Source organism: Pangasianodon hypophthalmus, chromosome 2 (genome assembly GCF_027358585.1).
Source record: "Pangasianodon hypophthalmus isolate fPanHyp1 chromosome 2, fPanHyp1.pri, whole genome shotgun sequence".
NCBI classification, from domain to species: domain Eukaryota; kingdom Metazoa; phylum Chordata; class Actinopteri; order Siluriformes; family Pangasiidae; genus Pangasianodon; species Pangasianodon hypophthalmus.
The window spans coordinates 17,584,685-17,715,416 of NC_069711.1; the positions used below are offsets into that span (position 1 = coordinate 17,584,685).

At 39.2% G+C, this 130,732-nt stretch overlaps 1 protein-coding gene across 4 annotated transcripts; it reads left to right on the forward strand.

The window, feature by feature from the left end:
• The first annotated feature begins 3,782 nt into the window (after positions 1 to 3,782).
• Positions 3,783 to 106,832, forward strand: tgfbr3 (transforming growth factor, beta receptor III). Of its 4 annotated transcripts, none has more exons than XM_026913172.3 (17): positions 3,783 to 4,024; positions 12,793 to 12,933; positions 37,905 to 38,089; positions 59,186 to 59,323; positions 69,057 to 69,240; positions 73,057 to 73,219; positions 73,734 to 73,881; positions 76,824 to 77,013; positions 77,794 to 78,062; positions 79,020 to 79,178; positions 80,499 to 80,621; positions 82,423 to 82,608; positions 85,876 to 86,145; positions 90,369 to 90,531; positions 95,912 to 95,962; positions 97,132 to 97,239; positions 101,998 to 106,832. In XM_026913172.3, the coding sequence occupies exons 2-17, from the start codon at positions 12,873 to 12,875 to the stop codon at positions 102,126 to 102,128; spliced, it is 2,529 nt and encodes an 842-aa protein (XP_026768973.3). In that variant the 5' UTR covers positions 3,783 to 4,024; positions 12,793 to 12,872; the 3' UTR covers positions 102,129 to 106,832. The 4 variants fall into 4 exon arrangements, with proteins under 4 accessions (XP_026768973.3, XP_053087489.1, XP_053087508.1 ...); XM_053231514.1 differs by having other exon boundaries at positions 3,786 to 3,939; XM_053231533.1 differs by having other exon boundaries at positions 3,932 to 4,068.
• The last annotated feature ends 23,900 nt before the right edge of the window (positions 106,833 to 130,732 follow it).

Consider the following 130,732-nt stretch of genomic DNA (forward strand, 5'->3'; position numbering starts at 1 on the left):
TTGCTTTTCCGCGAACACGGCATGTAGCTCCAAAACAAAGTCTTCCGCTGTACCACCTCATTAGTGGCAAATCACGGCCTTGACATTTACACTGTAAGCAGCCGAAGTGCATTTCCATTTCCCCGGGAGCAAAGCAGAGCAGAACAGTCGAATTACATGAAAGATGTGGCAGAGAAGGAGGCAATGGCATCATGAAGAAAATACACTCCAAACAAATCAAATAAACAAATATAACCAGCAACAACACGCACACTTTAACAACCTAGAAATATCGCATTCCTGAATGGAACAAAAATGTCTTTTGCTGGCAGACTAGTAGCTAGAGGAAATTTATTGTCAACCCACTTGCATAAACAAAACGCTCAATTATGGATGTCTTATGTTGTGTTCTATGCTAATATGACATATTTTCCATCATACATTCCCCACTACTTTCTACCTTTTTTAGGAGGCAGATTTTCTATATTAACTGAGATGAGATAAGATGAAAGATTCTAAGCTGTTATTTGGACAAACACTGAGAATCTATCCTTCAGAGAAGATCGACCTTGGCATAGCCTACATTATGTCTGATCTTGCTGAATTCAGATGCTTTCCCTGATAGTCGTCCTCCAAGGTCACACACTCTGCAGTCAGCAGGCCTTGAAGTAAATCAGATGGCAATGACCGCAGAGAGACATTGTTATCACAACATACTTTTTAAGACCTGCTAATGATAAGATCTGTCCTTTTCCATCAAGGGAGTTTAGCATGATATCTGTGCTTAAAAAAAAAGATTGCAAGTTAATAGTTGATTTACATGATTCCACCACTAATGTAGCAATTATGATTTTTTAAATAAGAAATATGAGCAACTCCATGATACTCACATTATGGTACAAATATTAATTAGTTACTAAATGGTTTTTAAAAACTTACCAGCTCTAGCTTCCCACAGAGGGTCTTCTTGGAACCTTTTCTGTAGAGGAAACCTCATGTAGTAGGGTTCTAGATAGAACTTTTATGGAATCCACAAAGAGATAAACCTCAAAAATGAAATGTTACATTTGCTAGATTGAACCTTACTTGGAAGAGTGTAAGAGTGTTTGAAGTGTTTTGATGTATGACTATTGGTGAGCCCATGACCCCAACCCTGGCCTTGGGAACCCTTTCACAAGGTAACATGGAGCTGATAGGGTTCTGGGAACATAGATACAGTGCCTCAAAATTATTGGCACCCTTTATAAAAATGAGTAAAAATGATTGTAGGAAAATAAACATTAGACACAATAATTCAACACTCAAAAAAGAGGAGAAACAATTTATTATTATTCTAACAAGACAACACTGTCGTCACAACTACTTATTAAAATAATAGTGTTTTCTCTCGGCAATGTGTCAAAATTATTGAAACCCTTAAAGAATATTTTAAATAAATACAAATAAATGGTCATTCTTGAAAAGCTATTTTATTTTTCATTTACTCTCAGTCCTCAAGATGTCTGTTGTTTCCTTTGTGTGTGTCCTGTTTTCCTGGGGTATAAATGTGAGACTGCACACATGGAAAAATCCCTTTGCCATCCATTGCCATGGGAAAAACCAAACAACATTCAACACTACAGAAACATATGGTTGTTGACCAGCACAGATCAGGTAATGGATATAAAAATACATAAACAAAAAAACATGAATCATAATTAGGGCCCTAGGTTTCACATGTCTGAAACTGTTTTTGCCAGGAATTGCTGTTTGGCCAATTCATAGAGAATGATGATGAAGGGAAAAAATAACCAGAAGATAACAGTTTTAGAATTGCACAGTGTAGCTGATTCCTGTGTTTGTTGAGTTTAGAAATGTTACTGTTAAACATCACTTTCATAACAACAAGCTGTTTGGATGTGTTCTAAGATGGAAGCTCTATCACAAGTCAGTGCCTGAACTTCACCAAGCATCATTAGAACTAAAAATGGCATCATGTGTTATGGACAGATGAGACCAAATCAAATTTTGTATTCATGTGCACACGGTGACTGCATGCAAAAACCCCCAAAACTATTAGCCACTGCTTTTGGGCTGTTTTTGGCAGGTGGTTCAGGGGCTCTTCGGAAGAATGATGGCATCATGAATTCTGATAAGGACTGGGATATTTCAGCCAAAACCTAGTTATATCTGCCATGAGGTTCAAATGTGTCTCTGCCATAGACAGAGCTTTAGACAAGATGATAAGCTACACATACTTTTAAGTCAACACAGAAATGGTTAAATAACACAAAATCGATGTTTTGCAATGATCACCTCAGTCTCTTGAACCGTACTGAAACCCTAAACTGACTAACACATCCACATGCACAAACCAAAGAATACAAACAATTTGTTCTGCATGGACGAGTGAACCAAGATTCTTCTACAAGTGTCTCCACTGGTGTAGTCTCCAGGACACACAAAATAATAATTGTAAAGGCACTAATAATTTTTTTGACAGACAAAACAAAAAACATTTTAGGGTGCAAGATGGAGTGTACATTTGAAGCTATGACCAAGTGTGGCTAACAATGAATGAAAGCTAGTCTCCACCAAATGGCATAACTCCATATACATAAGTCTAATTGGATGCCATTCACCTACAATCACTTTTAGTAGCAGTAGTAGTGAAATAGTAACCCACGGATTTTCATATGTACTCAGTTTCAATAGATTAGGTAACTGTCTGAAACTCTGACAACAAACTATACGAGATGCACAGTTACAATTTCATTTGACAGAATCTTGACAGTTAAGAGTTAAGAGAATGCAAGTGCTGGTATTGGCAGCAGCATCCTGCAACTCAGAAAGTGCTCACTGATATTGCAATATTTTATTTTCCATTATGACGGCACCAACCTTCAGCATACCTTCCCCAAGTGCACAACTCGACGTATCTGTCTAAAATCCACCATAGTTTAAAATTTTCCTGCTGGAAGAATTCTATTAATTAATCAGGTAATGTCTGTGGATATTACAGATGTTAGAGCAGAAAATCTTTGAATTTGCTCCAGACATAGAGGTCCACACTGCTTGTGTGTCATAAGTTGTTCTTTTTCATGTAAATACCTATATGTGAAAATCTTTACATCTCTAAATCACACTGGTCTGATGTCTGTGTAACCCATGTTAATTCTGTGCCTAACTCTGTTCTAAACGTGCTTATAAAATGACATGGTTTTGTAGATCAGCCTCCTGTTTAACTCCAGCCAATGCTCAAATTCAGAGAAATGGTGTGAGCTTGCACGCGCCTTCCTAACAAGCCCCGCCCCAAACGCCCACCTCCCCAAACCCCTTTACTGTTACTGAGTTTACTGAGTCACTTTACTGAGTCGATTCCTTTGAACAAAGTACCGAAGAACTAAGAGAGCTAAGATCAAATTGATTAGTTTATCAGTATCACTGTCTTCTAGAAATATCTGCCAGCATTTATGGTTTCATGCTGTCATTTTTTCCCCCCTATTCTACAGATAATTGTACAGACTAAGGGAACATATCTAACACTGCATTTATGAATCAAAATTCAGTTTAATTGCTAATTAGAGAGTAAAACTGCATTGTCTCTGTTAATGGGTGAACTGAACATAATACAACCTAACATAGAAAAAGGCACAACTTTTGGTCAGTTCGTTATACTCGTCCAACTAGCTTTAAAAAAAAAAAAAGAAAGAAAAGTAAAGGGGAAAAAAAAAGAGTCGTTCAAAAGGAAACGGCTCTTCGCGAATCTCTATTGACAACAAGCTCCGCCCCCGAATCCCATTCCCATCCTGCGAGCCCGCCTCCCCATGGAGTACACACTGCAAGCGGGGATAAAACTTCTTGGGACCTCTTACTCACGTTATTATCCCGAAATCTCGCCAGCTCGTCTGACAGCTGCTGATATTAATGAACAGAGACTGCGTGATGCCCGTATGACGCTTACTTAACCGAAAGGAAACGGTAACTTTGGCGTTGGGTTTGTTCCTGCCGCTGCTCCAAACTTCTACTTCAACCAGAAGTTTGCTTTGACTGTGAAGACTGGCTGGTATGTCAGTGTGTTCCTCGCGCTTCTGCCAAACTGCACTAACAGTACGATTCGATGCTTAACAGCTGTGTGCATGTGTGTCTGTATACTTATCTGAAACACCGCAAAGAAGTGTAACGTCGCGTTGCTCCAGGTCCTTCGTTTGACAGCTGTATCGCGCGCGCGCGCATGGAGGCGTTTTAGATTTGCCTCATAGGTTAGTAAGAAAATAAACACTATCTTCCATGATCTTTAGGCAAAGCACTTACTCATATGCAGTACTTATGTTTTATTGTAGTAGTAATTGCAACACGGTGTTCCTGTGTAGCAACAGCTGTCATAGCATCCCTATTTCAGGAAGAAGATGATGCTTCCATTCGTCATGTGCTGAGATGCCCATAGACCTTTGCTTTGCAATACTACCATGTCCATTATGTATCATACCTGCTAAATACACCTCATGAGATGTGTAAACAAGTGTATTAGAATGCACTAGAGCACATGTTTCCTGGTCCTGGAGTAACCCCTGTCCTGCACATTTTAGTGTTTCACCTGCTCTAACACACCTGATTCAACAAATCAGCTGATTAACAGTCCTTCCTGAGTTCCAGAGGGTGTGTTAGAGCAGGTAAAACACTAAAATGTGCAGGACTCCAGGAGCAGGGTGGGGAAACTGCATTAGAGGATTAGATCAGTATTTCAATCCTGGACTTTTGTGTGTGTTTGTTTGACATTGTGGAGACATTTGGCTGGTCCCCATGAGGAATTTTTTTTTAACACAAAGCATTTATTTAATACAGCTTTTATTTAAAGCTTAGTAAGACAAATCTGTGTGTGTGTGTTAGAGAAGTGGCTACACTAAAATGCACAGTACAGTTGCAGTTAGAGAGCAGGATTGAAAACCATGTACTGTGGAATTTGCATAGCAGTGGGGCCTTGGTTGCATGTCTGGGTCATGTAGACCACATGTGGTTTTTCATCATCACACATTTTTTTTTTTTTGTTAATCTAACTTCAAGCTCAGTAAAGTGCCCTAGTCAGGAATTTCATTAAGCTAATAAGTGAAGGGAGTCAGGTATTCTTCCCCCAGTCATGTAGTGTGATTCTGTTTATATACATGCAAACGTCACTCTGATTGACTGGTTGTAAAACCTGTAATATCCTCAGGCCAGCTGTTAAACATCACAAAGCAACGAAAAACATAATGCGTGAAATAGTGAGCTAAAGGGATATACATCATGCACCAGATCTTGCAAAGCGCATACTCAGGTCAAGTTACTGACTCAAACTCCAGCCTGATGAGTGAAATCAGTAAACAAGCAACTGTACAGTGCTTTTAGTTTAGTGGAAACTGCACACCACCAATCTCTGTTGCAAGCAGTGAAATAATAGTAATGGACTAGTTAGAGATTGCTCACTTTCACTGTGGTATTATTTATGTGGCAGCCTAAAACTGTAAATAGACTTGTTCTCAGCACAGGGTGCATGTTATGCGGACAAATTTTTATACACATGCTGAGTGTGAATATGTGTTGAATATTGAGTAATATATAATTAGTTATGAGTGCATTACATGTACACCATGCATCAAGGTCATTGAGGTCTGTTCAGAGGAATTTCCATTTTACGTGTCCATCGTGAATATTTGCGTAAGTAATAATCAAGTCTAGAGTTGCTATGATGTTTGTGCCTGAAGTGATTGAATAAGATAATACCAGTCATTAATAGACAGTTGACACAGAAGGTGGTTGTGTATTACGTGTATAGTACAGATGCAGGAGAAAAGAAGTTGTGTTATGAGTCATATGACTCGTTTCTGACCGTGATGGTGTAGATCAGGTGTTCAGATAGTGGAGCTACTCCCTTGGGGCACCAAAAGTTTAGACACGTACTTTATTCCCACTCTTTACCACGTTATATAGTCACACAGTGACCAAAAAGTGTTGAAGTGTCTTAGATTTTGTATTTTTAATTTCAACCATGTTTATGAGAGAGCCAGATGGCATGTTTTTTACAGTCTTGAAGTAGTTCTCCTACATATTGAGGGGGGATTTTCAATTTTAGTAAATTCATAAATTAGCATTAATATCGTTATATATTTCAAAAAACAAAATCAATTCCCCTTGCTGAAAATGTGAACAATTTCTTTAGATTAAAAAGATCTTTTAAATGATACAATATACAGTATGTTTATATACCTCATATTTAATAAAACCTTGTACTTTTAAATAGGTAACATTATAGGAGAGAAAGCATTAAAGTACTTTTAAAGCCACTTGAAATATCTGTCTTATAAAACCCTAGTGACAGGTATAATTCACTTTAGTAATTTGATTCGTTTGCCCCGTTTCGGTGAATTGAGATTTGCAAGTGTATCATTCATTTGATGCAACGCTCATGGGAAACTGAGCAGGCTCCAATGTTCTTACATGCTCTCACACTAACTGTTGTTTGTTTCCTCCTAAAATACTTTGTCTGTATGACTAAAAAACATTTGATTAATAAATGTAGTAGACTAGATGTACAACTGTGCTTTAAATTCTAATAATGCATGCCGTATAACCATGCTGTCAAATGATGTCTGATGAGCAGTAGAGACTGAGAGCAAGATGAAAAGGGGTGGTGGTGGTGTGGGAGAGAGCGCTGACAGAGGAAATGTGACTTGTCATAGCTTGAAAAATCTACAGGTCAGTCACTCTGAGGGATTTTTTTCAGCTTTTTAATTTACGTCTCTGTCCCAGTTCAGTAACTCTGCACTGTTTCCCATGTGATTGATGATTCAGACAGAGAGTGGAGAGGACTAGGAGTGTGTTCACATGCCGTTCGTGTTGGTGCATGTGTGTGTGTGTGTGTGTGTGTGTGTGTGTGTGTGTGTGTGTGTGTACAGTGATGTGATATGACTAAGAAATAGAGGTCAGACAGAAATGTGCACACAGATGTTCCATGTGTGAAGGTGATTATTGTGTGGTTGTTCTGGTGTTGTGTGCCCTGTTTCCAGTGATCTCTTTCTGTACAGATGCTTGTATGATAGTGTTTAATTGTGTACGTAAGGGCAGTTTTGTCCCTCGTTGGTCAATCTATATGGCCATTAATTGGCCACTATTTGCCCCTGAATCATATCTGTAACAATAAAGTCAGATACCATATGCACAATTTTATTTATTAGTGTGTTTCGCTCTTACTCTTTCTACCACTTGGTGTTAATGTGAAGGGATGTGGCTTATGCGCCTATCAGTACCAGTGAAAAGGGTGTGACCTCTATGTCAGTCAGTTCCAGTAAAGGAGGCCTGGCCTATGTTTTGCTGCTTTGAGTGAAAGAGGTGTGGCCTCTATATGTGTCAGTCTCAATGAAGGAGGCGTGGCCTCTGTATGTGTCAGTCTCAGTGAAGGAGGCGTGGCCTCTGTATGTGTCAGTCTCAGTGAAGGAGGCGGGGCCTCTGTATGTGTCAGTCTCAATGAAGGAGGTGTGATCTCTGTATGTGTCAGTCTCAGTGAGGGAGGTGTGGTCTCTTTACCTGTCATTCACAGTGAAGGAGGTGTGGCCTCTGTACCTGACAGTGTTAATAATGGTGGTGTGGCGTTTGCATCTGTAAATCTCAGTAAAGGAGGTGTGGCCTCTGGGCCTGTCAGTCTCAGTGAATGAGGCAAGGCCTTTGTATCTGTTAGTCTCAGTAAAGCAGGTTTGGCCTTTTTGACTTTCAGTCCCAGCAAAGAAAGTGCACAATACTTAATTCTAATGTACTATAGCTCAAAATCGGTGACTGATTTGCATCTATCATTCATATATCTAATCACATTTCAGCTCAGGAGAGACACATGCATGTAGTGCTAGATTTTCGAATAGTTTAAAACTGATTCTCTGTTTAAAGTCTAGATTGTCCTCATCTGAGTTCCATGAGTGGTCACTGTATCATACGTTTTTTAAATTTATAGTAGGAAGGAAATGTTTGTGCGTCACACTGAGATACTATGTGTGGAGGAGCTGTGGTCAGTGGAGCAAGGCTTTAGTCTCTGGCTTTTCCTTATCTTGGAACTAGCACCTCATCAACATTCCTACCGTATACATCTGGAAGGCCGTTACGCAACCTTGACCTCACAAATGGCATACCTTGACATGAGCACAAGAGTCTATGTATTGGCCAAAATAAAAGCTGTGGTGTGTACCCAGGTGCTTCCTCTCAATTCATCAGTGATTATACAGCATATACTTTTAATACATTAAAACTTTGACTAGTTTTTTCAGAGGTACGTATTTGGGATCTAGTCGGAGTTTTGAGTTTCTCTTCTCGCATGTATCTTAGCCTCATCCCAAGTCTAACGTGGTTGTATACATGATTAGCAAGTCTAGAGTGTCTATAAGTGTTATGCAAATGAGACAGAGCAAGTGGCTAATAGACATTCGATGCAAATATAGGTAGTATGTATATTGTTAATGCTTTGTCTATAGCATGATTTATCACTCATTTTGCTGCCTGCTCTGGTTGTGTGCTAAACCATATGGCAGCCTCCAGTCCTCCTACACCACAATACAGCATGGAGTAACTCGTAGCTACTTATTATGTTCCGTCTGGGTTCACTAATGAGTTTCCCAGCCTGTGGCTTGTTGTGTGTTTTGGTACCATAGCTCTGCAAGGGCAAGAGAGAGAAAGAGAGAGAGAGTCTCAGCTTTTTTAGATGGAGTCACACAAGGTGATCAGGCACAAAGTCATTTAAATTTTGTTACAACTATTCACAGGTCTGATCACATGTGTTTGTTGCTAGCACTCCTGTTGAGTGTAACACATCACTCTGAGATGTGTTTAAATATATCAGAATGTACTATTTTATTCACTATTTTAGTACATAGGTTTGCTGACAATAGACACTGCTGACCTGGAGCTGCTGTGTGATCTCTGGCTTCCTCTGATTGTGAATTAATAGTGTCACACTCTCTCCAGCCTTTGATAACACACACACACACACACACACACACACACACACTGAGAGCAGGATGAAATACTTCACTCTGCATGTGCAGAGTGTGTGTAGTATGCATGTGTGGGTGATTCTGGGGCACAAATCAAACGCAGAGTGTTGTGACCCAGGCCAAGGTGCTAGAGGTGCGGTATTTGTTGAGATCCTCTAAATCGACTTCCCTGCTTCAGCAGCTGCCGCTGTGTGTGAATGCCTCTTTGTTACCACAGCTGTTTGCTGAGAGAGAGGGAAGAGTGCACCTTAGCCCTCCTCAGCAGAAAGAGAGAGAGAGAGACAGACAGAAAATGAAGAAGTAGAAGAGAGTGGGTGAGAAAAAGAAAGAGAAGTGAAGAAGATGCTTCATATCTTAATGACAGCACCAAGTTTTTAATTCTCCTATCATATTTAATTACATGTGGTCCAGGCCTGATTGCTCTGAGGTTTTCAGAGGCACAATGCCTGGACAATTGCCCATTTATAATGAGTGTGGGTTATGCTGATCTCATAAATATCTTCATTACTTCTCTTCATGTGTCTCTTTCTGAGACAATTTTCATGCACATATTGACACTTGATTAACAGCTGCTGTGTAAAAATTCAATTTAAAGCAACCAATGAAGTAATACGAGAAGCTGTTTTGATACCATAAAGTGCCATTCAGTGGTTTTGCAGTCTGCTAAGTTTTAATGAAAAAAAATGAGTGACAGGAACACATACCCTGCCTCCATCACTTAAACTGACAGCCAAAGACACCATGGCTCCTTCTCTAGTACATAGGTCCAAAGGCCACACCTCCTTCACTGGGCTGAGAAGCCACACCTTCTTCACTGAGATCAACAAGCAAAGATACCCTGTCTCCTTCACTAGGACTAATGCCAGATTCAACTAAAGGTGTTAACTTGTAATTTCTGACCTCTGACCAGGAAAAAACAAAGAAAACACCCCTCAGGATTAGTAAGGAGACAATGTCTGTGAGTGTTGTGCGGAGACGAACCACCTTCACATGTTTCCAAGCTTGCATACTCTCTGCTGTTTTGTGGTGACTGCTGCGCATGAGTGCTCTAGTACTCCAGGTGATGCTGTTAAAATTTCCATGACTGCAGGAAGAAGATTGCCTGAATAATGACAATATAAACTATGATGATATAGAAGTACACAAACAAATGTTTGGACATGAGGAAGAGGAAGAACTGTCAAAAACATTTAGAGAAATAAGACAGGTGGTACTTGAGACCATTAAATAAAGTGAGGGTTGAGGATGGCAGGTGCTAGTGTAGCCTATGCAATAGTTGGAATGAATTGGCTTGGGCATGCCTCATTTATAACAACCAATCACAGGCTTCATCTCATAGTATGTATGTCTGTGGAGTTCACCCAGCTGCCTTGTTCTGAGCCCTTAACAGACACAGTGATCCTTTCTGAATAGGATGTTAGTATTAAAAATAACTGTGATTGTGGAATCGAATTTTTTATCGATACAGTGTTGAGTGCATTGCTTCTGTCACCATTTACACCTAAATTTGAGACGGGTGGAGTCCTTCAAATCCCTGCTACTTACTGGCAACGGAAACCTGTTATGTAGTCCTGATTTTCTGGAAACATCTGATTTCCAGATGTTTCTGCCAAACGTGGTTTCACGTTTATCACCGCTGTAAACGTACTTCTTCATATACACTCATTCCATGGAGCTGAAAACAAAATAGAAATTCCTGAAGGTTTTTCTCCTTGAAAGGCCTGAAAGTTGTGCTGTGTATCTTTGCTAAAAGCTGGACACTCACTTTGCTTGAACACATTGTCAGCATGACTGAGTGAGTGTTGTAGGCGGGACGCTGAGCAGACGCACAGCGGACGTTCCTGTTTATGCCATCGACCTTAAAGTTCTGCAACACCCATCGAGTTCATTTGATTGGCTAGATTTTCCCTCTGCAGTGTAGGAGTTATTGTCATAAGCTGAGTTTAACAGAAATTTGGCTTTTGCACAGCAGGGGCTCTGTCTATCCATGCATGTGCATTTGTTTGATTCTGTTCTATTCTTTTTATGTGAATCCCCTTTTTATAGGAATTAATCAGTGCTAATTGGTCCAAGAATACAGTGCATGCCAGGATTTTAGTATTGGTCTAAAATAACAGATGAAATGATATAGTTGCAGGCAGAGGACTCATACATTTGGACTTGACTGTAGTAGAAGTGCATGAAGTGTAATGGATGATGTAAAGTTGTGTGCTGCTGTGTTGTGTTTAACTCATGCTGGATGGAGCATGACTTCCTCACTCCATTCTAGGGGTCAGTTGGGGTTCTGGCCACCTGTTAATCCTCTTAGCCTGGACACCCTGGTGGTTCTTCAGTCTGGTGTCAGTTTCGTCTATTTTCTCCATCTTGCTCAGTATCACAAGGCCAAAGAGGGAGAATGAGAGAGGGATGATGAGTGTGTGTGTGTGTGTGTGTGTGCACGCAAGGGAGAGGGAGGGAGGGAGGGAGGGAGAAGAGAATAAGGGAGAAAGTAAGAGAGTGATGGAGAGGGAGAGCTAGAGTGAGAGTGACGTTCCTCAGCATGAGTTCAGTTTTTCAGACACTCTGCAGAGTTTTGATAGTTGTCCTTTATCACCAAATTTCACAAGAGGCTTAATAAGCAGGTTAGGATTCACACACACCTATCACACACACCTATACATTACCTGTAGCTGCCCTTACTCTTGTCCCATCAGTCTTTTCAGGATGTGCCACAGTGAAGTTTCCATCTGTGTGTTTAATGGAAATTTTGAATATGTGCAGAACAAAAAGATTTTTTATGACTGTCTGAGGTGTAAAGTAGGCTTATAGGTATGGAGAAGATGAAAACATCTGTGGAATAAATGACAGACTCTTCGTGACTGTGTGTGGATGGTGCTGTTTTTGTGTAATTTTGCTGATTGTATTCAGCAGTAAAGCAGTGGATGGAAACATGGCAATTTATGTTTATTTGTTGAGGTTTTAGAACATCAGAACCCTTGGACCATGTTTTTCTGCTAATTAGAAACTGACTCTGACACATACTCGCTTACTCTCTCTTTCTCTCCCTCTCTCTCTAAACTCAGTTTAGGGCTGCTTAATATTGTCTGTTAATCAATAGCACAATATTAGACTTTATAAAATCTGTAACAAATGCATTTTTACTGTTTTATTTTGGTCCGGTGAAGAGGAGTTTTCCATGGATTTTATGACAGATAGTCTCAGTGAATCAATAAAATTTTTGTGATCTTTAATCCCATCTAATCACACATAATTTAATCCCATGACACTGTTTTTATGATGCATATTCATTCATTCATTCATCTTTAGTAACTGTCTGGGTTGTGGAGGATCCAGAGCGTATCCCAGTAAAATTGGGTTTGAGGCGGGAATACTCGCTGGATTGGACTCCAGTCCACTGCTGGGCACCAAGCATACACACATTCATTCACTAATTCACCCCTAGGGGTAATTTAGCATAGGCAATCCACCCACCTGCATGTGTTTGGGAAGTAGGAGGAAACCAGCGAACTCTTAGCAAACCCACACAGACACGGGGAGAACATACAGAACTCCACACAGACGTCTTTATAATGTGTAGCAGTATGATCGCAATCTGTTATCCTTGTCAATCTTGTACAGCCCTAATATAATTTAATTTAATTTAATTTAATTCAACTGAAGTATTTTTTTGGTTTAACAAAGTTACATTTGTATTGCTTATGTTTGAGTTAAAAAATAAGTGAATATTAAAGAAAAATAAGAAAGTGTACACTTTCCAAATAGAGAAAATTCTAAAAAAAAAAAATGAAAGCAGTATTAATAACTGTTTCTCTGTGCTTTTCAGGTGGCGTTCCTGTGTGGAGTGTACTGAGAAGAAACTCTACCCTCACTTCTGGAAATCTCTTGTGTTCACTTCCCCGCGTGATGGGACACACACTCCTGGTAGTCGTCGTGCTCCTTGCCCTCAGCAGTATGGCTTCTGCAGGTAGGAGCTGTTTTCCTCATCACTCCTCCCTTCCCTCTCTCAGCGCTCATAACCGCAAAGTGAGCAAACCTGCTGCAACATGGCACAAAGACCCTTTATCATCTCTCTTTTCCTTTGATTGATTGGTAATTTATTACCAGTAGCACAGAGGGCTTCTGTGGCTTGCCTCTATCTCATGGCTCGTAAAGGCAGACATAAAGGTGCTCTTTCATGCTTTGAAATTGCTGCTGTGTTGAAAAGTAAAGGGTGACTAATGTGTGTGCTTCTGTTTAAGACCATAGCTAAAAATGGCAGGTGGGATTTTAGTGCTGAACTGACAAGACCTCAACAACTAGAACACCTCCATGAAAACATAGAGCTGGGTCAAAAAAAAGCACCAAAAATAAGTCAGTTGCTGAGGTCTTGAATACGTTTTTAGACCCCACTGTGAGGAGGAGAGAGTGAAGTGTAGTGTCGATGTGTTCGAGATTTCTATTAGGCCTTTAGCGTGCAGTACAAGACATTATGTGCATGTGTATGTGTGAGTGCGAAGGGTGTGTTCCCACTGACTTGCTCCTATTTCTGGATCTCACGTCGGAGTCAGGCAGTGTTGCTTGTTTTGTCAGGTCCTCACAAATCGCCCTGCGTTCGGAATTTCCCCGCTCCCTCCCATCATCAAGTGAGAGATGCTGTGATGATGTGCATTAAGAAAAGTGCTGACAGGCCCAATCTCTAACTCTAAATGTATCAGAATATCCTGTTTGCACACAGATTACTTTAATTTTTTTCACCTTTTTGCCAAGCCCAACCCACTGTAAATTTAAACCACTTGATCAGTCATGCCACACATCATGCAACACATCAGAAGAAAAAAAAAAATAGAGACCAAAAACAAAAAACAAGTAAAACAAACCTAATAGGAACAATACCGTTTGTCAGGTCCTGGCTGTTGGCTTGGAAGTTTTTCCTGTCTTCCTTAGGGAAGAATTTTATATTTTAATTTCTGCCTGGACTGTACCTTTAAAAGTGAAAACTGTCCAAAAAAAAAAAAATCCTGTCAAATCTAATCATGTTCACCACAATGCAGGTCATGCTAGGACACTAACAGGTAGTAACTATCCTGGAAAGTGCTGGCTTTGGAACCATTTCTGAACTGGAAAAGCAGGCACACAATGTCTCCTCAATATGAGCAGCCCATGGGTTAAGCACAGTCTCCTGCTGCGACCTGCTCTTTAAAACAATGAACTCACTGAGGAGCCTCTTCCTTCACATCGTTCATGCCAGCATTGTAGCATTCCTCTGTAGCTCCAACATGCAGGAAATGCAGTCATCTGCGCCAGCTCATCAGTTTGCACATTTTAGTAAAGAGTAATGGACTTCCCAAACTTTGATTTGGGAATAAAAAATAAACTTTTTACAATGTGTTAGCTCTGTAAAAAAAATAAATAAATAATAATAATGTGATACATATTGTTGTGTGAAAATGTCTTCATATATCATGAAATTTTTTGCTATATTGCCCATCGCTATCCTCGTTGTAGTCTTTGGGTCCAGATTAGTCTGAGAGTAGCCTGGATTTATGCAGTTTAGATGCTGTGGACAGCTAAAAATCACAAACGAGATTTTCACTGCTGCTAAAGATATGTTTGTGTTTTCAACAAGATAAAAGTCCCTATTTTCTTTGCCTTTGGAAATTTAAAACCAGCCCATAATCTAATCTGCTGCGTCAACATTTTGGCCATGATTCATTCGACATGGACTGCTGAGGCAATCACATTTCAGTTGATATATTTTTGTTCTTGCACTTTGCGTAATAGAGTTTGGTGTGTTCTGCATAAATATATCTGATCAGCATTCATGATTGGGACATAAATAAATTTTACGACTGGTCCATTGGACAGAAATGTCCTTGTTCTCCCAGTTTTAAAAAACAAAGGCATACTTTGCATGGCAGCAGCACCAGCAAGTTTGTGAAAAGCCCGGGTTGTGTGTGTCCTCTGTACATGTGTGTATCTTTCCAAGGTGGTGAGATACCATCTTGATATGTGATCAGTAAAAACAGTTTGATAGATACTTTTAAAACAGCCAGCCATTCAAAATGCTACATTTTGAGTTATTTCGATGTGTAATGCTGTGGAATAATATATGCAGTATTAGACAGAGAGTGAGAGAGAGACAGCATCACATGTACGTAGACCCCTTTATGTAACTTAGGTACTGTTTTACTTGCTAACCTCTTGTATTTGACAATTTAAAAAATCCAATTAATACTTGCTCCTCATTGTTTGACCAGTCTGCATGAATGCCCATTTATCAATGGAGGGAAATAAAGTGTTATATTTTAAGACTAACCGAAAGAGTGGCTACACCCTCTACACTGTGATTGACAGGCCCAGTGGCCACACCCCCTTTACCGTGACTGATAGCCATAGACACCACACCTCCTTAATCCCTACAGAACTATAGACATACAATAGGGTCCAGAAGCCTGAGACCACCAGTGAAAATGTTTCTATTTTGTGTTCTTTTCTAATTTCATACAAAATTCTTCATTACAAATTATATCATCAGCAACAGCGTGAGTGAAAAATACAATCTTAGAAATATATGATAAATTTCAGAGTTTCTTAGTATTTGGCATGTTTCCCTTTTGCTTTAATGACAGTGTGCATTCGGGATGGCGTGGACTCCACAAGTTTGTAAAACCTGATGATTCATGTTGTATGAGATTTATTGGTGTCAAGTCAAGTCAAGTCGAGTTTTTATTGTCATTCCTCTATATAGCTTGCATAATTTGGAACAAAATATCGTTTCTTTGCGACCATGGTGCAACACAGAACAGTACGGAAGACTATATAAAGTGCAAATAACAGAGTCAGATGACAGCAAGACAATAACTACACAGAACAGGACAATAAATACACAGGACAGGAAATACACAGGACAATAAATACACAGAACATGGGCTGCAAACTGTAAACTATTGTGTGTTGTAGCAGCACAAGTGTCATCTGAACACGTGCTTTAATGGAATGGATAAGACACAAGGAAAATCTGACTTTCTGTACAAAGCAGGTAACATGGTCAATATCACAAATGTGCTTACATTTAAATAGGAATAATAGAAATAGTGCAGAATCTTGAATATTGAAATATTTTATATATGTGTATATGCTGTTGACTTAAGGGGGTCCTCTTGATCTAAGGGTCCTGGGTGGTCAGTTCCACTTTCCCCACACAGTGATTCTCATGAAATTAAACAGGAGAATTATGGAGGGCAGATATACTGTAGGACCAAGGTTGGAAAACTAAGAAGAATAATGAACCTAGACAATATCCATCTTCATTTACATTCAGCACAGTCTGACTCAACTACAATACAAAATGCCCCCACTGTGACACACCCACTACCTGTTTCAAAAACACTGCCAGATGTTCTGAATGCTTTATGCTTTCTTCTGATGCTTTACACTCTCACTGCAGTAATAACTCGATTATTGAAAATCAATGTACTCCACGTCCTCTTTTTTTTTTTTTCAATACAGTTCTCCACAAAATTAGACTTCAGCAATTAGATGGCAATATGCTAGTTTATACGACCATTTCTGGGTGCATTTTACAGTACAATTATAAGATTAATATCAGTGATTGGTGTGCATTTAAACATTAAATGGTAATGACTCTCCCATAAGCAAAGTAGAACTTTCAGAATGAGTTCGGAAGCAAGAAGTGAAAGTGAGTATGAAACATGTAACGTGTGTGCTTTTTAACATTTTTTTTCTCCCCATCTCTTGCTCTTTCTCACCCTTTCTCTAGTTTTCTGTCATGGAACCTCCCCACACACACACACACACACACACACACATACACACACACTCTGTCTGATTCTCTCTTTAGGTCTCTCTGTCTTTCTCTTTTCCTTTGACACTGCCTTAATTCTAAGAGCATTTTGTTTCCCACATGTTGAGCGTGTCCCTGACTGCGATATGACACTGAGGTGCTCAGGTTTAAGTGCTGAAATGGAGAATGCACTGGGAGTCAAGCCAGGTGTTAGTTTGTGCCAATTGCCAATAACAGCTTGGGCAGGATGCTGGTTGAACACAGAGCAGCCTGGTCTTGCATGCTGTGAGCCCTGGCCTCTTCCTCCACTGTCATCACTCCATCTATTTTACCCTCCCTCAGTGCTGGTAGAGGGGAATTGGACATGGAGGTGTAAGAGTCCTTCTCAGACTCCTGCCAGCTTGATTTGCCAGTGAGTTTGGATGAGGCAAACAAAGAAATCAGATAATGGCTGGCACACAGGATACAACAGTTCATCCATATCATACGTTGTCTCTTTTACTCCTACATTAAGATCTTTCTTCTTTTGTATATCTTCAGCATGAATTTGCCTAACGGGACACAGTACTCACTAAAAACTCCTTCTCACTATAATGGCAGGGCAGCATGTTGGAGGAGCAGGTAGCATTGCTGCCTGCGTCACAGCTCCATGTTCACCAGTTTGATCCTGAGCTCAGGTTACTGTCTGTGCTGTGCTTCTGTGCCTTTTCTTCCCATGTCCATGTGAATTTCCTCTGGGTTCTTTGGTTTCCTCACACCTCCTAAAAATATGCCAGCAAGTGTACTGGCTACTCTAAATTGTCCCTAGGTGTGAATGTGTGTGTGTGTGGTGACTTGTGCAGTGTGTATTCCTGCCTCACACCCACTGTTCCTGGGATAGGTTCTGGATCCACCGTGACCCTGACCAGGATAAAGTGGCTATTAAAGACAAATGAATGAATGAACTAATGAATGAATATCTATAATAGGGCTGAACATGAAACTCCGATTGACTGTAGTGCACCTACCAAAAGATAAGACTTCAAAAGATAATAAGCATATGGTTTTATAGGGTCACATATTTATAGGGTGTGCATATTTATGGACCTTCCTGAGCCAGAAGATTCAGAAGTGTCTAAATCGAAAGTTTCTCTATACATCACCGACAAAAATGGATGAAAATTTAACTATATGCATGCAGGCATGCAGTTCTGACACTGTGATCTATAAAAGCGACTGTTTTACTGAGTGTAAGAATGATGAAGCTCATTATTTTAAGCTACTGTGAACAAAAAAATAGCATGAGCTGAGATTGCTGTAGGATTGGTCTGAAATGGTTAACAGGTTTTGATGATTAGTATGTAGCAATGGCCTATCTGGCCAGGAAAAGACTGTTGTCGAGACAACAGACCCCAAACACTGAGCAAATCCAGCCGTGGTTGCAAAAGCGAACTGTGTTTGTTTAGTCTGGCAGTCTGAAAAACGATAAATTTAACAACATTGCGCTTTTATGTTGCATTTAAAAATCCCCTCCAACTTTCCATCTCAAACTACCTGCCAGTGTGTATATTGTATGAAAGCTGGTTCAATATATGGTAATGGTGTGCAAATGATCAATGTTTGTGTGTGTGTGTGTGAGTGAGTGTGATTACACGGGCCAAAATGTGTGTGCTGCCAAAGAGTATTGCGCAACCAGTAATGTGAGCCATGGCACAGAGTAGAGGGGAGACAGTCCAAACCACCATATTCCACACACACCACACCACACACACACACACACACACACACACAGACTGAGAGAGAGCATATAGAGAGAAATGCTGAGGCGCAGAAAGCAAGGGGGACAAGAAGGGAGAGGGAGCAGAGAGCAAAGAGAGGAAACGCATGAGCAAGATGGGAGGCAAAAGGGGGAGAGAGAAGTTAAGAGGGACTGAGAGTGAAAGGGTCACACTGGGAACGATGGGGTAGAGAATTTCAGTGGGGACAGAGAGAGAAAAAGAGGTGAAAGAGAAAGCAGGAGATTAAGAAATAAAAATGAAAAGGAGGGGAAGCGAGAAAGAAAGAAAGAAAAGAACAGTGATCATGACAGAAAAAGAGGGGACGGTAGTGAATGAAATAGAGAAGGCAAGAGAGAGAGAAAGAGAGAGAGACAGAGAGAGAGAGACTGTGAAAGTGACATGAGGAAAAAGAGATAGTAGGAGGAGAAAGAATTCCCTCCTTTCTAAAGCAGATGTTGCCAGTTGTTCATTAACCAGACTCCTCTGCTGCGAGACACGTTGGGATGTTTGCATAGCAACCAGTCTGCACTGCTTTAGTTACAGCTGATTGCCTTATACACCGTGACTGACAGTCTCAACACGTCTGTCAGAGGGATTGTCTGACTATCTCTCGCTCTCTCTCACCCATATACATACATGCATGCTACTACATGAAATTTTACACACACACACACACACACACACACACACACACACACGGAAGCTTCTATATAAGCATGCAAGCATAGAAATCTCTTACTATCCATCAGATCTCTCTGTCTCGCTCTCTCTCTTTCTGTTTCCCTCTCTGTCTGCCCACCCCTCTGTCTCTTCTGTGCTCATAAGCGTGTATATGGTTATCATGCGCCAGGACCCTAATCGAACACAGCTGGTCTGATCCTGCTCTTTCCATTTTGTCTTTCACTTGGTTTAGAGAAATAAGGAAAAGGAAAAACACAGTACGTGACTGTTGAGGTTGAGGTTGCAGCCTTTGTGAAATAGAGAGAATAGAGAATACATTTGCATGACTCGTAGTAGCAGAGGTATTTCAGACCCACTACGTTCCCTCCACTTTGGTGCCACTTGCTTTCTTCCTGTACTTTGGAAATATGCTTGCTCTCATCTTTGTATTTCTGTTGCACTACCTTATAATTCATATACCTATCACACTATCTTTTTTTTTTGTTCTGTCTTTCATTTAGAGATGACAGAGAGAGAGTTTGTCCCATGAGCTAATAGGAGATCAGGTTTGATTTAATACACACGATTGAGGTTTTCCAGGTTGTGACTCCGTTGAGAGTCCATAATCCTCTCCTACTCGTCCTTTCTCTGCTCTTCCAACCCTAGAGAGACTTCCATCTCAAGGATGGAAAGGCTTGCAGAAAATGTTGACTTGCTTTTTTTTCCCTGAAAGGGGAGTAAAATGCTGCGTTCTTGTGCAATAAATAACTGCAATCACTTTTATAGTGTATTGCTCAGTCTTTCATGTACACACGTGAATCTATTTGTCACACTATATCTTTTTTATGTTTTATTAGGATAGTGGATCTCTCCTTCCGAGGTGATGAGATGTGCATCATGATACATGATGTAGGAAAGACATAGCTGTCAGTTCGATATTATAGACTTTAGAGCTTGTTCAATGCAATACAATATGATTTAAGCACAGAGGCCACACCTCCTTTATTGAGACTGACAGACAAAGAGGCCACACCCTGTCCATCACTTAGACTAACAGAAACAAAGACACGCCTCCCTCACTGAAACTGACAGCCACAGAGGCCAAGCGTCCTGTAAGGATATTGAAAAGAACATTTAGTAGATTGAAGGTCTTTAAACAGAGGCCACTTTTATTTATCATGTGCCCCTTGCTGGCTTTTTTTTTTTTTTTTTTTTTTTTTTTTGCTTTATGCCTTTGGCCTCCAGGCTTCTCCCCAGAATCTTTTGTGTTGAACAAGGAGGTGGTTTGACTTTTAAGTGGCCTCTGACATGACGTGAATGGCACCCTCAAAAGCCAATATAGAGTGTTGACAATAGGCTCTTTTGGCTTTTTAGCGTTCCTTCTATACTAGCCTCCTATGTACTGCATGTCTCACACTCCCTTCCTCTGTCTCTTTCACTGCTCGTCTTTCTCTGTTTTTGTGTCTCACACAGGAACAAACCGCTTTCTGACATGACTCAAATGCCTTCATGTCTGACTGGTGTAAATGGGAACGTTTAAAATGCCTCAGTTCACATTGCTCTTCACAGTGCTCTTTTTGATTTTTTTTCTTTGTCTTACACACACACACATACGCACGAACACATGCGCATACACATGCACACACATGCGCAGAGATTTATGTGTTGTTTCTTAAACATGCACCCTGAAGTTCTTCGGTACTCTCACAGAATGACTTGTGTTTTTGAGACTTCTTCACAACTTCATTAAGAAGCAGCTCTTTAGACATCAGTCTTGCTCTCTCTCTCTCTCTCTCTCTCTCTCTCTCTCTCTCTCTCTATCTCTCTCTCTTTGTCTCTCTCTCATACTTGTTCATATCTTCCAGAGCCAGCTAGGGTGACAAAATTTCTTTTAAAATGTGCTCAAATTGTAATGGCTTAAGATTTAATTCTCCAATATATGAATTACTCTATAATTTTATACGGCTAAACACAGAAAGAACATAGGCAGTAGCGCTATACTAAGTGCTCCTATCACATAAATCATGGAAGGTGAAAATTGTGTTGCGTACTTAAGCAAAGAAAATTGAATCATTATTTAATTATAAACCTTGCTGTTGGTAAATAATGAAGATTAGTTACATTACAAAGCTTGTTATCCAGGTTTCATTGAAAAAAATCTGTGATATACAGTACTGTGCAAAAGTCTTAGGCACTCTATTTTTTTAAACTTTGTTATAGATTTTTATTTTATGACTTCTATGCTATTGAGTCAGTACAAATCATTTTAGATTTCCAAACATTAGTTTTCCAGCACAAAATTAAATGTTACAGAAAAATGTTCGTATATCAGTAAAGAAATCAGCATATTACGTAAGAGACCACATTTCAGACAAAAAAAACCTAATGATTTTGCTGCAAAAATAAGAAGTAAGTGCGACAGTCAAAGTCTCCAGAAGAGCTGTGGCTGGTTCTGCAAGAAGCTCAGTAAAACTTACAGCTCATTTCCTTATAAAACTGCACAAATTGTACCTGAGACTACTATTTTTTTTAAGCAATGGGTCGTCACACCAAATATTGACTTTGTTTATAATTTCATAATTTCAAAGTTTAAAACTACACATCAGTAGTATCAGTAGTACAAGATAGTATCAAACTATCTTGCTATAAATGGTAAATGAAAATATACATTTTTTGACTTGTTTCACTGTTAGCCAATCACTTCCTGGTAATTTAGTGTCATTTAATCCAAGTGGCTGCCCAGTACCCATTCAGTGATCAAAACCTCTGTGCCTGTCAGACTCAGTGAAGGAGGCGTGGCCTCTGCGCCTGTCAGACTCAGTGAAGGAGGCGTGGCCTCTGTGCCTGTCAGACTCAGTGAAGGAGGCCTGGCCTTGGTGCCTGTCAGACTCAGCGAAGGGGGCGTGTCCTCTGTGCCTGTCAGACTCAGTGAAGGAGGCCTGGCCTTGGTGCCTGTCAGACTCAGAGAAGGGGGCGTGTCCTCTGTGCCTGTCAGACTCAGTGAAGGAGGCGTTTCCTCTGTGCCTGTCAGACTCAGTGAAGGAGGCGTGGCCTTGGTGCCTGTCAGACTCAGTGAAGGAGGCGTGTCCTCTGTGCCTGTCAGACTCAGTGAAGGAGGCGTGACCTTTGTGCCTGTCAGACTCAGTAAAGAAACCATGGCTTTTGTACCTGTAAGTCTCAGTGAAGGAGGCGCTGCCTCTCTGCTTATAAGTCCCATGGAAAAAGGTGTGACTTCTGTCCCTGTCAATCTCTGTCTCACTATCAGCCAGTGTCCTCTCATTTCCCTGGAATGCTCATTGTGTCTCTGCAGAGAGAATGTAGTGACTCTCTCCGCTCTGACAAGCATGACGTCGTTGTTTATGTGCTTAGAGAAGTCGAGGCAGAGTAGGAGGAATGGCTCTTCAAACAGCCGAAGGCTTCATGCTGTTTATTCTGACACTGGACTATCTTGCTCTGTTTATATGGCACAGACGAGAGCTGCCAAGAGTTTATTCAGGTGCACTGTGCACATGTTCTCATGTTGTGAATGACAGAGAGTGACTCACACTCATGGGCTGGCTCACTGCTTCATGTCTAGTCCTTAAGGAAGCTTGTAGTTTGGAGAAGATGCTTTGTTTATTCATAAGTCTGTTTAATTACATACGTTCATTTCTATTACATACTGCTCATAAACTGGTATTTAAGGTTGTTGTTGTGGTTACATTCCAACATGGTTAAACACTATCAGGAGCACTAATTTATTTCCAGCATGAAATATTTGATTGGCATTAGAGACATCGCTATGAAATAAAGTAATGGATGCCTGCCAGGTAATCAAAAATGAGTATTGTTTTCATGTCTATATGTGAAGGAAAAAAGAGTAATGTCGCTAAATAATGGGAGTAGTTTATGTAATAAAAGTAGTTTATGTTACAAATAAATTGTAATAATTGTGTAGGTAGTACCCATGTAGTGGTAGCTCATGAAGGAACTTTCTCTGAAATGACCTGTTTCTCTGGAAACATTGTGTACAACACTTACTGTGTCTATAAATAGTGGAATGTGTGGTTAGCTATGTAAATGAGGAAAAAACTGAAAAGCTGAGTAGGAGGTACACGTGTGCCACTCAAGGGCCCTCTTCCTCTGCACAGAGCGGAGAAGATTTTTAATCTGTCCATCATGTTCATTGTGGGCTTAGATGGTGCATTTGAATAGTTGGATGACAGAATAACATGTTCCCTGTGTAATATTGTTCCTTCTCACACATTAAGACTCTTTTGCACTGGAGGATGGTACTGATGCTGTCAGAGGAAGGGGTTGACAGAAAAGCTGTGTTCAATTTCAAGTCCATTTATCACATGCACAGAGAATCAGAATCAGAATCAGAAATTCAAGAGAACTCAACACAGTCTTACTATGGGATGTAAATCAGTTGAAATGAATAAATATACTCAGATGAAGAGTCATGTCTGAAGACATTTTTACACCTATTAGTTTTCTATTGAAATATTGGTGTTTGTGCGTGTGTGTGAGCGTGTGTGTGTGAATTCGTATGTGTCTCTGAATTCGGATGTGTGTGTGTGTGCGCATGAGGCTCGTGTTGTAGTGTCTAGCTCTGTGTCAGGCTGTGAGGTTGGTCATCCACGCGCGTGTGCTGGTCCGAGTGCAGCAGCTGTCTGCCCATGTGCTGAGACTCCTCTTCCTTCCTTCCCTCATTCTCTTCTCTCCTGGGAAAGGCCGTGTCATCCCTCACTTCAAACACCACTGATTTATATCTACTGTAAGCACTGAAGATGAAGGGGCAATGGAAAGAGAGAGAGAGCCAAAAAAAGGCAAAGAATGTGAGCAGATGGGAGAGCCTTAAATTGTCCTGAATTGTACACAATGCACTGTATCTTTGGACGATACACTACGTACTATCACACCTGAGATTTTGCACAGTCGTAGCATCTCAAATCAAACACAAGTTTCATTTTAAAAGGAAATGACAGATTACGTGGTTGTTTTAAAATGACAGATTATGTTGTTTTAAATTTCGGTTCCAGTGTAAACACACTACCGGCACTGAAAGTATGTAAAATATGCAATTTGAGACACAAAAAAATCTGAGGAAAAAATTCTCAATACTGATCCTCCTGCAATCATGCCTCATTTACTCTTAACTTGTGTATTCTCCTCCTCTTGATCAAACACACACTACACAAAGGTATGTCCTTGGCCATATGTGCTCCTCTGTCTGAACTCTGTCTCAGTGGCCTGCTTGTCCCTGAACCTGCACAGAAGCTCAGATTTACAGCTGTGCACACCTGGTAATGTGCTTGGACCTGGAACAAAGGCCTGCAGAGTCTAAAGAGGGTTTTTTTTGCCTCTGGTTGTAATTTCTCCCTTATGTGCAAAAATTGTACTGTGACCTGATCAAGCTGACCTGCTGAGTTTATCGGGAGTTGGACATTGTTGCATGCCAGCGGTCACTGACCCATTTGCTGGAAATTTTCTTAACCCTGCACTGACACAACACACCTGATGGAGGTAATGAGTAGCCACTGAGCACCTGGACTAGCTGCATATTCGATTCGAGTTGAAACTGATACCTCTGAATTGCATGTCTTATCACATACTTAGTGCAAAGAGTGTTGAGTTGCTCAGTATCTCAAGCAGACTTGCTTATGATTTCTGCCACTGCTGTCTATAGAAAATGGACAAAAGTATGTCATACAGCTAAAATCAATACTAATATTGACGTTGAAGCCAGAATCCCTTTTTCCTCAGCACATAATTTGGTGTCATTCCCTACAACAATTCAAAACCTGGTTAGAAGAAGCGGCCCAGATTTTTAAATATGATGTTCAGAACAGCTTTCTTGGCTATTTACGAAATGTTGTATCTCTGAAACTCTGAACTGCCACACAGACTTACTACATTAAATTAGAAAAGAATGCAAAATAGAAGCATTTTCGCCTGTGGTCTCAGACTTTTTGACCCCACTGTATTTCTGAAAAAGGATAAAATTGTGATGCTATTTCTAAAATCTACACTGATAACATAGGATTGTATCACAAGTGGTTCCACAATGGTGCCAAAGCAGGGTGGTTATTGTTTCTGGTTTAAAATGATTTCCAAACATTAGTTTTCCAGCACAAAATTAAATGTTACGGAAAAATGTTTGTATGTCAGTAAAGAAATCAGCATATTACGTAAGAGACAAAAAACCTAATGATTTTGCTGCATAAATAAGAAGCAAGTGTGACATTCAATGTCTCCAGAAGAGCTGTGGCTGGTTCTGCAAGAAGCTCAGTAAAACTTACAGCTCATTTCCTTCTAAAACTGCGCAAACTGTACCTGAGACTACTATTTTTTTAAGCAATGGGTCGTCACACCAAATATTGACTTTATAATTTATAATTTCATAAAATGAGCCTGGCTACAGGCTAATAAACAGAGGCAGTAGCTGCACAGAAAAAAAGTTCTTCACTGGTTCTTTGTCTATTAATAATTCTTAGCTTCCTAAAATGCTTCTAGGTTAAAACCCTTTCTGAAGGAGAAACACCATGTTATAGGGTTCTACATAGAACCTTTAAGGATTCTGTTAGACAACTGAGGGGGTTCTTTCTAACACTGTTTCTAAAAATATGTACATATTTAGGGAGTCTTCTGAAGACTCAGAAGACTCTGATTATCTGTGATCAGAAACTCTGATTATCTTAAAGTCCAGACACACTGCAAAATCTTGTTTCTTTTGTGGCCTTTACAAACACACGACCACACACACACTACTCCTTTAAAATTTGTGTATACAAAATGCATAAAATGCTAGCTAGATGCAGATTTGATCATGGTTCTTCAGACACTAAATAAGCAGGACAGAAATCAATTTCATTTCAATGGTGGGTTGTTAATTGTAAAAACATTTGGAATGCAGCAAAGGATTTGGTGCATGAGGGAACCTTTTTGCAAGGGTTTGGGATCTTGTCTGGCCTTGTGTTCAAGTACTTAACAAGCACAGCAACTCCCTGTTTTCACCCTTTGATGGGTCACTTTACAGTTTTCCCCTCTATGGAGTGTAGGATTGACTACTTCTGTTTTATTCTAGCCATCTGTCCCACTTCCCCTCTGTTGTCTCATTCTCACGTCTTTCTGTCCCTGGCTTCTCTTTTAGTACTGACAGTTTTACAGCCCATTGCTGATCTCCTGATGAAACTGTGTTTCACTCAAAGAGAAGTACACTGAACTTTCTCTTTATGGGCCATCTTCAGAGATGGTGACTTAAGTTTAAAGGTTTCGTCACTATTTACGTGAGGAATGTTCTCCATATGCTGTTAACTGTAGGACAATGTAGCACAAAAGCACAAGCCAATTTAACAATAAATAAAAAGAAAGACATATGATAGGTAAATGAGAAAATGGCACGCATTCAATGAAACATTCATTAGGAGTCCAGTATATCGCCAGTATCTTGCTCCATGAATAGTCCTAGTTGTAATCATCACATTATTCACTGCAAATTTGGTTTAATTTAATAGTATGGCTTCCAACCTCATTATTTGGCGGTTTATAAAATAGCACTTGATTCAACACATAATTTTTTGCCCGATCTACTAAGATGAACTAAAAGTACAGCCAGAGAATGCCTGAAGCTTAGACAGAGGTGAAAAACCTTGTATTTACTTTAGAGAGTTGCAGCCAGTGACTGGACAGCTTACATCAATCTAAGATGTCAAACTTCTAAACTGGACACTGGCCTGGTTTCAATGCTGCTCCTCTCTCTAGCCATTATTGTGCTAGAAAATTCAACTCAAAGTTCAAAGTCAGAGTCGCATGTACCTGAGATACACATCCGTTTTTGGCCAACTCTGCAACTGTCTAAGTAGTGATTAAGTCTGTAGTTTGATTTGAGGTGTGCTAAATTTTTGTATTTAACTAATCAGTTACCCATGCTTACCCTATACCTCCATTAAAAAGCCATGATGTGTTTGCACACATCTAGAAGTATACAGATATACAAAAAATGTGAGGCTGCTTTCGGTTTCTATAAGACTCCATGTATCATTAAACGTATGAGGTATTCATATCTGCATGGCACCAAACCTTAGTGTTATATTAAACATCCCACAAGGTTCCGGATCTGTTTTGATGAGCAGTTTTGATTGACATTCCTTGACTATGACAGTCATATTTTTGCCCTTTGCTTGTCTGCCTCCCATCTTTTTGTCACCCGTACATGGAATGACAATGATAAATGAAGTAGACAGGCAACAAGTATGTACAAGCTACCTGCCCATCACTCTCATTCATCACACAGAGGATCCTCTGAGATAGAGAATGTGGAATATTGTGTGTAAGGGGCTTGGTGGAGCATGGGAAATTTTAGCATATTACACCGTGAGCAAGCATGCAGGATTGATCTAATCGCTCATGCTTTTACTTCCTCCTGGTTTATGTGGATAGAAATGCCCATCCGGGAGTAGTGACTGTGTCTTCCTGCCCCTCCTTACCCACATGCTGCCATCCACCCCAATCCAACTTATCTGAAGAACAAAAACTCAGCTTTTCTGCAGCGTTAAGCATTATTAAATGTTTAGAGATCTACACAGGTCACATGCAGTGGTTATTCCTGTGTATAATGTGAGGAGAAAGTGGGTCAATCAAATGTTGTTTCAGCCTGGTTTGAGTTGAAGAGGAAACCCTGAAGCTCACGTACAGGGATTTTGGGAACCTAACATACAAGTGTGTGCATGTGTGTGTGTGTGTGTGTCTTTAAGGAGGGGAAGGGTCTGTTTGTTTCCCTTCGGAAACAGCTCTGAGGGATTGTGGGAATATCAGATGTGCTCATAGTTGGCATTTGGCAAGTGACATCATTTCCTGTGCCCTGCTCTTGGCATGTGTCCAAGTGCAGAGCCAAGCAAAATGTGATCCTTGCTGTGTTTCAATGAAAATATTTACACAGCCTGTGTGACTTTGCTAGTCTTGTTTACAATTACTATCTATATCTATGTGTATCATGTTTTTTTTTGTTCCTCTTTATACCTTTTATTCATATTTTGCTTGCTCTGGCTAATTCAGTAAAGTGGCAAATTAGCAGTCTGCATCACTTTATTGTATGGCTTTGGTTTGATGTGACCATTTTGGTGTACGGCAGAGGAATGCATGGATGTACCATGGCCAAAAGTATGTGGACACCTGACCATAACACTCATACGTGCTTGTTGAACATCCCATTCCAGATTTAGTTTCCTCTTTGCTGTTATAATAACCTCCACTCTTCTGGGTAGGCTTTCCACTGGATTTTGGAGCGTGGCTGTGGGGATTTGCCGATTCAGCTACAAGAGCATTAGTGAAGTCAGGCACTGATGTTGGGTGAGGAGGCGTGGTGTGTAGTCCACATTCCAGTTCATCCCAAAGGTGTTCAGTGGGGATGAGGTCAGGACTGTGCAGGCTACTCGAGTTCTTCCACTCCATCCTTGTGAAACCATATCTTCACAGATCATTCTTTGTGCACAGTGACATTGTCTTGCTGGAACATGTTTGGGGCTCTTTAGTGCTAGTAAAGTGAACTTTTAATGCTATAGTATACAAAGACATTCTAGATAATTGAGTGCTTCCAACTTTGTGGTAAGAGTTTGGGGAAGGCTGATGTATGGGTGCGATGGTCAGGTGTCCACATGCTTTTGGCCATATAGTGTAAGTTGTTGGAGATTTTATGGGCAGTGTTTGATTTATTTTCTCACAATGACTGGGAATCTTGCTTGAAACTCATGTAAACATGGATGTGTCGATAAAGACTGTTTTAAGTCTGGCATAAAGGAAAACTTTGGCAGACACTACACTAGCCTGCTACTGAAGATTTTTGTGCTGGTAGAGAAGCAATTCCAGCCAGAGACGGTAATCAGCACGTCTGTGCGACCGTTTTATCAGTCTATGGTCTGCCCTATTTTTATCTCCACTCTTATGTCCCAGCTCGGCTCATGTGGTACCTGAGCAAGTAGGGTAACCAAATTCAGCATGGGTACTTAAGTATGGCATGGCTCACTTGGTGATGGAAGTAACTACAGTGTGGAGGATTATGGGTAATTTGCTTAGTTGTGGAACCGATCTGGTGGAAAAGTGCTATTCGTTTCACACAGTTAAATTCTCAAACGCGTGCTGACTTTTCTAATGTGGGAGTTTACACATTTGTGCATACACACACACACACACACACACATATATATATACACACATGCACACACAGACGTGTGCAGCGGAAAGTTGTACGTCAGTGAGCTTCCCTCAGAATGTTCTCAAGTGGGAAATAAATATACACACATACACACGTATACACACACATACATACACACACACACACACACACACAAACAAACACACATTTTGAGCTTTTTTTATTTAGCCAAAACCACAGAAGTGCTGAGTTAAATGTCAGTCATGCTGATCTCAGGGACGTGTGGCACAAGTCACAACCTAAGAACTAAAAGGTTTTGTTTTTTCCCCCGATTGTTAGTGGTAAATATAAATAAACAAACTATGTATCCTGAAGATATTACATGTAAACAGTTAGAAATTTTCATGCAGTTTTAAAGGCACACCAGATATATAATGGATGGGCAATATTCATTTGATTTAGTTTATTACTATTTACTGCATATTCTATCAGAGCTTTAGATATCTCCAGTTACATTTGGTTTTATTATTGAATTTCATTACAAGATTTATGTGCAGTACTGCACGTATTGTATGTGTATGCACATATGACTTCTACGTTATCAAGTCAGCACAAAAGCATTTTAGATTTCCATGCATTAGTCTTCCAGCACAAAATTAAGTGTTACAGAAAAATGTTTGTATGTCAATAAGGAAAGCAGCATATTATGTAAAAGACCAGTTTTCAGACAAAAAAACATAAAGATTTTGCATGCAAAAATAAGAAGGACATGTGACAGTCAAAGTCTCCAGAAGAACTGTGGTTGGTTCTGCGATGCTCAGTAAAACTTACAGCTGGTTTGCTTATAAAACTGCACAAATTGTACTATTGTACTAATTGCTCAAATAGACTACTATTTTTTTTAAAGCAAAGGGTTGTCACACCAAATATTGACTTGTTTCATTTATTACTGTTTACTGCTCTTTGTAGTATTTTTTGTAAATGTAGAAACATTTACTTTTGAAGGCATCTTTGCTCTACAGCATGCTCTACAGCATACAGCATGCTGTAAAGCAAAGATGCCTTTAAAAATAATGACATTAAATGTTTCTACACACACACACACACACACATATATATATATATATATATATATATATATATATATATATATACATATATATATATATATATATATAAAGAAAACAGAAGTTAACATATACTGTATGAATGTGTGTGTGCTTCTTTTGTTTCTTTTGTGGTTTTGGTTTGTCGTTCAGCATCTCTGAAACAGGTGCAAGTGGGTTGCAGTGACACATTTTTTCTCTATCTGAAAGCATTACACCACACTGTAAAATGATCTACTGATGCCCATCAAGCCTCCCTCCCCCCACTCCCTCAGTTCTCTTATTAACTGTACTGTACTGACTTTACTCTTTAACCTCTGATTTTTTTTTATCTACACACTGGTGTGTGTGTGTGTGTGTGTGTGTGCCTAAATTCAGTAAGATGTTTGTTTTAAGGCGTGCAGATCTCGTGTGTGGCAGGTGGCAATCGACTTGGCCGTGCAGGACCTGTGTGTCCTCTATATGCTGAAGGAAGGAACAGAGAGAAAGAGTGATGACATGAGGGAGGGAGAGAGAAAACCAAAAAGAGTCCAAAGAAGTGGAAAGGTGAACAGAGTTTGAGAGAGATTGCAGTAGACAGGATAAACGAAGTGACAGAGGATAAAAAACTGCTGCAGATGCATGAAGAGCTCTCTCTCTTTCTCTCCCTTTCTTTCAGACAGACACAGTCATAGTTTTTCCAGATGTACTACGAGAAGCATTCCATTTGTTTGACAAGATAGTAAAATGAATAAAATACCATCATGAAGTCATTCATTTAGTATTACTCTCTGTGCTGCTTTTCTATCCTGCTAGATTTTGTCTTGACGCTTTCATCTATCATTCACTCAATGCATTTTACTCAACAATATGAAAGAGGGAAATGTTATCTTATCAATCCGTGATTGCTGCTTTCATAGATGAATTTTATTTCACCGTCATTCTTACTGCATGCTAAGATGCATATTGCTCTCTGCACTTTATGAGCCCTCTCTGTCTATTAGCCCCTGATTTCATTTCCATTTTAGGTTGAGGATTATAAAACAAAATCCTGACTTTCTTCTTTTATTGTAATAAAAATGTCTGTATTCTTTTGTCTAATACACTTTATTGTCTGTGGAGCGTTTTTTTTTATCTCCTTTAGGCAGTTTAAAAAAATAAAAACTCTGCCCAATAAGTGCTGTAATCTTTTGGCAGTCTTCCACATTTTTTTTCCCCTACTCTGGCTGGTGCTTGTTGTTCCCAGCTCCGCTGAGCATAAGAAAAGTCTGTTTGAGGGATTTCAGAGAGAGAGAGAGAGAGAGAGAGAGAGAGAGAGAGAGAGAGAGAGAGAGAGTGTGTTGGTGAGAGTGGGTGACTGTGATAGAGGAAGTGTGGTAAGGACAGGGAAAGTGTGTGGCCATATGTGTGTGTGAGAGAGCGAGCAATGAAGAGAGATAAAGAGAATGAGAGAGACAGATGCAAAGACTGATTAGAACGATTCAGGGAGAATGACAATGCATGTTTCTCCATCATAGAGAGAGATCAGTGACAGCGACAGAGATAGAAAGAGATAGAAAAAAGAGATAAAGAGAAACCACTTATTCAAATGAAGGTATTTGTGTAGTAAAAATGAAAATAATTGTGTGAGCCAAAATGTTCCCTTTTGGCTACTTTAAGGTTAGAGTTAGGTGTAGGCACAGAATTATTAAGCTGCGTTAGTAATTATGATAATGGAAGGTCCTCAAAAGGATAGTGAAACAAATGTAACAGTGAAGGAGAACGCGAGATACATGATGACTTAACATGATGACATGTTAGAGAGAGAGAACAGACTGTAAACTCATTAAGGAAGAAGAGGAAGGACAGGTGATGCCACACACATGACAACTTTATGAAGGTCATGCAGGTCACCTAAAAGGTTGAACAGCAGTAAGACAAGGTAACTCAAGTGCTTTACTAGTTGATTAGAGGAATGTTTTCAAGATTATAACACAAGAGCAGTTGCTTTGACTTGTGACACAGTAGGCTTTTCACCAACAAATCCCGGATGTACACTACGGGATATTTATGTTCAGAAACATAGCGAATTAAAGCCATGTGTGGATATAGATGATCCAGTGATGTGGGAGGGTAAGCAAATAGACCTTGATCCAACAAATTTAAAAATATTTGAGTTCTAACAATTAAAATGAGTCTTGTCAGTGATTTAGTTAGATGACATACAGGAGCAGTAGATAATAAGCTTGGAAAAAAAAAGATGAATGCTGAAGCTTGTGGAATACAAGCAAACACAAATTAGGTTATAATGTTTTCTTCTGTCTAGCAGAGAAGATATAAAGGCACAAACAAGTCCACGCATTCCCTGTGCCAAGCCAGGTCCTCTAATGTAATAAATATTGTTAAATCAATCACATGGTTACCTTCATTACTTACATAAAGGTCATTCTCGTTTGCTAATAAATAAGCTGGGTAGCACTGCAGCAAGAAGCTGCTGTTGAATTATGTTAGCTACACATAAAAGGTTAGCTAATTAATAACGTTATGAAATAAAGCATCAAATTTGGCTAACTGTCTAGCCAAGTCATTGGAGTAGCTAAACATAAATAGCTAATACGTGACAGTTATACAGTGTTAAATAAGCTGAAAGGCTATTACTGTGCTAAGTAAACATGACCTACATAACTTAGATAGCTAGCTAGCTACTGTAGCTCAGCACTGTAGCTCGACTTTCCCTATCATGGCGGTCACTATACTGTCCGGACACAGTATATTTAAGATGCCTTTCATTTTCTAAATCTGTTAAAAGTCATGCAGTGTATATCAAGCTTAAAGCCTGCAATCCTTTAGCTTGAACTTTTGCCCAAAATGGCCATTGTGGTCAGTCTTCTCAGAGTTTGTTTGTGTTAAGGGCTGGATCTCAGCTCTGTATGAGTGAGTGAGTTTGCTGAAAGGGAAAAAACATGGGGTCTGAGGCTTTCTGAGCTCTTGTTGCAAACAATTCTGTCATCCCAGTATACACAGAGAGGAAATCGTGGCTCTATCCTGATTCAGATCACTCAGCGGAGGGCACATGCATTTTGTTAGTCACGAAGCGCTGAATGTGCCTAAGCCTAAGCCATGCACACGCACACAGTCTGTCCTTCTTTTTTTCTCTAATGATTTCCATATGTTCCTCTGATCGTTGTTGTGGTGAGGTGGTGTGTATATTGGAGCCGGGCTCTGACTGCGAGCAGCTTGGTGTGTGGCGGGTGGAGAGTCACTGACGTGCAGGAACACTCGGCCAGGAGAGATGACCTTCTAATAGTAAACAAAGCTGCTTATGTGTATATGTGAGGGAGATGGTGAGAGAATTTGAGTGAGATGTCTGTACTGAAGGGATCGGCATTGTTGTCCAAAGGTCATCACCTTTCGTTCACTTTTTTCTTTTCCATTGCTCCCAAACAGGAGAAGGAGGGAAAGGGGCTGTTCAGCATTTTGCTTGGATCTCCCTTGTGACTGCCCATGCAGTAAAAATAGTTGATGCGTTAAGATTAAATTGGCATGCCCAAAAGTTTGTGCACGCACAATGGCCCTTATTCATCGAAGATCTGTACAGACAAATCTGGTCATAAAATGAGGGTACGCAGATTTCACAGACAGTTTCCTTATTCAGCAATTTCATCTTTGGCATATCTGTACGATCAAACTCATGTCTGGTCAGAGTGTGTGCACATTTGAGCATAATGTTTTAACATCCTGAAAAATAGTTGAAGTTTTATAAATGAAGTTATAAGCAGGAACAATAAAAATAGCCAATAATGTAAATAACCACAATTATGCATGTGGGAAGCTATTCTGTAAGCCAGTACTTCCAGACGTGGATCTTCATCAGCTCTTTAGATTTTTAGCTGAGTAATAGGCACGTTTCAATTCAGTTCAATTTTATTTGTATAGTGTTTTTAACAATAGACATTGTCACAAAGCTGCTCTACAGAAATTTGTAGGCTTTAGGTGTACGTTTAGATCTCTAGTGGCAAGGAGAAACACAGCATCTACGTACCAGATGCACAACAAAGATCTGAACTGAATGGAGAGTCTTACTGGGGTTATTACATAATTTCATATCAATACTAAACTCACCAAATGAGATTTCAGGCTTTTTGCTTACATGAACTAAGATTTTGTTTATTTGTTCAGGATGGGAAATTGGCTCACAAATATTAATAAATAAAGATTGAACTAAATCTGACTTGAGCCTAATCTGATTTATTGGAATAAAAACCTGGGTATAAATAGCATTCACATAACTACTTGCAGACGAGGAAAATTGGAAAATGTTTCAGTTTTCTACCTGAATTTGACCTTAAACAGATTTATAAAAAAACAAAAACAAATCAAGGGCACACTTTCATAATTGACTGTACATCTATGAAAAAAACATTAAGCAAAAATGAAGTATTGCAAAAGACAATCTCTTAGACCAACCTTTCATGCATTGAACCTGTGTTTACGATTAATTTTATTTTGCTTCAAGTTTTTTAAGCCGTCCGAAAATACTATTTTTATTGGCAGAAACCTCTGACACAGGCACCTTTATCGCCCCTTCACTGAAATACTTCTCAATTTACTGCTCAATTTACATCTTTTTTATACTTCTTTTCTTAGGATCTGTTTTATGTAAATTACATGTATATGACGGTAAATTGGGGCACATCATATGCATATGACATATAAATAAGGAGTTAAACAAGGGAGCTTGTTTATGGGGTCCATATTCCATTCTGTTATTTGTTTCTCTGTAACCTGATGAATAATGAATAAAGATAATGTATATCTTACGCAAAAACATTATGGCAATGTACAGTGTGGAGACATATATCCAAAATAGCTAGGCTGGAGAAGAAGACTTTACCCTATTGAAGGTAGAGGACCACATCTTTACATCGTTTAGATACAAATTCTTATATGACATTCTACATTTTGAGCACACTGATAATAATATGCAATAGCTAATGCAGGGCTAGTTATTCTAAAAATGTGGTTAGCTAAGGTAGATAGTGGCCACATAACTTGAGTGATCAATATACTGTACTGTATATGTACATGATGAAAATTAGATGTACTTTTTCAAAGTTTAATATGTACAAGCTGCTTACTTTTAACACTAGCAACAAAACCACCTTGCTACAAGAAATCCTAGTTAGGCAAACTAGCTAGCTAATAACTTTTCTAGTGCTGCTACTACCTCGTTATGTTCATAGGTAGTAATCCATCCATCAGTCGTACAGTGTCACTTTTAAACATTCACAGTTTTACATAGGAGAAGTTTATCTTGAGTTAATTTTTGGCAGCAGCAGCTATTTACATTTACACTATACTTACTGTAAACCAACTACAAAAAATACACTGCTTTCTCCCGTGAGCGAGTCCAGGCTCCAGAGATCAGGCCAGGTGTGCAGCCTAATTATTGTAACCTGAACAATGCATTGCTCATTTACGTTCAAAACAAAAAACATTAGTCATCATCCAAGCGTCATGATCCCGAACTCCTTGCTCTTTTTGTTTGTGTATGCGTGATCTTTTATGTTAATTCAGCCTGGCTCTGATTGTGGGCTGTTATGCTCCAGTGAAGAAGCTAAAGACTGCTGTTTCTCTTGCCGCGTCTTGTTTCTTCAGGATGTCATTCCCCTTTTGAAGTCTTAAGCTTTCTGAGCCTGACAGTCCCCTCCAGGCTTGCAAGGGCTGCAGAGAAGAGACATAAATGCCCCATGATCCTTAGGGAAGGAGTTTGCAAAAGGTTTAAAATAAACAAGACTAATCTGCCAAATGTTGAGGAATAGGTTTAGTTATCTTTTATTTGTTTTATTATAAGCTCATACTCAGAAACATTAGCCAAATTGAAGACCTTTTCACTTGCTATTATTTTTGCAGTATAGTTATAGCTTATACACTTACTATATGGTAGCATGAAGATTGAGGCAAAACTGAGATGTTGCCATAAATAATCCCCAGTGATTCATGGCATCTTTAAAAGCTGAACTGGTGTTAGCCCATACATATCTGACTGGCTGGTTTTGTTTAATATTAATCATAACTAGCACTGCATTCCAGGCCATATAGTTCTGCCCTTAATTGGAGGTATGATACAAAAGGAGTTGTTCCATTCCATACTAACCAGTGATCCTCTGTGCTGAGCTTCAAGGCCACAGCTCAGAGACTTTTGAGCGCATATATGTCTCAGCTCTGCTGAGTGCGCTCGCACAATACTTTGTCTTGTTGTCATGCTGTTTCTCCGTGAGAGGAGCACAGTATCTTGTAAAACCCTGTTGTAAGTGATTAAGAGCGGGTCAGTGTAGCCATGTAAGGAGAGAGAGCGAGAAAGAGGTGATGTGACAGTGGAGGCTATAGAGGAGGACAAATGGGCCAGAGATTCTCGCTAATAAAGAGTGTGGAGTATGAGTGGGAGACACTATTGGATGCTTGCCTCCCTACACGTCTACACTCTCATCTTATTTATTAGTATCTATATCAATTAGTGACATGGGAGTTGCAGCAAGAAAAACAACACTTGTGTTTACGCTTGTTGAGCAAAGTCACTAAGCACTGTTATCTCATCCTTGCTTTCGATAACCCACATGGTCGATTTTCTTTCCCATTGGGCCCATTTGGAGTCGAAACAACTTCACAGAGTTTTCTGTCCAGCACATGTGCGTTCCAGTGATAATCAGTAAACAGATCCTGTGTATATCAAAGACAGATTGGGGCTATCATTGCACTTGAACTGTGAGTATGATTGTCATGTATCACATGGCCAGAGTATATGAATGTGTACTTAGTGGATGTAAGTCAAGGTGACTGGTCTAACTAGGACTAACTAGGGCTAACTAGAAGTAGCAAGGATTAACCAGACAAACTAAGCTCGAAGATGTTTCACTACATATCTGAGCGGCCCATCAGTTCTGGCGAGATTAACATGTGTATTAATATAGATTTTGTATACATTTTTTCTGCCTCATGTGAGCCAAACATTCAGTTAACCAGTTTTGATCCCTACTCTATGGTGAAAACGGGTACTTTAATTCATATGGCTGTTTTAATTCATAGACTACTCTGCAACAACACATGCACATGGCAATCTAGGCTAACTACAAACTGTTACATGCCATTAATTCAATAATCAAACCCAGAATCACTACAATCTCAGAGATATTTCTTGTGGAATCATTTATTTCACATCCTGACATGTTTAAAGCAATAATTCATAAATCTCAAGAATTCCAGGAGGGAATTCCATTATTTTCTCCATTTTGACTTACAAAAAAAAGGTAGATGTTTCATATTGTTCAAATTGAAGCATCGTCAAGTCCTCAGTCTGATTAGTAATCATCACATTGCTTCACTTCTCATTCTCATTGCATAAAGTAAAACTCCACTCAACTTATCATGTCACTTGGCCCTACCTACTTTACTTTGCTCACTGGATGAGTGAAGCCCTCATTAGACACCAGTGCCTATGTGTTTCTGATGTTCTCTATGTGTGTTCTTGTGTTCCAGGTCCACTGTCACGTAGCCCATGTGAGTTATTACCTGTGGGTGAAAGTCACCCTGTGCAGGCCCTGCTGAAGAGCTACACAGCTCTATCAGGCTGTGCGAGCCGTGGAACCACCAGCCTCCCTCAGGAAGTTCACATCATCAACCTGCGCAGCAGTAACACTGAAGAACTGAGAGAGGAACCTGAGGTGAGATTGTTATAAAGGAGAAGGCCTCCAGCTGCTCACACCCACTCAGTGGAAGTTTTGGAGACAAACGTTAGAGCCACATTAGAGTATTGAGCATAATAATATTCACACAGTCTAACAGAAGTTAAAGATTACACTCACATGATTGTTTTCTCACAGGATTGATTCAGTCTCCAGTTGACATTATCAATCAGTAATACACCCCTCGAGGTTGCACAGTACTAAACTAGAGCATAAAATTCCACTACAGCAATATTAAGCAATATCAGCTTCATAGATCCAGTCCAAAGAAGCAAACTTTGGACACTAAACATGTCTTGGTCGATTGACTACATTTGGACTAGGCTGAACTATTTGTAAATACATAATGAATAAATGTGTTTTAGCTCTTTAGGAATCAGAGATAGGTGTATGAAATTCATCATTTTGCTCTGAATATATCGTCCATTAGTTTGGTTCATCAGGAGCACGTACCATATGAACGTATTATAGATGAACTACATTTCAGCACCTGTACACTTCCAATTTGTTAAACCCTCTCAACCCTGTCTATCAATGGAAAGGGACCACCGTAGACCACTGACATGACACTAGGTGCAAAGCACAACACTTAGTGATACTACAACTGTAAATTGCACCTATACATAAGTGAAAGAGATAAAATGGCCATTTCACATTAATTCAGAAACTACCGTCATTTTCCTTTGAGTCTGTAGACCACTTCTCTCCTGTGTTTCTAAAATGAGAAATACATTTTGTGGATATGTTGTACATCATCCAACATAAATAGAGAAGTCTCTAAACTGTCCATTTTTTTTTTTTTTTAGAATATATCTTAATAAGATTAGTGTGTATTCGGACATTGAAGAACCAGTTTATTCAACTTTAACTGGCTCTGATGGAGTGGAATGAAAACATGTTCTGGGCACTGCAGTCTGGGTGGGTTGTTAATAAACCGTTGGATGGTTTGTGAGTGAAAGGGGAGGTTGGAGAAACAGAACAAGGCGGGTGTGTGATCTCACTGCGGCTATCAGATGAAATAATGTTGTAATCGCTGGACGGCTTTGTTGGCAGAGAGCTGTGCTGACTCGAGCCATTTCTGAAGGAATGGCATTATTTTTTGTTTCCATTGTTCTGCAAGGCCCACAATTGGAGCTTGTCCTCACACACACACATACACACACACACACACACACACACAGTGATCACTACTAGTTGTCTAAAGGTGCAAACTTCTGTTATGAGCAATGGGTTTAAAGAGGAAAAAGTATTGGGTGGAAAAAAGAAAGACTCATCATCAACTTTCCTGTGTGCACACATCCCAAGAATAACAGCAGCGGGCCTCGAGTGAGGGGGCTCTCATTTGGTGGTTTTGTACAGCCGAGAGTGGGGGAGAAGAGAGGAGGAAAAAGGACTGTATATCTTGGCGAAATGGCTGCGGTTGTTAGGCACTATCAGCCACGCGGATCGAGGAGAGCCCTTTAATGTGCCTGAGTGCTGTGGGCCCTATGGTATTGAAATACAATATTAAACCCTGCTTGCACGCACAATCACTGCACAGCGTGACCTCTCTTAATATGAGCAGTGAGATTTCTGCATTACGGACAGCGCACCGCTCGTACGCGCCAAAACAGACTACAGAGCAGAAAGTTGTGCTCTCATCACAACTAGGGTCCTAGTCATCACCTCTTGACTGCTGCCATATGTATTCATTCCTCTTGTAGGAGGTTTGTTTACCCAAACTTACTCTTGAGGCAGAAGGATTTATGATTGGTTAGGTGCGAAAAGCAGTGAAATGGAGATGTGGAATGCGAGTGTGTTTTTTTCCTGTAATTAAGAAACAGTCAGAAAACTAGACTCACCTACAATATTTTTCCAAACGTTAAACAACGTGTAATACAAATGTTTCATGTTTAGTCGCTATCATACTATATCATATTGGTTCATTCCTGAGCTCGAGTTACTGTCTATGCGGAGTTTCAGTTGTTCTCCCTGTGTCCACACGGGTTTCCTCCCAAATACATGCCAGTAGGTAGATTGGGTACACCAAATTGCCCCTAAGTGTGAATGAGTGTGTGAATGAGTGTATGGATGATGCCCAGCAATGGACTGGCATCCCATCCCACCTCATGCCCGTGATAGGCTCTGGATCCACTGTGACCAGGTTGCTGAAGATGGATGTAGAATACAAGATGTCTCAAACGTCTCCATACATTGGGGAAATTACCACTTTTTAGCAAAATGTCTTCCAAAATTTTTGATACTTAGCTTATATTTTTTAAGAATGCCTTTGACAAAAGAAGAACGTGTTGAAATAATTCTCTTTGCTGTCGCAATGTTGCAGTGAACTTTAACAGGAAACATGGCAAGCACTTCACACATGACACTGTTGGCAATCTTATTAACAAATACAAAAAGACTGGGAGTGTTGTGGACCAACCGAGAAGTGGACGTCCACGAACATCCACTGACGAAGGCACAACCGACATGGTGCTGGCATACACAGTCCCCTATGTATGGAGACTTTTGGGACACCCTGTAGAATAGAATAGAGAAATCTGATTAAAAAATATAGACTTTCAGTAGTTAGCTAGCTAAGAATGCTCTCTGCTTGCTACTAAATGCTGTGCAGACAAGCTCACTGTGCTAATCTTTTCTTTTTGGTCCTGAAAATTCTTCTTCTGTGAAGTACCTCAATCAAACAACAGTTTTAATGAACTTATATTTTAATGAAATATGTCATCCATGGTACTTACTTGAATTAAATTTTTTACAGTGTAATTCTCAGATTGCTGTTGTTTGATCTCTCTTGACCAGTCAAGGTATAGAAATGCTTATTAAACAATACAACGGGCTTAGTGAAGGTCAGGTCAGTACGGCTTTGTTGTGTAGTGACAGCACTATTTCATTAATCACGTCTCCCACAGTGCTACATTATTGAATGAGATGTCGGTCTCTCTTTGGATTAGCATGAGCTTTATGAATTAGCAATGCTCAACCAGTTTGCATGGTCTATGCCATGACTCATTGGTATGACTCTAGAAAAACCTTTAATGTGATTAGTCTTTGGTTTTGGTTGGCAATGGAAAGAATTTGCTTTCCTCTTCCTGTGATTCCACTGTGGAGTATTTGTGTTTGTAGCTTGGCAACGGGCCTACGGTTTTCCTCGCTGTGTATCACAAGGCCTGCAAATCACTGTGTAATTGAGGCAAACACTTGAACAAAAGCCAGCTCTCAGTTTACTTAGTGCATATCTAAAGAGGTATATCAGAGTTTTAAACAGCTATCTGTCTCTTTTCATTACTCTGATGTCTGATTGTGGAGCTTTCATTTAGTGAAGAAACTGTGATAACTGGAACTGAACATTAAAAAATGTTAAAATGACTGTAAGACACGAGAGCTGTTACATCAACAAAAATCCTCTACCTGATACCAAGCCAATTCAAAACAAGAAGTTCATTCAAAAAGTTCTTTCAAGAGGGCATCAGTGGTGTGTATCTCTTGTTCCAAGATATGACAGGTGAAAGATGTATTTCACATGTCATATCTTTCAAAATAATCCTAGAAGTTGTAATAAAAATAATAGGACTGACTGGCACAGAAGCCATACCTCCATAAATGAGACTGGTGAGCATAGACACCACTCCTCCTTCACTGGGATTGAAGGATGCAGAAGCTACACATCCTTCCATGGAACTGATGGGCATAGAGGCCATCCCACTATCACTGGAAATGACAGGCATAGTAACTATATAAACACATGAGAGCTGTCATCACCTCAAGTATAAAGGATGAACACAAATCCCCCACCTGATATCAGGCCAATTCAAGCCACGTGTTTTCCATGTAAGGCCCTATTGCCATTTATATCATTGTTTTTTAGGAAAGAACTCTCAGCACTCTGTGGACAGTAGGAATTATGGCGTGCTAGTTCTCTTCCCCATGTGAGTTTTGTCTACATACACTGACAGATAAGGCTGTTCCACTCTGCGTATGCCAAGCCTCAGGTATTTGTTAGACTGTGATATCTCTAAGTCAATTATTGTGTTTTCTGATTCGAAAGAGAGATTGGGAAACTAAACAACAAAAGCCTGGCGGTGACCCTTATATACATCCGGAGATATTTAATCAAAGCATAGCATGTGATCATGGACATTTGAATATGGAAGCTTTCTCAGCCTTATACACACAAATATATAAGTTACATATTCAAGCACACACAATCTGTGAAGCTGTGGGAGACCGGGGCAATTCAAGGGACTGTTGGAGTACCCAGGCAGGAAATTATAAGGGGTCCTTGTGATAGGATAACTTTCCTGTTAGCATTATATTCAGCATGCTAGATGTAGTGCTAGATCAAGCTTCCCTGTTTAGATTAACTCCCATTACATCACTTAGACTACACCAGAACACCACTGGTAAAGTGTAGGCTTTTATATTCTGTATATAGTTCAAAAGACCAAGATATCAGGACAATTTGAGCAAAATGACAGATTCAACCAAGAACACTGGCTAAACAGTTATTTTGAAGCTGGAATCACTTTCTCGCTCAACACTTAATTTAATATCACTTAGCACAATCATCAGCCTCAGGTAGGAGGTGTCACCTTCAGACTGATGGTGGAGTTCTACTGCTTTATGAAACCTTATGGTATTACCTGGCCAATCAACATCTTTTGGGGGAGTGTACGTGATTACGTATGCATGATGAATACGTACTGTCCGCTATAAGCTTCTTTTACTTGTGTGCAACATTCAAATTAGTAGTTCCAGTTAAAAACTAATGAAGCAAATTTTGGACAGCAAACATATCTTAGTTGATTGAGTACATTTGGGGCAAGGGTAAAGTTTCATCTATGGCCAAACTGTTCCTTCAAGGCCTTTTGTAGCTGGGTGTTTCCTTTCCAAATCAAGCTTTCCATTCCCGTATATGAACTCTGCTTCAGGACGCCTGGCAACTGGGGTTAAGGTTAAACACAATAGTCTCCCAAAGGAGGCCAGTAACCTCTCATGACTGAGCACTGCTGGGATGTTGTGAAATTCTCAGAAGGCACAAATTCCATTAATTCAGTTTGTCACATTAGTCTCAGTTCATGTTGTTGTAGTTTGACGTTTTCCGTAGCATTGTCTCGCTAAATGGACAGATTGCACGCCGCAAGCGATTTCCTTCCTCTGGGGGCTGATGACCCGGACCACACTTGCATGTCATGTGAAACTGTTTGTTCTTGACACGTTCAACTGTGATTGTGTGGCTGGGCTTTACACAACATTATTTGTGGTTTTACATGGTTTCCTCCTCCATCTCTGACTATTTGTTTTGGAACACGTTCAGGAGTTCTCCATTCCTCTTCTGTGCATTCACTCACTGCAGTGACATTACAGTTATTAATTTATTCTTTCATCCAGAACAACTTACACCCAAGACACTCTTCCCAAAGAGTATAGCTGAGTAGTTAGAGCTGGGATTGCATTAAGTATAGATTCATGTAGACCTACATAGAGAATTACTATATGAACGTTGTGTGTAAAAAATGGATATTCTTTAGTGAACTCTGGGACATTGTACTTGCGATGTGATGGTGAAACTCTGCTCCATCATGAATCATAGCCAAGTGATTCCAAGCCTTGTTTGCCTCTGTGCTCCCTAACTTCACAAAGGAAGCTGGCATATTTCTCCTTCACCAAAGCTAAAGCTACAGCTGATGGTTAGGGTGGAATCAGGGATGAAGCTGAAGGTCAGGGTGGAATGAGGGATGGAGCTGAAGGTGAGAGCAGAATCAGGGATGGAGGTGAAATTCAGGCCTTCCAGTCTATCATGGACATGTGGGAAAGTTAGCTAGAGGCCTTGGCATTAATGCCACCTACCTGAGAAGTAGACACAGATGTAGCCATCTGGATGGGCGCACACACACACACACACACACATATACACACACACACTTACTTGTTGGTTTTACTGTATTTGTGAGGTACTTCCATTTACTCTTTTTTGGCTCTTTTAGTTTTTTGTATGAAGGCTACACACACACACACACACACACACACACACTGTCCTGTCCTTCTGTGGTACTGTGTGTACCTTCTAAAACCAGAGTCGGGTTTCGTGAGTCCAGGCGCCACTGGCCTTTAGTAACAGATGCAGCAGATCCTTCAGGAGGTAAACAGTTCAGTGCCGTGCTGATTTAATGCTTCCAAAGCCAAGGCCGAAAGCCTAGAAGAGGCTATAGGGTTACCGGCCGTCTCCAGGGCCGATCCGCTCACTAATGTACTTGAACCCATGACCTAATCAGCCCTGTGCTATAGAGACACACAGCCGGCAGACCTTAACCTATACATTTTGATCTTTTACTCATTTTAAATGCTGATTCTGCTCTGAATATGTAGCATTGGTTACTCAGTTAGTAGATTATTTAGCGTGTTTTATTGAACTTGCGGGCTATTCAGCATCATTTATTGGTCTGTCAGGCTGTTTAGCATGTTGTTTTCAGCTAGCAGATTATTTACCAGTGGTAAGTTTTATTAAGTTAAAGTGTTATTTACCCTAGTTTATTCAGCTGTCAGTTTATTTAGCATGGCATATTGAGCTAATCGACAAGTTAGCATAGTATAATGAGCTAGCAGAATATTTGTAATGGTCTGTTGAGCCAGCGGGTTATCATCATGATTTGAACTAGCGGGTTATTAAGCTTTGTTTATTAACCTATAAGCTTATTATAGCAGGTTATTCATCACTGTATAATTAGCTAGTATGTTGCTTATATGGTTATTGAGATAGCATTGTTAATTTTACAGGATTAACTGTTTTAAAGTAATACATGAAGAATTTAAAACTCATAATACAGCTCACTCCTTCCCATCTCTCTCTTTCTCTCTCTTTCTCTCTTTGTCTTTCTCACACACACACACACACATACACACACACGTGCGCATTTACACCATTCATTTTGATTTTTACTGCATGCTTATCCACATTTGAATGGTTTCCTGTCTGTCTATATTACTCTGTCTCTCTCAGTTACTTGTGTCTACCACTAGCCGTTATTATAGTTGATGTGTTGACTTGCCTTTTGTAACCTCTGTGCTTAAAACATCCAGCAGCCGTTGCCCTCAGGTTCGGGAGGAATTTGCGGAGAGCACTCTGAGCACGGGCCACTGAACTTTGTATGAAGATCCGTTCCTCTTTGTTTAAAATGGCTTGCACCCTATTTGTTTTGGAATGAGCTCTGGATGGAGTCAGAACAGAGGTGACTGGGCGGTCTGATTACGGGAAGACCACTATCCATACACTCTTGATTCCACCTGAAACTGAGCTCTAGGGAGATGAAGAGACTGTATGAAGGAGTCGTGTAGTTATGCTGTGTAATAGCAGCATGTACTAGCAGCAGTAATTTACTACTGTTTATTTAGCATGGTGTACTGAGCAAGAAGATTATTTAGCACGGTGTATTGAGTTAGAGGGTTATTTATCATGTTGAATGGTGAAGTCTGTTTGTCTTCTGAACTCCTCACACAACTTTTCTTGACTGGAATGAAACATTGACTGCTTGGCACCCTGTACAAACACAATGAACTCACACACACATTTAGTCACAAACCGCTTTACTGTTAAGATTTCTAGTTCCGTAGGATTTGGACATCCCAGAAAAAATTAAATTGTGTAAATTTAATTTTTCAGTGTTGTCTATGTCTTTTTTTAGCACATTGAGGAACACATGCGCACACGCACACACACACACACACACACACACACATAAACACTGTCCACCTTCCAAGCAGCTAATTAATGTTATACCTACACCTAAATCTAACCGTAACCATAAACTCAGTAATCAAAAGAAAACATTTTGTCTCTTTTAGTTCCTTAAAGAAAAATCTTCAGTTTTGTTAAAAACATGCATGTAGACACACACACACACACACACACACACAAATAATGGACTGCTATCTGGTGTTTTTATGCTTTTACAGGATGTTGTTCTTTTATCCCTGATTGCTAGCATGTCTCTGACTTAATGGGCATGCTGAAGAACCTAGTGCTCAGTGGGTAAGCAGAAAGAGGACAGGAAACAGGAAGTAGAAAAGGAAGAGCAGGGAAACTCTGCCCGTACTGGTTAACATCATGGCATGATGAGGCTTGAGGAAGCTCACATGAAAATTTAAACTGTGGAAGGCAGGTTAGTTGCATTTTCAACATACTTTATATACAGAAGCAACACACCCACACACACAGCAGCTGCAAGGCGTTACAGTTTGCCCCCACATCCGCACTAAACTAACATCCTTGTGTGAAAAGTCTTCGCAAGTCCAGCCCCCTCCCACTCGCCGTCACACATGCACACTCTGCCACACATCACTTCCACACTTGCACACATTCGTTTTCATTTTTTTACTGCACCACTTAAATGAATGGCTTCCTGTCCCTATGTGCTCTCCCTCTTACTCACTCACTCACTCACTCTCTCTCTCTCTCTCTCTTTCTGTGGGCCATGCTTTCTCTTTAATAATGGAGAGGAAGGCCCAGCTGTGTGAGGCTGAACGAACAGGTCCCTGGCTCTTCTCCAGTCTTTTCGACTTCGCTGTGCAATTAAGTGAAACTGAACACCTGGCAGTGAGCGTGTGTATGTACTGCTCCTACACTTTATACCTAACAGCCTAATCACTCACGCTGACAGACAGCAGCCTTCTGTAATGCTCAGAATCTGAGTCTGAATCTGTACGTCGTCAGGATGACTGCACTTGTGTTATAATCTTGCGGACGTTTCTCCACCAATCATTCTGAACTGATAAATTTCCTTTGATGAAAAACCCACCGATTGTTATGTACATGTCCCTCAAAGACCATTGCTCCTCCTTTTCAACTGACATGCTAAAACTGTACCAGCAGCACTTTTAAGAACTGACCTGTGTTTCAACCAGTTTGTGTATTTAGATATATCAGATCGTCCTATTGGTATAAAATTATTAACCATAGTGGGTTTTACAAATTTTGGATTTTGAAACCATTTTTACTATCCAAAGTCAAATTCTTCATCATCTGTACACGGCAAAAGACATCATTATGGTCCATGATTACACACAAATGTGTAGAACCTCTAATTAGGTTTTATCATTAGTATTAGCGATGTAACTACCTCCATTACTTCATCATTGCAAGGATTACGCTGCCATTTTTCTTCGGTAATCATCAAAAAACACCCTGCACTGTTCCCGTCTTCTTAATGATGGTCATGTAAATAAACAGGAAGGACAGAGGCCAAAGGTTATACAAGTTTGCCCCCAGTGTTCCCGGGACAGGCTCTGGAGCCACTGTGACCCTGACCAGGATAACGAAGTATGAATCAATGAATCAATGAATCTGTTCCCTAGTTTTTTCTTATTGCTATCTGTTATTGCAACAGCGACCAACCTGGGAAGGCAAAGGTTAACACGTTTCCTCTGACACACATGAAGCTGCTACATCTTTTCAAATTGCAGCTCATGTAACGTGACAGGAATCCGAACATGCTTGGAGGAGAGCATTAACTGTCTTAACATCTGCAATTGGCTAGTGACAGGAAAATGGAAAACTGTCCTTCAAACCAGGAGATCAGCGCCAGTCTTTGTCACATTGTCTCCTGGCCACGGATGGTTTTGGCATTGTCAGGATTCAAACTTGACAACATGGCAAACACTTGGAGAGTTATGTCACTTGGGAGAACTGGAGAGTCTAGTCACATCGAGTACTAAACACTGACAAAGAACTGAAAACCTAGAAATACCCAATACAAATATTTATAAGTATTTATGAACGTAAATAATAAAAAAATAATGAAATAATATAAATATTTATGAATGTAATATATTACATGTATTATATCTAATATATTATATACTATTTATATTTTGGAATATAATGATAACATATTAAAATATATAATATTTCGACATGGGACATTACATTTAAAGAGTTCATGTTAGCAGAGGGTTTTTTTCAGTTCACTTAATTCAATTTTATTTATATAGCGCTTTTAACCATAGACAAAACAGCGTTACAGAAATCCGGATGTAGATGTAGATCCCTTTTTTGCTTGCTTTTGGTCACAGGCTCTTGAATGAAGCCTGATGTGCAGAGAGGCGTGATGACGTTGGACAGTGTTTTGGAATGTGACGTTGGCAGGAGGGAGACTCTTGAGGAATGCTCTCTATTAAAGAGAAGGAGTCTCTTAGCCACCTTATCTAAGGAGCGTGGAGAGCATGTTTCAAACACCCTCTTCCCTTTGATCACTTCCATCTGTTCCCTCCATCATGGTACCTTCTGGAAGCTTTGGCGGCAAAATTGCAGTCTGATCTCTCTGAGTTTTGGCTTTTTTAGTTACTAGTTAAATCTATTTCGAGTTTTTATAATGGCCATGATGTTGTCAGACTTGGACTGTTACTTGGCCCACATTTGTGTGTGTGTGTGTGTGTGTGTGTGTGTAAAGTTTAGTTAAATGGAATGGAGAGGTAATCTTGAAAGAACAAAGCGTCTATTCTCTGGCAGTAGACGATGATAAGGTGGGTGAGTATCGGAGCAGAAGAGGATAAGAAACAAACCGGTGGGTTAGCACGAGATCACAGCGGTGCTCACGTTAATTAACATACCAGATGGAGACAGAAGGACATAAGTGGTGGATGGAGAGACACGATAGACTGAAAAAGGAGCCGTAACAGAGTAGGAGAGAGAGAAAAGAAAGGATTGTAGGAGCAGACAGAGAGATGAAAGGTGTTGCACTCGTGTGTCGTTTTCACCTCATTCAAACGATGACATCACTTTCAGCTGCTTGCCTTCTCTAAGTGATGTGTGTGTATGTGTATGTGTGTGTTGGGTGGTATTTTTATGCATAGCTAGTTAATATAAGATAAGCCAAGATAAGATAAGATGTAACTTTATTGATCTCCCATAGGGGAAATTCAGTTGACACAGCAGCACAAGTAGGAGGAGTAACATCAAAGAAAAGAAAAGAATTTACATAAATAACTAAACAATAGAAATAATTGAAACAATAGAAATAGTAGAAACAATAAAATAGATCTGTTTCTATGTACATATGCTAGAATTCTGTTTGTATATGTACATGTGGAATATCCTTGGCATTTATATACATGTGCAATATCTGTGGAATGACAATTAACTGTTGAGTGTGTGTTTGTGAGAATCAGTCAGTGAAGTAGGAGGTACTGGGTATTGTAGCATTGAAGAGTCTGATGGCTTATGGCACGAAAGAGCCCTACCCCCCCCCCCTTCCCCCGACGTTTTGCGGCATATCAGTCCAGTTTGTTGTTGAGTTGCACCCCTAGGAACTTGTATGTGTGCACTATCTCCACTCCCCACTTATGGCAACAGGTGTGGGGGGGTCTCTTGCTGCGCCGGAAGTCCACCACCAGCTCCTTGGTTTTCCCTATGTTGAAGTGAAGGTGGTTGTGGTCACTCCATCTTATGAAGCTTTCGATAAGGTCTCTGTACTCCTCCTTATCATCTGTGATAGAGCCAACCATGGAGGAGTCATCCAAGAACTTCCAAAGGTGGCATGTTCCCGAATTGAAGCAGAAGTCAGAGGTGTAGAGGGTGAACAAGAATGGTGACAGTACAGTTCCCTATGGTGTACCAGTGTTGCTAGTCACCACATCTGACAAGCAGCCTTGCAGCCTGACATACCTGTGGCCTATTGGTGAGGTAGTCTGTAATCCAGGTCACGACGTCCTGGTCCACCCGCATCACAGAGCTTCTCAGCCAGCCAGAGTGGCTGGACCATGTTAAAAGCGCTTGAGCAGTCAAACAACATGAACCTCACAGTGCTTTGTGGCCTCTCCAGGTGTGTGTAAGCTCTGTGAACCAAGTAGATGATGGCATCCTCCACACTGATGTCATACTTGTACGCAAACTGCAGCAGATCCAGGCAGTCACGTATCAGGGGCCTTGCAGAACCAGCCTCTCAAGAGGCTTCATTACATGTGACGTTTAAGGCCACAGGTCTGAAGTTGTTGAGAGCGCTGGGACATCCTTTCTTGGGCACTGGTGATGCTGTCTTCTTGGGTGTGGGAGGTATAGTGATGATGTCGTTCTCTGTCCTTGCTTAGTCTGCTGGTGAGAAGAGGCAGGCTGTGGCTGTCGTGCCGCAATCTTGTAGTGCAGCAGGGAGGCCTGTGGAGGAGAGGGTGGCCAAGGTGTGAAAGGGGACAGCCATCTTGGAGGTGTGAATGGGGACATTTGAGGAGAGGAAGGGAGGTTCGGCCTGCGTTGGTGGGTCAAACCTGTTGAAAAACCTCCTCACTCTACTGACATTCTCTCTCGGATTGCAGTTGACTGCAGTTAACTTTTCTAAAAGTTCAGGCTTTTCATGTGGCGTTTTTGGAGATTCCAGAATTATTGGCACCGTTGGTTAAGATGAGTGAAAAAGGTTACGAAAAATGTCTTTGTGGATAATTGGCTTAATTATCCACACTCATTTTTTGCATTTAAATGAAGTATTTGATGAATTTTATAAAATTAAATAAAACTAAATAAAAACTTATATTATTGCAGTCAATTCACTATTTTAGCAAAGAGCCTGCTTGTCAGCTTTAACACTTGGGTGATGTTCTAGTGAGAACACTGACTACACTCACTGACTTTTAGCGTTGTGGTTCCATTTCTGTGTCTATTCACCTTTTACCACTGTCCTTTCCATGCACTGTGGATTACTGGAAGTTATCAGGTCTTTCCTGCTGGTGTCATTTCCCCTTCTGGAGTTGCAAAAACAAGAGCTCAGTATCTATTTTTTAACAAACAAGTGAAATTCCTTCTAGCGACAGCATAGCAAAGAGAGGAGTGGCTTGTACTCTTATCCACAGCTGAAAATAAACAATGCCTGGTAGAGCAGTAATCTTCCTCGCAGGCTGTCTTTGTCTAATCAATTTAGCGAAAGGCAAACATCAAACAGCAGCTCTTGGCTGTGGCTGAGCGGATGATTGAGTTATCGGGTGGAATTCTCTGATAGAGAGGCGAGAGAGAGCGAGCTAGAAGAAAAGCAAACAATTGAGTGTGACAAGGCTGAGTTATGGGCGGCAATGGTGCCACCTCAGGCTCAAATGAGTTTGAGCTACTGTAGCTAAGCAATGTCTGCTTCATTCAAACACACACACTCACACACACACACACACACACACACACACATTTTATTATATCACATGTTATTATATCAGCATTAACATCCATTAAACTATACTACAGTGAAATACTGCTATGATTATAACAATCTTGCAGTTTTTTCTTTAAACTAAAATTAACACTTTTTTATTATTATTATTTTTCTTATTCTTCTTAATATTATTACTTTATTATTATTAGGACTTTTTTATATATTGGGATGTATTTGGTCTCTACAAAGATGCAAACAGAATCCTTAACCCAAACTCAACAAACCTAATACCAGACCCTAATCTTAACCTTAAGCCCCAAGTCCCCAAACCTGAAATTCTAATATAAGCTTAATGCTGAGATTCATGTGAAACATAATTAAGAATTTTAATGAAATGTATAGACACAAGAGAGACAGAGACGGGCACAAAGACAGAGAGAGAAAGAGGGAGAGACACATGTTTATGAAGGAAAATCTGTTTTAATGAGGTCTGGTTCAGGTTCATGCACACACAGATAACATGTCAGGAGACTCAAAACACGGAATATAGACACACACACACACACACACACACACACACACACACACACATACAAGCACACAAATGTTTTGGTTATGGGTCTACCTCTGGGCTCCGGGAGGGCAATACACTGAGCTGATGAAGTAGATATGGCAGGTTGTGTATGTGTGTGTATGTGTGTGTATGTGTGTGTGTTTGCTGGAGGCAGACTGATTGCTATCACAGCGTCATAAGGCTTCATAGCTGCAGATCACTGAATAGCAGTGATAGGATCATTCAATAGGTTTTTTCTCTCTCTCCCCTTTTCTCTGTCTTCACCGCCGTAAAGAGACCTTCTTTATTCTAGCGCAGTCATCCAGAAAGAACCAAGATGCTGTCTTTCACTCACACACAAAATGGGTCAGAACAGAGAAACCATCTCCCAGTGAAACACGCACAAACACAAAGCCTGGATATTAACCTGTGAAACTGGTTTTCATTATCATGCCTTTTTGTAACAGTAACAGCTGAGTCACTGGCTGCAAACTTTCAGAAGTGAAGAATTTTATATATGCAGGCAAAAATCATCGTAGACCCTTCACACCCCAGTCATTACCTCTCCTAAGTTTCAATTACTTCCCTCATTCAAACAAGACAGCGCAGATCTTTACAAAAGCTTTCACACAGTGCTGGATCCCTGGTTGATCATCAATAAATTTTAATTACTATATCCCTAACCTGCAACATTTACACTTGTGTTAATCTGCAATATTATTACACTTCTGCAGCATTATCACTTTTATACAATAGCAATATATGACCGTTTATAATGCCTATAATTTAAGTGATAACAGTACCTAACTCGTGGATGTTACACAGCAATAATCTATCAATCTGTACTCTTTGCTGTAAAATAATAGGAATAAAACACCTCAGGACATGGTGTTAGTTGGAAATTAATTAATTTCAGGGTGGTACTGGTCCTCTTTTGAGTCGGGCTGCGTCACACCACCCTGTCATTCATTCTTTCCCTGTAGGAGTATACAAGTGTTTTATTCCTTACTTGTTCTTTAGTACAGTATGATGTAGAGCTGTACACAACATTACAAAGACATTCTGTCAGGCAATTCCTGTTGGACCATTTCCTCTCCACAAGGACAAAAACTAGAGACATTTGGCCTAATCTCCTCTCCAATACTTTCCCAAACATCCATTTCCCTGTGGTTCTCTGAACACTGCCAAACATGCTGCTTCCCCGGGTTTTCGCTTCAGCAGGAACCAATTCTGCCCTTTTTGTTCATTGTTTCTTATTTGTCTTGGGTTTAATTTGTCCTCCATTATGTTGCTCCGCTGCCAGTCGGCTGGATGTTTCGCTCGACTAGTGTTAGCAGGAGGCAAATTGGACATTATGAGTTTTTCCTGGAATCTGCAAGTGTCGTGGGTCAAATAATGGAACTTTGTCAACAGAGGAAATACCCTTGTATAGCAGGACGTGAAAGCTGGCTGTCAGAGCTTAGAGAGAGAGATTTTTACAGGCTGGTAATTTATGACTGACCTTTCACAGGAGAGTGCATGAATCATAAGGGTGAAGTTTCTCTTCTGGCCACATTCAAAAGAAGCGCTGATATTTAAGGTGTAGTGCTTCTCGTTTTTTTTTTCTTTTCTTGTCAGTATCTTGTCTGTCTCTCTGTCTGTGTTGTTAAACCTGAGTTAACACCAGAAATCAGCAAAGCACAGGTGAGCAATCATTTCCTCTGGAAGTGGACGACTGAGTGCTCTGACTGCTGGCAGTAAAACAAATTAAATTGGGTTTGTCACCATTTTACTTGAATTTGTTTGAAGCAGTGAAGCCTAATGTCCCTCTTCACAATATTTGTTTTTTTTTATGTTTGGTTCCTATGAACCTTAGACTTGATGGAGCTCGGCTTAGTTTACAGAAAAATTAAACACAGTTCAGCAGTTTGGTTAAGTTTCCAGTGCAGAGAAAAACATGATGGTAGCAACTTTAATGTTGCTAAATAAAAGCAAGCAAAGTATAGTAATATATATATATATATATATATATATATATATATATATATATATATATATAACAAGCATATACATTGGAAAAAAAGGGAATATGTTGTCTGTCAGATCTAAGAGATTCAGATTTATTCAGTGCTTTGAAAATACACGATCAAATCATGTTGGATGAATGAAAATAAATTGTGTTAATGTAACACAATACATTCATAGGGAGTTGTGAGCTGTTTTTTAAGTATAGCTACAGTTTATTTTGAAGTATAAATGCACACTGTATTGTCAGGGTTTAATATTAACCAGATGGACGAGAATTATGCAATAGTGTAAAGCGAATAATAATAATATATTAAAGAAATGTGCTTAAGTTATACTGTATAACTGAATAAATTATATAGTAGGGTGAATACTTCTTATTGGAACTGTGGAAACTGGACAGCTCCTTGCAGAGACATCAGTGACTTGTCACCAGCAAATGGGAACGCAGTGTTACACTTGTAGAGTCTGAGTCCTTTTACTTTGCGTGTTATATTGATTTGTCTCGTCTCGGTAAATTAAGGGATTTGTGACTGTTACTGTAACAGACGGCCTGCAGCTGTTTGGCTGTTGTTTCGGTGCAACTTGATCAGTCCAGACAAGTGAGACAAACTCCCACGTCTCACCTTTCAGACAGAGTTTAATGCTGCAGCCAAAAAAAAAAAAAAAAAAAAAGCAGATACTCTCACCTCCCCATGCCCGTCCGTCTATCTTCCATCCGTCTGTCTCTCTCCTGCTTGTGTCTACTACTAAACACCCTCTTTTCATCCCTCCCACAGATCTGCTGGTGAGAAACCTTTAATACTAGTAGTGGGGCACAAGTATTGTACACTGGTCAAATGGTAGAACAATTCAGGGGGGTGGAGGGTTCAAGCGACAGGACGGTTTGCAATATAGCCAGATTTAAATACTTGCAACTTTAGTTAAGGAAAAAAGCCTAATAAGCTTAGCTAGCAAAGTTGTCATTAAGTTGCTCTGGAAGCATCCTAAAGGCCAATTAGCAAAGATGAGAGCCAAAAAATCTTACCATGGTACACTGGGAAAAAAAAGTTCTTTGAATTTATTATTGCAGATGTGTATATGTGTTGCACATGAATTGAGTTGCATTAACGCAATTTGTTTTCATACAGCGAACATGATTTGATCATGTATTTTCAAAGCCCTAAAATGAAATCAAACACTGCACACTCACCTGAGCTCAGGATCAAACCCAGTACCCACTACACTGTTGTGCCATATACATGGATTATGTTAATACTACATGAATTATAACACTCACTTTAAATAATTCAAACTAGTAGATTAGATACTAAATACTAAATTTGGTATAAGCATTGAAATCACATTTTGATGAGAAACTTTTTTTTTTGACAGACCACATATTCCCTTTTTTCAGAGTAGGTATGTATGCTTACTGTGACAGTCTTCAGCATTACACATTACTGCACAATATTGTTTTTTTTTCTGTTAGTATGTGAATCCAGTGTTGGGTCTAGTCAAGACTTCAAATCTGTATTCTGTACTCTGCAGCCTTTATGTGCATGTGCGTGTGCATTTGTGTGTGTGTGTGTGTGTGCATGTGTGTGTGCATGTGTGTGTGCGTGCGTGTGTGCGTTTGTGTGTGTGTGCGTGTATGTGTGTGTGTGTGTGTGTGTGTGTGTGTGTGTGAGAGAGAGAGAGAGAGAGAGAGAGAGGGAGAGTGAACGGGAAAGACAGGGAGAAAGTTAATCCCTTAACCTCCCAAGAGCCCTCGCCTGGTCCAGGTTTACATTCCTCACTGTCGTAACTACATACCTTTCATATTAGCTTTACTGTAATTTCAAAATAATTCAATATGCTTTGAGATGAATAATTGAATAATAAACCTGGCGTTTGAGGGGTTAAAGAGGAAGTGGGTTAAAGGGAGGGGAGAAAGTAAATGTGAGCATGTTGCCGGTTTCATCGAATGCCGTTTACCCTCAGTAATCCGTAGAGGAGGATGAGATCAGCCATAACATGACCATGACACGGGGATCAGGACCCCATCATTAAGCTCTCCTTAGAGAGTGTATTGTGCTGAGGAGTGAGTTAATTGTCTCACTGTGAGCTGTTGAGCTCATCTGTGGCTCTAGTTATCAGTAAAGTGTTAAGTAGATGTGTGTGTGTGTGTGTGTGTGTGTGTGTTTGGTAATTTGCTTCTCACCTTCCAGCTGGCTCGGACCATCAGGACTGAGTGTGTGCGTACACTGCTTCTGACTCATACTTTTACTGAGTAATTATGCAGTTTTTACAATTGGAAGTTCCTGCTTAGCCCCCCCCCCCTTCTGTCTCTAACTCTCTCTGTGTGTCTAACTCTCTCTCTCTGTCTCTATCTGTCTCTCTCTCTAATACAAGGACCTCAGTATACATTGTATATCTGTATGTCTGTCTCTCTGTGTGTCAGTCTGTCTGCTTGTCTGTCTTCCTGTCTTTCTGTATGTTTATCATCTGTTTGTCTGCTTGTATATCTGTCAGCCTGTCTGCCTATCTGTCTGTCAGTTTGTCTGTCTTTTTTTCATCTATCTATCTATCTGGCTGTCTACTGTACTGTTTATTATATTATGAAATCTTAAAATTTTTAAGGGTTTTTGGTTTGTTCCTCTGGGTTCTACAACCTAGTGTTTTCCTTCCTAGCAGAGAGCATTTAACATGCCAACAAACCCTTCACTGTTAAAAGAACCCCTTTTTTTCCCTAAGAGTATAATTTGTATATAATTGAGTAGAAGTGTGTTGGATGTATGCAGGTGATGGCTCACCCTCTACTTTTTCTCATTCTCTTTCTTTCCACTCACTCCTCATTCTTTAGCCACTTGTGTGTCCATTTCTCCACGTTCTCTATGAGCTGAGGCCAGATTTGTGAGTCACAGTTGTTTTTTGTACATTTTGCTGCTTTTTATTCCCGGAGCACATCCTTTTTATAGGAGGTTTTCCGACTTCAGACACTTATCACACATTTTCCACTTACGACAAGGTGAGATGAGAGAAAACGTCATCAAGTGAAAAAAGAAAGGAGCAAAGTGCTTATGGAGGCCTGCCTGTGCGTGTGTGTGTGTGTGTGTGTTTTGCATCTGCCAAGCTCTCCTTGTGATAAGCACTCAGTAATTTGTTCCATTTGTTCCTCTTCGAAGGCCTCCCTCTCTGTGTCATGATTATTGCAGTATTTACATTAGCTTATTGCTTAACCCAGTCACTTTCTCCAACTCTGCGCGTGCGCACACACACACACACACACACACACACACACACACACACACACACACACACACAAAGATTATGTAGTAAGTAGACCAGCAGAGTCTTCAGTTCTGTTTCCAGTTTGTGGCAATGCAAATATACAAATATAGCCTTAATTAATGTTTGGTTACAGCTAGTGAACTAAACCTTACATTTACACATTTTAAGATTCACCTCATTTGGCTGATGCTTTTATCCAATGCAGTGCACAATTGAGACAGGATACAGCTGAGCTGTTAAGTGTTAAGGTGTTGAAGAGGTAAGGAGTCAGTATGTCTTTATCAGACTAAATCAACACATGTACTGAGAATATTCCATAAATACCTATATGTTTATAAAAGCATTTGCTCAACTAGCGTGTGTCTAATGTGACTAGCGTGTGTATGACTTTCGAGTACTCTCACTACCTCAAACCCTCATGTTGCAGTTCTGACTCTCTCTGCTCTTCCTACAACTGTTTTATATTTGTTTTTTGTTAGCTGATGCAGTGTTAGTTTAGCAGCATTTATCTCGCTGTTGTGCTTGGATTGCGTTCTGCCTCTTTTGTGAGTCACTTTGGCCAAACAAATACATGTGAATAAAGGGAAATGAGATCATTGATATGATTGAGTGCTAGAGAAGAGTTAGTGGATTCTCTGTGGAGATACAGATCTACAGGATGAAACGTGCAAGACAGCACACAGATTTCTTTGTACATGAACTGTAACATTACAAAACTAAAAACAAAATGTGTCTTGATTGCAGTTTGTCTTGAAAATACATCTGGCAGATGTATTTTCATATGCTATCTGTATGGGTGTTTTTGATTGTAATATGTGGCTCATATTTTTGAGGGTTAGTCAAATTAATTAATTTTTCCAGAGTGAGAAGGCGTTTGCTAGTTTCCTTGGGTGTGTGTGTGCGTTTATGAAGCTGACTGTCTTCATGGGTCTAGCCAGAGAGGAGTTACAGTGGAGCTTAAGATCAGACATGATATTTTAAGGGTTTGAACATTATTTAGGCTCGGGAGGTCAGATTCTTGGCGTTTGGTCAGTTCACGTTTAAAACTCCATGTTAAATTAAAGATTAAGTTCCCACACATAGACACAGTTTGACAACAGTAGTGGGAGAAATATTGAAATAATGTTAACGACTGAATATTTTTGTACCTAGTTGAGCTGTTTGTTTCTCTGGGGCTGAGATTTCTGATATCAACACACAAGCTGCTACTAATCTTAGGACTGTTATTGTTGCTTATTAGAAACACAGAGTGGGTGGTTTGTGGTGGGGTGTTTGAGTGATGATGAGAAGAAGTAAATCACAGTGCGCTGGGTTTCAGCTCTTCAGATCAGCAGCCTGAATTTGGTTCCTGGATCCCTTGCTTAGTTTGAGACCACTCTGATCTAATCGGTCCATGCGGCAAGCTCAGCAGAAAATCCACAGTGTGTGGTGGGAGGGGTTTCTTTCTCAGTTTCTAACAAAAGAGCCAGTGTGTGAAAGTTCAAACGCCAGCGCAGCCCACACTTTATTTCGGTCTTCCAAACAACATTGCTCTCTGGCAGTCACTGTGACATTATCAGGAAAGAGTTTGCATAAACAGCAACAAAAATCTGTGATAAAGAGCAACAAGCAATAAGAGGTCTGTGGTAATTACATGGGAACGGCCAACACAGCAAGCCTGCTTGTCAAAACATGTGTAGTCAAACAGAAGAGAGAGGAAAGCCTCATTTATGTTAATTTGGTTGTTTTTTGTTGGAGGGGGGGGGGGGGAGCGGGGTGTATGGGGGTGTTTATGTTATTTATGTTATTACCAAGGACGGATGTGATTTTGCTCCAGTACGGAAACAGAGCTCCCTTATAGTAAACCTGGAAATAGAAATGGCTGTATTATTGTTAGAGTGTCACATGATGCTGGGTGATTTGTCAATCCAGTAATTACACAGATATGTTTCTAAATAAAATACCTTACAAATTGTATTCCAGAATATCCTTGGGTAAAAATAATCCAGCTCAAACAGTGCTTTAGATGCAAGACCCCATGCGTTCTTCCTGTGTTTTGTGAAGCCCCTCTTTGTCTTGGCACATTTCTCTGTTATGCATCTGCTCTTCATGTGTCTGCTCTTTCCTATTCTCCAGCTCTTTGATTTAACTCTTCATCTCCTCTGTCTCTAGGTGGCATTACACCTGCGGCCCATCCAGTCTCTGTCAGTGCACCAAAAGCCGCTGATCTTTGTGCTGAACTCGCCAAAGCCGTTCCAGTGGAGGATTCATGCAGATAACTTGGCTCCTGGAATTAAAAGGATCTTCCACGTGAGTTGAAATTGACCTTCCATCTTTTCTCAGGCCGTCATCACTTGGGCTTGTTTGCTATATCCATCTTTTCCTCTGCATGATGAATATTCACCAACAGCTCATTCCCGGACAACATGGAATGAGTCAAACACTTGGCCCTTTAACGCAAGTCAGTCTTCCCCCCAAAAACACATTCCCTAACACCTGCCAGCCATCTTTCCACTCGCTCAAAGCTGCATTCAGGTGCATGTCTCTAGAGGAAAAACACACAGACAGATACACAGATACACATGCATGTACACATGACGCCGTGCCAAGGTAACCATCCGTCTCAGACAGACGTCTGTTGTTTGCCTGATTGCGTCTGGCTGCTGCTCACAGGTTGGTATTGATTTGCTGCAGTCTGCAGACACTAACTGCACTTGGTGACGGATGGTTAATGGTCAGACAGTGTTGTGGAAGTTAGCTTGGTGCTGAAGTTTAGCTGTTAGCCACGGTTACACTCCATTTCTCTCCGTCGCTCTGTTTTTTTTTTGCCAGTTCACCTCACAGCTGGAAAGAATCACAGTGGTGCTACTTCTAAAGAAGTTTAAGGAGAAAGAAACACCCCTAATTGCACTGCATTGTGTTTTTGCTACTTTGGCATGGCACCGAGATTTCCATTACAGCCAGTCTAAACACTTTCACAACCCGTCTTTAAAGATCACATCTCACCTGCGTCGTCATCTAAAGAAACCTCTTTTGCCTGAGAGATCAGCTGACCTGGGTTTTATCAGCAACTCAGTAATTATATTCAAATGATCCTATTAACCCAATGAGGACTTCTTTACTCCTCTGTCCAAAATGATATCATGGTATGATCCAGGCCAGTTTCTTTCCTCTGGCTTGATTGAGGGGGCACTAAAAGGCTTTTAGGTGATTTTGAGACAAATATCTTTTGAATAACTCACCATACATAGTCAGTAAAGCGGCTTTCATTATATAGAAGGTCTGAAATGAAAATAGACTGACCAGGACCCTCAGGCCTTAGCTTTCCTATTACCCAAGAGACTCAGTTCTATGAATCTGGCTTTATGTCCTCTTTATTTCTGATGGATGTTGGCAAAAGCTTTCATGTAGCTGGCAGGTTGTGTGCAATAATCATTTTCTGATGCACCTTAGCGTTACACCATAGCATTGCACAAGAATGTAGCATTGGGAGTTTGTATTATTTCCATATGTGGCAATGTGCTCTGCTAAGCCGCCTCTTTTATGGATGAAGTTCAACTTGGAAAACTGAAACCGATACACAACACACACATACAAACTTGGCATATGCAATAATACCTTGCAAACATCTTCGCTAATGACCACTGAGAGGAGGTGAGAAGAGGTCAAACATAAGTATAATATAAATATATTCCTATATGCCAGCATCTTTCCACCACTAGTCTTTTTTCTTGCACTCTAAGGGGCATTGCGAAATCTTAATGGATGACGCAGATTTCGACCATCTGGATATAGGAGTTGGACCTATAGAGAGGATTGACAGCAACACTGACCTGCTGACTGCGTATATTCCTGTAAAATGAAATTGGGGAGTGTGTTTTTGCTGCATGGTTCCGCAGGGATACTCTTAAGATTTGCACGTCTCAACAGTGAATATTCAGTGAATAATCTCATATAATCTCATAATAATCTCAGTATCTCATAATGGATACTGTACTAAGACCTGCTGCTGTAATCATAAAGGCTGTCCTGTCGTCATCCCAGGACTCTTATTCACAGGATGCTCATACTGAACATCCTTTCAAAACCCTTAGCACTGTTTCACTTTATAGTATACAGTTGTAGAATAGTAATGATTTATAATTACACTACACGGTGTCACCAGGAAGAGAATAGGTTCCCTTTTGAGTCTGTTTTTTTTTTCAGGGTTTCTTCCTCATGTCATCTTAGGGAGTTATTCCTTACCACTGCCACCTCTGGCTTGCTCATTAGCAATCTATATCTACATCTGTATTTCTATAAAACTGGTTTGTGGCAATGTCTATTATTAAAAGCACTGTACTAATAAAAATTAATATGTAGCTTTAAATGTAATGTATTTCTAATGAGAACAAGCTGTAATTTGCCCCATCATGGCAGATACAAATCAGCTATAACTGCAGCTATGAAAGGCGTATTTCAATTGTATTTCTGGTGTATTCCACTTCCTGAAGCATAGGAAATGTTTCCTTTTCCAGCCCGAGGGCTTCTCGGTAATTACACGGATACATTCACATGCACAATGCCCTGGCTCAATATCGTATTTCTGGATGAATGTGGTTACACGCGCACATTGAGTGTACCTGATCTGTGTGTTTTGGCAGTCGGAATTGTTTTGACAGTTGGAGGGAAGGAGCGAGCATTAGCTGTCTGCTCAACAATACTTAAATAAGTCTATCCTGCTATCATGTTGGTGACCGACAGCAATAGAGCACTTGTTTTGTGAACAAGTTGTTTTTTTGGTCCATGTGATCCATCAGATTGTTGTTGGTATATATTTTCCATAAGGCCATACTCACGTGTGGATTCCTTCTAAGCATAAAATAAGAAACACTTTATCCTGTAGTGCCTTGCAATATTCTTCTATTTGCTCTGGCCTTCCTAAGCTCTTGGCGTGAGTTTGTACTCCAGAGTGTGAAGATGACATCACCTCTGTGGAGGCATACACACACAGACATGCCTCACCAAGCTTCAGTGTTAGCATGTGATCAGCCAGAACAATGATCTCACACCATAGTACACTTCAAGAATAGGATACCTGGAAGTCCCTTTCTTTATTCAGCCATTTCTCTCCCATGCACCCAATATGCACACACTACTCCAACTGTTTCCTGTTCAGCTCTTCACTTAATGAGGAGAGTCAGAACTTTGACACATTTGTCCAGCAAACAACTAAGGTATTAGCATTCTGGAGCCAGAGCTTCTGAAATTTGTAAAGGAAGAAGAGAGAAAGTTTACCATTTACAACTTACGCAGTTCCTTTTTGAAAAAGGTTGGTTGTTAGGGATTAACACCATATACCCTTGCAGATGCCCCTGGAGGCCTCCTGTTGTTCTTTAGCAGGGTATTTTTTATTTTTTTTTGTTTAAACATCTGGCTAATCTCTACCAGTTCTCATTTAGAGGTTCTAGCCCACAGAGGCCCAGTGTCACAGACAGGAGGCCTGGAGCCTGTACAGGCATGGTGAGCACAATGTTGGTCTTGGCCACCACAATTGAGCTTCTCGCCTCTAGAAGAAAAGCTGGAAAACGCAGACCTCACTGTAAAACACGCTTCACAGACTATCCTGTCTGTTGGGATAGAGACGTAGACATTGAAATTATACGGAAAGGAATATTATCCAGGTTAAATGAGATGTGCAGAGGGTTTTGGAGAGTTGGTGGTTACTGAATATAGACCTGGGTTGGTTTATTATATGTTATGTTATGTTATATGGCATTGCTGTTTAAGACGTTTGATCAAAATGATGTCTTTGGTGTCATTTCCTGGAGCAACATTTGGCTGATTGATGTGTTTTTCTTTCTGCGCTTGCCAAGTAACTGTTTGTTTGATTTTTATTGCTCGGAGGACATTGTTAATTGAAACCATAGTGGTGCCAATATCAGTTTTGCAATGGTTGTTTTTCCTTTTGTGGTGCTTGCACATAGATGATGATGTTTACTACTTTGCAAGGCCTTGCCAGTTCAGAGAAACACAAACCTGAGTCTGTGCCAGTGACTTGATTAGCCTTAGCCTTGATTTTGTGAAGTGAGTGGAGCAAATCACGCAGAAATATATTTACTGCATTTGTCTCTCCATCTTGTTGGGGGATGTTTGTCACATCCCAGAACCTTTACATCTGGTTTAAAGCACATTATCATCTTAGCAAGACGTTCGTGCTTTCTTCAGATTACTGCTTGGCGATAATTGATATAAACCATTTGGGCTGGCGTCTCCACTTTTCCTGCACATATGGCAGTAATATATAGATGCTGATAGGCAGAGTTCAGGAGACCCCTGTGAAATATGTGTTTTTAAAGGTGTGGAGCATGTAGTTTTACCATTCCCGGTCCTGGATTTTTGTGTTTTTTTCTGCCGTAAGACACCCTACTCAGCTAATGGCATTGAATTGGAAGAGCTGTTGCAGGGAAAAATGCACTCTGTTTTCCATCTCATAGACTGGGATTTAAAGCCACCAGGAGTATCCCAAATCCAATGTGTCTCCATAGTGTGCAAGTTTGAGAACTTCAAACACCAAATTTGACTAGTGTAAGTGGTATAAATTAACAAAATGTAAATGCATTCTGCATAGGTTCCTTTTCAGTTGAGGAAGGTGTAAAATCTGGTGGTGGATTATTGATGATTTGGGGCTGTTTTGAGGCTGGTGGTCCAGGAGCTCTCGGGAAGGTTGATGACATGATGAATTCAGTTGAAGTACCATGATATTTTAGCTGCTTTTCTGACCGTTTGAGGGAACAGTGTGGGGAAATGTGTCTCTCTGTGACCCTCAGCTCCATGCTGAGCCCCTGCAGAATGAACAGCTGCAGTGTACCTTTCTGAAAGCGTGGTGTAATATTTCATAGGGTCATATTTCATACTTGGAGCTCACTGTGGAACTGCCAGATGTCAGCTGTACTTGCTCCATCAGCACAAACAGATCACAAACACACCTCCTTGCCTGCCCTGCATGGCGTGATTGCACACTGGCTTTGCTTGGTTTGATAATTCCTGTCTGGACGAGGCTGAAGGCATCATCTTGTATGAGACTAGCTAGCGGGATGATACAAAGTTTCCGCTCCACTCACCTCTGCAGACATTAGCCGTGAGTCAGAGGCCCCAGAGAGTGACCATGGACATTAGCTCAGAGTGCAGAGCTAGCCTTGTCTGGAACTGTTTACTGCCAGATAAGGGATAAACAGTAAGATTTATACAACAGGATAAGCTTGCAGAGAGATGCTAGATGCCTTCCTCCTATGGAGACTGTCAGAATTCACAAGTACGCACCAAAACCAAAGGTGTTAAAGGTTTTTTGCACCGATTTGCAAATATTCTGTCCTCCTCAATGTCTCAAGCCTGGAGAGGTGTTCATTTTTGGTTACACAGCCTACAACAACATTTTTATATTCTTGATTATGAGATTTAGTTTGTGTTTAAAGCTCTCGTGAACTGGATCAGTCATGGGCAAGTTTTGTAAAAGGTACATAAACGTTCACTGGGTTGCAACCTTAAGCGAATGTTGTGGAGTAAGTGTGGATTTGAGGCAGGAAAAAGGGATCATTGTAGCTTTTTTCAGCCTCAGGTAGTTGCCTCCTGTGAAGAAAGACTGGAGTTAAAGCCATACCACTAATTGTGCACAATAAAGAGGAGGTGCAGCTTTAATCACAAAGCTAACCTCACTCAAATGAGTTACACCACATCACTCACAGATGTGCTACATATGCAGGTGTTCTGCTTTGACTGATGTCAGGAATCTGACTGCTATTCCTGCACGTTTTGATCTAGGTTGAAAACAGAATTAAGTTAAATTTGTTTGGCCGGGTGCGAACTTGATTATTTGACACATCTTGAGCTCATAAAACATTCATTCACTTCACTCGTGGATGCATTGATAGAAACTCCCTCTGCACAGATAGAAACCCAAGCTCATACAATCAATGTGTGATTAGCCAAATTGTTGGCCCAGGGACATCTGTCAGCAAAATCAGACATGCTTTATGTCTGGTGGCCCACTTAAGTTCCAAGTTAACTAGTCTGTATTTTTTTCACATTTATTTATCGTACAGCCTTTCTCATAACATTTTGTTTTTTAGTTATGCACTTGTAAAGATGTTGATGCTGTATTACCAACACGTAGACTGTATGTCACTTCTTGATCCTTGAATCAGCATTTAAAATTTTGTTTACTGCCCCGGCATGCTTGGCAATCAGTTTGGTTTCCTCAGCACCTTGACTGTAAAATCCTGTTGAAACACATTCTATGTTTAATTAGCTTGGCCGCATGACTTCATCGTTGTCGTTAAAGTCAGTGGGACCGGCATCTATTTTTCAGGCCTTTTCATGCTTGTAAAACCAGCATTACTAGACATTACTCACAGGATTGTGTGGTGGAATTTCGCCTGCCAGGCTGCCCATCTGTAAACTGGCATGGTATTCAGTTGGGTTTGAGGGCGAGGAGGGGAGCAGAAATGTTCTTTCTGAGCTTCAGAGTGATCTTCAGTGCTTTCATAATGCTATTAAGAATTCCTGAGGTTTGAAATGCACCTCGAAACCTGGAGCTGATTTAGAGTCTCAGGCAGTTCTGTCTAATGTCTTGAGACTAATAACAACCCTTATTCCTGCAATTAAATCGATAAACTCTGCTGTGCTCAGCGAGACCTGCCAGTTGATTTCTGAAGGTTTTTTCTATTCTATTTTTCTTCCCTCCCAATTTTTTTTCTCTGTGTAGTAAATGTATGGGCCTCACACTCCTCACTCGCCCCTCTCCAGCTGTAGTAGACCACTAAAAATAACATTAGACGTAGACCTGAATTCTTCGACATCCTCCATGCTTTTCTCTTCCTTTATTTTAATTCTTCTTTTTCGAAATTTATCGTCCCTGGCGAGGATAGCAGGGAGCCTTCCAGAGGTCAGGCAGATGTTCCACTCTCACTCTCTCACTGCCGCTCTTGCTCACTTTTAACTCTTTGCTGTCACACGGACCTTCAGCTCAGGTCAGAGCAGACTCTCAGTCTCAGTGAAGGAGTAAGAAGGCTTTGCTAGCAGGGTCATGGTCTTATATAAGGCTTTAACTGAGCTTGCCAGCATGGAGGCAGTTGCTGAAACGCCACAGGCAGGCAGAGAGGAGTGGGGAAAACAAGCACGGGGATGGAATAACTCTGGGCTGTCCAAGCTGTGTGTATGGCTGTGTGGTCTCGTACAGTGGGTTTTTCAGCACATGTGAATGTTTATGTCTATGAAATGTAGCATATGTGTTGAGCCCAGTCTGAAGTCTAAGGGAAACACACACACAAACAGCTAATTCTACCTCTCTGTGTTTTCCTCCTCACTCTAACCATAGTATAATTGTTATTCTTGTTATTTATATAGTGCTTTTCTCACAGATACAGTCTATATATCTAAAGAAGAATCCAGTATTTCATAACGACTTCACTAATAGTTGTAGATGTAGTAAAGCTTTCCAGAGAAACAGGGCATTTCATTTAAGAAGTTTCATTTAATAAGTAAATCTGTGCAAGCAAAGTGCTTTAAATATCACATAACTATAATGCAAGCCAAATTTATTTGTATAGTACAGTTTACTATCATATCATAGAATAAAACAAAAGTAAAATTGTTACTAATTGTTAATGAAAAGATGAAAATAGTAAGATTAAATTAAAAAAAAAAGAAACATAAAAGAAAAGGGTGCAGTATCCTTTAAGTATAATAAGACAATAAAATACAAGATAAAGTGCTACGGTTGTATCCTTTTGTTCAGGATTTTGTTGGACAATCTGTGTCTTTCATATTTGATGAGCTGGTTAAGACAAAAATTAATTGTGCAAGGTTTGTGCCACAATTGTATGATATTTATGATATTGTTAACCATCATTATGTGAAAGTGTGATGAATGTAGGACCGCAAGTCCGTTCACACATGTGCGGGACAGATGGGGTAGTACTGACGCTATATGATCTGTGTCTCTGGCCTGATTGGCACAGCTCATGCACACAGATCAGGTGGTGACAGCTACTAATAATACTGTTATTATTACTGTCAGGATCAGGCAGAGCTATTCAGAGTTTACTCAAATCTAAAGAAAAGCTGTGACGTACAGTCTAGGTAAAAAGGGCCTAGACCATGATGACAGTAATTCCAAAATGTAGTCCAAAAGAGTAAGCCAGAGAGCAGAAAAGAGTCGAAAACCCCAAAAAACAGAAGAATCAAATGGCTCAGAAATACACTAAAAAGGAAGGAAAGATCACACAATGTGAGTCTGATATCAAAGTCCTTTATAGTCCCATTAATGAGCTGAGAGTGTAGACAGGTGAGTGCAGGTGGAGCTGTAGGCCATTGAAGTCTAACGCTGGTGTAGTGGATTGTGACACGACCACTACTACTTTTGTCGTTGGTACTATTACAGCTACAGATAATACTAATACACGTACTATTACTAGTATTTGATGTTATTTATATACTATTTATTATTAGTTTCTGTCTTGAACTCAACCCTTTCTGTATATACTTTCTGTACATTCCTCCTGACCAGTGGTTCAGTAATAAGCTTCTGAGCTCTCATAAATTCTAGATATAATGTTCACTGAGTGTTAAACTAGTCAGGCGAGTGTATTGTAAGCCTTTTTGACCACATGCCTATCAGCTTTTTGATGGCCAGCTGTGTTATATAAACTGAAGAAAGTGGATGCCTTATTGAGTAAACATGTGAAAATATGGAAAACACTTTTGGAGAGGGTTTCAAATACCCATCAGAAGTCAGTGTGAATGATGTCTGCTGGCAGTGGAATTTTTAAATTTGGAACCTCTGTTGTAAAAATTTTTTTCTTTGTCTTTTCCTCATGTTCCTTTATTGCTCAGATCCTCTAAATTTTACGGGCTTAAATTTCTCTTGCCGTAAAACTAGATGTGCACATTGACGCTGCGTCCGTTTTATGGACATATCTTTATCAACAAAGAAATCTTTGTCTCTAGATGTCTTGAAAACGTGCTCCACAAGTCCAATAAAACAGAACCCTGTCTGCATTGTAAATCAGGACTACCTTCACTGCCGAGTGCTGCCCTCTGTCTCTCTCACATACTGCATTATGTCAAAATCAAATCTGATATCGAAACATGACTTGCTGTTCAAGCATTTCTCTGAAACAGCAACAAATCAATATTTTAGATGTGTGAGATATCCTTGTATGAAATTGAAATCTGTCTGAATGTCCTGTTCACACACCATTCACGTCAGATTTTTAAATTGTTGTGACACTATGTACAGTATTTCATTCAAATGCTAACACACGTACACTCAACATGAAGCGTTAATTGATGTCCTATTAAAGATTGAACACTAGAAGTTTTGCTGACAACCACCTGAAATGCAAAATCTTCACATGTTCATGGTTTTACAGAACAAGAGGAGGTCGTTTGCAGGAGATCTAAAAAGGAGGGGACTGTAAACCAACGTGCATTGTGCATAACATTAAAATATCATGATGTTACATTTTTCACTGAGGGAGAAATTCAGACAGTGATTTATTTATGATTTAGGTATGAAGGTCACTACCAAAACATTTTGTAAATTTTGTAAATTAAAAAATGAGTGCTTTTTCTTTGGCTAATTCAACCTTTTACTAATTAACTCAGCAGTCAGTGAAGTTTGTGTTTCTGTTTTTTTTTTCCAGATTAGATTACATCATTGATTACATGTTTAGTCATGCCATATTTAACCAATATTTCCTGAATATTGGAGAGTTTTGGAGGAAATTACATTTCCTGAATACTCTCCCTTACACTGATGGTGAAATGAGGCAAGATGAAATGTAGAACTTTCAAGATATGAGAGGTACACATTTCACCAGAACACTTACAGAAAATCTCAGAAACACACAAACATATAATGAGACAAATTCACGCACCACATGTTGGTACAACTTCTCACAGAACAGTGCCAAGGGCTAACAATAGTGCAGATGCTTACAATATATTATCTGTGTTGTAACACTTTATTTCTACCACCTAATCTCTGTTTTGTCTCTCTCAGGTGTCAGCTGGCTCTGTTGTGCAGTTTGAGGATGGAAATCTGTCCCTCTCTAGTGAGGTGCACAGAGAGACGTTACCGCATGGAAATGAGCACCTGATGTCCTGGGCTAAGCGCCTGTACCGCGCCATCACATCCTTTACCGAGCTCAAGATGACCCATGACGTCTACATCAAAGTGGGAGAAGGTGTGTATGTGTGTGTGTGTGTGTGTGTGTGTAAACATTCTCATGGCTGTCTAAAGAGATTATTATGCCTAGTCATAAAAGTGCAGTTTCTTCCCGGCACACGACATGCCCCACTAAACCCCAATCAAAGCAGCGCGCTTGCTAATTTGCTCTCAATGGCAGCCATTGATGGTGTGTGTAATAACTGGCCGCGAGAGTAATAAAGTAGCTCCCAGTGAGCCTCAGGCAAGTCTCTCTGATCAACACTGGTGAGCGTGTAAGGTTGTTTGATTCTCTTTCATCTCTCTCTCTCATAATTTGCAGTTATAGTTGCATTTAACTTCTAATTTTACTGCAGATAGATAGAGGAGCAATGAAAAGGCATGTTAAAAATAGTGAGTGAGTGAGTGAGTGAGGCACTGAATACTCTCACACTGCTGGACTGTGTGTTCTGCCAAATCTGCCCAAATCATAGAGAAAGAGAGAGACACATTGGTGTAAGTAGTGGAAAAATCTAAATTGAATGTGTAAAAGAAAAATAGAGAGGATAAGACGGAGGAAAAAGGAAACCACACTGTCCAAATTGTATCACTACCAGGAAATTCTGCAATTCTCGGCTAATGAAGTAACACAGAATTAAGCTCCCAGCCAAAGTTAGCTGCTTGCCTGCTGACACTAGCCACAGAAGGAAAATTGGCTGTTTCTCAAACGAAACTGTTTAGATGAATTAAACTAAGCTGTCTGAAGGACATGTGGTGATGGAAAGTAGTGATCACCACAGAAAAAGAACATGCAAGAGTGCACAACATCTGATGTTTTTACCAACGTTCTGGACAAAGCTAGGCAGATAATGAAGATCTGATCAACAGAAGAATATTATTTGATCTATCTGATCCAGTTTTTTGTTCTGTTCAGATGGTAGTTGCTGTGGTCACCTAGACAACAGGCCACACCTCTTTGAAATAACCACCATTAGACCATGTTTTCTGACAGACTGTCATCTGAATGCTGTTGAGACCAACTGAAGATACACACAAGGAGTCTTTTAAGTAATAAACTCCATTTGCTCCCAGTAATTTACCAATTCACACCCATTAGCTTACTCTCCCTTTTCTGTTGCACCACTCAGGAGCCAAAAATCAACTTTTAAATGTGGCCACTTGCACTCTATATGTAGCAAACATGAATTAATCTTGAAAGTAAAGAACATTGACAATCCTGATCCAAATTCTGTACCCTCCTTCAGCGAACAAAATAAAGCAAAACATTTGAGCAGACATGGGAAATATGGGAGTATTTTTGCCATGGCTAGTAGAAGTTATGTGGTTAGTGTTAATTATTTCCTTTTAAAAACAATGCTTTGACAGAAAAAAGGTTGATGACAGACCAAGGACATGCACTCCGACCACAGCATCATCTATAAGCTCTCAAGAGCTCCAAATACTCTGACTTACGGAACATTAAACCACAATAAGCCACTTTTTCTACATTCTATTTTTAGTGTTAGCTTTGAGCCAGTGATCTTGGCTGAACAGCTAACTCTTACTAGCTTTTGGTTAAATTTACAGATATGATGTGTTAGCTAAACAGACAAATCCAGCTAACTTTCAGATGTAGCTCAAGTAACTTGGGTGAGCGGAAAGCTGTAGTGTTTATTCACTCACACCTCATATTGGTACAGTTTGATTGTCAGATTTTCAAGCCGGAAAAGTGGTGTGCCTGTGACTTCTGATTCATTTGAGTGGCTTCATTTAGTCCGGTAAAACACTTGTGTGGTTAAAGGTTTATTAGTCCGGTAAAACACTTGTGTGGTTAAAGGGTTATTAGTCCGGTAAAACACTTGTGTTATTAAAGGGTTTGGCTGTGATTCTAGACTCGGTGTTTATCGCTACAGGAGAGCTCTGTCTCGAAAGTCCTACTGGTCCCTTTGTAGCTCAGCGTGAGAGCGGAACATGTTTCTGATCTGTTTTTTACAAAGTGCAGGCATCTCAAAGAGGCAGGAAGAGCCAGAGGAGGGAGAGAGGTGCCAACCTTTCAGTTAATATGTGCTATCTTTGTGCACTGAACAAAAGCTGGCTGTCCAAATAAGGACGGAATCTGTCTCTCAGTGTCTCTCAGTGTCTCTCAGTGTCTCTCAGTGTCTTTTAGTGTCTCTCAGTGTCTTTTAGTGTCTCTCAGTGTCTTTTAGTGTCTCTCAGTGTCTTTTAGTGTCTCTCAGTGTCTTTTAGTGTCTCATAGTGTCTTCTAGTGTCTCCTAGTGTCTTTCATGGTCTCTCAGGGATTAATCAAACTCCCTTTATCTACTCTCTCTCTCTCTCTCTCACATTCTTTCTCAATTTCACTCTCTCAAATAGATAGATAGATAGATAGATAAATATACTTTATTGATCCCATGAGGGAAATTCTTTTGTTACAGCAGCATGGTCAGTAGCAAGATACAACACGTACACACACAAAATATAAAATATAAAATACAATAAGTTAAATTAAATGCAGTAGTGGAACACAGATTGTAGATTTAACCAGATTTACATCAGTATTTACATAAGTACACTTGTGAAAACTGGCAGTGAATAATGAATTTGAAGAACCTTGAGAATGTAGAATATAATGACAGCTTTCTAAATGATAGCTTTCTTGTAGTAGTGTAATGTGAAAGTGTTATCATCTGTCCCACACAGGTGAGCTGTTGTACAATGTTATTGCGAATGGTAAGAATGAACTCCTGTAGCGTTCTCTGTGACAATGAATTTGAATGAGTCTTTTGGAGAATGAGCTCCAAATATTTAATGCAGTTGCTCACTCTCACATTTACTTTGTCATTCAGTCTTATATTCTCACCACTTCCTCTCCCACTCATCCTAGTTGGATGGTGTTGGTTAACTAGTGGTCATTCTTCATTTTTGTTAATCATAAGTGGTTTTTTAACTATCATGACTGGAGGAAAATGTGCAGTTAAATGTGACAAAAGAAGAGAGTTAAAAAAAAAAGCAGGGTCAGCCAAGAAAAGAAAATTACACAATTTTCCATTTAGTCCCAATGTATCAAATGGATCAGCCAAGACTTTACACACAAAACATTCCTTTAGTAATCATCTACATTTGGGTGGAGTGGGGAAAATAGTAATTTTTGTATAAGCTATCACTTTAAATTAGCTTCAATAGCTTCAGTATTCAGCCCCTAATATTCAACCCATATGTCTGTCCTTTAAGTAGGTTGTGACAGAAAAACTGGGTTGATATTTATCATTGTGTGTGACATTTATTATTCTGTGTCCTGAGTGTCTTTATTGCCCCAAAACTCTGGAATAATGTTCCAGAGGGTATTAGAAACAGGTTCTGTAAATGTTTTTGAGCCAGATTAAAGACCTACCTGTTTAACCTGGCTTAAACATGTCATCTACGCTATTTGTGACTGTGATAGGTGTATTACTTTTAGTTAATACCTGTAGGTTGATTTACTAATTGTTTTGTTGTTTTATTAATGTTGTCATTTATTAATTGTTAGATTAACATCTTTTACCATTTATCTTCACTGTGATTCCTTATTTGCCTTTTATTTGTTTTTATTCTGTAATTTTAAAAAATGTTTTATTTTTAAGTTATTTTATCCCAATACATTTCCTGTATTGATTTATTTTTTGTCTTGTTTTTGTACTCCTTTTTTGTAAAGCACTTTAGCGATTTATTATTATTATTATTATTATTATTATTATTATTATTAAAGCATTTCCAGCTAAATCTGTTTATTTTCTATGTATAATTTCCAGCATTTTAATCTTTGTGTAGTTTTGGCATGTTCTTATTTTAAACCTTCATGTATGCACAAACCTTTCAGACCCTGTATTTTCTGACACCTGCAAAATCGACAACAAGTTCCTGTCTCTGAACTACCTGGGGAGTTATATCCAGCCTCAGGCATCCACAGGCTGTGTCCTCTCTGGTCCAAATGTCGATCAAGAGGTACACATCATCGAGCTGCAGGCCCCAAACTCCAGCAGGTGAGGGTGTGAGAGGTGAAGTGTCAAAGCAGGAAGTTGCTAGAAGTAACTGGAAGATCGTGAGTTTAAAACACAGAGACTGACAAAGATCCACTATCGGTTTCTTGAGCAAGACCCTTAACCTGCAATAGTTCAGCTCTATGGATTGATGTCTGCAGTTAAATTTCATTTGATTTCCAAACTCGACTGAACCCGGTGTAAATAATTCAGTCCTCTAATGCTATCTAAAAGTCTAAACTGAAGCAGTATTCGTATCTTTATGAAACTTTAGTTACTGTACTAGATAATTCTCTCCTCCCAGTACTCTGATTACACAACAATGAGTCAGAAAGCAGCGGGAGATGTTGCCAAGATTGACTAATAGTATTGCGTCAAGTGGAGTGTTGTGCATATGTCCTGCTTTTTCTGGGAAAATGGCCAGAGTTTTAATCAGTTGGCCAGACTCAGATACTGAAGACATTTTTCTGTGCACTTTCTCAATCCCTCTTTCTCTCTCGCTTTTCTCTCTGAGCAGTGCGTTGCAGGTGGATGTGACGGTGGATTTGAGGCCAGTGGAACCAGAAATCCCTCTGCACCGTGACATTGTGCTGCTCCTCAGATGTGACAAGTCTGTGAACTGGGTGATCAAGGCCCAAAGTATAATTGGCAAACTGCATATAGTGGTATGTAGGCATGTTTATGCACAATTGAATCCAAAACCCTTTCCCCAAATGTATTTGATCAGTCGAAATATGTTTGGTGTCTGAGATTGGATTGTTTAGTTTTCATGTTTGCGCTAAGACGCTAACAATTAATGCAAGCATCAAGCCACATCCAGTTCTTTAGTAATGTTACACATACTTGCTGATATGGGTTAGGACACTGCCTTCCTGTAATCATAACCTTGTATCTGAACACAGTAACAGTATGAGGGTGGCTATTGCGGACTATCGGGAAGCACATTAGGATTAGTGTAATATGGTATAATTCTGCTTTCTAGAACAGTCTCCTAAAGTTTGAATGCAAAACCGCTAACATACTAGTTCTATAATGAAACTAAATAGAGCAGCAGTGGTGATGCAGCAGTTCGCTCTGCAATCTAATAGTTCTAGGGTCCCTGGTTTGATCCTGAACTCGGGTTACTGTCTGTGTGGAGGTTTTTATGTTCTCCCTGAGTGTGCATGGGTTTTCTCTGGGTTCTCTGTTTTTTTTTGTTTTTTTTTTACACCTCCCAAAAACATTTAGCAGTGTAATCAGGATAAAGCAGTTACTAGAGATTAATGAATGAATGAGGATGAATTTGTAAATGTGGGCTATCTTGCTACCAGTATAATTTATTTTAAAAACGAGATTAAGAGTTTAACGGTGGCTTTGAATCAGGGATATGAGGATTTGGAGGTGTGCTTATGGAAAGGATTTTGCATGAGTCTTGCATAGATTTTCATTACTCATTGATACCAGTGCAAAAATAAAGATGCAAACTTTGAATATAGCTAATTAACTACATTTGCAGCAAGGGGGAAATGTGCTGTCAATTTTCCCCTGTTGTATTCACAAAATATATTTACTATAGCATTATTATTCACTTTTCTTCAGCACTAAAGGTAATCCAAAGTGTAAGAGCTTCAACTCTCCATCTGACTTACAGACGTCCTGACTAGAGTTCCTTGTTTCTTTCTGACTGTCGAAGTTGCTTGATGGAGTTTCATGACATGTTTGGACCGAGACAACACTGACAGGCATCAAATCTGTAAACCTGTTCTGACGTCTGACAGCGCTGCCTCTCGTCTTTGTGGAGGACGCAGACAGACTGTGGACAGACTGATAGAAAGGCGGATTGTGACAGGCCCAGGGGCGTGTGCTGTGAAATCTTTTGCTGATTTCTCTTGAAATCTTTTTCTTATCTGGCTGAAGTCTACACTGTAGTGCTGGCCTGGCCTTAGTTACAGTTCCTCAGAATTATGATCTTTTGTTTGAAGCTTTCTGAGAGAATAATACACTCAGGAACATTGTGAACATACCTTGTGTGGGGAGTCACCATAATGGACCAGGATAGACATACACAGCTGTTTGATTACAAATAAGGGAAGTATACGGTTATGGGACAAGTTTTCTACGCAAGTGATTCTGTTCAGTTCGGTTACTGGTATGATAATGCTAATTTCTAATATCATCACTGTGGGGGTTTTGAACTGATAGTGATGCACCTTCCCGTAATAATCCATTACAATGCTGGAGTAAGACAATTGCCATAAATACACTAACAAATGGGCATGCAGTTGTGTGTGAAAAGTTGTGTATCTCATGGTTGTGGGTAAAACAGAAAAACATGTTACAGTTTATAAACAAAAGAAGAAATTTCTGAGAAGTGATAAACATGAAATTAACCATTTTGTGGATCTTGTAGCAATAATCTTGTTTGTCTTTTATTATAACAAAAAATATTTTTTTAAAAAAGAAACAAAATCAAGAAGGCAAGGTTCTTGACATGATGACATTCTTAGTCTCCAGACCTGATTTAGGAAAAAAATCTGGCAAGGTTATAACACATATGTCAAGAAGAATAGGCAAGGTTTGGCCAACCAGCTTAGTTTTCAGCATACAGTTGCCACAAAATAGTACAGTGAAAACAACTGAATTCATCTTCATCTCATCCAGAACCTTGTTTCTTCTATCCATTCTCTTAAAATCCAGCATAAGCCTTTCTTTGTAGTTTTCATTGTATTCTGATTTGTAACATACTACACTGCCTTCTAGCACATATTCACAATGCATATATGTTGGCAGACACCCATGACAACATCTGTGCATAACATCTGCACGTTTGCAGATTTGCAGATGCAGAAATATTAAAAAATGTGTGCTGTCCTGGTAGTGGCAACTTGAGTGGATATCCTGCACCATCACTAGGCTGAACTTGATAGTACAAGTGGCTGTATCAGGTCAACACAGGACTAGGAGATGTCAGCACGGATCTGCACAGTAGCAGGTTAAGCTATTCCAGACTGGATGTGTAAGCCTGTGTGAATTGGCCACTGTGTTCCTGGACATGAGGAGAATGCCAACTATGCATGTGATATGATATCCTCATAAACTCAAAGCCCTACTACTTTGGGCAGACTGGTGCCGAGTGTGAGAAAATGAGTGTGGGAAATGGGGTTTATACCCCACCATTTCCATGAAATTACCAACAGAAGACAAACGGGAACAAATGCGGAATGCCTCTGTAATCAAGCATTTTGGACCCTGCCACTAATTAAAGAGATTTCAGAACACTGTCATTCTAGCTAGAATGTTAATAGTTACATAGTTGTTATAGTTTGGAACTATATTAACATCTGAGTCCCATCCAGGGTGTAATCCCTGCCTTCTGCCTTCTACTGTGACCCTGAGAGATGTGCCTATTAAAGATGAATTATCATCTGTTGCTTCAAGCTACAAAACCTTGAGTTGGGAATGTGTATTGTTCTTTATTTTCTCCTCACTTCCTTTCTGTCTAGCTTTAGAAAGTAAGTCAGTCAGTTAGTTTATAGACTTGAGACCCTTAGTAGCTTGTCTAGGGATATGTTTCATATTGTACTGAAGTTTAGCCTTAGTTCATAGCCTTTCCTTTTCTCCTCAACAGACATCAGACAGTGTTAGCTTGAATGCTAGCACGGAGCGACTGATGCAGGTGTCCAAAGCGGTGAAGCAGAAGCTGCCTGCAGGAGCTCAGGCTCTGATCCAGTGGGCCGAGGAGAACAACTACGGCCCCGTCACTTCCTACACCAGCACTGCTGTGGCCAACATCTTCCACCTGCATGTTAGAGAAGCAGGTACATATACTGATTATTAGGTATTAAGTATTTTGAGAATTCACTGTAAGTCTGAGATCACACTGAAAATCTGGGAAATAAACAGAAAGCTTAAGAATTTTGAAAATTCCAAAATAAAAAAAAGGAATGGACTAGTCAATACACAAGATGTTGCACAATTTCTAGGTCACTATTTGAATGTAAGCAAATTTGTGACTTTTCCCTTCCACTGAAGCACGTGTTCAACCGACATGCTGATGGATTTGATCTCACATGGATCATCACGTTTTACACAAACGTGTGGAGTCTGTGTCAGCTTGTGTGCACACTGTCATTAAAGCAAAAAGGGGACATACTAAATACTAAGAAACTCTGAAATTCATGTCAATATTTTTAAGATTCTACATTTCACCCAGGTTATTGCTGATAATATCATTTGTAATGAAAACTGTTATGTTAAGTTGAAAAATGCCGAACTGAAGCATTTTCACTAGTGGTCTCAGACTTTTGGACCCCACTGTATATGCTCTCAAATTTTTGATTGAACATGATTAGATTGTGTAATATTTCAAAATACTGTGTATAAATTATATTCCACATTCCTATGGGATTTTTTTTTTCCAGTAGCTTGTATATGAGTGAGTCAGTGAATCTGTGAGTGGGTGAGTGAAATAGTGGGTGAGTGAGTGAGTCAGTGAGTGAGTGATAATAACAAAACATATAATTTTATGATTTAAGAAAAACATCTTTACTGTTTGGTTAAAACACTCTGACCTCTGAATTACCACTGTCTCTTTGCAGAAGTGGTAGATCCTTTAGAGAGCATGTTTCCCCCGGAGCTCTCTATCCTGCGAAACACAGATCCTCGCGAAGACACCCGTCCCGACCTGCCCTTCCTCTTTCCCCCGGGGGTGGACCAGAATCCGTCCTTCCCTTTCCCACCTACTCTGGAGGAGCATGCGTGGTCACGTCGGGGTCCTGAGGAGCAGCGTGGAGCTCTGAGTGGGATTCTCAGCGTGCAGTGTGAGGAGAGCAGGATGGTGGTCAGCATAGACAAGGAGAGCCTGCAGGTAACCACATACACAAAAATATAGTTAATAATTAAACTATAAAAAAAAAAAAAAAAAAGCTCCATGCAGAAGAAACATAGCACGTGTCAAGATTTAAGTATACAACCCTCATTAAAGCCTTCTGCACAATCAAAACCAGCAGTGGGATGATAAAAAAAAAAAAATCATGATTTCTAGTATATCACAATATCTGCTTAAAATGACTACAGCTATGTCCCAGGAGCTGCACTGACAGATTGCACTTCTTGTAATTGCATAAAAGGCAACCTGTCTGTTTTAAAAAGACACACAATACTTTAATACACAGCGTGGCAGTATAGCATAATGTTAATGTTATAATTATTTCAGATTTCCTATGTACATCATACTAGGGTATTTAACTGATCCAGGAATGTGAAATGATTAGTGCTAGTATTGAGCGCTCCTGCGGGACGTTCATGTGGAAAGTCACTGTTGGAATTGTGGAAACTTTATAGCGAGCTACATCTGTTGCTGATGACACACTGTTCAACTCATGGACACGTTGGAAGACCCCATTTTTTTTTTTTTTTTTGTACATAGGAAGCTGTGTGAATATTCCTGGAATATGTGTATGTGTGTGTGTTACTCCATGATGTCAGCCCTTGTAAAAACAGTGAGATTGTGGTGCACCACACATCCTCTGCATTGCAACCAATCTGCTTCAGAGTCATCGCTCGCACTTAAAAATGTGCCAAAGAAGCAGAGTATTTATTATTTATACGTGGTTTTATGTGTTGGACCTCTGGATTGAACCCTAAGCCCTTGTCTGTGTTGAAATGAAAGCCCTGCTTAGCTCTCCTACATGTAAGCGATGTGAGGAATGTAGAAAGATATTTGACGTTTTGGCTCAGAAGTTAGACACATGTAGGCAGGAGGATGCCTTACTTATCTGTTTGTAATTAGTTCTAAATCTCATTTGGTGGTATTTCCTTGCAGGCTACAGGTATAAGTAAAGCCAACATAACCCTGCAGGACCCACAATGCAAAGCAACATCTAACTCCACCCACTACATCCTGGAGACACCACTGACTGGCTGTCAGACCACTAAATACCCCCTGCACCACCCCAGCCCAATGGTCCTCTACATCAATTCAGTAAGTATAATAATAATAATAATAATAATAATAATAATAATAATAATAATAGAGAGGTATGGTGCAATCACAAGACATAGAAAGAAAATGCATGTGTACATGCGTAAATGAGCCTTTAGGATATGATTATAGAATTTGTTGAAGTTAATAAGACAGTGTCTGTGTTTTTTTTTTTTAATTTAAATCTGAGAAAACTTGAGGGCATATGCAGTGGCACCAAGCTGTGGAAATCAAAGAAGACAAGAAGACAGAAATCAAGGAAGAATGTACCAAAAAAGAAATGAAAAAAAGAAAATGAAAACAAGAAAATATAAATATAAATTTACTATTAAAGTTGATACTTAGGCTCCATAAATCCAACATTTAATTAGTAAACAAACAAACAAATAAATATATGGAAAACAAGAGCAACAATAAACCAGTTGAAGAAAATGTGTATATACATAAAAACAATAAGGTTACATAGCTAAAAGCCAGACAGAATAATTTTATGCAATTTATAAGTGGATTTTTATTTCGATCATAAATCACAGATGGTACTTGTATGCTACTGTGGTTCTTGCTGTTTATGCTAATATTTTAATAAATGGAAATAAATGGACACAGAGCGCAGACCATTTAAAATGAAAGACACCTGTAGGAAAATTCAGACTAATTTTTAGTAAAGAAGAAAGATGATCAGGGTCAGCTGAGGCTGCGTGACTGTTCTGACTCTCCATCCGAGTTCTGATCCGATTCGCTTGTTTTCAGCTTAAATGAGTCACTTCCTCACTGATGTCCTGTGATAATTTGCGGAGGAAATTTGATACAACGCATTTTACCCCTGCTCCATTAGATCCAGGCAAACTCCCAACTATTCCAGCTTTGGTGTGAACGAAGGGCCTAGAGGGCGATTAATAATTGTGTCCTATGTGTTCAGAGCAAAGATATGGCCCAGGATAAAGTGAGAACCATCAACAAGGTCTCAACCGATGGCCAAGCTCAGGATTGCATCTTGATTAGGCAACATTCTCAAAGCCTTCATCATCGCTGAGCTAGGAAAGGTCAAGCTTGTTCCCTTTATTATGAGTTAAGATGTGAAAAGTATGCTTATATCCACCCTGGGACCGGCAATGGTGAAACTCTTGAGCATTCCCACGTGTTAATTCCAGCTCATATGTTTTTTGAGCTCTTAGCAGGCTTCTACACACACACACACACACACACACACACACGGGCACTATATAAAGGAAGCAATATTATTCATGTGTCAATTTAAGGGAAATGCATTGTGTCGAGGTTACAGTGCTGCAGTGACTTACAGGTCTTTGTGATCGACAGATCGTGATCAGACAGTCGGACAGCAGGGATGGCAGCGGCTGGCCATTGGATGATGAAGACCTGGAGTCAGGAGACGTGCTGCTCTCAGAGAGAACATCATCTGGACACCGCTCTACCATTTTGGTACGATGGATTAACATGGAAATCAGTGTTTAAAGTTCGAGCACTGTATTCATATGTTATTAATTTATGAGAAGTTCACAATCCAGTCATCAGGTACATCTTTTCCAACAAAACGGGCCTGTGTTGGTGCTGGCACCAAAGCAGAACCAGTTTAATGAAGTAGTTAACCTTTTAAAAAATTGCACATGTCCACTGGATTCAGAGCAGAGCCTTTGTTTTGTCACATGTGTGAATTTTCCTGTGCAAGGCATAACACAGACATGAGTTTTTAAATTTATTTTGAATGTGTAGTTGCTTGAAGGAAGTTTTCTTAACATTACTCGGTCTGTTGCATTTGCCAGTAAAATGTCTTTTTCTTTCTCAAACCACTGAGTCACAGACATCATGTTTTTGCTCCCGTAGTTTTAATAGCGATTGTGTAAACAAGTTCAGTTGTTGTTTTCATCCAGTTCAGCCAGTTGATCGCTTCCATCTTCTGACATTTCTGGTTCCTCAGCTCCACGCTAGCTGCATTACAATGCCTGAATAAAACTTGTTTACAGTGTTTAAAACTTTGAACATTGCTGTCTTAGTTTCACCAGAAGATCACTAGCTGGAATCCATCCAATGCCACAGCCATCCAAAGACGCCATAACCCATAATCTTACAAATAAACTTTTTTAATACACGAAATAAACCATGCATTGTGTTTCATGGTTGTTTGGTGGTTGTTCGGTACATTTATAATTGGGGGTTTTAGAGTTAAAACTTCAATCGGTATGATTTCCACTGATGCTGCTATGTCAGTGGAACTCTAATAGCAGCTAAACATCTGAGCTGTGTTTGGAACTAGAACGCATGAACAATGTGGACTAGATGGAGTTTTCCAAGGATTGAAAACCTCTAGTACAAAGCATTATGTATTATAACATACATTATTACTATATTAAGATGTGTGTTCATGTTTAAGACCTTGAAACTTGGCTATTGTTATTGTTGTGAGCTGTACAACACCACATTAACCAAAAATGTGCAATATACACACAAATTCTGACGTTATTAGTTCATTCCAGTATTACGGATCATGTTTCAGAGCTGAGATTTCAGTCTGGCCTTTTGCTATTCAGCATATAGCTGTCACTGTTGTACAGCTTTAGCCATAAAAAGGCATTATCCTTGTAATCTAGGTATTCTTTCATTGTCACGCATACCAACTGATGTATAAATGTCTTAGGAGGGCCTGCAGAGCTTGAGCCTTGAGACTACATTTCCCAGACTCCCCCAGTGCTAGTAAAGACAGTTCAAGGGCTTAGAAGGATTTTCATGTCTTCTCAAAGTGTCTGTGTCTGAACTCCTCTCGACCTGCTGCTCTGGTCCACTGCCACACTCCATACTCCACTTCCACTTCAGTCTCTCTCTCTCTCTTTCTCTCTCTCTTTTTCTGTACAGTGCTCCGTCTCTCTTACACACACACCTTGTCCCTGTTATTTATTCCTCCATCTTTTGCAATCCAATCAAGTTTTATTTTTATTACCAGAGATATGGCTTATGCCAGACCTTTTGATTTTTATCTCTCAATTCATTTCAATGCAATTCGATACAGTTTAATTTAATTCAGTTCAGTTCAATTCAGTTCAGTGAGCTTTACTGGTATAACCATTAAAGCAGTTTCAGTACTGCTAAAGATTTAAGATGACCAAGAAATTGCATTCATTTCTCCCCCTACCCTCTCTCTCTCTCTCTCTTTCTTAACATATTGCAGCGCATTTTGTAGCTAACTGTTGATGTTTTTTACAGTATCTCTCTCTGTCTCTGTCTCCAGTTTAACTGCACGTACCGTAAGGCTGAAGATGCTCCTCCTCACTTCCCCTGGTCTCGACCAGATGCTCAGCACGAGCCTGTGGAAAACGTGACATTCAGCATGGAGCTGTACAACACCAGCCTCTTCCGCCACCCACAACCTCCCTCTTTCATCCAGGTCATGGAGAACAAGCCCGTTTTTGTGGAGGTAAAATACAGAGAATAGTTACAACACACCCTATGCATACGAAGTCTTTACAGATACAGTCTTTACTGTTAACTTTATTACATAGACACTTCATAGTAATAGTAGAATGAATAATAAATTCATTTTCAAAACTTACCATTTTTAAAGCAACATTATTTTGTTAGGCAAACTGCAAATATCTTATTAAGACTTCAGTAGAGCAGTAGAACAAAGTATAAACACTGGTTTTGGAAAGTTGTAGCAGATTTCAAATGATGTATTGCTTCTGGAAATAATGATTTTTGTATCAGTACTTTCTAAACTGGTACAGTAGAATTCTGATTTTCTCCTCGTCATGTACCGGTCCCACTCCAGTTTCATACATCTCTTCTTTATGTCTTCATATAGTGGGGGAAAAAAATGAACAAGGCAGAAAAATTAAAAATACATTTTTAAAAATGGTTTAATTAGATATATCATATGTTTAATATCTAACCATGTAGTTCATTTTCAAAAAGAGCTGACAGTTTACGGTGGCACAAGCACTGGAGAAGCAAATGTGTGAGGCAAACATCACTAAAGACTCCTAAACCAAACACTGATACTCACTGTGCAGTGAAGTGTTTAATGTACTCACATAGAATGGTGTTTTTTTTTCTTTCCTTCTTTCTGACAGTAGTAGACAGTGATGGAACACAAAAGGATCTATTTCATACACAAGCATTTCAGTCCAGAATTTTTAGTTTAAACGAAAAGACGTGTGGTCAAAAAGGGACCAGGGACATCTCATTTTCTAATCTAAATTGTCATAAACATGGTTTGGCATATATTGTTTTGATACAATAAATTTACAGAATAATGTAATATATAATAAAATGTAGTAAATAGAAGCAGAGGTATCGTACATAAAGGAAACACTATAGTTAGTTTAAGTCTGATTTGTATATTCATTATGGACTTGTTCTTCTTTTCTATACCATTATGTATGTACATGTCTTTTGAGATAAGTGTGTGATGCATTAGGCATGCAGTTTGCAGGATGTTAATCTGGTAAATATAAGCTTCCTTGTAAGGAACACTAGCCAGGTAGTTACTTTGCAAAACTAAAGAAACAAACTTCAAATCTCTAGTACATGTACTACATTTGTGGGACAAGGAAAATTGTGTAAATATCATATTTGGCTGAACCTTTTCTTGAGAGATGGAAAATGTCAGGTTTGATGAGCTCAGGCTTGCTATCAGAGTAACACTCGTCTCATATTTGAAAGCTGTTAAACACATTAAATAGTCAGAATCAGATGACATGCTGCGTGTTTCTGACCAATTAGGTGTGTGTGTGTGTGTGTGTGTGTGTGTGTAAATGTGCCTTTCTGCCTGCCTCTCACTGTTACCTCAGTCAAATAAGAGCATTCTCTGCTATGTGTACATTTAGTCCAGTCAGGGCCTCTCTTTCATTCATACACACAGGAGGGCTTGTAGATGTTCAGTCTCGGTCAGAATGAGAAACGAACACACTCAGATTTCTGACTTTAATCCTTTGTCTTCCTTAATATTTACTTCTGTAATATGTCCTTTGTGATGCTTTTACATTTGAGTTTGATGCTTTCTTCTCAGTCTGACTCTAAGACATGAATCATGGCTTTGAAGCTTTCTCCTCCATCTGAAGTGAACAAACAGGCCATAAAGTGCTTTGCATGTGTCTTAGAGTGCCCACTGGCCTATAAAGCGTAGGGTACAGTTAAACCATCCTTGCGCCCCAGAATGCCATATACATGTAGAACCCCTGGGTTGGGAAGCTGATCTTTGACCCCTATGACTTGATGCAGATTTATCCATGTGTCAAAACCAGATACCTAGTTTACCCACCTCAGGCAGTGAATGGCTGGCGTACTGGGGTAGCTTTAACACATAATCTGCAAATAAATAACATGAGATCAATGAATAAATAAAATGAGCTACATCAAAACAGTTTCCAGTTTCACAAATAAAAAAAATTGGTGCCCAGATACATTTGAAACACGCAAACACGCTCGTCTATCATTTATTTATGGATCACACCATGTGCATTTCCACATTGCGTGTGTTTGAACTGCCTGCTTTCATTTTGGGATTTTTTGAAGCATGTCTCACACTGACTCATGGAAATCAGTCCACTTGTGTGTTTTTGTCCCACTGGGTTTTTAACTAACACCCACATTACTTTGATCAATCGCAGAAATGTGCTCGACCACTCTACTTAAATGTTACACGCACCTCAAGCATTGCCAGACCCTTATTATTTTCTGCAGAATTAGTATAATAATAATAATAATTTTTGTCCAATCTGATGGGCAAATATGTTGATAGCCCAGGTGCTAAAAAGAACAGATTTCTTAAAAGCACAAATAATGTCTCTTGTTTGTCTCTCATGGATTTTTTTTTGTAAAAACTCTTTACAGTTTTCAGGCAATTAGAGCAGCAAGGTAGAGGGGGAAAGGGTGATAAATTTGGGTTTAGAAAAGAAGAACTCTGTGTTTTTGAAGTGGAATTATGCCTTTGAATCTGAAAGGCATCTCATATGAGAATTTGTGATTCTTGGAAGTGAGGAGTCTTGAACATGTTCCTTCAAAGCGTTTGTATCTGTAAAACAAATGGATGTGTGTGTTCGTGTGTGTGTGTGTGTGTTAAACATTATCAGCTCTAGGACTGACACAGCAGTATGACTTAGTGCTTCTGAGCCATAAACAGCTGATTCATCAACTCACTGCAAAACTGCACTGAGTTTATCAGTCTGTTTTCTTTATTGCTCCATTTTGAGAAAGAACACTGAGTCCATCATGTTCACCATTGCTCTCTTTCTGTCTCTGTCTCTCTTTCAAATTCAATTCTGTGTGATTTATTGACATAACCATATTAGGGTACAATGTGAAATATCAAAGAACACCATCCATTTGGAATGGATTTGAAGCGTGTGTGTGTGTATGAGAGAGATTGTACTGTAAAGTATTGCAGTTGCACTGCTGACACACACTTTCTCATCTTTTATGAGCTTATTTCTGATATCGGCCGTGCACTGTGTTAAGATTCTGTAGCTTGTGCATGTGTTTGTTAGTCGGTGTAGTTTTGTTAGTGTTAGTGTATGTTAGTGAGCTGCTGTGTCATATGACTGTTTTCTTTGCACAGCTCTTGGCTTTGACTGGCAGTATGCTCTCTGCTTTTTAGATCTAATCAATAGTCAAAATTGAATGAATCACTTATTGAGCAATGATCACGCTCTCTTTCCTTCTCTCTCTCTCTCTGTCTGTGCAGATCTCAGCCACTAAAGCAGATCCTGATCTGAGCTTCATGATTCAGACATGCTTCATCTCTGCACATTCTAATCATGAGGTGCTGTCTGATTACGTCCTCATTGAGAACATTTGTCCCACGGATGAGTCTGTCCGCTACTACCCTCAGAAAGTGGACAGGAAGCGCTTCAGCTTTGACTTCAGGTCAAAGTTCAAGGTACCTTTGCTGTTCCTGCACTGTGAGATGTCCGTCTGCTCTAAGAAACACGATAAGCATCCAGGACTGCCAGAGGTATGGAGCTTTACATTTCCTCGATCCTCTCCTCTCCTCTCCTCCTCTTTCCTCCTTGCTTTTCTTTTCTCCTTGTTTTTCTTTCCTCATTTACATGCTCATTATTCTCTCCTTTCTTTCTCATTTTTCCTCCTTCTCCTTTTTCTTGTTTTCCTCTTATCTTCGTTTTATTTCCCCTCTGATGTTTAATGCTTTAACAAACTAAAACTATTTTTCTCATTCAGTCAAACTTACATTTGGTTTTGAGTCTGAGTTGATTTTCATCCAGAAAACTCTGCTGGAACCATAAATCAACTTACAAATGGTGATGATGCAAAAATATTTAGTTTAATATACACACCTAACTGGCCACCTTTCATTAGGGTTCCTAGTGAGAGCAGCAACACTTTGGCTCTGTCACACGCTGCCCTCTTGACTGCCCCATTCATTCTGAACGTTTGTTTTTCAAGTCAGCACCTTGGCACTGGTTAATCTGCTCCAGCTGCCAGAGTCAGCCCTCTCTTCACCAGAGTGGGACATATAAATCTCAGCGCTAAACTCTCTGTTCATCTCCCTCTCTTAATTCCATCTCCATCCTTTATCAGTGTGTTAAACGCTGAGTATATTCTGCTCTGTTTCTTCCCAAAGATGAAACATGTTCTAAATAAGATCTCCAATTAACGTTTCCTGGATATAGTTAATTATGCTTGAAATGTGTGGGATTGCAGCAGGTTTCTCCTATTTTTGAAATTCTGCTCATGAAAAAAAACACTTGTTTTACTCTTACAACTTTGTTTTAATCAAAATATTAGCTAACAGGTTCTTCTGATGTTCTTCTCTCATCCAAAAACTGATCCAATCTCCACTGCTCTACGGATGACTAACTAAAGTGTGTGACTCATCTCACTTACAGTCAGGTCCATAGGTATTTGGACAGTGACATATTTTATGTAATTTTGCCTCTGTACCCCACCACAGTGGATTTGAAATGAAGCAATCGAGATGTTATTGAACTGTAGACTTTCAGCTTTAATTCAATGAATTTAACAAAAATTATTGCATTAACCATTTAGGAATTACAGGATTCTTACATTTTCTGCAGAATCCCTCCATTTTCACAGGCTCAAAAATAATTGGACAAACTAACATAAATATAAGGATTTTTGCAGTGGCTAAGTATTTTTAATACTTGAATGCAAATTCTTTGCAGTCAATGACTGCCTGAAGTCTGGAACCCATGGACATCACCAAATGCTGAGTTTCCTCTCTTAAGATGCTTTGCCAGGCCTTCACTGCAGCTGCCTTCAGTTGTTGCTTAATTGTGGGTCTTTGTGCCTTCAGTTTTGTCTTCAGTAAATGAAAAGCATGCTCAGTTGGGTTGAGGTCATCTGACATTTAAGAACATTTAATTTCTTTGCCTTAAGATGCTCTTGGGTTGCTTTCATGGTACGTCTTGGGTCATTATCCATTTGTACTGTGAAATGCTGTCCTATAAGTTTTGCAGCATTTGACTGTATCTGAGTATAGATCTATCTACTTCAGAATTCACTCTGCTACTTCTGTCAGCAGATTCATCATCAGTAAACACCAGTGACCCAGTTCCATTGGCAGCCATACATGCCCATGCCATAACACTTCCTCCACCATGTTTGACAGATGATGTGGTATGCTTTGGATCATGAGCCCTTTTCCTTCTCCATACTCTTCTCTTCCCATCATTCTGGTACAAGTTCATCTTAGTTTCATCTGTCCAAAGAATCTTGTTCCAGAACTGGACAGGCTTTTATTTTAGATGTTTTCTAGCAAAGTCTAATCTGGCTTTCTGTTCTTGAATGTTATCAGTGGTTTTCATCTTGAGGTAAATCGTCTGTATTTACATTCATGAAGACGTCTCTTGATTGTAGACTTTGACAATGATAAACCTAACTCCTCGAGAGCGTTCTTGACTTGGCTAGATGTTGCGAAGGGGTTTTTCTTCAACAAGGAAAGAATTCTGCAATCATCCACTTTAGTTGTCTTTCATGGTCTTTAGTTGTCTTTCAGGCCTTTTGGTGTTGCTGAGCTTGCCAGTGTGTTCCTTCTTTTTAAGAATGTACCAAATTGTTGATTTGGCCACTCCTAAAGTTTCTGCTGTCTCTCTGATAGGTTTGTTTTATTTTTTCAGCCTAATGATGGCCTCTTTCACTTGCATCGACACCTCTTTGGACTGCATATTGAGAGTTCCCATGAACAGCTACCAAATGCAAATTCAACACTTGGAATCAACTCCAGACCTTTTATCTCCTCAATTTGTCATGAAATAACCAGGAAACAGGCCACACCTGGCTGTGAAACTGCTTATCAGTCAATTGTCAATTACTTTTGAGCCTGTGAAAATGGCGGGACTCTGTAAAAAAATGGTTGCAATTCCTAAACGGTTAATGCAGTATTTTTGTTAAACCCCTTGCATTAAAGCTGAAAGTCGACACTTCAATCCACATCTTGATTGCTTCATTTCAAATCCATTGAGGTGCTGTACAGTGGCAAAATTACTGAAAAGTTGGAGTCTCGGACTTGTAACCTGAAGGTGAACCTGAATGTCGTGGGTTCGAGTCTCAGGTCCGGGAGGGATTGTAGGTAGGGGGAGTGAATGACCAGCGCTCTCTCCCACCCTCAATACCACGACTGAGGTGAGACCCTTGAGCAAGGCACCGAAGCCCCAACTGCTCCCCGGGCGCCGCAGCAAAAAAAGGCTGCCCACTGCTCCGGGTGTGTGTTCACTACTGTGTGTGTGCACTTGGATGGGTTAAATGCAGAGCACAAATTCCGAGTATGGGTCACCATACTTGGCTACACGTCACTTCACTTCACTACTTATGGACTTGACTGTTTAACTATTAGTTAAATAATGTGATTTGCTTTTTTTCTTGAGTATAAAGACACTCCAGGTAGTGCTGATCTTTTCTGTCTAAACCAAAATGAAACCAAGTGTTGACCAAGTTTAAAATGTACAACAATGAAATGCAGATGATGCTTGTCAGAGAAGTGATGCTTCCAGGGTTTTTTTAGGTAAATTAAGGTTTTAGGTTTAGCCTACCAACATATTATAGCCGTGTGACCTACTAATGATCAATCACAACTTGCGTGGCCACAAGCCATGCAAGTGCTTATAATAAAAGTGATGTATTAAAATGAGGCCTGTACACATGGAATTTTAGTGTGACGACCATGCATACCTCATGAAGACACTCCAGTCTCTGAAGTATACAGAGTTCACTTGTCCAAAGTAAATCGATTATAATTGCTACAGATGTTTGGCAAGATTGCTTAACAGACATACAGTGGGGTCCAAAAGTCTGAGACCACATTGGAAATAAACAGGTTTTAGAATTCTGAAATATTTAAAGGAAAGAAGGTTAATATTCAGTATCTTGAATATTTAATATTTAAGATTCTGCACTATTTCTAGGTCCCTATTTAAATGTAAGCAAATTTGTGATATTGACCGTGTTAACTGCTTTGTACAAAAGGTCAGATTTTCCTCCTGCCAAATCTCTTCTACTGAAGCATGCGATCAGATGACACTCTGATGGATTTGATAAAATGGATCATTAGGTTTTGCACACTTGGGTGCACACTGTCATTAAAGCAAAAAGGGGATACAAAGATGTATAAAAAACTTTTGTGCAAAGATTTTGTAATTATACAGTGATAATGTGATAAACCATGATATTTTTAGACTATGTTATTACACTGTAAAAAATTTCAACCGTAATACCCCTAGGAGTAATTATGCAGAAGTGAGTGATCCTTAATTATTGTAACATTGAGATATCATTTATTTCTCTGGAAAAATGTGTCTTACATAGGACTAAGTCCTATGTGGGTTGTGTATGTCACAGCTGACTCAGGTTAACCATGTTGAGTGAGTACAGTCTGGACCGACATAAGAGGAGTGAAATGTTAAACAGAATCATGTGTATATAAACTCTTCCGATCAAAGCAACATTTTCACTATGCTCTAGGATAAAGAAACTCTAACAACTCACATGGCTTGAATTTTTTTTTTCCATATTTATGCCATACATGCTTTACATCCATTTTTAATCTAACCTCCTGACTAAAAGGATCAAACATCAAACAAAATGACATTCTGCTCTGTGTTAGGACATGTGGTGTTTTTCATTTCCTGAATACATATGATGGTGCTGTGTTGTATGTTGCGGATCGCACTCAGATTACAGCCTTTTTTTTTCTCCATGCAGTGTATGCATCCTAATCAGGCCTGCACGTCTGTCAGTGGGGAAACCATCATCAAAATGATGATGAACAGCAAAACCTCCACAAAACCGCTGGTGGTCATCGGTGATGAAAGCAGCAATGAAGATGATGATATCAATTATGGGTACACAAACGAAAAAATGCCTGGTAAGACTTATTTAGATAGAGGAGGCCATAACATGTCATAACATAAATAGTGTCTGATTAACTGAGTGATTAATTCTAACACAAATAGCACTCAACAGTTTCTTGCTATTTACTATATATATATATATATATATATATATATATATATATATATATATATATATTTTTTTTTTTTTTTTACAAAGTATAAAGCCCTCTATAAAGCCTTTGTTTTTCTGTATTAGCTTCTTCCCGTTATTTGTAGCTCCTGTGGTGAACTATTAACTGAAAAAGAAAGAACCATATTGTAAGTCTATTGTAAATAAGTCTTTCTTGGTTCTTGTGTTCTTCTGTAACAAACTTGTCTTGGACAGAGAAAGATGACGTCAAATGAGTACACAAGAATATGAGAACTAAAAGGAACACATATTGAGAAACAGCCAGTGTGTGAGTGGGGTAGATGCATCACAGAGTTCCTGTCTTGTCATGGATCATGGCACATTACTACATCTGGAGTGTGTTAGTGTACGGCAGTGTATTATACATATTGTGTATATGTGGGTGTGTTTATTGAATGAACTATCCATGCCGTGTGTGGTTGATTAAAAAAACGGAGCAGGGGGCCCAGCGATGCTGATTTGTCCTGGACAGAATGGAAAAAGAGCAGTTGGTTTCATTTAGCCGTCCTCAGAGGCAGTCCTCTTCCCGGCACAGTGAGAGGGAGGGATAGAGTGATGCATTGGGGGAGAGAGGGATGCTCTAAAGGAACGGAGGAGTGTGTGTTGGATTCGGGAGCACAGCCAGAGAAAGCCTTGACGTAATGCATAGTCACACATTAGGAAATGGAGCATGACAAACAGAAATTGGTTTATTGATCTCACATGGTTATATCTCGCAGATAACCGGTTAAGCCCTTCTATAATGTACAAGGCTGGTTTTTTGTTGCCTGTTTTGTGACAGCCATGCCTTTTCCCCAGTTTGTCATTAAGACAAATGCCAGATATCCTCACTCCCTTGTAAAACTTCCACCCCACTTTCTATTAATGTGCTGATGTCTATTATTTTTAAATGTCATAAATTGTAAGATCTACGCCCAGCATCCATGGAAGCATTGGGAGTCAAAGCATTAATTACACTTAATTAATGCAGTTATGGCAAATAGTGGCATTTAATTTTTTTTCAGCAGCTTGGCCTTTATTAAATTGCCATCTACCAGAGTAAGAGGAATGTGTGAATTTGGTTTAAAAATAAAATGTAAAAGTGTATATCCAGTTGCATTTCCAGAGTGTGCTAGATCAGCTAATGCCTGGCTCCTGAAGATTGCAGAAGATATCCCTACTTTATACTGGTCCTAGACATTACCTTCCCAAATGATCTTGTGGTGTGGAGTGTGTAACATTCAATCTAATCTAACAATCTAACACCCCAAAATCCAATCCCTCTGATCTACTCACAGTCCAGTTGTGGCCCCGATTTAAAAAGTATTTTTAATTAAATATTTATAAAAATTTATAAATATTTATCATTTAACATTCTGTAGTGTGGGAGGAAAGCTGTCTTGCGTGAAAATGAAGTTTTGATGTCATGTGTGAAAGGCCGAAAATCAACGACAGCTGAGCTGAACTGTTGTCCATTCAATTTGTTTTGAGTCAAAGTCACATTTGTTCGCAAGATCCCATGTTCTGAGAGTCAGGCTTCTTTGTCAAGTAGTGAGCATGATCTTAAAGTGTGTGGTGTTATATTCTGGGAAAGTCTTTTAGTATGGGGTCTTTGATAACTAAAGGATGAATCACAATAAAAAAAAATGTGTCATTATATCTGGGGTGTGATGTCTCACATGTGATGTCTCACATCTCACATGTGTGAAAGTGGTAGTTCTTTTGTGAGGGATGTTTACGTAATGCCTGATAGCAATTAAATGCTTAATCATAACTACCATCCCATTGCAAATATTTTACAGTTTTACCAAAGATCACATAAGATCTGAATTCAATCTTGAGTACAGCGTTCACCAAGTTGGCTTGGAGCCCTGATGTGACGTATACGTACATATGCTTCCATTCGATTCCCCCTTTGCTCTACAGGAGATCTGTCTTTATAATAATGACCTAATCTGAGCCTGGCTGATTTCAGCCTGCTCTTCACTCTTGGCACAGTTACAGTGTGCTTTTGGAGTGTACGGAGACTGAGCCAACTCTGACTCATAGCACTGCTGAAGATTTCAGCATGCTAATCTCCCATTTTGGTGCCTATAGGAAATGAGGCATGGTGACCAGAAATTACTTCATTAACCTCACTCAGATCTAGTTGATAAACGATGATTGTGTGAATCTCTAAGTGACTTACAAGCCTTGTTTGTGTGGATGTGGTCAAGCCGAGTGTGTGCTGCCTATTCAGTAGACACTTTCAAAAAGACTCCTCAGTCCCACACCTGCTATCTGCTAAATTATAAGTTGAATTCTGAGTGAATCATTATTACATTTGCAGAATTTGCAGATACTTTACTAGTGAAGGGATTACGTTTAATTTGCTGGAGCTGTGACCGCTCATTCCCTGGTGAGGATTAGAAAAACGCAAATATGACGTAGGCGTAATGAAAAAAGTCTCAGAGCTATGCTTTGAAGACAAAGACATCTCTTATGCAGGGATGGCAAAGAAAACAGGCTCCTTTTGAAAAGGCCTAGCGGTTCATGCTGGATAGTATCCCAACACTGGGGGCTGATCTACAAATCAAAGAGGGCCATTTGGGTATGCTGACCAAATGCTGCTTTTACTGCTGCGTGATAAATTCTCTCACCTTTTACTAAATATGAACAGTGTTTGAAAATGGTGCTCATATTAACACCCATATGGCAATTATATCGTTTACACTTTGTAATCTTATACAACATATTTCTGAACAATAACACTGTATGCCTTCTAGCAAGTGGAGTTACAATACACGCTCAGTGAGCACTTTATTAGGAACACCTGTTCCTACCCATGTTCATTCCCAATTTTCCAATCAGCCAATCATGTGGCAGCAGCACATAAAATCATCCAGTTACAGGTAAAGAGCTTCAGTTAATTTTCACATCAAACAACAGAATGAAGGAAAAATGTCAGTCAGTCTCAGTGACTTTGACCATACTTTGGTCCTCGGTGTCCGGTGGGCTGGCTTGAGTATTTTAGAAACTGCCGATCTCCTGGGATCTTTACACACAGAAGTCTCTAGAGGTTACACAGAATAGTATGATAGAGGTCAGAGGAGAATTGCCAGACTGGTTCGAGATGAGAGGAAGGCTAAGTTAACTCAAATAACCACTCTTTACAACTGTGGTGAGCAGAAATGCATCTCACTATACACAACATGTCAAACCTTGAGGCGAGTGGGCTGCAACAGCAGAAAACCACATCGGGTTCTACTCCCGTTAGCTAAGGACAGGAATCTAAGGCTACAGTGGGCACAGGTTCACAGACACTGGACAGTTAAAGATTGGAAAAAGACCAGGCGATATTTTGCCAATCTTCTACTGCCCAGATTCTGTCAGCTATCTTCCTGTCAGCACTGAACCAGTCAGGCTGTTCTCCTCTGACATCTCTCATCAACAGAATGTTTCAGTCTGCAGACCTGTATCTCACTGGATGTTGTGCATTAAAATCCCAGGAGAGCAGCAGTTTCTGAAATACTCAACCCAGCCCGTCTGGCACCAACAACTGTACCACTACCAGAGTCACTGAGTCACTGAGTCACATTTTTTTCCATATTAACTTAATTAATTGAAGTTCTTAATTTGCATTGGATGACATGATTGGCTGATTGGATAACTGTATGAATGAGCAGGTGAATGTATGTCTTTCAAACTAATGCTTAGCATTCTTATGGTATACTTGCTACTCTAGGAGTCATGATGGTCTCCTGCCCACGTCTTTAAATTAATATAATGTTGAAAATCCAATGCTAAAAACAGACAAAATCTACTAAGCATTAAACTTTAGTACATACTTACATACGGATCTTTCCAGGCCTGACAGTGAGATTAAGAACTGTAGTGAAGGCTTCAGTTTGGGAAATTGTACAGGACTGAACTATGGTAACGTTAACGGGACAAAAACTAAACTAGGCTACACCAATTGAGCTCTCTGAAATGCCATTTTAGAGGCAGTACAAACACGCAAAATAAAATATGCTTGCTATATTAATACAACAAAGCAACATATATATTTTATACCAGAAAATGTAGTACTTTCTGAAACACAGCAATATTACAAGGCACCCACATTGAAAGCAATTCAGTAAGTATAGTGCAATGTTGTGTAGGAGTGTTAAACATTTAGCAAAGCAAAGATTTTGGCCACCTTCTTGAGCTGGCTAGAATACAGACATGTGCATATGGCCTCACTTGTCATTCTCCTCCCTTCTTTCTCCACTGAGGTCCAAACTGACCACAAAAGGTGGAGGAGAGAACAGAAAGAAAGTGTTTAAGCTCTGGGTCAGAAACACTGACCGAGTCCTGAGTTGCATGGGCCAATCCCCTCAGCTCATGTCTTTATTAGAGCTGCTAGGTGGAGCAGAGCTGGGAGTTTAAATGTTTGAAAGAGTGAATAGACTTCTGTGCTTGTCTGGAGAGCTGACAGTTTCTCAGGGAGCTACTCATCATTTAGCCTTTTGTGTTCCCTGCCTTTGTGAAACATTCCATAAATCTCTTTAAGTGATTCTGGGATTTATTTGATTGTTAAGATTCTAGTGTGTTCCATGTGTAGATTGTGCAGCATTGTGTTTTTTTTTTTTTTTTTACTCCAGTGATGAGTTCAGTGATGCTCTTTGAATTTAGTGAGAAATATACTGGACTTTACCACTCCCTTCTACTTGTCCTCACAAGTTCAAGTATGGTCAGGAGTGCTAATGGCACGGCACTGCATTTTCCATATTATAAGTTGGACAGAGAGGATAGGTTGTGTGTGGCGTGTATGAGTTTTCCATTGACAGTCTGTCATTGGCCATCAGCACAGATGAAAACCTAAAGGTGTTCCTTCCAGAAAAGCTTCCTTTGTGCCCAGTTTGTGGCACTGTGCCAGTGCGACCCTGATGCCTGCAGCTACACAGGAACTATTGTGCAGCCTGATCGGAGATCATTAGAGCTAATTAGAGACCTGAAATCCATCCGCTCGGATCGCCAGGCAGAGGAGTCGCTCAGAGGTTTGTTCTCTGGAATGAGGCGCTTCTGCCAGCTCTCGTATCTCTGCACGTTCCTGTGGGCTCACTTCCAAACCACATGTGACTTTTGAGAGGAAGTTGTGCCATCTGCTGTGATGAGAGTGAAGCTCACTCTGCTATAACATTGCAGTAGTTACTGTATGTGTTGATTTTAAATGTGTATTCTTGTGTTTGAACCAGCTTTGTTTCTTTTCTTTTTTTCAGATTCCACAACCCACAAGCCTCAGTGGCCTCCAGGTGGCAGTCCCCGTGATTGTAAGTTCTCATAATTCTTTAAGACTCGTTATAGATTGCAATCTAAATGTACATGGGTTCCGAAAGTCTGAGTTCACTACCGAGAACGGTTTCATCATTCTACAAAATTACATGTGTCTATAACCGGTTTTACTGACTGAAAAAAGTATATACTGAAATACATTTAAACAAATGTAATATGGTGAAGTGATCAAAACAGAATAAAAAACATTCCAAAAAAACAGAATAAAGAAAATGGACAGTCCACATGCACAAGCAACAACAGAGTCTGCTTCAAAGCATTTGGTCAATCAAACATGGTTAAATTGGAACAAATATAAAAACATTAAAACATCCCTTTCAAACATCAAAAAAAAAATCCTAATAGCTGCCTTTGCTTTATCAGTTTCCATTTTATGACATTTATGACAAAGTTTTCTGTGGCAAAAAGTTGATGAGTTGGTAGGTCTTGTGTGAATTTAAATGACTAGTTCATTGACACTTTATCAACAATGTTGGAATTTTATTAGTATTAACTAACACCATTTCTGTCCTTGCAACTAGAAACCTGGGTTAAGCAGTTTATTAGGCCTTCAGAATAGCTATCTAATGATACAACTGATCAAACAGAAACTCACCCAACACCAAACACTTAGAAATAAAATGTAAATGTCCACCATTGGTGAGCAGTGAAAGGCAGCACAGTGGCCTGTATCAATACAATTTGTAAGTGGACATATTCTGAAATGTGGTGTGACATCAGCAACATGTTGCTTGATAGTGTAACTGCAAGGTAAAATGTAAAAGGATAACAATATTAAATTCTGGGAATAGGAGTGTACATGTGTTACTGTTTGAATAAAGTGTGGGGGTCAGTGAAATCTTAAAAAATGAAGCAAACAGAATAGGTGCATGAAAAGAATATTTATATTTAATATATAGTTAGATACAGTGTATGAGGATTTCCCATGGCTAAAACTTAATTTGTCTATGCAGTTTTAAATAATAAGCATGAATTAAGTAATAGTAAAAACAGTCCACTTGGAAAAGCACTTAGACCATTGTAAGGTTCTGTATGTTTTGTAAGCTTCAGGCTTCAGGCAATCGTGAAATGTTTTTGCAGGTAATTCATTTTTTTGCCATGAATGTTTATCAGTATTTGACATGCTTCATTAATTCTTCCCTCATAGCTCACATGTATGTACTGGACACTCCGACTGTGGTGGGCATCGCCTTTGCAGCCTTTGTCATAGGAGCTCTCCTTACAGGAGCACTCTGGTTCATCTATTCACACACAGGTGAGAGTCGGCCTACATTACTGCATCAGAGAGCTCAACACTCACACACCTGGCCTGGACTTTCACTGTTCAAGAAGGTTACAGAAGGTTATCATCCTGTCAAAACAGGAAATGGGGAAAAGTTCCCATTTTGATCATGGAAAAAGCTACCCAGTGCTGACAGATTAAAAACAATAACATAAAACTTGCTGTGATGTAACCACTTCCTGTTTATTAGCTGAAACATGGACACTCCTCTGTTTTCAGCCATTGGAAGTGGGCATTCATGGTCCAAAAGGCATTCTGGGATATTCTGGGTACAATAGAACTGGGACTGGAATTCCCCATGTCTGCTTCGAAGGTCTCTTTAGGCCTCACAGGAAAACATGTACAAACATACACACACACACACACACACACACACACCCTATATTGGATGCCAAGATTTTACCCCCTGGCCACCTTTCCCATCAGGCAACACTCACTGAACCCTTAAAGAAACAATCACTTTTAGCCAGAAATAAGCTGTACAGTTTATGAAAATGTCATCAAATCTGTTTTCATCTTGTTTGAAAGCTAGATACTAAGTTGCTCTGGTGCATAAAGAGCAAATCAGACAAAACACAAATAAAATTTGCCTGGTGGAAAAGCCAGTTCACTTGCCTTAGAGAATGCAGGAAGGTGAAAAAAGAGAGTTTGCTTCAAGTAGCAGTTAATTTTGTTCTCAATCATCAATTAACTTTAGAAATGCGAGACAGCAGCAACCAAGAGAATGGACTATCATTTCTTCCTTGTACTATGACACTTTGTGCTACAGTTTCTATGTTTTTAGCACCAAATGGTAGCGCACCTTCCCCCGACATTCTTATAACTGCTAGTGTATCACACCATATCACAAAAACACTAACATATACACATTTTACAGTTTACTAATGCAACAGTTATGAAATCATTTTTGTAAAGCCACAGCACCTGCTAGGAAAAATAAACACACCTAACAGAATGTCTTAGAACACTGCAAGCACGTCCAAGGGCAACAGTGTCTATTTCAGGGGAAAGCTATGTGCAGAATGTGGAGGATGAAGCTGCTACACTGCTCCAGCAATTCTCTTCATGATTCTTCACAGTGTTTGATTAATTACACTCAGGAGGAGTCACATCCACAGTTGGCATGATGCCACTAATCCGCAGTGCCGTTGACCTGCTTCGCCAGGACACTTTTGATAGTAGACTATTTTTTTCTGAGTTTGTCTATGTTTTTTTTTTACAATCTCTTTTCACAATCAAACTAATAGTAACTGCTAGTTTGAAGTCTTCAAGCTAATTTTCATGCTGATGTAATCTTGACTTTGCTTGAAAGTCAGCATGTTGAGCTGAAATAAACGTGATATCAAGTGTCAGAGAGATCATCTTTATTCACCTGGTTTGTGCTGGAACGTCTGGAGAACATCATGTTACTTCAACGTATAGGCTTCCTCAAGAGACACAATTTGAAAAGGCTTTTGCTTAGACTAATTCATTAAGTTTTAACTTTGTTTTGTTCTGATGGATAATTTGATTTATGTCAGATTGTAGAGAAGATTTTTTTGTATAGATTACAAAATTAAAATATTGCCCCTCCCAAGCCCTATATCCGCTATCATTGCCGAATGTGCCCTAACATCCGATGCATTCTACAAACAGAGCAGTATTAAGAAAGCTCCTAAAATGCTCTTGTATTATTACATATATTAACATGAAGAAAGAATAGATGGTAGGCATTTTATTTAATAAATTAGGCCAGATGTGTGGAAAAACCCACAGATTGCGTAATACTGATTGGGGGAACCACTTTGGTCACACTTCCTGGGTTGCCAGGTCCAATGGTTAACCTTCTGTAGTGATGTTTTTCTAATAAGAGCTCTAAAAGTAATCAATATACCCGGTTTAACTTCTTACATAGCAAATGGTTACCTCATCTGACTGGAACAACCCTTAAAAGGAGTTTTTTGGGACGTGAGCATTAAACCCCAAGGTTTTACGGTTTTCAGAGCAGCCTAAAATATTGCAGTTATTTTGAAGATGACTAAAACATGAGCAAAAAATAAGGCTGTGTTCTTTCCTCTAGAGGCAAAAATCAACCAAATGCCAGATAACGTCTTGTAGTTTCAAAGTAAAAAATCTCACTTGGTCTCTTTTACTCTTTTACTGATGCTCTATTTCTACATGCTCTCTGTATACAGCTCTCTTTCCATTTAATCTATATTTACATTTATTTATTTGGCAGGCACTTTTATCCAAAGTGACTTTCAAGTGAGGCAGAATCCAATCAAAGCTCAGAGTGGAGTAGTTCAGGGTTAAAGAAACAGTTTGGCCCAAAAAGTGTGTATAAGAGCAGGATCGCTCTAATGATATCTCAGTGGTTAAGATTCTATACTAATCATTAAAAAACCTATACATGTTTAGTATATGTTTTAGGACATAAAAATCACAGCCTTCTGAAGATTACTATAGAATCATAACCACTGAGATATCATTAGAGTGATCCTCGTCTTATACATATATGTAACATGCATCCTTTTGTGAGAGGTCATTTTTTTCACTGATCAAACTAAGATAAATATCACAGTTTAGCGCTTGAGTTGAACACTGTTTACATCTTGTTTAAAGGACACTTCATAATGTAACACGCATCAGAGAGGCTGAGAGAGATTATTTCAAGGGAAACTATGCGGGAAGAATCACATCTTTTGGTTATCATGTGGGGACATGAGGTGAGGAGGCAGAGAAGAGGATGTGAGAGGAGGAGGAAGAGAGAGGGATGTGAGGTGAAGAGGAAAGGAAGATGATATGAGGAGGGGACGAAGAAAAGAGGGTGTGTGATGAAGAGGAAGAGAAAAAGATTCGAGGTGAGGAGGAAGAGAAGAGGATGTGAGGAGTGGAGGAAGAGAAGAGGATGTGAGGAGTGGAGGAAGAGAAGAGGATGTGAGGAGTGGAGGAAGAGAAGAGGATGTGAGGAGTGGAGGAAGAGAAGAAGATGTGAGGTGAGGAGGAAGAGAAGAAGATGTGAGGTGAGGAGGAAGAGAAGAAGATGTGAGGAGTGGAGGAAGAGAAGAAGATGTGAGGAGTGGAGGAAGAGAAGAAGATGTGAGGAGTGGAGGAAGAGGAACTGGTTAACTCTGTAGGCTGAGGGAGGAGCAGGGCCGTTTCAGCTCGAGTCGCTTGGCGGAACATTTCTGGCAGACATTAGCGGCAGTGGGGCCTAAAAAGGGAGAAGCAGGCTGAGTGTGGATTCAGCAATGGGGAGCCCAGTCTCACACACACTCACAAACACACACTCAAGCACACAAATACACACACACACACACACACACACACACTCACACAGACACACTCATACTGTTCCAAATACAACTGCTGTAATTACCAAATCCAATCATTTTTTCTCCAACTTTGAGTCATTGTTTTTCTCATTCTTTGCGCTCTCTCTCTTTCTCTCTCTGTGTATGTATATATATATAATGTGTGTGTGTGTGTATATATATATATATATATATATATATATATATATATATACACACACACACACATATATATATATATATATATATATATATCTCATACACACACAGACACACTTGTAATCACTATTCTTGAAATATCTTTGTAAAAATTTCCCTTATGCAGACAAGCTCACCAAGATACCCCTGCAAGATATAAAACGTTGCACAACACCCTGCCCCAAACACACGCACACACACACACACACACAGGGAGTGAGAGACACAATTATGGCGTGTGGTCAGCCCTTAGCTAAAATATGTGCCGACACACACCATGTATTCTCTGCAGTCCACGTTTCTTCAGCCATGCAATTGGCTCAAACATGGGGTCGGCCCAAACACATGATTGGCTCAGATGTGATCAGGTCAAACACATGATCAGGTTTCAGTCATCTGGTGTCTGATTCAAATAATTGCAGTTGAAAGATGAAATAATTGCAATTATACCACAGAGTGATTGAATTTTTTTTTAATCAGATAGGTCAGAAAGTGTGCATTATTTTTGTATAACAGCTTGGCTCGGACAGACATTCCGGCTGTAACACGAACGATAGGTCAATATTAATGCCTCGCTCTAGTTCGTTATTGTTTCTATAGTAACAGCTTATACACAAGGACTTGTACGGCAGACACACCACATAATCTTAGATTAATAATAAACAGTGTTGTTTAACAAAGTAAAACATATAATCGTTGATGTGGTGATGCGTAATGTTAGGAGAGATTTATTTTCTAATGTCTATGGAAGGAGAAAGTCTTCAGGACAGGAGTTTATGCTTTCTGGTTTCTTGGAAAAATGACAAGCTGTGTTTTTTTTTTTTGAGAGAGAGTAAGAGAGAGAGAGAGAGAGAGAGAGAGAGAGAGAGAGAGCAGGATGGTGGTGAGAGAATGAAAGTCTATCACTGCTAAAACATAAGCAATAACAGGAACTAACTTGTCTCTTGGACGTTCCATGACATTAAATCTAACAATAAACACTTAAATTGCATGAATTATTGTTCATTAATAAATGAAACATTGTAATCATTGGTAAATCGCTGTGGTATAAGTGGAATAACACACTCCAGACCTTGTGGTTATACAAAAACAATAACTCCGCTTCGCGTCGTGCCGCATCACACCACCTCTGCGTGCATTTATTTCGGATAACCATATGGTCGGGCGTGTGTTATTCCTTACATACCGAAACAAGTTTACAACTCTCTCTCTCTCTCTCTCTCTCTCTCCTTTTCTCCAGGTGTTCCAGCAGTGAGACAAAATGTGCCAAGGTCTCCTCCTGCCTCAGAGAACAGCAGTGCAGCTCATAGTATAGGCAGCACTCAGAGCACACCATGCTCCAGCAGCAGTAATGCATACACACATACATAAACACACACACACACACACACACACACACAGACACACACACACACACACAGAGACAAAGTGCAGGCCTGGCAGGTCATCACATGGGGCTCAAATTAATTTGTCTTCAACATCATCAATCTTGGATGCTTTCTGAGAGTAAAGGACTGATCGAGTTTTGTAGAACATCACATTTTGTAACCAGCTCAGTTTTCATCCTAAAATAGTTGGGAATGTGGAAAAGGAGAAGAAACAAATCCTTGATAAAATGTGGATGAACGATGAAAAATGCTGGTGAGGAACCAGGCATGAAAAACCCCTACACCAGCACATTTAATTTTTGCCATATATGGTTGGAAACGTCTGTCGATAACAAAGTTTGTTTACTGCAGTTGTTCTTACAGTGTGGAAGCATCTGGAAGATGAGAAAGAGTTCGATGCTGAGCGTGTGGTTGCACAATGTTTGATGTGCCAAAGCAAGCACAATTCTATTCATGCGTGATTTCAGCCAATTCATAATTAATACAATGTCTGTCTGGTTTCAGAGCAATAATAATCCTAAAGGGAAAAAAATAGACCACATATTTGATACAAACTACTGCATTTTGTCCATTTACTAGACATTTATGTTCCATGTTCCAGTGGAAAAAGTTGTTTTTTTTTATTATATGTTCCACAAGCTGTATTTCCTTTGTTTGACTTATTAGAACTGTCATAAAAGCATCACAGCCAAACCAGCACTTAATTTAATAATATATAAAAATATATGCTTAAAATATAAGATAGATATTACAGTATGGTCACGTTATTACATAACAGGCACAAAATGCATTAACCTATTAGAAGAAATACTACGGGATTCAAAACTAAAAATTAGCAATGAAATTGTGTTTTCCATGTGGAATAGCCTTTTACATGACATAAACGTTTGGGGTTAGTATTGGGGTTAGTATTGGGGAAATTAGTAATGCTAAGAACTAATTTCCAACAGAAATCTGAAATGAAGAACCTGTTCGGATCAGTTGTAATGCAGACCCGGTTTTTCTGAGGTATCTTTAAAATCAACTGATTGTTATAGGTTTAAAAACACAAAATTTACAAACTGCAATTTGTTCCCTCAGTTTAAATATAGCACTGATTTCATTATTCACCATCTTGATTTAAACTAATCAGTGTGGACGTGGTATAGTATTATTCATTTAAAAATCATTATACACAATATATTGTGTTATTTATTACATAATTGGTCAAGTATTGTTTTTTTGACCTTGTCTTTTCATTGAATATTGGTTATTACATGTTATTGGTTGAGACTAAGCCAATATTATACTAATAACCTGCCAGAAATTCATATATTTGAGGTCTTATTATAATTTTGTTCCATTGTTGCAGCAATATTGGGTCCTCAAGTGTAAATGTCTTGAGGTTTTATCAGCCAATACAATTTATATGTGGATGTATTGTAAAAATATATAAATATATTTTTGTATATAAAATTTATATAAAGAATTTTACAAAGAAAATGATATTATACAATGATGTTATCCTAAAGCTATCTAACGTTTAAGCCAAGCTTATCACTTATTTTAATGTGGTTCTAATATAAGAATAGTATATAGATGATACCTAAAACAGAAATCATTTAAAGAGGAATTTATTTATTGATGTAAATGTGCAGCAGCTGTATACAATAGTTTGGCTTAAACAATAGAGCATTTTTTACGTGTGGAAATGATTATGTATAATCACAAAATATTTTAGAGCATCTTTCAGAAACAGCTTTATATACTGTAGATATGAAGAGGAGCTACAGGAATAAGGAGAAGAAGCTTAGATATAATGATTGATTGAATTTATTACAGACCCCCCCTATCTGAACATTCAGAAAGAGAGAGTAGTTTATTAACAGAATACGTTATCTCTGTCATGGCTATTATATATTTTATGTGTACAGCATGCAATGTATTTTTTTATTTTTTTTGTAGATTCATCAGAAAGGTCTCCAGGATGAGAAACAGATTCACAAAACACTTCCTGATCAGCAAAGTCCCTAGTCCCCAGTGTTGAATTTACTCATACAGCATTCAATTATCTACACAATCTGCCCAAAAGTTTGTGGACACCTGACCATCGCATCCATATGTGCTTTTTGACATCTCATTACAGGTTGAGTCCCCATTTTGCTGTTATAATAACCTTCTACTAGATTTTGGAGCATGGCTTTGGGGATTTGTGTGCTTTCTGCCACAAGAGCGTTAGTGAGGTCGGGCACTGATGGCACTGATGTTGGGTGAGGAGTCCTGGGGCGCAGTCAGTGTTCCAGTTCATCCCAAAGGTGTTCAGTGGAATTAAGATCAGGGCTCTGTGCAGGCCACTAGAGTTCCTCCTGGCAAACCATGTCTTCATGGTCCTCGCATTGTGCACAGGGGCATTGTCATGGAACAGGTTTGGACCCCTTAGTTCCAGTGAAGGGAAATTGTAAAGCTACAGCATTCAGAGACATCCTGTACAATTGTGTGCTTCCAATGTTATGGCAACAGTTTGGGGAAGGCCCACATATGGCTGTGATGGTCAGGTGTCGCAAACTTTTGGCCATATAGTGTAGTTGGACACTGTAGTTAGAGATTAAATATTGCTCAATGACTTGCTCTTGAGAGCTCTGGAGACCTAAAGCAATACTTCAGCTGAAAAGGAAATCTGACAAGTTCCTTTTTACCCCGCATGTAGTCATCAGCCGAGACACATTAGGCTTCTGCACCATTAATCCACTAACCTCTCACCGCCCCAAACATGTAAATAATCCATTCACATAAAAACACAGGTTAGAAAGGTTTCAAACTAACATTCCAACTAACGTCTCATTACTGTGTTGTTATTGTATATTTCCTTTTGCATTTCCATACAGGGTTTGTTTTATATGCCATTTATGGTAGGTGTCAGTACAAAGTGAAGCCAAAGCGATTCCCACCGTCACAAACAAACATGAATGTTGCCATTTCAAACACGCCTTAAGGTCACATAGTGATGAAATGATGTGAGGAAAGAGGGGAGCTGGTTTGGTTTGGTTTGCTTTGTACACAGCATGCAGTGTATATTTTCACATGTGAAGCTTCATAAACTCTGTGCATCTCATAACTGTGTCACTTGCTGCAGAATCTATAGAATGTATTTTATTTTAAAGCTTTCAAGTGTGTGTAAACTTGTATAGATGTCTTCAAAACAGAGCAAACAGAGTATGAATATATATAGATAAATATATTTGTGTATAAAGGTATATTTTTGAGAAAAGTTAAGACTTAGAGCCAAGCTATGATTTTAATCATATACTGTGAATTTCTTTTCAGCTTACTTCTGTAGTTACAAGGATATGGGACAATCGAAAATTACACAGAGTTGCCAGTTTATTACATCCACCTACCTGCTGTGCTGAAAATAATCCATCATATCTGCTCAGTGATGGACCTACAGTGGTGTATTTAAGATGGTAGGCAGGATAGATGGAGGCTGACACATTATACATAGCAACAGATGGACTACAGTCAGTAATTACAATTACAAAGTGCACTTGTGTAGTAGATTTATCTGATAAGCTGGCAACTCTGTGTCAATTTTTTATTTTGTTTTTATTCCCTATTGGAAAGTATTTCCTGTGTGTAGCAATTTTGGGTGATTAAACTTTTTTTTTATTCATGTGTGCCATTTTTTTGTACATCAAACAAGCACATGCTTTCATGTAAACTCTATACTTATTTGTTGTATGTGTGCACATGTAAATGAGTTTTTGTCACATTGCCTAAAACTATAGAGATATAGAGAGATATTGTCTCAAAATATATTAATGGAGTATTATTAACAACTATTAACCAAACTTAATTTGAAAAAAAAAAAAAAAACAGTCACCCCACTTGCTCCAAGTCATTGTTGAGTAAAATGCTTTGGTTTTGACCTTTCGTCAAATTCCAGTTGACCAATAACATTTAATGTGTATGCCTTCTTCTAAGACTTTCTCATCCATGAAAAATGTGCCAAATATCAGAAGAATTTTAGAAGCAAAAACATTTCCACAAAATCTGTAAACAAAAATCTCAGCAATGAGACTAAAGGGATAATAAAGGAGAGTTCTTCCTTTTTTGCAAAAACTGAGTTTTATTATATTCTAATTGTTCTAACTGTATCTACTGTCTCTATTTTTAAATTGTGATAATTTCTATTCTGCTGGTTTGATTAATTAATTCCCTAAAGTTGAAACAAGTTGGAAATTATTTAAAATACATATTCCTCTGTAGTCAAGTCAAAAGCACACTTTCCTAGAAGGCCAGATATGTGTTCATGTGTTTGTATTTGTCTGAATGTTTGCTGTTATATCTACCTCATATTTGTGGTGTGTATGAGCTGTTGGCTTTGCGTGTATGTGTGTGCGTGTGTGCGTGTGCATACCTTATTGAGTTTGAGTAGCTTTGTGTGCTGTTCTCCATTACGTGTGCATTGTAAGAATCACTAAAAGCTGGATGTTTATTGTCATACCATATATTTAGTAAATGTTAATGTGAACTAAAACACACTCAAAACCGCTCAGTTGACAAATCAGGTCCGTCTGTTGGCTGTCATTTCTGATCGTATGTGAAGCTTTTCATTTGTCTGTAAATAAACTGTGCTGTAAATATGCATGCTCTCTAAATGTTCTGTGTATATATATATATATATAAAAATAAAGTCATATAATCTTCACCAAGTGTGTTTGTGCATCTGTCCCAACAAACTGTCCCTATATGGTTTAATCTTTAGGGAGGTTATTGGCTGTGATTTTTCATATCCAGACTATTTTCCAGTTTCAATAAATCTTCCTTATTGCATATCATAAGCAACCATGGTGTTGTTAGACATTGTGTCTGAATGACACATATTAACATTGTGTTAGCATTGGCTCTGAAAGTGTACAGTCATTCGGCCCTTTCTAGGGCGAGGTCCTTACAGGATGTGAGCCATGAGGATATTAAGCTTTATGAGTACATGCACACACTGTATTTTCTTTGAGGCAATGTAAACCAACCATTTTATTAAAGGAAAAGTTTGGCCAAAAATATAATCTACACAATATCCCCCATATTCCAAATGTACTTCATCACCCAAGACAAGTTTGGTCTTGAGCTTTGCACCAGAGGCTAAACAATAAGAGAAGCTGATACTCGTCATCATAGCATCTGCATCTGCAAGTCATCACACAGTCGCATTAAATCATGACAACTTGTTTAGTATCTGAAATAGATTTGCTTTTTCTGGGACAGTGAAGCAAGCTGTTATCAATAAAATTGGACAAATGTACACCGTAAAGCTCAACAGTAGGAGCATACATGAAGCTCTGTATCACTTTCATGCTAAGGTGTCACGATGCTCACGCAACAGGCGTGACTTTAATTTGTTGTGAAACTCCACACAGACGATACCTCAAGCTCAGAATCGACCTCGGGAATATGGAGCTGTGAGGCAGCAACACTACTTGCTGAGTTGCGTGTTAGAAGTGATGATTATATGTAAGTTTCAGTTGAATTTAGTTAGGCATGCTGTTTGCACAGTGTAAACCGATCTTCCTGGCCTTCCTGTGTGGAAAATTGCAGACACCAAATATATTTTGACCGATTGACTACATTTGGGCTAAAGTGAGATTTGTGTAAATGTCATTTTTGGCCTTGAAGCAGGTCATATTTCCATCGTGTGTCTTTGAAAGAGAGGAGAGCAATGAAAAGGAAAAAATAGGAAGTGGCTGAGGGAGAGCTGGACCAATCTCCTGGTGACTTCATCTCCAATTTTGAGCTGACCAACACATACTCTGACCACCATGAGGCGGATCTCCATGATATCACCTCCACCAGAGCCCAAAAGGGCCATTAACCTCAGCGGCTCACGTCACTGGGTCTCAAATTTGATTCACTTAAGAGTATGTGCCAGAGAAACTGTCTTATTTAAATTACTTTTGTTGTGTACAGTCTCCTTTCCAGTGGCTTTGCTTCTTCCCATTTTAAAAAAAGCCAGATGATTAGATCACAGAGGAATAAATGTGCTGTGTTTCAAATGCTTTTTCCAAAGATTGTTATTCCTTTGCACGGTCATTGTTTAGGAGGAGTGATGACATGAAGGATCCTGGCCGTTAATGCTCAAAACTGGCAGGTCTGAAGTATTGCACAAGTCTATTGTTAATACAGTGTCTCTAGAGCATTACTGCTTTTCAGTTTTAGTAAGCAATAGAGCCAGCTAAATCCACAGTATTGATTTCCTCATACAGTGCTTATTTGTGTAGTTTGCTGTAGGTAGAGAGAAAAAAAATGGTTTACTGGCTGATTTTTGATAGCTTATGGTAAAAGATTTCCAAAAATTAACTTTCACAATTTCCCCCTTACCACATGTAGTCAGTCAGCCAAGACATTTGTTTGTTTCTTTAGTTTGGCACTGAAGCTACAAGATTAATGTAGCTAACGAGTAAACAAAGCTTATAGTTACCAGGGTAACATCTTATTAATGCATATTTCATACAGGGCTTTTTTTTTTTTTAAAATATATTGTTTATTGCTTGTATCAATACAAAGGAGGTTGAGTTTTAGGCATGTTCTTCTTCTAAACTTTTTACTGTTTACTATTTTACTTCAATTTTTCTTCTGTCTGGTTCATTCCTCCCTCTGTGGTTTTGTAAAGAGAGGATTTAGGCAAGACTATGGCAGGCAGAGCACCAAACAGATACGACATCAACAGAAGCATGACAATGAGGTACGCGGAAACCAGACTGATAACTTGTGTAACATTTGCTATTAAATATTAACTGAAACCCCAAACTGTAATGAATGTAATTTAATCATTGTATACAATCTAAAATAACTATACAATTATACAACCAAACCTTTTATCTCAACATACTTTAAAATAAAAGCATCATTATGTAGGTTTAAACGGCTTTAAAAAAACAGCTTTTGTCACTTACATATTACACATCTGCTCCCACATACCCCCCCTCCCCCCAAAACACACACACACACACACACACACACACACACACACACACACACACACAATTGACAGGCTAACATTAGCTATATTGCTATGATGGTACATTTTGCCAAGAGGGGTTTTAAATTTATTGCATGCAATATATCTGCCAGTGTCCATAAAGCGTATTCAGTGGTGCTGGATGCAGTATTACTGTGTGCAGGAGGAAGAGGCCCTCACCCTTTATGAACGGAAACAGTGCACAGAGTCCAGCACTGAAATGCACACAATGAAACTTGTGCCAACAATAAGCCATGGCAACACACACACACACACACACACGCACACATACTACACATCCATTCTACACAAATTTCCTAAATAGAAATGTGCTAATACAAAACAACAGCAGCAACAACAACAATAAGAACAAGAACAACTGCATTATTATTATTATTATTATTATTATTATTATTATTATTATTATTATTATTATTATTCAGGTGAGGTAAAGTAAAGATAAAGGTAAGATACATACTGTTCAATATGTAACTATGCAGTGACAAAGCAGGAACGAATGAGTAATGAACTATTGAATACTGGGTAATTATTTATTAAGTAATTATGAAATAATGGTTTGATAGCTTATTATGAACTATTGAATACTTACCATCTTATACTGTATATCTCCTGGAATACTACTCGCTAAGTGTCGATTAATTACTGATCGCATCAGCTCCTCAGATGCTGTCTTACCTACCTACTGAAGAGCTACTAGCTGATGCAAATTAGCTTGCTCTAACACTTCAGTAACTACTACTTTATTATTAGAAAAATAAAAAGTCGTGCTTAGAGGAGGCAGAGGTCAACACACCTCATATTCCACTGTCTCTTCTGAGCTCTCTTTGATCCTTTATATGTGGCAGTATGACCTAATGTGCACAGTGGCCTGTAAGTGAGACTAGCTAAAACACTACTGTCTAGTAGAATAGATTTCTTACCTCTCATCGTTCTTTTCTCCAGGAGGAATTGTGATTATTTAGCATTAAATCATCACCTATCACAATCACAAAAATACATCACTCTGTGTATGTGTCTTCCTTCCATTGTTTTTGTGGTATCTTTTCAAATATTACTGAATAAGAGGTAATTTGTATAAGTTAGATAAGGACTGAAGTGTTCCTGTGTCCTTCCTTAGGAGTTACTAATCCTAAGTTAAACACATGCTAACTGTACTTTACTTATCTAGTAGCTGTCCAGGAGATATATGAGACTTGGTAATTATCACTTAGGTCATAATGAACTAACAAACCATTACTTTATTATTATGTACCCAGTATACATTAGTAGTTAACAGTAATAAGGTGCTAATATAGTACTAATCATTCATATTAAGTCTCTGCATAGTTACCTGAATTATTGAGTTATTAATTGTGCGTATTGTAAAGAGTTACCAGCAAATCATTTAAAGGAAACGAGAAATAAAATAAAAAAATGGAGTTTCAGTTAATAATTACAGACTGAACATTAAAAGCTCATGTATAAAACTTTTTTCTCATTTTTGAGGGAACTCCACCCATATGCCACACAAGCTCTGCAGCAGCCTTGTTACCACGAAAACTAAACTATGAGTCCTAAATGAGAACCAAATGCTGCAAAACCACAAATGCAACATTCAGCAAATGAGGAAAAGGAGCTAATAATATTTTTTGTGGACGCTTAATTGGAATAAAATAGACACAGATGCCACTGGAGAGAGTGCAGCACTGGGATGTAAACAACTACACATTCATAGCACATATATGCACTCAAGTACATCCATCTTATAGCATGTGCATTCTTTATTATACAGAAATACAGTGGCAAGTACCATGCTGAGTAAATGCCTGTACCTGCCATGTGGAGAAAAAGAGCTAATAATATTCTTGGTTACACTTAATATGAAAAAATGGACACAGATAACTGAAACTTAAGGTCAAGAACAGAAACGTGAGTTGAGGAGGAGAGGCTGGCGAAGATTGTACTGTGACACATAAAACAACATGGTGGATGATGGATGATCTGCGCTCTCAGTAGGAAAGGGACGTGTGGGTATGAATCATTTGGCCCCTTCAACAAAGTAAGTGCACTTATCTTTCTAACTAACGTAGACCAAACACTCCTCCCAAGAGCGTGTGGGGAAGCTGTTATTCTCATCTCTTTTGTTTAGATCTTTGAAGAGGGTCATTATCAAGTCTGCAAGCGTTGCTTAGGCTGACGCTCTAATAATCAGCATCAAAATACACAAATCACAAATCTGACAGTTCTCAAATGGTGACGCCTTTTTTGGTGAAAAGCTAAAAATGTCAAAAGATTAGTTCTCCTGAATGCACTGCAAACAACCTGGATTTGGACAGTTGCAATAATGATGTGTTTATAGACTGAGAACACAGATGGTCAGTTATCGTACACGCCATCATAGATTACAATTACAGTGCAGCAGTCGTGCAGCCAGGAATTAATTTCAGGTGGGGGGAGGAAATATACTAAATAAAACTGATGTGTGTTCTATATGGTTGTATTGATGTGTGACATGCTCATGCATTTTGAATGGCTAGCAGACAGAATTAGTCAAGTCAAGTGGAGTTTATTGTCATTTCTACCATATACAGCCAGTTAGTACATACTGAAACGAAACAATGTTCCTCCAGGACCAAGGTGCTACATAGGACAAACACAGAAGAACACAGAACTACAGGGGACTACATACATTTATACATAAAGTGCACAAGTGCAAACATGCGCAGACAGCACGAGACAGTACAATGACTACTGGGATAGACAATGGGCACAGTAAGTCCCAGTGCAGCGCCGACCAGTTTAAGCACGGTGATGGCATAAATTTGTTATTTAATCATTTAAGGCATGATCTAGCATCAACTAATCGTGCCATATTAATAGCGCATAAATTAAAATCCTTTATGACTGTTCCACTGAGAATGACTAAAATAAAATGGGACTTAAAATAAATGACATTTTTATCTTAAGAATCAATATCTACCCTACTTTTTCTCCTTCTCATTAAATCTCCAGTACAGGCTATCACACTGATATCTCTGAACTCCCTCAGTGATTCTGATAGGCTAATCCTGTTTCTCAGCATAACAGCTGGTAGCCAGTAAATGTGACTAATCAAACTAAGAGACGTGTTCATTTGACTTTGTGATATCTCTATTGACCTTTTATGAACATCATTATAGTGCAATCACTGCACAAAACCTTATCTGACATCTATCTATCTATCTATCTATCTATCTATCTACCTACCTACCTACCTACCTACCTACCTAAAGGACTTTGTGTATTGCACTGTGTACTGGATTCTTCTTCAAATATTTCTCTCTCTTCTCAAGTGGTAACAAATCAGAAATATGCTTTAGATGTCACTCTGGAAGATGAGTCTTGATCATCTAATGAGTTCTGACACGATTTTTTGCCCAGTTTTCTTTTTTGAGCTTTTGTAATATATTTTTTGGAAGAGTTAAACATTCACGGCCTCTTTGGAAAATCATCCAATAAAATATGCACTTATTTTGACTTACACATCCACTGCCAGCCTGAAAGTCTTTGCCAGAAACACAGGCCAGATGTTCCAGGAAGACCAAACCTTCATTATGGTTTGTTATTCAGTGGTGAAGCTCAGTTGCGTGTCTGAATCTCTGGATCCATTCGAACAATGTTTCCCCATCCCCTGCTCTCTCCATCAGGCTCTAAACACTACCAGATGCTGTACCCATCTCCACCAGTGCCAACCTCCCCCCCACCCCTCACACACACACACACACACACACACACACAGGCTGGTGAATGCTGAATGCCAAGTCAATCAGTTAAAAGTGAAAGCAGATAGTTAAAGCACAGAGGTGTATGCATACTGCCAGAACTCTGCTAAGGCATGCTGAACTTACGTAGATTTATGGGAATTCTACTGAATTCTACTGTGATTTGTACTGTAAGCTTAACTATTTTAAACTAATTGTAAACTATTATACAAGTGTTACCAATCTGGGAGTATGATGATGCTTTTACTGAGATACATGAAGCGTCTTTTTGAACTGGGAGAGGACGCACACATCTCCCAACCTCAGCTTCACTGCTTTTTGAAATGTTTTCTTCAAATTCAAGCTAATTTCTTCATAAAACATACTGTATTCTGAGCACAGTCTGTATTGGATTAAAAATTGCTCACATAAAAACCTAACTTAACGTGGAGCTAATATCAGTATATTTAATATATTGAGAATATACTGTATAAGATACACAACTGCATCATCACTGGAACACTGGGCTTGAGGCAGGAACACACCCTGTTTGGGATGCCAGTTCATCGCAACACACATTCAAACACTGATTCACACCCAGGGGCAATTAGTAGTTGCCATTTCACCTACTGGCATAATTTTGGGAGGTGAGAGGAAACAAGAGAAACCAGAGGAAACCCATGTGGACACACACAAAAAAAAAACATGCAAAACTCCGCAAAGACAGCAACCCATGCTCAGGACTGAACCGGGACCTAGGAGCTGTGAGGCAGAAACACTACATCCCCCTAATGTAGTCATATCCAGTTCCTACTTGTTACCTAGGTAAGCTGCTTATGTAACATGACAGGCTGACTGAATATCTTTGGAAGCACTTACTGCCCTGTTCTGTATGTACATGAGCTAACAGATGCCAGTGATTGGCTAGTGTCCCTCTGGTCAACAGAGGAGAAAGGAAGGCCATTATGTACCAAAAAAGGCAATTATGTGTGGGCATGGTGTGATATGATTTTATATAACAATAATACAACAGCAAAGCCAAATTTCAGTGGGAGTCAATGATTATAGGTTTCATTTTATTTTTTTTTTCCAGAAAGAAGAGACCATATCCTGCTCTCTAAATAGCAATACTGGAAGAATTTTTTTTGTCACATCCTTTTTCTATACAATTGCCAGCCAGATTTTAGTAGGGCTCTTTTAAGCTCAGAAACCCGAATGTACAAACTGGCAAAAGTGATGGCAAGGAGGTGGCAACTAGGATGAGCCAAAAAATTTAATAAAGCATGGTTTTGGGTTTATATCTGAAAAGGGCTCAAGAATAAATTCATCAGAAGTTCTAAAATATAATACACTTGAAGGCCTAACCCTTTTGCATGGCTTATGACTCTGCTTTAACCTTTTCCCATTCTTTCTAGGAAGAGTGTATCCCACGACCAGGCCGCTCAAGGTGGAGCTGGGTCAGTTATTCTGTGTGTTTGCGTTACCTCCTCAGGGAACAGGGGCTGCATAGAGTTCAAAGCTAAAAATGTGAGAAATGTGGGGTGAAAGAGACTCGCTGTGTGTGTGAGACCTCTGGGCCAGCAGAGCATGGTGTTTGATTGATGTTCAGCATGGAGAAGAAGAGGAGGCTTTGTCACTACCTACCCGGCCTCACTGAGAGAACTGTTTAAGTTTTCCCGAGCCTCAGTGTCTGGATTTCACGTTTTCCTGCTCAGGATCTTTTTCTCTCTTCCACAAACACAACCGGATACCATTACACAAGACTAGATTTGCTTCCAGGAACAAGGTTGTGTAGAAGTTTTACCGGAAGATCATGAGGTGTTATCACACAAGGGTGGACAAAACTTGGTTGATAGTGCTAAGTAAACAAGCTTCTTTCAAGTCAGCCTTTAATCCACTCCTGAAGGAGAAAATGAAGGTCTCCATGTGGTTATGGTTATGAATGAGAATTTTACTTAACAGGGAATAACTGATTTAATGTGAGGCCTCGAACAAGGAAATAGAAAATGGAAAAAAAACACTATGCTAGTCCAGCAGTAACTATAGATGGCACCATAGCCAAAATTTTTATAGAATTTTTAATACCTGAATGATAACAGGACAGTGTCATTCTTTGCACCAATCAAATCATTGGGAAGAATTTTGAGAAAAAATTTGAAAGTTTTATTTAAACAGTAAACTACAAGTTATTTTATTGAAGCTTTTCATCTTCAATTTATTTGTTGTGAGGATTTGTGAGACATACAGCTTCTGTTTTTTTTTTTTTTTTTTTTTTTTTAGTAGCTAAATGCAACTGATTTAAAAAAAAAATTTAAATGAATTTAAAATGGATGAAGGCAAAACACTAAAACTAACACTTCCCCTAACCTTTGTAACTATGTAATCACTCACTCACTTTCAGTAACCACTTTGGATCTGGAGTCAGGGAACACTGGGTATGTGGTGGGAATACATCCTGGATGGGACGCCAGTCCACTGAATGGCACCATTCACACACTCATTCACACCTAGGGGCAATTTATCTTAAGTAACCAGAGAACCCAGGGAAACCCATGTGGACTGAGGGAGAACATGCATAGAAAACCCCCCCACACAGTATGCAGAGCTCAGGATCAAATCTTGGAACCTGGCCCTGTGAGGCAGCAATGCTACCTTCTGTGCCACCCCACCACCCCACCTTTGTAACTTTTCGGATTATTATTATTATTTTTAAATTATTAAATTTGCAAGTGTGACATCATGTTGATCTGCTTCTACTGTTATTCATGCAACACTTAAAATGCTCTCCACAACCCAACATGCCATATGTGGTGTGAGACTTTAAGACAAATACAGTTACCTGTGGTGGCATTGTGGTGCAGTGGGTAGCATTACTGCTTTACAGCTACAGGGTCCTCAGGTCAGTTCTGAATGTCTGTATGCATGGTACTCTGCTACGCACAGGCATCCCATCTAGGTTTTGTTCCCAGGATAGGCTCTGTCTCCCTGACCAGGATAAAGTGGTTATGGAATATGATTACAGAAAAATTGGCATAATTCCAGATTAGAACCATGTGCTTCAGTGCCCACATTAAATGTTCTGAATATCTTCTAATTCCTTAAGATCTTCATGCTGGATTATATACTGTAAGATTATAAGACAAGTCTGCATTTAGACTTCAGTTTGATGTTGCAGTATTCACTGAGATAATACTGGTTTTGGTTTATTTAGCAGGTAATTAACACACATTAAATCTGTCTCTGTATATATTAACACACTGGTACTTTGAAGATGGGAGCATCAGAATCTCTCTCAGGCTGGCACTGTCATAGCATTTTGCATTAATCGCTATCCTCAGCCCTTAAAGCTGATTTATTGTCCACTCACAGACTAATAGGGCTTAATTCTGGCCTTTGTGCAGGGCAAATAAATATACAAGAGCTTGTCACATTTTTATGTTGAAACATCAGTTGCAATTGATTGATTGAAAGCTGGAATTTATGAGTGGTACTCAACACTATGTGTGTTTAGAGTAGAAGGTGGAAGGGGGACAAGGAGGTAATGAACTAGCTCATGTTGGCGTAATGGTTGGATTCCTCACAGCCGTTACCTTAAAGCCTCTCAGAGGAATAATCGTCTCTTTCCTCTGATCTCAATAACAGAAGTTCAGTTCTACCTTCAGTCTGTGGTGTGCCTTATACAAAGTTAATGTCTACACTTTTCACTTAAACAGAGCTAGACAGAGAATGAGAGAGGCAGAGAATCATCTCGGGTTTCTCAGTGCCTGTAGTTCTTTAGTTCTATAAAAATTACATCTTTCATTTCAAATGTAAGAAAGAGTATTGCATCCCCAAAAACTGCTAATAGCAAGGGGTGGAAAAGTACAGAGAAAATGGTATTGTGTCAGAATCTTACTTACTTATAATTTATAAAACTTGCAAGCTAGCAAGCTAATTAAAACAAAACAAAAACTAACTTACAAAACTTAACTACCTAAATAATTTAATGAGCTGACTTACAAAAATAACTAGCTAGCTAATTTAAGTAGCTAAATTACAAAACTTGCAAATTTACCAAACTTAAAGTTAACCTACCTCTTTATATTTGATGGTAAAGTTTTATTTATTTAGGATTTACTATTGTGGGAGGCAAATGAAATTTCTCATTGCATATGAGTTGGAAATAAAGTGAATATACATACACACACACACACACACACACACACACACACACACACACACACACACGTATATATGTGTGTGTGTGTGTGTGTGTGTGTATGTATATATGTATGCATGTGTGCATGGTAGTATTGTGTGTATAGCAGAATACCATGCATGCAGTATCTATATATAGTGGTGTAATAGCTAAGGCACTGGCATCCTAAGCCAGGGATTGGGGGTTCAAGGCCCACCTGAGGTGAGCGGTTAGCAGAGTGGTGCAGCGGAAGTGTGCTGGGCCCATAACCCAGAGGTCGATGGATCGAAACCATCCTCTGCTAATTCCGGTCTGTTTTAGCAGTAGTGGCTGAAAGGTTAAGGCTCTGGGTTAGTGATCAGAAGGTCAGGGGTTCAAGTCCCAGCACTGTCAAGCTGCTGCTGTTGGGCACTTGAGCAAGGCCCTTAACCACATCTGCTCCAGGGGTGCTGTATCATGGCTGACCCTGTGCTCTGACCCCAGCTTCCTAGCAAGCTGGGATATGCGAAAAACTGCATTTCATTGGCTCTGTACTTGTACAGAGTGGATAGAGTCATAGAGAGTCCTGAGGGGACTTGAAGGCAGGGACTGTGACAATCAACATACAGAACAAGAGTGAAGCAAAACAGGAAGTAAATAGGAAGTGCTCCTGGTTTTTCTGAACAGGAACTTAATTGCACCTCCTCGTGTCTTTTCCTTGTTGCCTGCAAGGAAAGGAAACAAGGACACGAGGAGTCAAGTACAAACATATCTACCCAATAAGAGGTTTTTGCTCACTGAAGCAACACGCTAAAGCAAAATCACTTATTGAAGTGTTGCACAGGGCTTCACAAGTCTGCATATACACAAAATGGTGTGATACACTGAATAAACATCACTCAAAACAGTACTGCACATGCGCATCACACACTTAAATGTTTTTTTTTACTCTAAAATTTACAAAATTCCACTATAACTTCTCATATGCTATGCTATTTAAAGTCAGGCACATTTTTATTTACTTTTATCAAAAGGTTTTATTTGTACACAGTGTTTCTCATTTAATTATCTGTTGATTTTGTATTGGTGCTGCTTCTTATTATATCATTTATTGGAATTATTTTTTGGCAGAGCTTTTATATCCTATGCTTATGTCACACACTACAATAAAACAAAAACTACTGCATAGGAAGCACTGAGAGCATTATAAAGAGTTGAGACATCCTTCAAGATGGCAGGCTTCGATTGGTTTCTGGGTTATGAGCTGAAGGATATACACTATATCACCAAAAGTATGTGGACACCTGACCATCACACCCATATGAGGGTCTTCCCCAAACTGTAAACATTCTATTGTATATAATGTATAAAATCTAGTGGAAAGCCTTCCCAGAAGAGTGGAGGTTATTATAAGGTTATTATAAGGTATATAGGCTTTAATGCCTGCTTTACTTTAACCTCTTAAATTCCCAGGACTTTCAAACTCTTAGTCCTTCCTATTAGTTTCACTGTATTATTACTGAATAATATGCTTAAAGATTAATAAGTGAGTAATAAGCCGGGAGTATAACAGGTTAATCAGCTAAGCTGACTTGACAAATATTAAACCAATCCGCATCACAAGGTCCACTTTGATTTTTATCTCATGGATAATACAGAGAGCTACCCAGGAATAGCACATAGCTAATAGAGTATTGTCAACAGAATAATGTCAAGGATTGTAGAAATTGTAGAAACTATAATTTAAACCCAGAGGCCTCCAGATTTACTCCCTACTGCAGGTGAAGCTATAAAAGGTAACCCTCTATCGTTAATGCAGACTGGGTGAAAAGATATTTATCTTCCCCCATTTCACCCCTTTAATGAAGATATCACCTGCTGCAATATTACCTTCACTTGGCTAATGTCATTCCTCAGTAAAAAATAAACGTGTTATTCTTTTACTGCCCCAGACCTGTCCACAAAAATAAGTGCTGCAGTTCAAGTGGCTCTTCTGTAAACATATCTCATGTGTCTGCAACAAATCATGAGCTTACAGACTATTATAACAGCTTCCATAACAAATCTTTTACATTAAATCAAATGACAAATTGCTATTATACACAGAGTCACTCAGAGGTTAGCTATTATAAACACTTCCTTAAATTGCCTCAATTACAGGTCAAGGTCAGGACTACTGCATAAACCCGAATGAAATACAGAAATAATAAGAGAGTTCTCATTAACACTTTCTGTTATTAGTCAACTTTAGAGTTCACTTAAAAAAAATCTAAAATGAAATCCTTTATAACCACTTTTAGTTAACTTTAGTCTCCATTTTCTTATCTATTTAAGTTTTGCTGAGGATATCTAAATGATGTTTTCATTCTGTAAACATTTATTAAGTTATATAGAAAAAAAGGTGAAATCTAGTGTATAAAAGGCACTATGATATGAAAAGAAATAAAAATAAATCTTTCAATCCATTTTAAGTAATAATAATAATAATAATAATAATAATAATAATTATTATTATTATTATTATTAGACAGTAGTCATAATAATTATTATCACTGTTATTAATGTATATTATTAGTTAATTACTTATTAATTATTATTATATATTATTACAGTTATGCATGGATTGTCCTTATCATTATTTTAGTTACTCCTGTTCTTCACTTCAGCACTGAATAGTTCATAATTCCAACCTCCTGCATCATTGCCATAGTCCAAAGATGACACATTGCAACACCAACCCCAAGAGCTGCTGGGGTTTCAGGCCAGTAGTTCTGTTAAACATCATTAAAATAGAAAAAAAAACATTTTTTGGTGGAGAAGAGGAGAGGCAGGAGTCCATGTAAGCATTTATATAGTCAGACAGCATGGTGTTCTGGAGGATCGATAACGGTCCAGAGACGTTAGCGTGCGTGGATTGCATAAACAGCTCAGAGGCAGCCCAGACATGAAGGCCAGTTTGTGTCTATATCTGCCTTTGTACTGAGACATCTGCTTTCACTGCTCTCAAATGTGCCAAAGTCAAGAGGCCTGGAATATTAATGTTCCCCCGGTGATTCTATCACGATTTTTCACAAGAAAAAAAAAAATCATATCGGTTTGATTATTCTGTGCATAAACAGACTTGCTGACCCTGGTCATGTGTGTGCTGGGGTAGTGGTTTCTCACCGTATATGGCAAGCTAAACAGAAACACACAGGATTATGACCCTGGACCATTTACTCAAAGTGACTGCCTTGTTTACGTTAGTGTCCTTGACAGTTTTATTTTTCTTGCTGTAATATATTAGCATGATGGGATGGCTGTAGTGGCGCACAGCTGCACTGAATACCAGGTCTCAATCCAGAAAATTTATGACACATTACAGTGTTGGGTTAACCTCCAAACCAGCTATATTACACTGAGCTGTGACTGTGACAAAGACTTTAAGGGTTAATATTCTATGTACTGAAAGGAATGAATCCAGGAACATATTCCTCTTTTTCTTTCTAAGGGACACATCAGAGTGCATTTAAATGGAAGGGCCATTTTAGTTATGGAGGAGTAAATTGTAGGACATATAAACACTCTTCAGAGTCTCCCTAAATTAGTGTGTAATACTACCATGTTCTAAGGTGTGACACTTAAGTTTGAAAGCATGATTTGAGACTGATCTCATTTGTTGCCTTTATTTTATTTTAGCCAATTTCCACCTGTTAGATGAGTCCCTCTCACAGCTATCGAAGTAATGGTGAGCATATTGGTCCCTGACCACCTGCTGCAACTTTTTGAACTGCTGTAATGTCACAGCATAGCGGAATGTGTTTAGAGGAAAGCACTATCTGTCCTATTGCTCACAGATGTCTGCAATCAGCTAGCATCAATCCAATGATAGATGAGAGAGAAATATCATCTTTACCACCCAAACAGAAGGACAATATTGCTCTCTTGGTATTCCAAGCATGGATAGCTGTGGTATTGTTGGGCTTTGGCCAGAATTCCTCTCCAAACACATGCCAGTGGGAGTGAGCTTCTCTGCATGACTGAACCAATTGGAAGATGTCATTTTCATTAACTTCTATTCATTTTCAGAGATTTTTCCAATCTAGATAAATTGGACAAATTTATCATTTGATCTACAAGCATGGCAGTTGCTTCATATCTTCAAAATACGCATTTCTCTAGGACAGTGGGAAAGTCATAAACTAACGACTCATAAACTAATGACTAATGACTATGGTGCTTGCAAAAGAAGGTCCCACATATTTGTTTACCAGACTAGCAAGAACTGTTTGATCATCCTGATTAAATAATATAGTGAATTTATCCTCTCGATGCTTTTATATACAGAGCTGCTTTAAAGACCTTCAAGACCTGTTTTCTTGCACAATCTCAATAATAATTTCGTAAGAGGCCCACCAGGAAGTGATCACTTGGCTTCAAACCTTGCCAACTGAAAACAGCCTAACCCTAATGAGGGCAAAATAATGTTTACAGTATTTAATTTTTATAGTACTCTTTAACAATAGACATTTTCCAAAAAAAAATAAAATAAATAAAATAAAAAACTTTGAGAAATTCAGGCCAGAACCCTAACGCAGCTAAATGTAGCAAAGTAAAAACTTCCCAGCAGAGTATAAATATTGATTTTAGTATTCTGCAGCCCATTTTCTCTTTACTCTACTGTAGGAGTTGGGTTTGGTATTGAACAGATAAACACTCGCTAGTGGAGCTGACATACTGATTTTAAGTCTACTAGACATCACATGATTTCATGTGTCACCTCACCTTTTTAGCTCTGCTTACTTTTCAGTTTGCCCTTTAAACAAACATGCCAGATCTGCAGATGTTCTCCATCAGCTTCAATTAAACCATAAAATAAACAAAAGGAAACAATTACTGTAAATGAAGTAATAATCACCAGCATGGCATCTCATTTACCCACCTGAGTTGTCTGAGTGTTTATGCTCCACACTCATTGGACTAATGCAACAGCTCATAAGAGGTATGTGATAAACAAAAGTCTATATACAATTACCTCCATAGAGAGTAATACAACGTCCTCATATGATTAAAGCAATATATTAGACTACCTGATGAGGTGCAAATTTGTTCCATAATGTTATAAACACAGTGGCTTTTTCTCAATAACACTAATGTGAAGAACGGACATGCATTCCTGGAAAGAATGTTCTTGCCAAGTTACCTTGTAAGAATGAACTCGCAAGGATAGAAGAGCAGAAAATACTTCTTTAAGAATTTTAGAGGAGATGTTTTTGAACCAGCAGGTTCCAGTTAACTTAATAAATTAAGTTATAGGAGAGAGTTATTGTTAGTTAACTAATTTAGCTAAACACTCTTTTACACTCTATGAAATTAATAAATTAATAAATGAAAATGAGTTGTGGGTCTTCCAAATCACTCTTGTTGACATGTTTAAAAATTTTATTTTAACCATCATTGGCAATTGTGTTCTTCTTTAATGGAATTTGTGAACTAGAAGATGATGTAAACTGAGTACATAGTAATGAATGAAGACCATGTATTGAGAAACCCCATGTTCAACCACAATACAAATGATATTATTATAATCACATTAAACTCATACATTATTAATAAAATAATACAAATTAAACAAACTGTTGCCAATAACCTTTTAAACTAACACGACCCTTTGGTCGGTCCAGACGTACATTCCTCATTCTCATAACAACTTACATAACTTTCACCATTAGGTTAACTGCAGTTGATGAATAATTCCCAGTAGTTACTGAAGGATATACTTTGAGTTAAATAACTAAATAAAAAGCTAGAAGATGTGTTTTGTGGTATTGCTCTGGTTCTAAGCTCTGTTTGTTCATATACCGACTAATAATACAATCATAATAATCAAAACTCTTGGGTGAGTTCCACTTAATAATATCTTTCCAGACAAAAGATATCAGAGCTCAATCACATCTTCTGCATGTGCTTTTTGGTGTTCCTGGAATCCACAGGTGTTTTGGGTTTTTCAACATCATACACCCTCCTCCAGGTGACCCAGCTGAAGCTGATCGGACTCCAGCTTGTGTCCAGATGGATCTTCAATCTCAAAGCTCTCTCCATTGCTTCTGTGATATTATGGATGGCTCTTATTATTATTATGGTTCTTCACTTCTTCACTTCTTCACTCCCACAATGCCCAATACATTGAAGGTTCTGGATAGAGATTGGGCAGCAAAACTTCTCCTGGACTAAGTGGTGCTTCACCTTCCCTATGACAGTGCCAGTAATAGGAATTTGAAAAGGATCCCAGCCCCCCACTCTATTCCAGGTCACAAATCCCACCAGTATGTTGGAGCTTAATTCTGCAGAACAGTGTCCTCTACTCTCCATTGCTACCCAGTCCTCATGTCTGGCTTTGGACACCTTTGGATTATGTGACTGCAATGCCTCTCAGGCTCTTGTCTCTTTAAACTCATTTTCCAAAAATCTTAGATGCAGCTGCAGTTGCTGCTCAGGCACCCAGGTAGGCCCAGCCATCTCATGAGGTGGTTTCTTTCCTCTCCAAGATCCCAACTGCTGAGATTAGCACTTGGTATAGTAGGAGTGGCCATGAGATTCTGGGAAGCACTCCCTGTTGGTACAGCCATGCATTAAAGTTCCCTGGTTGATCAGACTAGTCAAATGATTTCAGCCAGCTGTCCAGCTTGGTGCAGCTGGTTTGGTTGGATATTGTGTCCCTCAGACTGCTGTCAAACACATTGCATAGACTTTTTTCTTTTTTTAAATGTATTTTTTTTTAACTGGTAATTGTTGGGATGGTTGTTTCAATGGTAAAATGGAACGTAGCACAGACTCTGTGGTACTTGATAGGTCATATGAAAAAGCCTTGATAGATGGTTGGCATTGTGCATTGCCAGGGAAAACAATATCAGAGAGATGCTCTAGCATCATCCTGTGCCAGCTTGATGTAGATGTTCAGAGGGCTCTCTCATACTGACGTTGGTACAGTAATCAGCGATGAGATTGGTGATGTAATCTAGATTGGTGACATGGTGTTTTGTCAGTATGAGCTGCATCAGCTTGAGGTGAATACTGCCAGGGGCATTTGCTAGGTCCAGCCACAGCACTGACAGATTACCCATACTCTCCAAGCCTTCTCTGATCTGCTGCATTTCCACTTTTCCATATTCTTAAAACAACCTAGCATTCTTGGGATACCCCCTTTCTGAACTGATTTACTGATGAACTGTTCTTTGTGAATAAGGTGATCAGGTGGTCAGAAGGGGAAGAATAGCTTTTCCTCAACACTCAATGTAGACCTGGTCAATCTGCTTGGAATTCTTCTCCTTTGGGGTCTAAAACCCTTCTGCAATTGCTCTGGGATCCTGCCATTTCCTGCCATGATTCACAAAAAACATACAGAGGTGTAGAAGGAGTTTAGGGCAGTTTTTATACACCTTCTATGAAATGCTGCTAGGTCTTGGAGCAGAGTTTGCTCTATGACCATCCTCTCAAGCTTCACTCAGCTGAAGGTCTGACATGTCAAGATCAACTTCTTGCTTCAGAGGATCTACTAGAGAGCTATACTCTGCCAATTCTTAGGATATCAAGTCACTGTAATGGTTTCTTGATGTGTTGCAATCTCAAGTGAGCTTCTAATGATGAATGCTGACTGAATGAAAAATATGAATTCACTCTTTCACTGAATTCCAGTCAGTTGACAAACATTTGTTTTTCTAATCTTGTGAAGGATAAAAAGAATTTGTGATTTACTGGATTTTGTGATTTACTTTACATTGCTATACGTGCCTTCTGCAGTGAATAAACCTGGTAAAGCATGAAGTAGTCATAATTTTTACTTTTTCTCCATAAGTTTTGATATATTTATTGTCTGCGTGTGTGTGCGCACGTGGCAGTATATTCTCTGTCCGTCTTTTCATGGAAGTAAAACCTGCTAAAGTTCCACCTGTTCCTCTCTGAGGAGCCACAGAAAAACATGTCACCTGGAGAGCACCCAGATAACTGGCTGTGTCTGGAAAAAGAGGGGGAGAAAAAGCATAGGAAAGTGGTGAGGGAGGTAGATAGCAGTGAAATAAGACTGAAGACAGAAGGAAGGAAAGACAGCAAGCAACGCAATAAAATACTGTGTGAGTGTGTGTGTGTGTGTGTGTGCGTGCCATTGTGTAAAGGGACATTTCTGTCTTGTGCCAGGAGACAGAGGCAACCAGACAGAGGAGGAGGAAGGACAGACATGACGGAACATTTAGTGCTGTGTGGGGAAAGGGCTCCCTCAGGAGCATTCACCATCACTCACGCTACACTTAACTGCCTGTCCTCTCACACACACCATGTCAGTGTATGCATGAATTGTAAATTAAAGTATTCTCAGTGACTAAACAAGTCTGAACCTGGTCTGGAACTGTCCTCAAGTTGAAAATGTCATGGCCATTTTATCTGAATTACAGATTCAGAAATAGTAACATATTTATTCAAATGGAATTGAAGTTATGTAAGAAGTGGAAAACACTTGCCCTCATAATCTTATTCAAGTTGCATAAATTGTGTAAGATCAATTTCGCCTACAGAGCCTTTCAGATAGCAAACCATCGCTGTTCATATTAGAGGCCACAATAACCCAATGGCATCATTCTGTATTTAGTGACTTGGCCACCATACAGTTCTCTCTTTGCACAATCAGATAAGCAGTTGCCTATGGACATAATGTAAGTATTCCTAAAAATTGCAAATATAAAGAAATTTATACTGCAACAAGACCATGATTTGTAATGGGACAATTCATGTGAAATTTCCTGTGTAACAGATTTATTTATTTGGTTTAAAATCTGTGAGAGTAACTGATGTTTGCTTGGGCAGGTATTATTTGGTGTCACTTGAAGTATCATTAGCTAACTTAGCTAGCTAGGTTAGCCAGTGTTCTGTGCAAATATCACCTAGCAAACCTATTAAGCAAGGCAAATTAGTTTACTGCATATCATTGTTTACAATACTGTAAGTGTATAAGAAACTATAGGTCATAACAAAGGGGTTCTCAGCCTTCCATGGTCTGTGTATGAAGGCTAATAATAATAATGATAGCATCCAAGAATGGCTATTTTGTCTAACGTTACCTAGCTAGCTTTGTTTGGATACAGACATTTATAGCTAGCTAACTGATACAAGTGATCTCATATTTATTCAAGTTACCATGTGGTTGGAAGTAAATTGACACATATCAAATGTATATGAGTGTTCTAGATAGCTAGATGCAAGGGAATTTCATCTAGCCAGGTGAACAGGTAGGCAATATTCCCCACATTTGAAGACTTTCAAGCAGGCAATGTTCCCCACAATTGAAGACTTAAGCTGTTCTAATCTTGTATTTGAATGATGCACAAAATCACACTTACATCCACGTGGATTAAATGAAAAAAGATCATTTTAATTGATTGATAATTTATTTTCTGCCTATATATCTGAAACAACAAAAAGAAAAAAGCATTTTGGGAGACCCTTAGCACTGACATTCTTTTTTGAATAGTGTTACAAGAGATGTAAAATAGTTGTAGGATGTGATGAAGGCTGGAATGTAGTGATGCTTGAAAAGACAAAAACATTTAGCAGTGTGTGTTGAGTGGAAGGGAGAAAACACAGCACTCCTTAGTCCTTCAAAATCATTATTTGCAGATGGAGCTGGTTGGGGTGCACTGCCAGTGAGCTGTATGGATTGGCACAGCTGGAATGTTGTGGTTTCTCACTGCGAGAGAGACCTTGGATGGACTTGGGCCAGACTGAGTTGTGTAAGTTAAAACTCATCAAGCCATGAAATCCTCAACTCTTTGAGTATAACCTTAAACTGTCTATTCAAAAACATTTAAGGGAACTGATTTTTAGTTTATGTATAAGCTTGAAGACCCATCTAGTGTGTCTTCAATGGTCAGTGATAGCTCAGTGGAAAGCACTGGACTACTGATCAGAAGGTTGTGAGTTCAAATCCCAGCATTCCAAGCTGACACTGCTGGGCCCTTGAGCAAGGCTCTTAAACCTGAACTGCTCAGGTGTGTAAGTGAGATAAATGTACAAAAAAAAAGGTTGCTCTGGATAAAGGCATCTGCAAAATGATGTAAATGTAAATAAAATGTACACCCACTGGTCTACAGACAGACCCTCTGTAGTGAACTCTGGTGAACTCTGACCCTGCTGAACTGAAACTGATGACTCCTGTATAGTAGACTTATTGTTCTCAATCTTTCAGACAGCAAATCTAGGACAGTGAACAATCACATATGTGACGTGTAACAGGTCCCTGAGCGGAGTGCGTCTGTTTTATTGTGTCTGAAGATGAGCCACAGGTCTGACATTTCAAGGTAAGTGTGTATATGAGAGAGGAGGCCTATTTTTCAGTACGGCCCTAGAGGGCTGGTTTGTAGGTTCGCTAGTCTGGTTGTCTGAGTCTCTCTTCCCATTAACCACTGGTATGTATCAGCAAACCACATCATGTGTATGTGTGTTAGACCTCTCAGAGGGAAAGATCTAGAATCAGATGTATGAGTACATGTGAATACAATTATGGGCATTGCCAAGCAGAGCTCATAAAAATATGTGTAGGAAATCAGGCATATGTGAAAAGGTTAGACAACTTCAAAAAATTGGAATAATCAAAAATAATGAATAATAATCAGTGAAAACTAATGAAAGATTAATGAATGGATCATAGTACATAGTATCTTAGTGTGAAAACTTTAGTCCAAGTTTGATTTAGTGAGAAGCAGTCATTGTGCACCCTGTTAAGGCAAAGGGAAATAGTGAGAAAAGTTGGCAAGTCAAATCCTCAGAAGAGAAGAGGTGCTGGGATCAGCACGCCAGCCATAATTTTACACACACACACGCACGCACGCACACACACACACACACACACACACACACACACACACACACACACCCTCTAGGTTTACAGAGAGAGAGTCAAATTCTTGTCTTGAGTGTTTCTAATGTATTCACCACACTGCAGCCTAATTAGTGTACTTCAGAAACACACTTTTTGTAATATAGTTCATATGTATTCTGGTTCCTTACTACAATAATGATCATATCCAGTGTGATATCTGTGTCAGTACAGTATTGGTTGATTATTACACTGTGAAGCTGCTATGGTCTAGGCTGTAATTTTATTACCTGTAATTCCCTCTAGTGGTTACTTTGTGTAAGAGGAGGTTAAAAGTTCTCCTGACATTACAGTTTTAACTGTTTTCTTTGCAACTTGTCCAAATGCATACACAGTGTGACCTGCCTTCTGAACTCTCAGAAGAGTAAAGATGTTCTACAAACCTGGACAAACATAATATTTGCTTTAACTTAATTTGCAGTTCACGTTCACTGCAAAACACTACACACAGTTTTAATATGTAAAGACATTATATTATTATAATGCATATGTCTGCTAACAGATGAATCACTAAGTAAAATTAAAAGTGCCAATGAACTATAACAATTCCTTTCCTGAAGAAACACCAATCTAGAGTCATAACTAAAATATTGTATCCTTATCATTAACCATTAACATATTATTCCTTATAAACTAGAATTCCTAAAATATCTGATATAAAAAGAACACAATTTCCAGTATCCATCAGAGGAGGATGAGCTCCCCCTACTGAGGCTTGGTTCCTCTAAGAAATTCTTGCTCCTTAGTTTCAGCCTAGGGAGTTTTTCTTGCCTCTGTTGCACTTGGATTGCTCACTGAAGGTCAAGGCACGGTTGTCTTTAGCTGCACCAAGATCTCAGGTATAATAAATTCTGCTATATTGCATAGTGCAAAAGTTTGCTTCCCCTTAGAACAAAATGAAGACAAAAATATTTTGTTTCTAACAACAAGACATTTTGTGCAACTTTTGCATAATTTCAGTTGTAATATTCACAGCAAATATAGCCTCAGAGCGTCGTTATGAATATCAGTTGCCTTTTGGTTTAGATAGGCTATTTTTGTGGACCTCTAATTTTAGATTTGTGAGGCAGCTTTTAGTTAGTTATACACACTGAGCCACATACCAGAAGGTTTTAGGTAAGCCCCAACTGCAACCATTTTAAAGTACTGGACTTAAAAACACTTGTTCCCCTGTGCAGTTGATTTATCCCTTAATGTCTCAGCTTGTTATTCAGTTATTCAGAAACTGTTATGATACGTTCACAGTGAAACTTAGATCAAAAGCTATGTGGTTGCAAGAATTAGGAATGCATTAATCATTCCTTATTCATTTAAAATATGTTGCTTAATTTATAATTTAATTGATCTTTGTGAATTATTTATGTAGAACTGTGTAAAGCATTTCGAATTACTTTTGTGTATAGAATATGCTGTACAAACAAACTTACATTGCCTATGTTTATAAAAGCTCTTTAGTGGGCAAAAAGTCATGTAAAATGGTAGGTTATGCATGTCATGACTAAGTAGAGGAATGCCTGGGCCATTTTCCAGAGCCAGTGGAGTTTTCCTGTGTGCTCATTTCCCAGCCAAGTTCTAATAGCAAAGTCTTTACCTTGTGTACATGACCTTGCATGTGCAGCTTCTAAAAGGCCCCTGTTACATCACTCTAGTCCTCTGGCCATTCTTGTCAACCCAAATAGTGGTGCTCTATTTAGTTGTAAATTCTTGGTTACATATGTAACCTATTGTTCTACTTCCTTACCATGAGGAGACCGTATTTCAGAGTCATCATGAAGATTTCTAGCTCTCTGCATGAGAATGCTTACAATAACTAAAATAAGTACCCTTTTCTTTGGGGAAAGATGATCGGTCAAAGCATCAATATTGCTTTCTCTTGAGGATGATAATCACAGATTTGTGATACTCATCCATATTCAGGGTGAGATCTTACACTTGCTTAAGTGCTTACACTTATTGAGATGAGAATAAAAATCACTCAGGTGCTGATACTGTTGAATAAGAGCCACTAAAGTATCTCTCTACTGATGATAAAAACCACTCAATCTATTAATACTGTGCTTTACTGAGGATGAGGATCACTTAATATACTTAGTACTGTTCTGTATCTATTAATAATGTACCTTATTGAGGATGATAATCTCTCAAAGGTCCTACTATTAAAGGTGTGAATCACTTAACCACTTGATCTTAGTTGTGGACAATATTCACACAAAGACCCATCACTGTACTCTGTTGAGGATGAGAATCACTCAAAGTACTAATGCTGTTTTCTACCGAGGATGAGAATTACTCAGGGTCAGATGCTGTTCTTGTTCTTGTTTAGGGGGAATGCCAAACTCATCACAGAACAAATGGAGTGTGATGACAATATTTTGGCCTGTAGAATCTGGTGAAGGTGGACAGTGAACTCCATGTCGCCATTTCACATTTGTCCACCAATCCTCCTCCTCTAAGTGTCACCCAGGAGGTAGCTGTAGTGTGTGTCAAATGGCATCTAATGGAAGAAGGCACTTCTTGCCCAGCATTTAGGTATGCCTGTACAATCACTTCCTTTAATCAGCACTCACAAGTTGAGAATACTTGGACCGCATCCCAAACAAACTACCATACTAAATAATATGTTAATATACCACTGGTGTCATTACAATTTGAGTATACTACTTAGTGTGCATTGTCTTGTTTGGGACACAGTCTTGAATTCTCTCTGAATTTGTATTGACTTGGAACTGCATTCATGAAAATAATCCATGCAGTGCAGCCAACCGTTATGAAACCTTCTTTCTTAAACAGCTCA

Excerpts from the sequence above, each read along its gene's own strand:
- tgfbr3 (XM_026913172.3), top strand. The coding sequence starts at position 12,873 with ATGGGACACACACTCCTGGTAGTCGTCGTGCTCCTTGCCCTCAGCAGT. Across the intron at positions 12,934-37,904 it reads CAGCAGTATGGCTTCTGCAG|GTCCACTGTCACGTAGCCCA; the intron begins GTAGGAGCTGTT and ends CTTGTGTTCCAG. Across the intron at positions 38,090-59,185 it reads AACTGAGAGAGGAACCTGAG|GTGGCATTACACCTGCGGCC; the intron begins GTGAGATTGTTA and ends CTCTGTCTCTAG.